This window comes from Pseudophryne corroboree, chromosome 2, assembly GCF_028390025.1.
Source record: "Pseudophryne corroboree isolate aPseCor3 chromosome 2, aPseCor3.hap2, whole genome shotgun sequence".
NCBI lineage: Eukaryota > Metazoa > Chordata > Amphibia > Anura > Myobatrachidae > Pseudophryne > Pseudophryne corroboree.
This window is the reverse complement of record NC_086445.1, coordinates 944390100-944534278: the sequence shown is the minus strand read 5'-3', so window position 1 is coordinate 944534278 and position 144179 is coordinate 944390100.

Here is a 144179-nt window from a genome sequence, read left to right as displayed (position 1 = left end):
CCACTAGGGTCGCTAATCTTACTCACACAGCTACCTCATTGCGCCTCTTTTTTTCTTTGCGTCATGTGCTGTTTGGGGAGGGTTTTTTGGAAGGGACATCCTGCGTGACACTGCAGTGCCACTCCTAGATGTGCCCGGTGTTTGTGTCGGCCACTAGGGTCGCTAATCTTACTCACACAGTCAGCTACCTCATTGCGCCTCTTTTTTTCTTTGCGTCATGTGCTGTTTGGGGAGGGTTTTTTGGAAGGGCCATCCTGCGTGACACTGCAGTGCCACTCCTAGATGGGCCCGGTGTTTGTGTCGGCCACTAGGGTCGCTAATCTTACTCACACAGCTACCTCATTGCGCCTCTTTTTTTCTTTGCGTCATGTGCTGTTTGGGGAGGGTTTTTTGGAAGGGACATCCTGCGTGACACTGCAGTGCCACTCCTAGATGGGCCCGGTGTTTGTGTCGGCCACTAGGGTCGCTTATCTTACTCACACAGCGACCTCGGTGCAAATTTTAGGACTAAAAATAATATTGTGAGGTGTGAGGTATTCAGAATAGACTGAAAATGAGTGTAAATTATGGTTTTTGAGGTTAATAATACTTTGGGATCAAAATGACCCCCAAATTCTATGATTTAAGCTGTTTTTTAGTGTTTTTGGAAAAAAACACCCGAATCCAAAACACACCCGAATCCGACAAAAATAATTCGGTGAGGTTTTGCCAAAACGCGTTCGAACCCAAAACACGGCCGCGGAACCGAACCCAAAACCAAAACACAAAACCCGAAAAATTTCAGGCGCTCATCTCTAATTTAAATGCTTTGAAGGCATGACTCAATTTATCCATTTCTTCCTTAACCTTCTTATTAAGCTACATTGGTTTGGATTTAATACTGCTGCATTAACTGCCCATGGGAATGAACTTATGAGTATACTTATGGAGTAAAATTTTAAAGGTATCCCACATTTCAGCAGTGTTCTTACCATGAAACAAAGTTTTCCAATCTATGTCCTTTAGTGTTTGTTTCAGTATGTTGAAATTTGCTTTTCTAAAGTTAATTCTTAGTTGAACCCTTATAGTGATGTTTTTGAAAACTAGTATCGAATGTGACCATATTGTGATCGCTATTTCCCAAGGTCTCCCCTACTTTATTATTTTATATAATCTCTACATTATTAGTTAGTAGTAGGTCCAGTATAGTCCTGAATTTAGTTGGTTCCTCAATTACTTGAGACAAGTAGTGATATTTTAGCATATTTATGAACCTGTTTCCTCTAGCTGTATCACAAGATATTCCAATTTATGTCCGGATAATTAAAATCCCCTATAATAAGGACCTCCCCCAGTCCTGCAGCTTTTTTGATTTGCTGCAAGAGTTGTACTTCTTCAGTCACACTAATATCTGGCGGTATGTAGCATGTCCCTATTAATAGCTTTTTTGTATCTTTCCCCCCACTTGAAATCTCAACCCATAATGGCTCCAAGGTATCGCCAGTCTCCTTGTAAATAGCCTCCTTTAAATACGGTTTCAAAAATGGCTTTACATACTGAGACATACACACCCTCCCTTTTTGTTAGCCCTGTCTCTCCTGAAGAGATTATATCCTTCCAAGTTTGCTGTCCAATCATGAGAATCGTCCCACCATGTCTCCATAATACCTACTGTATGATATCCTATTGATCATTAAGTGCAATCGTTTCTAATGCCCCCATTTTGCTTAATAGGCTTCTTGCATTTGCAAGCATGCACTTTAGTTTAGTACTTCTTTGGTCTGTATGTTTTATTGTTGATTTCATTCCCTTAGTTAATTGTGTTTTCCTTGATTTTCCATTGCTGACTGTATTTCCCCTCTCCCCTCTCTATCCCCATTATACTTAATACCCCCTTCCTTTCTGCTCTCTCCGATCGAACCATTAATTCTTTCTAATCCCTCCCCCCAGACACCTAATTTAAAATCTCCTCTAACCTTCTAACCATCCACCCCCCCCCCCAGCACTGCTGCCCCCTCCTTGTTCAGGTGCAATCCATGATGACAAAAAAGATGGCGCCTGACCGAGAAACCTGCCCAATGTTCCAGGAAAACAAATCCCTCCTTTCTACACCAATCACTTAGCCACACATTTACCTCCCTTTGCAGATTCCCTGCTTTCAGCCCACATAGGAAATGGAACAGATTTGCTGCATACGGCGAATAGTTACCTACATGTTTCACTTTAATATATTTTTTTTATAGCTAAGATGATCACACAGTGTGCATCAGATGTATGCTGACATAGTAGTACCCTAGTTCACATTATACCATCACTGCCCCCAGTTCATATTATGTCACACTGTAGTGCCCCAGTTGATATTATGCCACACCGTAGTACCCCCAGTTCATACTGTGCCATTACAGTGCCCCAGTTTATATTATGCCTCATTACACTAACTGGGGCAACCTAAACAATTTCTGGAAGATTTTTCTACCAGGCTCCCTCACTTTCTATCCTCTGACATCTGCACCATCATCATGGGTGATTTCAATATTGCTATTGATATTCCAAAATCTGCTGCTCATGCCTCCAAACTACTCCCTCTAACCTCCTCTCTCAGCCTCTTCCAATGGCCTGACTCCTCTACCCATCAGGAGTTCCACTGCCTTGATCTAGTATTCACCAATGCTCAGCTTCTGAATTCACTAACACTCCTTTCCCTCTCTCTGATCACAACTTTATCACCTGCATGCTCTCATCCATTACTTCAAACTCAGTGTCACTGAAGTTCTCCAATCCTCCTCAAACCCGCAGAAATATTAATGTTTTTAATTTTCATGAACTCTCCATCTTTCTGCAACATCTGCTCTCACCTATTTCTGCATTCACTTCTCCTGAGACAGCTTTATCACACATGAACCAGACTCTAGCAATAGCCCTTGATGAAGTGGCTCCAGCTACACATCACACTATACGTAGGTTTAGATGTCAGCCGTGACACTCTAAAGTAACAAGACACCTACAAAAACTCTCACGTAAAGTTGAACATCAGTGGCATAAATCTCGTATTCCAAGTGACTTCCTCACATATAAGACTGTCTACCACTCTTATCGTAATGCCCTGGACACTGCCAAACAAACATATTTCCAAACTCTCATCACTGCTTAAGCTTCTAACACCATTGAATTTTTAATACATTTAAATTACTTCTCAACACTCACTCACCCAACCCACCAGCCACTATCAAGGTGCAAGATCTTGCTTCTTACTTCAAGGACAAGATTGATAAGATCCAAAATGAAATGGTATGCTCTTTCACAGCCAGTGACCTGCTCAATATCCTACCTGAACCCTCTCCCACAAATGAAGATGAAGTACCAACACTCTTCTCATCCTGCTACTCTACCACCTCTTCTCTTGATCCTATACCCTCACAAATAAGTCAATATCTGTCTCATGTGCTAATGCCAACCTTAACTAACATCTATAATCTCTCTCTTTCTCTACTGGTATCTTTCCTACACAGTTCAAGCATGCCGTGATTACTCCCATTCTGAAGAAAAATAAATAAATCTTACCTAACTCTCTATCAAACTACCTTCCCATCTCTCAGCTCCCTTGCCTCTCCAAGCTACTTGAGAGACTTGCCTACACTCACTTTACACACTTTCTTAACTCACACAGCTTATTGGACCCACTTCAGTCAGGCTGTCATTCCCAACACTCCACGGAAATAGCCCTGACTAAAATAATGAATTATCTGGTCACTGCAAAGTCTAAAGGCCATTACTCACTTCTTATTCTTCTAGATCTTTCTGCTACTTTTGACACTGTTGACTACTCTCTTCTCATACAAACACTACAATCTGTAGGTCTTCAAGACACAGCCCTTTCTTGGTTCCTATCCTACCTATTTAATCGCTCCTTCAGTGACTGCTACTCTGAATCCACCTCATCTTTGCTACCTCTTTCAGTTGGAGTACTGCAAGGCTCAGTCTTAGGTCCTCTGCTTTTCTCAATCTATACCACATCTCTTGGCATACTAATCAGCTCTTTTAGATTTCAGTATCATCTGTATGCAGATGATACTCAAATCTACCTATCCTCCCCAGATTTGTCACCGTCTGTATTGGTCCGTGTCACTGAATGCCTTTCTGCCATTTCATCTTGGATGTCATCTCGCCACTTCAAACTTAATATTTCCAAAACAGAATTAATCATTTCCAAAATACGACCATACCTCACACAAGACACTGCAAAAACTCTAATCTCATTATCTCATGCATTGATTATTGCAATAGTCGTCTTACTGGTCTTACCAAAAACACACACAAAGCCATTAACCAAACTACACCAATGTACACCTCTTCACTTATCTCAAAATATCTCCCAACCCGACCACTCCTCATCACAAGATCTACGTCTCTCATCCACACTCATCATTCGCTCCTATTCATGATTGCAGGACTTTCTTTGGGGCTGCACCCACTCTGTGGAATGCCCTACCACACACAATAAGTCTTTCCTCTAGTCTCCAAACCTTCCTCTAAAAAACTCACCTCTGTAGGCAAAGCTTATCAAATTCTGGAACTGCTCACATAACCTTCATAAGCTTTCCTATCCAATTACATCTTCACTATTCAGTCCACACATATCATTACATATTTTCTCTTTCTTCCCTTCCTCCTGACTCCGCTTCATCATTGCTGTATGACCATATCATGCAGCCCACCAAGAACCTTTGCAATCTGGTGGACCATTATGCAATAGGTAGCACCTATCCTGGTGTATCAATGCCTATGTCCCTATAGATTGTAAACTTGCGAGCAGGGCCTTCCTAACTCTATGACTGTTTGTTATTACCCAGTTTTGTTTTAGCATTGTTGTTTCCTACTGTAAAGTGCAACAGAATTTGCTGCACAAAAACAGTTAATGAATGAATAAATAAATAAATACATAGATAAATAAATTACAGTACACCAGTTCAGATTATGCCACATTACAGTGCCTCCAGTTCAAATTATGCCGCACTATAGTTCCTGAATCCATATTATGGAAAATGACAGTGCCTAGTTCATATTATGGAACATTACAGTGCATTAAAAACATTTATTTTGCTAATTACAGTGCCCCCAGTACATTATAAAATCCATTACACACTCTTCTAAACTTTATAATATCCATTTCACACACCACCTTATCCTGCATAGAAGTCTTGCAAGTGATTACATTTCATTAACCTCTTATCTTTCCTTATTTCGCAATGGAGATGCTTGAAGTGCTCCATCCCCAATGGCAACTCTTGAATCTTACACGGCAGCCCCAATCAGCTCCTACTTCCTAATGCAGAAAATTCCACTTTGGGGAGCACTTCTTAATTTTAGCACGCTGTCCATTTCTGGGACAACCTCAGAGCTCAATCCCTACCCCCAAATCACTTTACAAAGGCTGTAATCAGGGTCAGACTGGCCCACTAGTGGGCCTCATTGCCTGGGGTCTTCCTCTACTCCATTATGGATCTGGTTCCTAATTGTATAGTTAAATAATACAATGTTACTGTACTAGTGGGTCAGTTACTGTGCTTAGTAGAGCAGTACCATGGACTGGTGGATAACATGGGTCCCTACCACTACATTCTCCACTTTGGGTCCTTCATGCCCCAATCCAACATTGACTGTAATCAAGGAGAAGCCTACACTATGACCGTGTCAGGATTAATGGATAGCTCAGCTGTGACTGTGAGCAGTGGTGCTGCTATGGGCAGAGGGGACATAAGCCTGCTTGCCTCCCCCCCCCCCCCCCCCAAACATGAGAGAGGCGCCAATGTACAGGATCAGTGGAGGAGGATGCTTGGAGACAGGAGCGCAACGCTGACATTACATCACACTCCCTGTCCTGTCTGTCCGATTTTGCCGCAAAGAAGAGCATTTTGTCTGTTTTTCTTGTGCCAAGTGTCTGGTCTCACCGTCTGCCGGTGCACAAAGACATACAGGTGAGGGTAGCTGCCAGTAAATGGGATGTGCAGGAGGGTGCAGAGAGACACAGAATGAAGGGAGGGGGAGGCTGAGAGACACAGAGGGAGGGGGCACGCTAAGAGACGCAGAGTGAAGGGGGCAGCCTGCGAGACGTAGAGTGAAGAGGAGGCAGGCTGAGAAACACAGAGTGAAGGGTGGGAGGCTGAGAAACACAAAATGAAGGGTGGGAGGCTGAAAGACATAGAATGAAGGGTGGAACGCTGAGAGAAACAGAATGAAATGGGGCAGGTTGAGAGACACAACATGGAGTGGGAGCTGAGAGACACAAAGTAAGGGGGATGGTGAGTGATGCAGGCAGGAGATGATGGCGTAGCAGAGAGATGCATGAAGTAGATGATGGTGTGGCTGAGAAATGATGCAGGGAGGTGATGATGGTGGGGCTGAGAAATGGTGCAGGGAGGAGATGATGGTACGGCTGAGAGACTCAGGCAGTATCGGACTGGGGCATGAAGGGCCCACCGGGGAGGATGCAGTGGCAGGGGTCCATGCTTATGGGTGTGGCCAGTCTCTAGAGGTGGTGTGGCCAGCTGCCACAGAGTCTTGGCTAACCATTACAGAGTGCATGGTCTGGGCCCCTTGATAAATATATATATATATATATATATATATATGTATATATATATATATATATTAGAGATGTGCACCGGATTTTACGGGTTTTGTGTTTTGGTTTTGGATTCGGTTCCGCGGCCGTGTTTTGGATTCGGACGCATTTTGCCAAAACCTCCCTGAAATTTTTTTGTCGGATTCGGGTGTGTTTTGGATTTGGGTGTTTTTTTACAAAAAAACTCAAAAACAGCTTATATCATAGAATTTGGGGGTCATTTTGATCCCATAGTATTATTAACCTCAATAACCATAATTTACACTCATTTTCAGTCTATTCTGAACACCTCACACCTCACAATATTATTTTTACTCCTAAACTTTGCACCAAGGTCGCTGGATGGCTAAGCTAAGCGACACAAGTGGCCGACACAAACACCTGGCCCATCTAGGAGTGGCACTGCAGGGTCAGACAGGATGGCACTTCAAAAAAAAAGTCCCCAAACAGCACATGATGCAAAGAAAAAAAGAGGCGCACCAAGGTCGCTGTGTGACTAAGCTAAGCGACACAAGTGGCCGACACAAACACCTGGCCCATCTAGGAGTGGCACTGCAGTGTCAGACAGGATGGAACTTCAAAAAAATTGTCCCCAAACAGTACATGATGCAAAGAAAAAAAGAGGCGCACCAAGGTCGCTGTGTGACTAAGCTAAGCGACACAAGTGGCCGACACAAACACCTGGCCCATCTAGGAGTGGCACTGCAGTGTCAGACAGGATGGCAGATTTAAAAAATAGTCCCCAAACAGCACATGATGCAAAGAAAAAAAGAGGTGCAATGAGGTAGCTGTGTGACTAAGCTAAGCGACCCAAGTGGCCGACACAAACACCAGGCCCATCTAGGAGTGGCACTGCAGTGTCAGACAGGATGGTAGATTTAAAAAATAGTCCCCAAACAGCACATGATGCAAAGAAAAAAAGAGGTGCAATGAGGTAGCTGTGTGACTAAGCTAAGCGACCAAAGTGGCCAACACAAACACCTGGCCTATCTAGGAGTAGCACTGCAGTTTTCTAGCGAGAGGATGAGTGCTTCCATCCTCATGTGAATCTGAACCACTAGCCATGAACATAGGCCAAGGCCTCAGCCGTTCCTTGCCACTCCGTGTTGTAAATGGCATATTGGCAAGTTTACGCATCTCATCAGACGCTTTTAATTTTGATTTTTGGGTCATTTAACTGAACTTTTGTTTTTTGGATTTTACATGCTCTCTACTATGACATTGGGCATCGGCCTTGGCAGACGACGTTGATGGCATTTCATCGTCTCGGCCATGACTAGTGGCAGCAGCTTCAGCACGAGGTGGAAGTGGATCTTGATCTTTCCCTATTTTAACCTCCACATTTTTGTTCTCCATTTTTTAATGTGTGGAATTATATGCCAGTATCAATAGCAATGGCCTACTACTATATAAACTGCGCACAACTGAAATGCACCACAGGTATGGATGGATAGTATACTTGACGACACAGAGGTAGGTAGAGCAGTGGCCTTCCGTACCGTACTGCTATATATACTGGTGGTCACTGTCAGCAAAACTCTGCACTGTACTCCTCCTATATAATACTGCTGGTCCCCAGTCCCCACAATAAAGCAGTGTGAGCACAGATATATGCAGCACACTGAGCACAGATATGGAGCGTTTTTCAGGCAGACAACGTATAATACTGGTGGTCACTGGTTAGCAAAACTCTGCACTGTACTCCTCCTATATAATACTGCTGGTCCCCAGTCCACACAATAAAGCAGTGTGAGCACAGATATATGCAGCACACTGAGCACAGATATGGAGCGTTTTTCAGGCAGAGAACGGATAAAACTGGTGGTCACTGATCAGAAAAACTCTGCACTGTACTCCTCCTATATAATACAGCTGCTCCCCAGTCCCCACAATTAAGCAATAAGCTCAAATATTTGCAGCAACATTAATAAACGGAGAGGACGCCAGCCACGTCCTCTCCCTAACATTTCCAATGCACGAGTGAAAATGGTGGCGACGCGCGGCTGCTTATATAGAATCCGAATCTCGCGAAAATCCGACAGCGGGATGATGACGTTCGGGCGCGCTCGGGTTAACCGAGCCATACGGGAGAATCCGAGTATGCCTCGGACCCGTGTAAAATGGATGAAGTTCGGGGGGGTTCGGATTCCGAGGAACTGAACCCGGTCATCACTAATATATATATATATATATATATATACACAAACAGAGAACCCAGCACTCACCAAAGTAAACTCACTTATCCTCAACAATTCAATAAATAAATGATGGGGGTTTAGTTGGTGGATTGGCCAATGCACGGAAGCCTGTATACCGATTCAAGGTACCCCACCTTCATACAGGTCCTACACTATCACAGAGTCTTAAAACCTGACTACCACACTGCTGCATCATCTGCCTGCTAGATGTAATGTGTACCTGCCACAGACTTTATGGCTTTTAAAGGCACACTAGTCACCTATTGCACTGGCTCAAAGATGATTGCTAAAAAAACAGCTGAGACAGGTTCAGGATAATAAAGTCCACACAGGGGTGCATGAGAAAGCTAGTGGCCACGGTTAATAAGAGCTAACCATAGATTAACCCCTTCATATACACACAGAGTAAAAACCACAGCACTCACCGCACCAGAAGCGGGGCACAGCTATGCACTTACCACTCACAGGGTGGGGTGCATGTAACACTGCACTCTCCACCACAGAAGCGGGGTACACAGCTGTACTTACCACTCACAGGGCGGGGTGCATGTAGCCCATGACCACATTGCTCTAATAAATACAAACAGAGAACCCAGCACTCACCAAAGTAAACTCACTTATCCTCAACAATTCAATAAATAAATGATGGGGGTTTAGTTGGTGGATTGGCCAATGCACGGAAGCCTGTATACCGATTCAAGGTACCCCACCTTCATACAGGTCCTACACTATCACAGAGTCTTAAAACCTGACTACCACACTGCTGCATCATCTGCCTGCTAGATGTAATGTGTACCTGCCACAGACTTTATGGCTTTTAAAGGCACACTAGTCACCTATTGCACTGGCTCAAAGATGATTGCTAAAAAACAGCTGAGACAGGTTCAGGATAATAAAGTCCACACAGGGGTGCATGAGAAAGCTAGTGGCCACGGTTAATAAGAGCTAACCATAGATTAACCCCTTCATATACACACAGAGTAAAAACCACAGCACTCACCGCACCAGCAGCGGGGCACAGCTATGCACTTACCACTCACAGGGTGGGGTGCATGTAACACTGCACTCTCCACCACAGAAGCGGGGTACACAGCTGTACTTACCACTCACAGGGCGGGGTGCATGTAGCCCATGACCACATTGCTCTAATAAATACAAACAGAGAACCCAGCACTCACCAAAGTAAACTCACTTATCCTCAACAATTCAATAAATAAATGATGGGGGTTTAGTTGGTGGATTGGCCAATGCACGGAAGCCTGTATACCGATTCAAGGTACCCCACCTTCATACAGGTCCTACACTATCACAGAGTCTTAAAACCTGACTACCACACTGCTGCATCATCTGCCTGCTAGATGTAATGTGTACCTGCCACAGACTTTATGGCTTTTAAAGGCACACTAGTCACCTATTGCACTGGCTCAAAGATGATTGCTAAAAAACAGCTGAGACAGGTTCAGGATAATAAAGTCCACACAGGGGTGCATGAGAAAGCTAGTGGCCACGGTTAATAAGAGCTAACCATAGATTAACCCCTTCATATACACACAGAGTAAAAACCACAGCACTCACCGCACCAGAAGCGGGGCACAGCTATGCACTTACCACTCACAGGGTGGGGTGCATGTAACACTGCACTCTCCACCACAGAAGCGGGGTACACAGCTGTACTTACCACTCACAGGGCGGGGTGCATGTAGCCCATGACCACATTGCTCTAATAAATACAAACAGAGAACCCAGCACTCACCAAAGTAAACTCACTTATCCTCAACAATTCAATAAATAAATGATGGGGGTTTAGTTGGTGGATTGGCCAATGCACGGAAGCCTGTATACCGATTCAAGGTACCCCACCTTCATACAGGTCCTACACTATCACAGAGTCTTAAAACCTGACTACCACACTGCTGCATCATCTGCCTGCTAGATGTAATGTGTACCTGCCACAGACTTTATGGCTTTTAAAGGCACACTAGTCACCTATTGCACTGGCTCAAAGATGATTGCTAAAAAACAGCTGAGACAGGTTCAGGATAATAAAGTCCACACAGGGGTGCATGAGAAAGCTAGTGGCCACGGTTAATAAGAGCTAACCATAGATTAACCCCTTCATATACACACAGAGTAAAAACCACAGCACTCACCGCACCAGAAGCGGGGCACAGCTATGCACTTACCACTCACAGGGTGGGGTGCATGTAACACTGCACTCTCCACCACAGAAGCGGGGTACACAGCTGTACTTACCACTCACAGGGCGGGGTGCATGTAGCCCATGACCACATTGCTCTAATAAATACAAACAGAGAACCCAGCACTCACCAAAGTAAACTCACTTATCCTCAACAATTCAATAAATAAATGATGGGGGTTTAGTTGGTGGATTGGCCAATGCACGGAAGCCTGTATACCGATTCAAGGTACCCCACCTTCATACAGGTCCTACACTATCACAGAGTCTTAAAACCTGACTACCACACTGCTGCATCATCTGCCTGCTAGATGTAATGTGTACCTGCCACAGACTTTATGGCTTTTAAAGGCACACTAGTCACCTATTGCACTGGCTCAAAGATGATTGCTAAAAAACAGCTGAGACAGGTTCAGGATAATAAAGTCCACACAGGGGTGCATGAGAAAGCTAGTGGCCACGGTTAATAAGAGCTAACCATAGATTAACCCCTTCATATACACACAGAGTAAAAACCACAGCACTCACCGCACCAGAAGCGGGGCACAGCTATGCACTTACCACTCACAGGGTGGGGTGCATGTAACACTGCACTCTCCACCACAGAAGCGGGGTACACAGCTGTACTTACCACTCACAGGGCGGGGTGCATGTAGCCCATGACCACATTGCTCTAATAAATACAAACAGAGAACCCAGCACTCACCAAAGTAAACTCACTTATCCTCAACAATTCAATAAATAAATGATGGGGGTTTAGTTGGTGGATTGGCCAATGCACGGAAGCCTGTATACCGATTCAAGGTACCCCACCTTCATACAGGTCCTACACTATCACAGAGTCTTAAAACCTGACTACCACACTGCTGCATCATCTGCCTGCTAGATGTAATGTGTACCTGCCACAGACTTTATGGCTTTTAAAGGCACACTAGTCACCTATTGCACTGGCTCAAAGATGATTGCTAAAAAACAGCTGAGACAGGTTCAGGATAATAAAGTCCACACAGGGGTACATGAGAAAGCTAGTGGCCACGGTTAATAAGAGCTAACCATAGATTAACCCCTTCATATACACACAGAGTAAAAACCACAGCACTCACCGCACCAGAAGCGGGGCACAGCTATGCACTTACCACTCACAGGGTGGGGTGCATGTAACACTGCACTCTCCTCCACAGAAGCGGGGTACACAGCTGTACTTACCACTCACAGGGCGGGGTGCATGTAGCCCATGACCACATTGCTCTAATAAATACAAACAGAGAACCCAGCACTCACCAAAGTAAACTCACTTATCCTCAACAATTCAATAAATAAATGATGGGGGTTTAGTTGGTGGATTGGCCAATGCACGGAAGCCTGTATACCGATTCAAGGTACCCCACCTTCATGCAGGTCCTACACTATCACAGAGTCTTAAAACCTGACTACCACACTGCTGCATCACTGCTGCATCACTAGCTTTCTCATGCACCCCTGTGTGGACTTTATTATCCTGAACCTGTCTCAGCTGTTTTTTAGCAATCATCTTTGAGCCAGTGCAATAGGTGACTAGTGTGCCTTTAAAAGCCATAAAGTCTGTGGCAGGTACACATTACATCTAGCAGGCAGATGATGCAGCAGTGTGGTAGTCAGGTTTTAAGACTCTGTGATAGTGTAGGACCTGTATGAAGGTGGGGTACCTTGAATCGGTATACAGGCTTCCGTGCATTGGCCAATCCACCAACTAAACCCCCATCATTTATTTATTGAATTGTTGAGGATAAGTGAGTTTACTTTGGTGAGTGCTGGGTTCTCTGTTTGTATTTATTAGAGCAATGTGGTCATGGGCTACATGCACCCCGCCCTGTGAGTGGTAAGTACAGCTGTGTACCCCGCTTCTGTGGTGGAGAGTGCAGTGTTACATGCACCCCACCCTGTGAGTGGTAAGTGCATAGCTGTGCCCCGCTTCTGGTGCGGTGAGTGCTGTGGTTTTTACTCTGTGTGTATATGAAGGGGTTAATCTATGGTTAGCTCTTATTAACCGTGGCCACTAGCTTTCTCATGCACCCCTGTGTGGACTTTATTATCCTGAACCTGTCTCAGCTGTTTTTTAGCAATCATCTTTGAGCCAGTGCAATAGGTGACTAGTGTGCCTTTAAAAGCCATAAAGTCTGTGGCAGGTACACATTACATCTAGCAGGCAGATGATGCAGCAGTGTGGTAGTCAGGTTTTAAGACTCTGTGATAGTGTAGGACCTGTATGAAGGTGGGGTACCTTGAATCGGTATACAGGCTTCCGTGCATTGGCCAATCCACCAACTAAACCCCCATCATTTATTTATTGAATTGTTGAGGATAAGTGAGTTTACTTTGGTGAGTGCTGGGTTCTCTGTTTGTATTTATTAGAGCAATGTGGTCATGGGCTACATGCACCCCGCCCTGTGAGTGGTAAGTACAGCTGTGTACCCCGCTTCTGTGGTGGAGAGTGCAGTGTTACATGCACCCCACCCTGTGAGTGGTAAGTGCATAGCTGTGCCCCGCTTCTGGTGCGGTGAGTGCTGTGGTTTTTACTCTGTGTGTATATGAAGGGGTTAATCTATGGTTAGCTCTTATTAACCGTGGCCACTAGCTTTCTCATGCACCCCTGTGTGGACTTTATTATCCTGAACCTGTCTCAGCTGTTTTTTAGCAATCATCTTTGAGCCAGTGCAATAGGTGACTAGTGTGCCTTTAAAAGCCATAAAGTCTGTGGCAGGTACACATTACATCTAGCAGGCAGATGATGCAGCAGTGTGGTAGTCAGGTTTTAAGACTCTGTGATAGTGTAGGACCTGTATGAAGGTGGGGTACCTTGAATCGGTATACAGGCTTCCGTGCATTGGCCAATCCACCAACTAAACCCCCATCATTTATTTATTGAATTGTTGAGGATAAGTGAGTTTACTTTGGTGAGTGCTGGGTTCTCTGTTTGTATTTATTAGAGCAATGTGGTCATGGGCTACATGCACCCCGCCCTGTGAGTGGTAAGTACAGCTGTGTACCCCGCTTCTGTGGTGGAGAGTGCAGTGTTACATGCACCCCACCCTGTGAGTGGTAAGTGCATAGCTGTGCCCCGCTTCTGGTGCGGTGAGTGCTGTGGTTTTTACTCTGTGTGTATATGAAGGGGTTAATCTATGGTTAGCTCTTATTAACCGTGGCCACTAGCTTTCTCATGCACCCCTGTGTGGACTTTATTATCCTGAACCTGTCTCAGCTGTTTTTTAGCAATCATCTTTGAGCCAGTGCAATAGGTGACTAGTGTGCCTTTAAAAGCCATAAAGTCTGTGGCAGGTACACATTACATCTAGCAGGCAGATGATGCAGCAGTGTGGTAGTCAGGTTTTAAGACTCTGTGATAGTGTAGGACCTGTATGAAGGTGGGGTACCTTGAATCGGTATACAGGCTTCCGTGCATTGGCCAATCCACCAACTAAACCCCCATCATTTATTTATTGAATTGTTGAGGATAAGTGAGTTTACTTTGGTGAGTGCTGGGTTCTCTGTTTGTATTTATTAGAGCAATGTGGTCATGGGCTACATGCACCCCGCCCTGTGAGTGGTAAGTACAGCTGTGTACCCCGCTTCTGTGGTGGAGAGTGCAGTGTTACATGCACCCCACCCTGTGAGTGGTAAGTGCATAGCTGTGCCCCGCTTCTGGTGCGGTGAGTGCTGTGGTTTTTACTCTGTGTGTATATGAAGGGGTTAATCTATGGTTAGCTCTTATTAACCGTGGCCACTAGCTTTCTCATGCACCCCTGTGTGGACTTTATTATCCTGAACCTGTCTCAGCTGTTTTTTAGCAATCATCTTTGAGCCAGTGCAATAGGTGACTAGTGTGCCTTTAAAAGCCATAAAGTCTGTGGCAGGTACACATTACATCTAGCAGGCAGATGATGCAGCAGTGTGGTAGTCAGGTTTTAAGACTCTGTGATAGTGTAGGACCTGTATGAAGGTGGGGTACCTTGAATCGGTATACAGGCTTCCGTGCATTGGCCAATCCACCAACTAAACCCCCATCATTTATTTATTGAATTGTTGAGGATAAGTGAGTTTACTTTGGTGAGTGCTGGGTTCTCTGTTTGTATTTATTAGAGCAATGTGGTCATGGGCTACATGCACCCCGCCCTGTGAGTGGTAAGTACAGCTGTGTACCCCGCTTCTGTGGTGGAGAGTGCAGTGTTACATGCACCCCACCCTGTGAGTGGTAAGTGCATAGCTGTGCCCCGCTTCTGGTGCGGTGAGTGCTGTGGTTTTTACTCTGTGTGTATATGAAGGGGTTAATCTATGGTTAGCTCTTATTAACCGTGGCCACTAGCTTTCTCATGCACCCCTGTGTGGACTTTATTATCCTGAACCTGTCTCAGCTGTTTTTTAGCAATCATCTTTGAGCCAGTGCAATAGGTGACTAGTGTGCCTTTAAAAGCCATAAAGTCTGTGGCAGGTACACATTACATCTAGCAGGCAGATGATGCAGCAGTGTGGTAGTCAGGTTTTAAGACTCTGTGATAGTGTAGGACCTGTATGAAGGTGGGGTACCTTGAATCGGTATACAGGCTTCCGTGCATTGGCCAATCCACCAACTAAACCCCCATCATTTATTTATTGAATTGTTGAGGATAAGTGAGTTTACTTTGGTGAGTGCTGGGTTCTCTGTTTGTATTTATTAGAGCAATGTGGTCATGGGCTACATGCACCCCGCCCTGTGAGTGGTAAGTACAGCTGTGTACCCCGCTTCTGTGGTGGAGAGTGCAGTGTTACATGCACCCCACCCTGTGAGTGGTAAGTGCATAGCTGTGCCCCGCTTCTGGTGCGGTGAGTGCTGTGGTTTTTACTCTGTGTGTATATGAAGGGGTTAATCTATGGTTAGCTCTTATTAACCGTGGCCACTAGCTTTCTCATGCACCCCTGTGTGGACTTTATTATCCTGAACCTGTCTCAGCTGTTTTTTAGCAATCATCTTTGAGCCAGTGCAATAGGTGACTAGTGTGCCTTTAAAAGCCATAAAGTCCGTGGCAGGTACACATTACATCTAGCAGGCAGATGATGCAGCAGTGTGGTAGTCAGGTTTTAAGACTCTGTGATAGTGTAGGACCTGTATGAAGGTGGGGTACCTTGAATCGGTATACAGGCTTCCGTGCATTGGCCAATCCACCAACTAAACCCCCATCATTTATTTATTGAATTGTTGAGGATAAGTGAGTTTACTTTGGTGAGTGCTGGGTTCTCTGTTTGTATTTATTAGAGCAATGTGGTCATGGGCTACATGCACCCCGCCCTGTGAGTGGTAAGTACAGCTGTGTACCCCGCTTCTGTGGTGGAGAGTGCAGTGTTACATGCACCCCACCCTGTGAGTGGTAAGTGCATAGCTGTGCCCCGCTTCTGGTGCGGTGAGTGCTGTGGTTTTTACTCTGTGTGTGTATATATATATATATATATATATAGCAGTATGGATGGTGTAATGGTTAGCATTACTGTCTCACAGCACTGAGGTCAACTCCCACCATGGCCCTAATTGTGTGGAGTTTGTATATTCTCCTTGTACTTGTGTGGGTTTCCTCCGGGTACTCCAGTTTCCTCCCACACTCCAAAAATATACTGGTAGGTTAAATGGCTCCCAACAAAATTAACCCTAGCATGAATGTGTCTGTGTGTACATGTGATAGGGAATATAGATTGTAAGCTCCATTGGGGCAGGGACTGATGTGAATGGCCAAATATTCTCTGTAAAAGTGCTGCGGAATATGTGTGCGCTATATAAATAACTGCTAATAATAACTGGTAATATACATATATATATATAGGAAACACTGCTAGTGCATCAATATAATGTACCAGACTAATAACAGCAATGCACTGCAGAGAATACACCAGAATTAGTCCTGTGCAGTATAAAGTAACATATGTATAATGTTTCATTCAAGTACACAGTCTGGAATCTGATCTCTAGAGGAAGAGGTCGGCCCCACTGTCAAGAGGTGGACCCCCATGCAGTGGGGCCCACGGGGGGTTTCACCTGTATCCCTGTGGGCCTGTCCAACCCTGGACTCAGGTGGGACTGGTACTCCCGGTTTCGTTCTCCATGACACTGCCTCCTTCTCCTCCCTTTCGGACTGCCTCCTCCTCCCTGATGGCTCCACCCCCAGGGGTGCCAAAATTAGCCTATATTTTGCCCCACAACCTAAAAACATTTTGACACCGCTGTCTGTGAGGGTAAAACAGGAGTGCAGAAGATGGATTATCTCAGTGTTTAGCTTTACTTAGAGGTAGAAACAGAGACTGTCACATACAGTCCATGTTTTAGGGATATCCATGCTTGAGCAAGGATTATTAAATCCAAAAACTCATGTACTAATTGTGTCATCTGTGCTCAAGTATGATTATAGTCAAAGCCAGGACTGTTGGTGTGCCTTGAGGACTGAGGTTGGAAAACACTGTCCTATAGACAAAAAGTGGAGCTGTTTCCCATAGAAACCAATAATCTTTGAACTGTCATTTTACAGAAGGTGAATATCTGGAAGCTGATTGGTTGCTATAAAAATATTTTCCCCTTTCCTCTTTAGGTGATTTGATGATACATTTAAATTGACTCTGCAGTACACAGACAGTAACTCTTATGCCCAGATTTATCAAGCCATGGAGAGTGATAAATAGCACGGCCAACCAACTCCTGTCATGTTACAGGCTGTGTTTGAAAAATGACAGTTAGGAGCTGATTGGTTGGTACTTTTCCACCGTGCTATTTATCACTCTCCAAGGCTTGATAAATGTGGGCATTAATTACAAGATGAGTTTGAATCTCCTCTTTTTATGTATAGTAAGGCATGTTAGTCTTTTTAATACATAATTGTTCCTAATAATACAGTATCTGAATTCATGTCATTAGCAGGTACTAGGCACCAATATAAAATACAGATGGGTACATGGTAATCTTGACTGGTTTTCTGCGCCTAGGCACAACATGATTTATTAGCATAAACCCTTCTTCTATTGTTCTCAGATGCAATACAATACAGAGAACAATACATCAGGGGGTTAAGTCATTACAGCAGGGGATTAACTCCGACTGGCCAGTCTCAGTTAATCCTATTAAAAGTCAAGATAAATGTGGACCCATCTGTACAATAGTAAAATAATGCATGTTTTATACAATTCATCCACTGTCATCCTTGCATACCCCAGAGAAGGGATAAGGACACAGTGCTCAGATAACAAGACTGAGCTATTTATAGATAGAGTTGCAAAAAAATAAAAAATAAAAAATAACAATAGCCATTGATGGCACATGTAAACCCCCTTTAACATGGAATGACAATGAAAGCATTAAAAGCTGCTAGCTCGTATGTAGTGCTACGTATCCATGTATCCACTGAACTGAACTAAGCTGTGCGTTGTGTTCTGGGATTTAAGCAGTCTGCATGTTAACAGCCCAACTCCCTTTTGTTTTGATGTTTTGGTAGTGTCGTGAACGGTACCAGTTTCCTGCAGTCAAAACATAAATTTGTCATAACTTTAGCTCTGTGAAAACGAATTGAAATTAATCAGCCATGACCACTTAGGACCAATGGTGACAGTTAGAGAGCAGTAATGGAACATCGTAATTAGCTGTCTTTACACTGCCTCTCACCTGAATTTTTTTCTTTTGCATGGTTTTGGGAGCGCTGGATTGCTAAGTAAGTATTTGCACGCAAAGTAGTGATATTTGATCTACCGCTGTGTCAAGTGCTTCCATAACTTTAAAAATTAAAGAGGCAGAAATTCTCAAGTGGGTTTCAGTCGGCAGTTTGATTCAGATTTTATTATCAGCGATGGCTCTATAATAAGCATGAACTGTCCTCTCAGGTTAGGTATGCTTGATTGCTCTCTCCTCATTTTGAGCCATGCGTTGCATTGAAAGTGGCTTGTACGTAGTCAGCCTTCTTCTAGGTACTCAGCCTCTGCAGCTGACAATTGTAATTCAGCAGAACTTCTTTCCTTCTTCATGCAGCAAATATGTGGCCGTCCCTTGGATGGAATAACTAACTGATGCTTTTACTGTGTCAGAATTTGAGAGTTTACAAAATATACTGTATATTGTGCATCTATTTGATGTCTAATACAGGAAGGAAGACGCAGGTGATATCAGTTTTGTCCTGTAGACAATCCTATTTCCCGACCCCATATCATGTCAGATTAATGTTAACGTCGACATATTTATTTGGGTAGCTCCGTAGTCTATATGTGCTTTTCATAATGATACTGTACCTGTCTCCTGTAGGTTCCAATTCTGAATATGTGGCTTTATGTGCATCCATTTTCATACATAAGAGAATTTAATGCAACAGCGATGAAGGGTAATGGTATTGAATGACAGAGCTTAATTTGTGTATGTGCTTTGTATATACTGTATGGCCCATATTTATCAAGCCTTAGAGAGTGATAATTAGCACGGTGATAACTTACCAACCAATCAGCTTCTAACTGTCATGTTTCAAACACAGCTTGTGACATGGCAGTTAAGAGCTGATTTGTTGGTAATTTGTCCCGGGCAATTTATCACTCTCCAAGGCTTGATAAATATAAAATTGTTCCCAGTGATTGGCAAATAGATGGTCTAGAGGGGTCACTTTTATTTGTCTGGCCGTGGGTGTTTAGTACAGGAGGGGGCAGTATTGTTTGTAGTTGACACTAGCTATGGATCGTATACCATATTGTGATAGGCATCAGATATGTCCAGGACACAGGGCCTGATTAACATTATGGGGTGGATGGAGCCTCCATATAAAAATAGGTCCATTACTGCGGCAGCATGATGATGGCCGGCTGGATTTCTGTCCCGTAGTCCGGCATAAATCATAAGTATTTAAATTGTATTTGTAGTCTCCTCACAAAATGATGCAATTTTTATATTTTTACGTACTTAAAGAAATGGTGGGAGTGTACACGCCCACATGGCACTGATCACACCCATACAGAACTGGCCACACCCAAACAGCACTGGTCACACCCATACAGAACTGGCTACACCCACACAGCACTGGTCACACCCATACAGAACTGGCCACACCCACACAGCACTGGTCACACCCATACAGAACTGGCTACACCCACACAGAGCTGGTCACACCCATACAGAACTGGCTACACCCACACAGAGCTGGTCACACCCATACAGAACTGGCTACACCCACACAGAGCTGGTCACACCCATACAGAACTGGCTACACCCACACATAGCTGGTCACAGCTCATCCACATCTTAGTATAGTGCTTTGAACATTTTCAGCTCCAGGCCCATTTAGTGCCCAGTTAGTGGCATTTTTGTAATCCGTACCATATACAGTAACATATGTTATATTATAGTTGGCAGTGGGGCAGAGAGGGGGGGCGGGTACTGATTACCTGGGCTTGTTAGAGGGACCTGGTGTGGGCCCGGGCACACCCACCCCCCTCTTACCTGTTAGCCTGCCACACTGCAGCCTCTCTTCTCAGCCCAGCATGCGCTGCTGTGTACTGAGCTGCTGTGGGTCTGAGTGCAGTAGTCTGCTCTGCCTGCAGGGGGTGGGGTAGCTTATACAAATTCAGGGGGTTTCCAGTTGCACGGAACCCCCCATTCCCTACAGCCTGGCCAGCAGCCACTATATTCAGTATAAAGGGCAGAAGGGGGAGGGAGATTGAGGTGGCTGAAGGTAGAACACTAGCTATGACCTTCTTTCTACGAGCTACAGGTCACACCCCCTGTGCAGACTGCACACCCACATCACTGGTCACACTCCCAGTAGTCATACATCCCTGCACTGGTCTCATCCATTGCGGCAGCACAGAATGGGTCCTTAATAGATTTCAGTTCCAGGCCCATGTGAGCCTTAGATTGTACACTGGCTTGGTATTGCTAGAACCAGATCTTGCTCAGTACTGTATTGTGTGTATATTACTGTTGCACCATATATGTTTTTTTAACATTACTATAGGCACCAGATAGGACTTTGGCATATTATTATTAGCATCACATTTACTGTATCTCAGCTTTTTATTACTGGTACCAGTTTTTGATTAGCATTTTATTATTGGCACCAGATATGGCTTAAATTTGATAGGTAACAACTATTCCAGAGTAGAGGGTATAACATGTGGTCAAAGGACTAAGGGGGACATGTACTGTACTAAGCAGTGACAAAAGTGGAGATATGAGCCAGTGGAGAAGTTGCCCATGGCAACCAATCAGCTGCTCTGTATACTTCTATAGTGTGCAAATTATAAAGTTATGTCAATGCTGATTGGTTGCCATGGGCAACTTCTCCACTGGCTCCCTTCTCTACTTTTATCACTGCTTAGTACATCTACCCTTTAGGGGCTAATTCAAGGTTGATTGCAAAAGCAAAGTCTTTCTCTAATGGGCAAAACCATGTGCACTGCGAGGGGGGGGGCAGATGTAACATGTGCAGAGAGAGTTACATTTGGGTGGGTTATATTGTTTCTGTGCAATGTAAATACTGGCTGCTTTATGTTTACACTGCAATTTAGATTGCAGTTTGAACACACCCCACCCAAATCTAGGGCCGAACTATGCCTTCGGGGGGGGCCTTTGCCAGCAAGTAGCACTCATTGCTGTGCCAGATGAGAGTTCCCTCCCCTCACCCCCCGGAGGCACGGGTTCAGTGGCACGGGTTTGGGGGCATGGCCTAATAACTGGAGGTGTGGACATACCCCTTATGCAAATTCCGGGGAATGACATTTTTTCATAGATTCAGCCCCCCAGCCAGGGGCAAATCCAGAGGTGGGCACGATCAGTGTGATCGCTTTCCCCTACCCCACCCGCACAGGGTGAAGAGACTGCTGCAGCTAAGCGGCAGCAGCCTCTCTGCACCATCACACATGAGGCAACACACAGCAGCGTGTGCTGGCTGGAGCACAATACTGTTGCTGCTGCTGCTGGCAGGATGGGGAAGGGTGGGTGGGGGGTTAGGGGTGCCCGCTCCATCTCGTCTCGGCTGCAGTGCGTGCGGCATTTCCCTCCCCCTTTTCTCAGACAGTGCAGGAACTCACTGATTCTGTAATCTCCAGCCTCCGCTGCTACACTGGAGAGGGAAGACCACAGTTTCAGAGCTGTGGCATAGCTGCTCCGTCCGAGAGGTCCCCTAAAACTGGAGGGCCTGGGTACTTACCCCCTGGTCCCTACCTTTAATCTGGCTCTGTCTAAATCTAACTAACTCTGCACATGTTATATCTGCCCCACCTGCAGTGCACATGGTTTTGCCCATTATAGGAAGAATTTGCTTTTGTAATCAACCTTGAATTAGGCCCTAAGTGACAAGCTGGTAATGCACATCAGCATGCTATAAGCAGACACGTAAAGTCCCTCTACATGCACAGAAACATTCAATTTTTGTTTGAGATTTCACACCTGATCCTGTTACTGACTTACTGTACAACATATGCAGCGTTTGTCATGTCATTCAGCAATGGTATAAACAGTAATGCTTGGAACAGTACAGTCATTTATTAGCTGAACATAAATATATCTGCTAGATTTTGTTTGACATTTTTTTTTTTATTTCTACAGAGTCCTTTAAATATACAACTTTTGCAATTTGTAATTTACAAAAAGAAACTTGTTTGTATATACAGTACTGTAGTAATGCTAATTAAATCACAGATTTGACCAATTTGTATGAATAAAGGGTGCACACATAGCGATTTTTTCTTAATTTCTAAGCAATCTGACTAGATTGCTTAGAAGTGAAACACGCATCGCTCCATATGTATACCCCATAGCGATAGTGATGCGTTGTCCCGCGCGTCGCTATCGCCGGCTCAAATCTTGACTGCATGCAGTCAAGATCTGGATAGATCGCAAGGCTCTCATTAAGCCTTGCAGTCTAGTTAGGATCGGGCTAGCACACATCGCAGCGTGTGTACAGACACCCACTGCGATGTGTGCTGAGCCCGAAACGGGCCGTGTGTTCCCTCCTTGACAGGTTTTGTCCATTTTCCAATGTTTGGGAGCAATTGGTCGATTGTTATTTGCTCTCATCCTTTACCAGATTTTCATTCCAACCAGCCAGATCTGGCAGATAATCTGCCAGATAATTGTATAGTGTATGCCCAGCTTTAGTCACACACATACACAAACATCTTGACTATTGTGTGACAGATGTTAATAACACTTGGGCTCTCCTTTTGAAGGGCAACCTATTTAACAGCCTGTTTACAGAGATTACATAATTACATATTTAGTTTATTAATATTAATTAAAATGTTTATTTTTCCATTTACCTATTTTTTCCTGAATTGCGCAATTAAAAGAATATTTTTCTTAATGAAAACTAGAATCTGCGTAGATCACATGATTCTCAAATCCAGTCCTGCAATGAACTTTTTAGCCAAGAAACTCTTGCTGTGGTGAAACTTTGTCTGCCTCGCACGGGGCCTATGGTATATTCAATTACAGTCAAAACTGCCGTCTTGTCGGAAAGAAGTCAGTTTTTGATTTTTTTAAGGTCGGAAGTAGTTCCGACCTATTCAATCCCCCCCTCAACTTTCCGTCAAGTCGGTAAATTCGACTTGTCGGAAAGCGCATGGATCGGCGGAATAGCCGCCGATCCGCCTGCTTCTGTCGGAAACGGGACCAAATTTGACAAGTTTTGGTCCCGTTTCTGACAATCTCAAACCGACTTTAAAAAAAGTCGGATTGAGGTGAGGAGACGGGGGAGCAGTGTGGCGGGCTATGGGGAGCAGGGCGGCAGGCTAGGGGCAGTAGGGCAGGATGGGTACCTTATGATGGGCCTCCTTGCAGTGCTCCCCAGCCGGCACTGGGCTACACGGCTGATTGCCGTGATGTGCGGCTCCCTCCAGCAGCTCCCTGTGATCTCACACATGGGGAGATGCTGACAGCAGCTGCACGGACGCCGGCCAAATCCAACAGTCGAATTAGGCTCAAATCCGACTGTCGGATTTGGCCACTCAATTGAATAGGGTTTGTCGGATCCATTCCGACAACTGCATGTCGGAATGGATCCGACTTTTATTGAATATACCCCTAAATCTGTACCTGAAACTCACCTCTACCACCTGTTTCTTACCACCTCATAGACAGCAGACTACAAAAATGTCCTAGGGTGAATGCCGAAATATTCTGGGCATGGGCCCTCCCTGTGTCTTGGCACACCTGTAGGTGGTGGGGGTAGGAGGGGTAACATGAACACAGGCTGCTGCTGCAGAGATATAGGGTTGAGAGACACAAGGTGTTGAGGTGATATGAGACGAGGGTGGCGCAGACTCAGAGGCGCTTTAAGAGAGGAGCGGGCCTGTGAGCAGGCTCCGATTGTGCCCCCTCCTCTCCGGTGGTGCAGTAGACTCTGGCATTGTGCCAGAGTCTACTATGCATGTGCAGGTCTCCAGTAACATGGCGCCTGAGCCGCGTTCCCGGGGACAGCTCTATTGCACAACTCACCGGAAAATAGCCGTAGTGCCAATTTTCAGAGTGATTTTTGCTGCCGTGCCTCCAGTGCCGGGCCGACGGAGAGGTGAGTATAGGAAAATAGGTGCATGGTGTGTGGTGTGTGGGCCGCCCTGGACCCAGGGGCCCTTGTGCTCCATACACTTTGCACCCATTATAGATTTGCCAGTACACAGACTGCTCTATAGACACCAGGGGGGGCACAGGCTGTTGCAGAGACACAAAGGGGGTGGGGGGGGGGGGGGGCCTTACTTCTATTTCCGGTGCTGACAAACTTTATTATGAATGTACACTTACTTTGAAAGCAGAAGTTTACAAAGGTAGAAAATACACAGATTTTGTGGGAGTAATCAATATTTTTTGTACCCCTATAGTGCATTTATATTTGTGTACAGATGTCAATGCATTTCTTTTCTATTTTGCTTGCAAATATTGCCTAGTATTGTCTTAGCTGTTGTTTAGCCAGCCTATAATAGATCCCATGTGTGTGTTTTATAAACTATCCTTTCTTACCACATTTAAGTTTCAAGGCAAAATGTACTATGCTGCAGTTCTCAAAGCCCTCACATCTTTGTTGGGTTTGGCAGCTGGATTTAAAGGTGCAATAATTTTAAATGGAAAACCAGTCATTTTTGAAAAGTACTGTCAATCAGTTATTTTTGTAAAGCTCTGCACAGTGAATTTACTCCTAAATTCGAGGGATCTCATGATTTATAATGACGTTTAACAGATTTGAATAAAGGCATTTGCAAGAAATTAGGACCCCTTAATATGGGTGTAGAATGGTATGCCGTTGGCCGGGATCCCGGCGGCCAGCATACTGGCACCGGAATCCAGACCGCCGGCATACCGACAGCTTGGCGAGTGCAAATGAGCCCCTTGTAGGCTCGCTGCGCTCGCCACGCTGCGGGCACAGCGGCGCGCCGCGCTATTTATTCTCCCTCCAGGGGTATTGTGGAACCCCAAGAGGGAGAATAGGTGTCGGCTTGCCGGGTGTCGGGATTCCGGCGACGGTATACTGAGCACCGGGATCCCAACAGCCCGCATACTGAATACCACCCTTTAATATGTGGTTACAGACTTAAGTGTTTTGATCAATATGAATCAATGCCTCGTATTTCTGTTGTGTTTGATATTTACAAGATTATGCTAAAAGGAATAAGTAAAAACATTAACTGTGTTTTCTTTTTGGATCCATATACAGTATGCTGCCATGCTCTAAGAAATACAAGTATAGTTGAATGTTAGCATATGTCTTCTGTTTTTCTGTTTATATCAACTAGGCAGAAAATGGAAATTATTGTTCAGTAAGGCTAAATTTGTATTCAAATGTATGGCATCCTCCTATTTGATAAAACTGTTGCTATGTGTTTGCATCCGCTCGGCTATGCTTGCCTTGCTAAACACTACTGAACATACTGCATTATTAAATATTACATGTATTATTCAGTGTAAGCACAAAATCCATAGAAATTAATTTTAAACAAACTATGAAGGCACATTTTTTAAATGTTTGTTGACAAGATTATTAATTACTGACAGCTTCTGTAATCAAATAAATGAAAAACAAAATGTGAACGAATGACATCAAAGGTTACAACTCAAATATGTCCAACAAAACCCCAAAGAAATAATAACTATACACAACCAAAAAAATTAACTATATTTTTTGTATTTGTGTAACATTTGTTGAAAACTAATAGATAAGGAATGTGCACTCATATTTATTTTAAAAGAAAACTGTGAATTTGTTTTACTATGCAGATTTTACCAAATTCCACTTGAATATTTAAATATTTTCATTTTGCAGAATAAGTAAACCGATTAAGTGCCTTAAATGAGTCTTTAACTTTACTAGACAGTTACCTAATGTTAAAATGATCATAGTGCTTTGAAAGCTTGTAATTATTATATTATTATACTTCAAAGCACAATGTCACACAAGCATTTTAGAATGCAGCAATTTTCCGACCTGAAAATCATGGTGTTCTTAAGTGATCAAAAGATCCCATAGTTTGACATTACACTGATTCCTGGACAAACTAGAGGTATTTTTCTGCCAAAAAAACTCTGGTAGGAAATAGTTGGCGCCTTAAAATACCAGTGACATCACCAAAAAGCCCATAATGGCCTTCAGATTTGTTTAACCAATTTACCGACATTAATCTGATATTTATAAATTAGGCACAATTGTTTTATTGAATTTTGGTCTCAGTCAGACATTTTATTTGTTTACAAACTAATAAAATATTAAAATTGCCATAGATTACTCCTATTAAGTTATTATTTTTATTAAGTAATTTCTACAAATTCTACAATTCTTGACTCATAAATGCCATAACTAAAATCAGCAGCTCTTAGTGATGAGGTAACAATGATGCTATATGTGGTATAGAAATATTTCATTTAAAAGATAACTCTGTAATGGCTAATACAGGTTCACAGCACAATACTGTAAATGATATGCTAACATAATAGCTTAGATATACCAAGATCACATAGAGGGTGTATATAAATTGAAGTCTGCCACTCCACATAAAATCAGCTCTAAATTCGACACAGGCCTGTTAACTCCACCACGATGTCACTAAACAAAGAAGATGAAAATTTCCAATAGATCAAGTGGTTTTCTTAATAAGTATTAACATATATACTACTACTACTACTACTACTACTATTAATAATAATAATAATAATAATTCATAATACATAATTCTACAGCAAAGATAGAACATTGAAATGACCAAGAAAAGTGCTATATGTATATATAATATATATATATATATATATATATAGGAGATGTACTAAGCCTTCGAGAGAGGTAAAGTGTAGAGAGATAAAATACCAACCAATCCACTCCTGACTGCCATGTTACAGGCAGTGTTTCAAAAATGAGTTATAAGCTGATTGGTTGGTAGGCTATCCATTGTATCACTCTCTAAAGGGCCCCATACACTAGGACAATTTTACACGATTTCATACAATTCTGATATATCCGTCTGATATATTGTATGAAATTGTGTACAATCGTATGTGTTTTAGATCGTATCCAATCTGATACGCATCTCCGTGGCTGTTGGATAGGATCACCTAGGTCGTTGGTGCTGCACTAATGATATATCGGAATTGGATGGAATTGGATGAAAAAAGTGTGTTTTTTGTGCATGTGATATATCGCATGCGATGTATCACAGGGAAGTTTGACTGGCATTCTCAGACACTCCCAGCCCCCGTAGCCCTCTATCCAGGCCATTAGATATATCTCATGGTACAATTGTATGCCGTACGATATATTGCATGCGATGTATAGCGGATTCATCAATCGCATGTGATATATCTTATGCAAAAATAGCACAAAAGTACCAAATCGTATGGAATCACTCCCGGGAAGGTCCCGGGGGCGTTCAAGGGAAATTACATCCGACTTCAGCCTCAGACATATTGTTGTAGTGTATGGGGCCCTTAAGGCTTAGTACATCTGCCCCTGTATAACATGGATTAACTGAGAAATTAGTATTGGATAGCATACTGTACTTCTTTTTCAAAACACTTCCATGCTGGGTCATAAAGTAAAAATAGATGATGGTAGGAGTTGCCTGAAGGCAACTTGGATTGTGCTCTAGACATATGAACATTCAGGATTTGTGACCCCAAAAAAGACTACATACAGAGGGTCTACAACCACAAAAAGTCTGCACAATCAACCACCCAGAGCATAACACTCCAGTCTATAATAATAATAATAATAATAATAATAATAATAATGACTCCTGTGGTCAAACCTCCGCCATGTTGGTAATTTGTGTTTGGCTGGATATCCTTCTCTTAAAATAAACTAATAAAAATGTCTAAAAGTACAAAAACATAAAACCTCACAGACTTAGCAGTTTAGACAATGCAATTCAAAAAAATGTTAAATATCATTTCAATGTGAAGTTAGACAAAAGGCTAATCCACCAATAGACAAAACAAAAGGATTTCTCTTTCTATGTACCCCGGAAAGGCCACAATGATGTTTGGCATGTTTTGACATGTCCAATCACTATTCATTCGGTTAATCCCCGTTTGAGATGGATTCACTTAATAATTTCCTGCAAAGTCATCTTTTTCTGATATGCTCATAGGTAATTCCCCTAATAATTAATGACAACTATCTAATTGATTTTGTCACTCCAATTTCTTGTTGCCCTTGGTAATGTTCTCTGCTGAGGAACCTAAACTCTCCAAAAATCACTGTATAAGCAATAAATTAACATTGAAATTATCCCTCTGCTCTCTTTCAAATTGAAAGATCTTATATTCGCTATATATTGACCCAAATTGCTATTTTGTTCAACATAATCATTCAATGCAAATTCATTTTAGATTTGAATTATAATGTTTATGTACAATATTTATTATTGTTCTAGCTTTAACAACACTTCTACAGAATGTTTAAAATGGCCTGTTGTGTTTTTTTCCTTCACAATATTTAAAAATATATATATATTTTTTAAGTGTTTTTTGTTTTGTTTTTGTTGACATAAGGCTAAGGAATTTAGACACATACTGTAAGTGTTCCTAATAGACTACATGAATTCAAAACTAACCACAGGCTAATTAGAGTTGTGTGGCTCTGAGAAATGTAATATAGGTAACTAGCTAACCAAAATTATTGAAAATCCTACTGCTATGTAATTGTTCAATGAAATGAATAACAAAGGATCACAACAATGTTAGTAAAAATAAAGAAATCAACATATATTACAATGTCACTACTAATTTCTTATACAGTAAAACCTGAAGGTATTTTGTAAAAAAAAAAAAAAGTCCAGTTGTCCCTTGCCAGATGTCTCTCTTTGTGTCTACTGCACATGGTATTTTTCAACGCCTTTAAATGTATCCCAAACTAATTCCAATTATGGGGGTGATCTCATGTGTGACTGTTTTTAATTGGCACTTTAAGCAATTTGTGACTACTGTTCTAGGTGCTTCTACAGTATAGTGGTGCAATGAACAGGTCATTCCAAAATACTTCTAATCCTATGAAGCTATATGCTTCATAAAACTTAATAAAAGAAAGCAACAATTAAAAATACAGGAAGCAGTGCTCAAAGCTAAGATGCTATCTGGGCGTAAAGAAATAAACAAACAAACAAACAAACAAACAAACACACAAGGAATACGAGAATTACAAGAAATTAATTGTTTTCAAACAGAAAACATTACCTAAAATTACTAATACACAAAAAATAGTGTTTAAATATATTTGTACTAGCAAGCCTACAAGTTGCTCCAGTACAATGAAATATGTATTTTAAGGCACATTTTAATACTGTAGATAGAGCAATACACTTCTGCAATCAATAAAAGCAGGGCGCTATATAAATGTCCAGTTATTATAAGAACAAAACCACTAACAATGTCTGCTTCCTCTTTGTTCCCAACCACAACCCATATGAGCTGACACTCTCTCACTTGCACTCCATAAATCTTCATCCCCCTTCATAACAAGACTCTGCCTTAAATATTTCTACTGATGGATATCTGAACTGGCTGTGAAATAAAATATATAAATAACTATTAAAATATAAATACAATAAGACATTTAATTTTTTTGAATACATTATTGCGAACATTTATTTTTTGCTCGATAGTAGTACATATTTCCTATTATGCAGAACTCCAAGATTACAGTGCATTTAAAATCATGAGTCCATAATAAGATTAAATCACATTTCTGGTTAAAAAAAGACATATACAGTAAAATAAATTTTTAGATATTGATTTGGTTTCTGTATTTAACAGCCATACCCTTTAGATTCAAGGCCTTAAGAATGTTTGTCTATATCTAACTGTGATTAGAATAATGTATGCAGTTTTATATTGTAACTTGCTTCTGCGTGCGTAAGGCTCCTACATATTTAAAGGCTGGGTATTCAGGGAGTATTTGTCATGTTCCTTTTTTTGTTCTTAGCACGCAAGAAAAGGCTGTTAGCCTACATACTGGCATTTCTGATGTTTTTCCGTGTGTGCGAAGGAATGTGTGTAAGATTGCCTGCATGTTCTATGTTAAATGTCACGGATTAAACTACTACTATGTCAGCAATATCACGAAATCATCTGGTGTCATTATATACAATTAAGAACATAATTAAAGCATTTCAAGAATTAGCTAATTATGGATCATTTATAAATCTTTGTCTAAATTCTGAGGTCAGTTTATATATAATGACAAAAATTTCTGTTGTATGAGGTAGCTTGAGTTGCATATTGCACACTGGGTTATATAAATGACTTTCTTATGGTAAGAGATGAACAAAATAACCACAATTCAGATTGGCCAATAGTTTTATGAATTGACACTACCCGCAATTTGTGACCGCAGATTCAGGAGTAAGGGTAAAGTTTTATAACGTCCACTTTTTCAAAATGTATTTGTTTGGTTTTTTTTACATATTTTAAAATTTGTTCAAAATTGTTTATTAAAAGGAAATTTTACAATATATGTTATTTCAAATTGTGCAGTTATTTTACATTGTGCTGTCTTGAACTTATTTCTTGGCAACAAATCAATGAAACGCGATAATTACCCAAGTCTTCCACTCATTGCTACTAACGGAATACATACAAGAGATAATACTATCATAGTTCACCCTTTTCACCCCATTCACCCTTCAATACTGTATGTAAGACATTTTCAGGCTCTAATTAGAGATTACCAAGGGCAATTATTTGCACTGAGCTAGGCAATAATAGTACCGTACTGTTCATACAATTTCAAATACACTGTATTTTAGTAGAATTATACATAAGAATTATACATATTGCAAAATAGCTGTATTCATTAAATTAACTTGTATTTTGGTTTAATTCCCCTATAAAAGAAAATAAAGCTATATTTATTTATTTATTTATATAGCGCAGCATATTCCGTTGCACTTTACAATTAGAGCAACAGTAATAGAACAATATAAACAGAATGAGACTGCGCTTCTCACTTTGGAAATATATATATCTTTCTATACATAACACATACATTAAAAAACAAACATAGATACCGGCCAGTATCCCAAAATAAAAGACAATTAATACATAACCATAATGCCTATAATAAGTTCATGGCTATTAGCACAAAGCTTATAAAAAAACACAGCTAAGTAAAAACCTAATCCTAATGAGGCAACCACTGCAATATTCTGGTCCACATTAATATGCTTAAGCGGTCCTCTATTGTTGTGTCCAATACATACCGTAGGTAAAAAACCAATCAATGATCAAGGTGTCTAAATATATTGCAACAATGTGTTAGTAAAGCGCTTTAGATTCAGCATGCAATTATTCCCACAAACTGGGGCTCGAAGCACAGTTAGTAGAGTGTATTAGCCACACATAATGCAGTAAACAGTTCACCAGTATTTAGAGTGCACTTTGCAAAGCACTCAATTCAAAATGTCTCCTTAGTGCTGTGGAGGCAAGCAGCCAATTAGCCAGGTAGCAGCTTAGTAACTAAGCTCCAATTCCTCCTTCCCCTTAGCACTGGGGCATATGATTAAACTGTTCACCGGCCGGTATAAGCAATTTGTGAAACACAGATATAGCCGTTTCAGCGGCTTCATCAGTGCAGGCCCTGAGGTGAAGAAACGCGTTTGTGGGATAGGAGAGTCGTTGTGGGACAGGAGAATACTCCCCATCATTGCAGTAAATATATCTGTGTTTCAAAAATTGCTTATACCGGCCGGTGAACTGTTTAATCATATGCCCCAGTGCTAAGGGGAAGGAGGAATTGGAGCTTAGCTACTAAGTTGCCACCTGGCTAATTGGCTGCTTGCCTCCACAGCACTAAGAAGAAGTTTTGAATTGAGTGATTGCAAAGTGCACTCTAAATACTGGCTGAACTGTTTACTGCATTATGTGTGGCTAATACACTCTACTAACTGTGCTTCGAGTCCCAGTTTGTGGGAATAATTGCATGCTGAATCTAAAGCGCTTTACTAACACATTGTTGCAATATATTTGGACACCTTGATCATTGATTGTTTTTTTACCTATCTATTTTACACAACAATAGAGGATCGCTTAAGCATATTAATGTGGACCGGAATATTGCAGTGGTTGCCTCATTAGGATTAGGTTTTCAACTGTGTTTTATAAGCTTTGTGCTAATAGCCATGAACTTATTATAAGCATTATGGTTATGTATTAATTGTCTTTTATTTTGTGATACTGGCCGGTATCTATATGTTTGTTTTTTAATGTATGTGTTATCTTTATAAAGATATATATTTTTCCAAAGTGAGAAGCGCAGTCTCATTCTGTTAATATTGTTCTTTTTTTGGAGGAGATTGGGATCATCCCTTTGAGATCAGCTGCTCTCACTTTGGTGAGTGATAGCGCCAGGTGCAATTTTGTATTTTAGTAATAGAACAAAACTGGGTAAAAACAGACAGACATAGAGGTAAATAGGCCCTGCTCGCAAGCTTACAATCTATAGGGAAATAGGCATTGATACACAAGGATAGATGCTATCTACTGCATAATGGTCCACCAGATTGCTAGGTTCTTAATGGGTTGTATGATATGATCACCCACGCAATTTTGCCCAAGGGTCAGGAGGGTGTGAGAGTAAAGAAAAACAGGATATGTGAGGTTATGTATACTGTACAGAGAGGATGTAATTAGATAGGGAAGCATTGAAGGTTTACGTGGGTTGGTCTGTGATTTGATAGGCTTGTCTGAAGAGGTGAGTTATCAGGGAATGTTTAAAGGGTTGGAGACTAGAGGTGAGTCTTATTGTGCATGGGAGGGCATTCCACAGAGTGGGTGAAGCCAGGATAAAGTCCTGTAATTTTGAGTGTGAACAAGTAATACGTGTGGATGAGAGACGCAGATCTTGTTGAAATCAACTGAAAATTATTTGTATTTCACCTACTTCAGTTAGTAATTGCTGCTGTAGTGATTTTAACAGTCCACAGTTTCAACTATAGTATCTTAAGTTGGGTACGCACTGAGCAATATATGGGCACATTTAAATGCCTGCCCAGTTGTGACGTCAGGCACAACACATCGGAAGGACAATTGGTAAGGGCGTATGAACCTACCAATTGTTAGTTTGCTGGATTGGCCAGCTGTACTCTATCAGTAACTGTATTAAATACTTCCCCCTACACCCCCCACCCCCCCCCCCACACACACTAACACAAACACACTCAAATGCTCTATCAGTTAATTAATTGGACAAATCATTCTCTGTCTTGCAAATTTCCACTGAAAATAATTCAGTTTATCATCTGGACTATAATCACTGTCTTTAACTTTTATCATTTATGTTCTTCTATCAACAGGCTTCAAAGCTCTAATTTGGCATTACTTACATATAGTTGCATAATAATATTTGCTTTAACTTTTCATGCAGCATGGGTTCCAGTGTCGATGTCCCTGCAGCTACCAAAGTTGTCACCTCAGACTTGACAGTAGCTTCTTATTATACTATTGTATATTATATGCAAGTAGTTTGTGAAAAATAGCTTCTAAAAAAAATATTCCCCTTATTCTCAAGAAATTAATGATTCCCTAATTCTCAATAAATTAATAATGCCTCTGCTCCTCAAGAAATAAATAATGCCCCCAACCAGTGAGAGCTCCAGAAGTGGGGCTGCAGCATAGTCCAAAATTCAAATACGGGAGCCACACCAACTGCCATCCCAAACTCTGCCAAACATTGCCTGTCGGGACTAACTGGTAGTTGGTGTGGCTCCCCTATTTGAATTTTGGCACTGGAGCCACCACTGTCCCCAAACCCTCAATAAATCAATACTACCCTGATCCTAAATAAAGAAATGATGGGCTTACACTAAATAAATAGATCATGCTCCAATACTGTAAGTAATAATTACTATTTTGGCTCAATAAAAAATACTTACCGAACATCTTTATTTTGCTTAGCCTGAGATAATACAGTGAGAAGAAGGTAAAAGGGGTAAAAAAAAGACAAAAATAAAACACATGCAATAGATTAATATCTCCTGAGAAGCTAAGCACAAAATGAATTAAGCTCTGGTTAGCCCAACTAGTTAATTGTCGGATAGCCAATCAGGTTTAGTTTCTTCTACTGCTTGGCCAATAACAGATATGATGCTGCTCCTGATTTGCTGCCTCGCTATTAGCTGGTGTTCGAATTAAACTTAACTAAAAGCTTGAGCATTAGGAAGTGGGTCGGGGACAGATAACATACAGTGGGTGCACAGATTGGTGATATACTGCAAGTGTTTTATTGCAGTACACTGGAGACCTAGTAGCACATTTCCACATGAAGCCAAGATGTGCAATTGATTAGAGTGAACTTGTTTTTAAGTGTAAGTTCCTAAGATACTCACAGTGTATCTTTTTGTTTGTGTCCTTAGGAAGGACTATTCAAACATAAACTATCATTCTTAAGGAATAGTTGGCAAATAAAATGTATACATTCAATATGGACCCAAAGTACTTTGTACTCACACTCATGGGGACTGGCATTTGTAATGTGCAAACAGACATATGTGGACACATTTGTTGGAGCCCTTCCATTAAAAAAAGAGCCCATGTTTTTCACTGAAAAACATCTTGACACTGTGTTAGAGTGCCACAGTGGGAGACAGTTGTCTTTCACTTAGCTCCAGAGAGACCTGTGAGATATTACCTTTCCAAGAACTGTTTTAGCATTCCTGCACTGCAACCGGTATACACTCTCCAGCTGGTTAGCTGTATATCACCCTGCTCCACACCATCTATCACTCTTTATAACAGTGAGTATGACTGTAATTGTTTTACCGCCAATAAAATTACTCCACTGGTAAAACAACTGGGCTGTACATTGACTAGGGGCATCTGCAGGTGTGTGCAGAAACTCTGTTACATTATTAAACCTGTACACACATATTTCCAACATGTTTCAGTCCAAAATGCCTTGATAGTCTTGAAATTTCATTGTGCCCTGTACAAATTCAATGCACCACAAGCCAGACACTGTAAAGCTCCAGTTTTGGCTCATCTATCCAAAGGACATTCTTCCAGAAGCATTTTGTCTCAATATGCATTTTAGAAAATTGCAATTTGGATTTTTTTCTCAAATAGCGTTGAATGATGTGATCAGACACTTACGTATCTTGACCTTGGAGTTCAGCTTGTATTTCTTTGGAGGTTTTCCTTGGCTATTTTTTCTAAACTATTCTAACTATCCTTCTGTTTAATAAGAGTTCGATTTTCCTCTTGCGGCTGTGTCCAGGGAGGTTGGCTACTGTCCCATGGAACTTAAACTTCTTAATAATATTTGCAAATTAAGTCACAGGAACATCAAGCTGCTTGAACATGGTCTTATAGCCTTTACTTTTAACGTGCTTGTTTATAATTTTCTTTCAGACATCTCTCTTCTTTTGCTTTCTCTGGTCCATGTTCAGTGTGGTGCGCATGGTGATACCAAACAGCAGAGTTACTACTTTTCTCCATTTAAATAGGCTGAATATCTGAATAGAAGATTGAATACATGTGTGAAGCTAATTAAAGAAAGCAATACGTTTTAAATATCACTATATTCCAATTATTTATTGTGTTTTCCAAGGGGTACCAACAAGTTTGTATAGACAATTTTAGAATATCTGAAGAATAAGCAATCATTTTTCTGTTTCCACAGTTTTTTGCTTTATTCTATGAAATATCAAAGGCATGCAGGTTTACATGAAACAATAGTTTTTAATTTCATCACTTTTCAGGAGGAATGAGTTTTCATTTCAATGAGCCTTAAGGGTACCAACAAATTGGTCCATGTGTGTATATTTAATATGCTCAGTCATTAATGTTCATAATGGTAGTATTTATCATAGAGAGAAAAACCCTTCTTTCTATCACCAGCTACCGTTGAGCTTTCGCGAGTGGTAGCCCCCTCTGGCAGTAATATATATCCACTGTCGTCCTTTTGCTTTCAGGAAGGCAATAACACAGGTTAATAACTGAACAAATTGTCCATTTATTTAAATAAAGCATTTTTTCTAATAGCATTACTGTTAAAATATTTATATTTTTTAACTTTTCTTAAGTGGGATGGGAAGTCCCACTGAAGGTGATTGTGGACTCTCTATAGTACAGCCATAATACAGACTTTAGTGTGGTTTTTAGTCTGTTATTTTGGTGTAAACTGTAAGAAAGTAATGAGGTATTTACGGGCAGCATATGGAAATAGTGAGAGTAAAATAACATAATTAAACTTAATACTCTACGTCATCTGATGCTTCACAGAACAGTACAATTCTGCCTGTCAAATGAAGTGTCTCACAAGTCCCTCAGCTTTACTGGCTATTCAAGAACTTGTGGTAAGAGACATAAATTCATGATCGATTACATAGATGGTGAAGAAGTTTCTAAAAACTTGTTCTCTCTGCCCATATGTTGTGTGTGTATGGTCCAGAACTTGCGTGCAGGTGATGCCTAGTGATAAGTATTGTGATTGTAGGGTGCAGCCAGCTGGGAGGACAGAGGGAGGAGGGGGCTGTGCACTGCTATGGAAGTGCTGTGGGGAGACATGGTGCTATGATTGTGTCAGTGTGGCCCTGCTATACAATGCTATACTATACAAAATGATGTGGTTTGTAAAGGATTGATACCCTTCATTCAAAGGATTGGGGTGCAAAAGCACACACTAAAGAAGAATAAAATCTTTAGCTAAGTAACAGTATTTTTGAATCCCCGAATGTTGCTTCAATAATAATAATAATAATAATTATTATTATTATTATTATCATCAGTTACCTATAGAGCGACAGTATATCCAATTGGGAACAAGCAGTAATAAAACAAGACTGGGTTTATAACAGTCAGATTTAGATGTAAGAGGGTACTGCACATAGTTTTACCATTCATAGGGAAATAGGCATTGATACACAAGGATAGCTGCTTCCTATTGCATAATGGACCTGCCAGATTGCAGGCGTTCTTGGTGGGCTGTATGATATGGTCACCCAGCAATTTTGGTCTGGGGTCAGCGCAATGTGAAAGTAAAGAGAAAATAGATAACGTTATGTGTGGACTGTGTAGAGGGGATGTTATTGGGTAGGATAGTTTATGGAGGTTCTGTGGGTGCTGTGATGTTAGTGTATTAGAATGCTTAATATTTGTAGACACTCCCTTACTAATATGTGTAAGCCTGAATCTTCAGTGATGGTCCCTGGGACCAGGGGGATGCTGGGAAGTGGGTGGTCCAGTGTGCAGTGTGCCTGGAGTTGGTGATGGAATAAAGCAGCACAGCAGTGAACTCACATGGCTCTGTGTCCTTATGACTGGATTTCCAAACATACGAACAAAACATGGTGTCAGAAGAAGTTTAACTTGGACTGCTAGTGCTCTCAGAAAGAATCTTGCAGAAGTCTGTAAGGCTGTGATACTCAGTGTCTGCAAAGCCTGCCGTGTGCTCCTCTCTTCAAACAGTGAGTAACCATGGGTAAACTAGCTCCTCCAACCGGCATGCTGATGTCTGGTAACTTGTCTGAAAACTGGAAAAGATTTAAGCAAAGGTTTAATATATATCTTGCTGCATGTGGAGCTGATACAGAGGCTGACAAAACTAAGGCATCCATTTTCCTCCATGTGATAGAAGAGGATGTGCTGGACATTTATCATAGTTTTCAGTTTGCTGAGGGGCAGAATATGGTGCTATCTTCTATAATGCAAAAGTTTGAAGATTACTTTGTGCCAAGGAAAAATGTGACATATGAAAGATATAAGTTTTTCACATGTGATCAGAAGTCTGTAGATGGATTTGATCAGTATGTTACAGAGCTGCAATCACTCAGTAAAACCTGTGAGTTTGGTGATTTAAAGGATTCACTGATTAGAGATCGTATTGTCTGTGGAATACCTGATAATGGACTCAGAGAGAGACTGCTGAGAGAGCAGGACCTAACACTAGAAAAGACATTGACTATGTGCAGATCTGCAGAAATAACTAGATTTCAAGCCAAAAAGTTATACAAGAAAGCTGGTGCTGTCCATGTAGTGCAGAAAACAGAGCTAAGCAAACCTCCATTCTCAAGAATTAAGCTGTCTAAGCCACAGTCTAATAAGGAAATGTGTAGTAGATGTAGAAATGCTCACAATCCTAAAATGTGCCCGGCTTATGGTAAAACCTGCATGAAATGTGGTAGACTTAATCACTTTGCCAAATGCTGTAAAATGAAAAGTGAAACAACCAATGTGCATGCTGTTAAACAAACAGAGGAATTCTTTGTGGATTGCATTGAACTTTGCAGTGCAGATAAGAAAGAATGGATTGTCCCTTTAACTGTGAACGAGATTGTCATTCTCTTTAAGACTGATACTGGTGCGCAGGTGAATTTAATATCGTTTCAAGACTATAAGACTTTTAGAGTAAAACCTAAAATTCATCCAGCCAAAGTGGAAGTTACAGGGTACACTGGGGAGGAAATTCCTGTGAAAGGTACATGCTTAGTGACACTGAAATATAAGGGACAACAGTTTAAAACATCTCTACTGATTGTGGATAAAAATGTGCAACCGATTCTAGGATTAAGTCCCTGTGAGAAACTAAGCTTGCTAAAGAAAGTTTTTATGGTGACATCACAAGTAGAAGATGACTGAAAATCAATGTTTACAGAATACAGAGACTTGTTTGAAGGTCTAGGTTGTTTGCCTGGAGAGCATAAAATAAATATAGACACGCAAGTTTCTTCAGTGATACACCCCTGTAGAAAAGTGCTGTTTGCGCTGAGAGAAAAACTGAAACAAGAGTTAAATTGCATGGAAGCCTTGGGTGTGATACAGAAAGTTGATGAGCCTACTGAATGGGTAAGCTCCTTAGTAATTGTTGAAAAGAAAAATGGACAACTCAGAATATGTCTAGACCCCAGAGATTTAAACAAAGCTATTAAACAAGAACATTTCAAACTATCAACCAGAGATGAAATCATGTCGCAATTTGCGGGAGCAAAATGGTTCAGTAAATTGGACACATCTTCAGGATTCTGGCAAATGAAGCTAGATGAGGCCAGCTCAAAGCTTTGTACATTTAATACACCAGAAGGTCGATACAGATTTCTTTGACTACCATATGGAATATTGTCTGCTCCAGAAGTATATCACAAAAAGATACACAAGATTTTTGAACATATTCCAGGTGTTGAAACAATGATGGATGACATTATTGTCTGGGTATCTACAAGGAAGGACATGATTCTAGATTGAGACAAGTAATGGAACTTGTCAAGAAAGTGAATCTAAAGCTAAACAAGGACAAATGTGAATTTGGCGTGAATACACTTACCTTTATGGGCGACGTGGTCTCGGATCAAGGTGTGAAACCAGACCATAGGAAAATATCAGCCACAGTGAACATGGAACGTCCTAACAACAAAGACGACGTCAGAAGATTCCTAGGAATGATTACTTACTTAGGAAAGTTTATTTCTCAACTCTCTGAATGAACAGCCTCTCTTAGATGGTTGTTGGACAAAGATAACGAGTGGATGTGGTCACATGAACAAGAAGAAAGTTGGCAAAAATTGAAACAGATCATTACAGAGCAACCAGTGCTAAAATTCTTTGATCCTGTGAAAAGAATAAGAATTTCAGCAGATGCTTCGCAATTTGGCCTAGGCTCAGTGCTTTTACAAGAACATGAGGATACATGGCAACCAGTAATCTATGCATCAAGAGCACTGACAAGTGCTGAAACAAGAACAGATTAGGAAAGAAACTGAGACAGATGACACAATGAAAGTGTTGAAAGATATCATTCTGAAAGGTTGGCCAGCAGAAAAACATGCGTGCCCGCTGTCTATCCATGATTATTGGATGTACCGCAGTGACCTTACAGTTGTCGATGGTATTATTTACAAAGGCAATAAGTTTGTCATACCTGCACGACTAAGAAAAACTATGCTGTGCAAGATACATGATGGCCACTTAGGGGAAGCAAAATGTAAGCAGAGAGCGCGTGAAGTTATGTATTGGCCAAGAATGAACCAAGACATAGCACAGACTACAGCTACATGTGAATTATGTCTTACGTATAGACCGAAACAACAAGTCGAGCCACTAAGTCCTCATGCAGTGCCAGAGAGAACGTACCAGAAAGTTGGCGCAGATTTGTTTGATTGCAATGAGAAAACGTACATTGTCGTGACTGATTATTACTCTAACTACCCTGAGGTGAAGACACTACATACAACTACTAGTAAAGCCGTAATCAATTGCATGAAGTCAATCTTTGCAAGGCATGGTGTTCCTATGGAAGTGTTCACTGACAATGGTCCTCAGTTTTCCAGTGCTGAATTTTTGACAATTTGCTGATGAGTGGGAATTTGTCCTTACTACGTCAAATCCTCACTATCCACGCTCAAATGGGTTGGTGGAAAGTTCAGTAAAAACTCTAAAGAGTCTCATGAAAAAAGCTCAAGAAGTTAAAGAAGATTTCTACAAAAGTCTTTTAATCTACCACAGTACATCTTTACAAAATGGACTTTCTCCTGCACAAATTCTGATGGGAAGGAGGATTAGAGCAAATCTCCTGATACATGATGAACTGCTTAATACACACAACTCAGCGTTGGTCAGACTGAGTAAGGAACGTCAACAGGCGAAACAGAAACTGTTCCATGACAGGCAAGCAAAAAGCTTATCTGATCTAAAATCGGGTGACCAAGTCCGTCTCAGAGATCACAAGAAAGGTATTTGGGTGCAGAAAGGTATTGTGCAAGCACAAGTAGCACCAAGATCTTATACTATATGTACAGAGCGTGGAACGGAAGTAAGAAGAAATCGGGTGGATTTAAGATCTCAACCTAACCATAATGAAGACAACATGACAGAAGAATACCCTTCATCTGACATGTATGATGATCCTGATAATGGTGAACAAACCACAATTCTAGAAAGGTCCAACATGGTTGATGAAACACAGACTGTATATGAAAGACCCAAAACGGAAATACGCAGACCTGAGAGACTCATTGAAACGTGTTAGATGATGTTCTTAATATGACGTTGTTAATTGTTGCATTGAAGCGTACAGGGCTTATCTTTAAAGAAAAGAGGATGTGATGTTAGTGTATTAGAATGATTAATATTTGTAGACAATACTAATACTTACTAATAAGTGTAAGCCTGAATCTTCAGTGATGGTCCCTGGGACCAGGGGGATGCTGGGAAGTGGGTGGTCCAGTGTGCAGTGTGGCTGGAGTTGATGATGGAATAAAGCAGCACAGCAGTGAACTCACATGTCTCTGTGTTCTTATGACTGGATTTACAAACATATGAACAAAACATGGTGCTTCTGGAATTTATTAGGGTTGCCTGAAGAGGTGAGTTTTGAACGCTTGAAGGTTTAGAGACTAGAGAAAGATATGCGTGGGAGGGCATGCCACACAGAGCCGGCCTTAGGCATAGGCAAACTAGGCAAATGCCTAGGGCATTTGGTATGTTAAGGGGCACCAGCAGCTTCTGCTGATTAAAATGATATGTGGCATGCCTATATTCTGTGTGTGACTACGGCTGTATCTGCATACGAAATGCTACGTTGCAGTGTATTCTTGGAAATCACTGTAATGTAGCATTTCATATGCAGGTACAGCCGCAGTCGCACACACAATATAGGCATGCTGCATATCATTTTAATCAGCAGAAGCTGCGTGTGTGTCCTAGCCACATAGTAATGCAAATAAGATGAATTTTCATAAACAAAAGGCGCCCGACGTTAGCAGAGCTGCCAGCTGACTCATGCCAGGCATCTCCTGCAGAACTAGCGGCAGTGCTAGGGGGCACCAGCCAAAATCTTGCCTAGGGCATCATATTGTTTAGGGCCGGCTCTGATGCCACAGATTGGGTGCAGCACAAAAAAAGTCCTGCAATCATGAATGGGGGCAGGTAATGCATTTGGATGAGAGATGCAGATCTTGTGCAGAGCAGAGAAGTTAGATTCGGAGACACTTTGAGATAATCAAAGATATGAATGTTGGTGTAGTTTGGTTTTAAAGCTTTGTGTGGAAGTAAAAATTGTTTTTTAATACCTGCCGGTAAATCCTTTTTTCGTAGTCCATAAGGGATATTGGGGGAATATAGGGCCTAATTCAGAGCTGATCATAGCAGCAACTTTGTTATCAGATGGGCAAAACCATGTGCACAGCAGGGGGGGAGGGGCAGATATAACATCTGGAGAGAGAGTCAGATTTTGGTGGATTATATTGTTTCTGTGCAGGGTAAATACTGGCTGCTTTATTTTTGCACTGCAATTTAGATTTCAGTTTGAACACACCCCACCCAAATCTAACTCTCTCTGCACATGTTATATCTGGTCACCCTGCAGTGCACATGGTTTTGCCCAACTGTTAACAATTTTCTGCTGCGATCAGGTCTGAATTAGGCCCACAGTACGATGGGGTATAGACGGGGTCCAAAGGAGCCGGTGCACTTTAAATTTCTTCAACTGTGTGTGCTGGCTCCTCCCCTCTATGCACGCTCCCGCAGGCAGTTATAGGTAAAATAGTGCCCGAAGGAGAAAGGACATACTTGAGAGAAGGAACATAACAACGAGTGGTTAGATTCACACACCAGCACACCAAAACATAACACGATCAGCAACGTCTGGTAACAAAACAGCAACAGTTGAACAGGGAAGCATAGAAGAGATAACCTGCAGAAAAGTCAATGCACTGAGGCGGGTGCCCAATATCCCTTATGGACTACGAGAAAAGGATGTGCCGGTATCTATTAAAATCCTATTTTCTCTAGCATCCATAAGGGATATTGGGGGAATCTAGTACGATGGGGACGTCCCAAAGCTTCCAGAACGGGCGGGAATGTGTGGAGACTTCTGCAGCACTGCCTACCCAAACTCTTTGGCCAGAGTATCAAACCTGTAGAACTTCACAAAGGTGTCCTTCCCCGACCAGGTAGCAGCTCGGCATAATTTCAAGGCCGAGACTCCATGGGCAGCCGCCTAGGAAGACCCCACCGATCTCGTAGAGTGGGCCTTCAGAGACTGTGGAACAGGTAAGGCTGCCGACACATATGCCTGTTGGATAGTAAGCCTAAGCCAACGAGCAATGGACTGTGGACTGTTTTGAAGCAGGGCAACCCTTTTTCTGTGCATCATATAGCACGAACAAGGAATCCGTCTTTCTGATCCGAAACGTTCTCTTGACATAGATCTTCAAGACTCGCACAGCATCCAATGCCTCTGGAGGAGTAGAAGTGCCAGAAGCTGACTGGACCACAATAGGTTTATTCAAGTGGAATGCAGAGACAACCTTCGGCAGGAATTGTTGCCTAGTCCTGAGCTTCGCTCTGTCCTCATAAAAGACCAAGTAAGGACTTTTACATGATAAAGTCCCCAATTCTGAGACACGCCTAGCAGAAGCCAGGGCAAATAACATCACCGTCTTCCACATGAGGTACTTATCTTCTACCGTCATCAGAGGTTCAAACCAAGAATGCTGTAGAAATTCCATTCAAATCCCAGGGCGCCGTGGTCGGCACAAACAGAGGTTGAATGTGAAGCACCCCTTGCAAGAAGGTCTGAACTTCTAGAAATACTGCTAATTTTTTCTGGAAGAAAATTGAGAGAGCTGAAATCTGAACCTTAATGAAACCCAGATGTAAGCCCTTATCCACACCAGCCTGCAGAAAATGGAGGAAACGTCCTAAGTGGAACTCCACGGGTGGATACGTGTGGTACTTGCACCAAAAGACATATCTCCTCCAGATATGATGATAGTGTTTCGACGTCACTGGTTTCCTGGCCTGGTAGCAATAACCTTTTTGGAAAGGCCCTTGTGAGCTAGGATGCTCTGCTCAATCTCCATGCCATCAAACGAAGCTCTTATTGAAGAAGATCTCTTCTCAGTGGCAGAGGCCAAGGGTCTTCAACGGACATGTCCAGAAGATCCGCATACCAAGCCCTCCAAGGCCAATCAGAATTGACTGGACTCCTTGATTCCTGATTTGCTTGAGTACCCTTGGGAGCAATGGAATCAGAGGAAACAGGTAGACCAGCCTGTAAGGCCACGGCGACGTCGGTGCATCTACTGCCCTTGCCTGAGGGTCCCTGGTTCGTGAGCAATACCAACAAAGCTTCTTATTGAGTTGAGCAGCCATCATGTCTATTTGTGGGCAGCCCCACTGGTCAATGATCTGCTGAAACACCTGATGGTGAAGTCCCCACTCTCCCGGGGTGGAGATTGTGACGACTCAGGAAGTCCGATTCCCAGTTGTCTACTCCCGGAATGAAGATTGCGGACATTGCTCTTGCATTTCTTTTTGCCCACAGGAGTATCTTTGACACCTCTCACATGCAGGCTCTGCTTTTTGTCCCTCCTTGTCGATTAATGTACGCCACAGATGTGGCGTTGTCCGACGGTACCTGGATCGCGTGATCCCTGAGTAGAGGAGAGGCATGAAGCAGAGCATTGTAGATCGCCCAAAGTTCCAGAATGTTGATCGGAAGGAGGGCTTCATGGGCTGACCACCTTCCCTGGAACTGAACCCCCTGGGTGACAGCTCTCCATCTCAGACTCACATCCGTCGTAAGGAGGATCCAATACCAAATCCCAAAACTTTGGCCTTCCAGTAGGTTGGAGGACTGCAGCCACCAGAGGAGAGAAATCCTGGACTGAGGTGACAGCCGAATTATCCAGTGCATCTGAAGATGTGATCTGGAAAACTTGCTCAAGAGATCCAATTGAAAAGTTCTGGCATGGAACCTTCCATACTGGATCACCTCGTATGAGGCAACACTTCCCCAAAAAATCTTAAGCAAAGATGGATGGATACCCGAGTAGGCCGGATAGCCATGCGGACCATCTGCTGAAGTGTTCTCACCTTGTCCTCTGGGAGGAACACTTTTTGGGCCACAGTATCCAGCATTATTCCCAGGAACAGGAGCCTCTGAGTTGGCTCCAGGTGGGACTTCTGGAAATTGAGGATCCAATCCAACCAAGGTGTGACAGAAGCTGGATAATGCGGTCTACATGGAGCAATAAAAGCTCCCTGGATCTTGCTTTTATCAGGCGCTCATCCAAGTAAGGGACAACACTGATCCCCTGGACCCTGAGTTGGAACATCATCTTCGCCATCACCTTCGTGAACACCTTCGGAGCTGTGGACAGGCAGAAAAGGTAGCGTCTGGAACTGGTAGTGATCGTTCAGCAGGGCAAACCTCAGGTAAGCCTGATGAGTAGTCCAAATCGGGATGTGGAGATTGGCGTCTTTAATATCCAAGGAGACCATGAACTCCCGTTCTTCCAGGCCCACAATCACTGCTCGCAAGGATTACATCTTGAACTTGAAAATCTTTAGGTAAGGTTTCAAGGATTTTAGATTCAGAATGGGCCTTACCGAACCGTCTGGTTTTTGTACCACGACCAGGTTGGAGTAGTAACCCTGTGTCTGTTGTTGCAGCGGCACTGGAACAATGACTTGGGATTGGACCAATTTTAGGATGGCCTGTTGTAGCGTAACACGCGTATCCTCCAAAGCTGGTAAGTTTGATTTGAAAAATCGTTTGGGAGGAGCACTATGGAACTCTAGCTTATAGCCCTGAGAAATTAGGTCCTTGACCAAGGTATCCTGGCAGGAACTTTCCCAGATACAGCTGAAGTGACGCAGCCGAGCTCCCATCTCGAGATCCCCTTGGGGTGGGTGGGCACCGTCATGCTGAGGCCTTAGTGGAAGCTGCACTGGTGCTTTCCTTAGAACCGGCGATCGCTGGTTTTCTTGTCTTATCTCTGGTGCTTCTAGCAATGTTGGAGGCACCTCTGGCCCTAGATCTAAATCTGTTAGCCCAAAAGGACTGGTTAGACGGCCCCGGGTAGAAACAGCTAGCTGGAAAGACCCCAGAGGGGAGAAACGTGGATTTCCCCACAGTAACTTTAGAAATCCACATATCCAATTCCACTCCAAAGAGCCATTCCCCCGAAAAGGGGAAAGACTCGACACTGCACTTGGATTCTGCGTCCGCTATCCACTGACGCAACTACAAAGCTCTGCTCACCGACACTGCCATAGCAGTAGTCCTAGCATTAATATTGCCTATCTCCTTGAGAGAGACACACAGGACACGTGCATTGTCCTGAATGTGCTTCAGGAGAATCACTGTAGTGACCAGGGTCATATCCCCCGAGAGGCCCTCCTGAATCTGAGTAGCCCATGTATGAATGGCATGAGTCATCCAGCAACCTTCTGTGACCAGTCTTTGTGACATACCCACTGCTGTGTAGTCTCTATCTTCCTATCCCCAGGGTCCTTTATGGAGAAGGAGCCCGGGGCTGGCAGTACCACCTTCTTAGATAGGCACGAGATTGATACATCCACAGCCGGGGGTTCTTCCCAGAATTTTCTGCCTTCAGGAGCAAATGGGTATGTGAGCAAAAACCGTTTTGACACCTAGTATTTTTTATCTAGATTTTTCCAGGCTATCTTAAATAGCTAATCTAACTCTGCAGAATCAAGGAAAGTGACACTGAGCTTGTTTTGTGTGAAGAAAAATGACTGCTGTGTCGCAGTGTCCTCTAGAGGGAGTTTTATCACGTCCCGTATAGCTAAAATGAGGGGTTCAATACCCTGTGCAGAAGGGGAATCCCCAATACCGGGATCCGATTCCTCCCCCTCCTCCTGTATCTCCTCATCTGAATCTGAGAGTAAAGCAGGTAACCCACTTTATTGTGGTCCTGAGTTAGAGAGGGGGGCTGTGGAACATCTGCCCTTGCAGCTAGGTCTGCCTGCTGCAGTTGTTGAGTATTTTGAGCATAGCAGTGAGCTGTGATGACATATCTGACATCATTGTTTTTATGGCACCTAGCCAGGAAGGCTCTTGACCCTCCCCCCCAGTCCCCTCACTGAGCTGTGAGGACTGACTACATCATATGATATTTAACCAGGCGTATAGGGAGTGAATCAGGTGTGATACACACTGCACAATTGGTGTTTAACCATGTTTACAGTAAACAACACTCATATACACATACACACAGACAAGTAATACAATAGCAAGCCTGCCCTTACTGTATGTGAGAGAGAGAGAGAGAGAGAGAGAGAGAGAGAGAGAAGGGACCCTGTACCAGTTTTCCTGCGTATCCTGAGTGTCTGGAGGAGCTGTGTGTTCCTGCTGCTGCAGCTGTAAGCAGAGGAAGGTGCAAAAACGCTGCTGGTCCCACTCTGAGGAAGCTCCGCCCCCTGTAATGGCGCCGGAGTTTCAGTAATCTTTATACTGGCAAAAGTCTCCCTATGAGTACAAAACATCACACAAGTGCTAGTTTTACCCAACCACTGCCAGTGTACACAGGGGAACTATAGCGGGTCCCCCCCAGGAGGGTTCCATATGCCACCCCTGCATTTTTCTGCACCATGAACCGGGGAACTCTCCAAGCGGGGACCCCGGTTTGTACTCACCACTGATGTCACCTTCAGGCTACAGTGCCTCGCTGTACAACAACCTCTCAGGACAGTGGTCCTGCAGCGGGGAAGCGGCTCTGACACCTCGCAAGGCCGGTGACTGTCCTCCCCCTAACTCCCACGGTGCAGGTATGCTGTTGCCCAAACAGCATAACGAAAATAACAAAGATATTAAAGAAATTGAAGAAAAGTCTCTGGAGCTTCAGAGTGTGCATCCTCTCCTGAGGGCACTTTTTTCTAATCTGCCTGTGGGAGGGGACATAGAGGGGAGGAGTCAGCACATCCAGTTGAAGAAATTTAAAGTGCACCGGCCCCTTTGGACCCCGTCTATACCCCATCGTACTAGTTTCCCCCAATATCCCTCATGGATACTAGAGAAAGTATTTTATATTGATTTCGGTAGCATCCAGGTAACCAATGGAGGGACTGACAGAGCGGAGCAGCAGTCGATGAATGCTTAGAGAGATGATCAGCCTCGCAGCTGCATTCAGAATGGATTATAGTGGTGAGAGTCTGTTACGGGGAAGACCAGTAACGGGACTATAAATAATCTATATCTATTGCACAAGCAATACTGACCCAGATGACCATTTTGAAGTTTGACATAGACTATAATGGAAAGGTAAAGTCAGAGATTAAAATTACCTGCAAACTGCTAGCATTTCATGCCTGTATGTAACTTTACCCTTAGACTGATGTCACATAGGGTTAAAAAAACAAGCGTTTTGCAGCTAGACTTACAGAATTTACAGCAGTGCCAAGAACAGCACCGCTATTGTATGTCTTCTGTCTGGTCTGTTGTCCCATGCTGGCTCTCCTGTATAACTTTGCTTGTTTTATAATGAAATAATAAAAATGGAGATAGTGAAGCAAGTGTAATTCTAGGCAATCATATAATAAAGCAGGAATTATTTACAAATGAATGGCACAGTGGGTAAGATTCATAGATATCACTACTATTAAACTATCAGCCAAGCCTGTGACTTGTTTTGCCAGGCGGTGCGGCAATATGCACAGCAGGGGGGTGTTTTGTGGAGTAGGCACATATTTCTGGTTAGCATGCCTGCCTCATAGTGCGCTACAGTTGGTTTCTATTACAACAAGGGCGCCATCTGTGTGGGGATTGTATGTTCTCCCTGTGTGAGTAATCTCCAGTTGTTAATGTGACACTGACCTGTTTACACACCAACACTGTGGGCAGCTCAGACATTGGGGCATTTTGTCAATCTTTTTTTTCAACTAAAATAATGTGAAAATCTCCTTCATGCCCTAAAATTTGCATTGGGTCCTGCACATGTGCTGTGTCCCCACCACTGGAATTGTACTGGAATTCACCACCACTGGAATTGTATGCTAACAAGTCCTACTGGGTGGCAGGTCGACCCTACTTAGGTCGACAGTCACTAGGTCGACCACTATTGGCCGACATTGATGTGGTCAACATAAACAAATGGTCGACACATGAAAATGGTCGCCACATGACAGGTCGACACATGAAGAGGTCGACATGGCTTTAAAAAAAAACAATTAGATTTTTAACTTTTTCATATTTTACCATCCACGTGGACTATGATTAGGAATAGTAACCTGTACTGAGCGCAGCGGTAGGGGAGCAAGGCAACCTGCCTGCAGCAAGGGGACGCGGTACACTAATTGGGGTTCCTTGTCATGTTACTGAAAAAAACTACACCAAAAACAGCTAAAAAAAAATCCATGTCGACCTTTTCATGTGTCAACCTGTTCTGCGGCAACCATTTTCATGTGTCGACTATCTGTCCATGCCGACCATGTCAATGTCGACCACTAGTGGTCGACCTAAAGACCATCAACCTTAACATGGTCGACCATTCATACCAGGGGTGTAGTATGGCTGACCGCCGGTCTCCTGACCGCCGGTCAGCTTATCGACGCCGGGATCCCGGCAGCATACCCGGCGGGGAGGGGCGAGTGCAGCAAGCCCCTTGCGGGCTCGCTGCGCTCGCCACGCTGCGGGCTCGGTGGCGACCTGCGGTCGCCACGGGTTCTGTTCCCACTCTATGGGTGTCGTGGACACCCACGAATGGAAATAGTCCCTGTTGGTCGGCATGCCGACCATCGGGATACTGAGGCGGCGGGATGGTGGAGGAGGTCATGTGACTGTCGGTCAGCAGACCGGCGGTCACATGAATACCACCCCATACCAGAACCCTGGATTGTCAGAGTTCCATACTTCAGCTTGACCCACTAATGGTGAAGGAGTTCTGGGTATCCTGACAGTGAATTACAGCAATGTATCAGTTACAAATTAATTCTCCTGCTGTGTGAAGATGTGGAAACATATATTATTGGTGGGCGCTGAGGTCCAGGCCTGAGAAACTCTGCAACTCTAAACTAGGTGCCAACCACACTTCTTTTACAGGGTGATAATCTTTTTAGAATTGTCAAAATCTGTGCCAAATAAATTTACTGGATGTGAAAAGAAAGTGTGTAGCTTCAGGTAATTAATGCCGGTCAGATTATTGCAGTTGGAAAATGAAAGGGCAAAAGAAAAAATGGAGAGAGAAAGAGAGCGAGAGAGAGGGAGAAAGAGAGAGAGAGAGAGAACACGTAAGGAGAAGAGGAAAAAGGAGCAAAAGAAAGAGGGGAATAACATGTTGTGACAGAACCACATAGACAGAGTACAGTCCAACTTACTTTATTTCCAGGTTATACAGTACAGTACATGCAGGTTTTGCAGGTCAGGATTTACAGGCAGTCTTTCAAACATCAGCACAACATTACAAGTTCTGGTAAACACAAAGAGTACAGATTCCAAATGGCTCCAAATGTAACCCCAGACCCCTAATCTATCGCCTGGCTACTTGCTGGCATCAGGAGCAATGACCTACTGAACAAACACATTTTTAAAGCTAGAAAAGAAGTTGTAGTGATTAACCCAACAGATTCAGCTAAAACCTGGTCTTGAGTCCATCAGACCTATTGCTGCTGCTCCAATCCAGCAATATCCTGCTGTTCCATATTAACCTCATGTGGAATCATGCTGTTCCTTCCACAAAATATATCATGTCATTGCAGAGATTTAATTGTTCTTCCAAACACTGGTGTGAAGTGTTCTGCAGACTTCCATTTGCTGCTCTGGTCTAGGCTCCACCATGCTGTGTCCGACCTGCACTGTATCCAACCCACACTGTATTTGATCCGCACTGTAACCTATCTGACCCATGCTGTATCTGACACACAATATATACAACTCACAGTGTGTGTGACCCGTACTGTATCTGCCCTGCACTGTATCTCGCACTGTATACGATGCGCACTGTATCTGACCTTGCACTGTAGCCAACCCTCACTGTATACGACACGCACTGTATCCAACCTGCGCTGTAGCCTACACTGTATCCAACCCACACTGTATCCAACCCGCACACTGTATCCAACTCACACTCTGACCTGCACTGTATCTGACCCGATCTGTATATTGCATAGTATCCGACCTGCACTGTATCTTGCACTGTATCCGACCTTGCGCTGTAGCCAACGCACACTATATCCAACCCGCACTCCGACCTGCACTGTATCCGACCCGCACTGTGTGCGATCTGCTCTATATACAACCCGCAATGAATTCCACCTACACTGTATCCGACCTGCCTTGTATCACCTGCACTGTGTCTGACCCACACTGTAACCTGCATTGTATCCGACCCGCTTTGTATCCAACCTGCACTGTAACCCGCACAGTGTCTGACCCGCACTGTATCCGACCAGCACTGTAACCTGGTCAATATTTAACTGTGTGTCCCAAAGTATTCCGCACTGTACTACGCAGGTACAGAATGCTGTTTTATTGTGATTGGGGAGAATTTGGGGAGCTGCTCGACAAAATGGCTGATTGATCAGGTCTTTACATGGGCACAGAGTGTCAGTCATCAGTGACCCAGGGCCCCCTGGAGGAGGTACAGACTGGCAACTGAAAATAAGCATGTGCTGGGGGCATGTGCACTTTTGTAGGGGGCATCAATGTCTGGTGTTGAATTTTACACATGGTTTTGTAATTATTCTTTGCTTTTTGGTAACTACTGCAATGATATTGTACGCACGATTCTCAGGAAATTTCTGTGTTGGATTGTTTTCTATTGATAGTACTTGTTAGTTGGTTTGATTGGTTATTGCTAATACAAGGGCAGATGTATTAAGCCTGGAGAAGGCATAAAGCAGTGATAAAGCGGTGAGATAAGTGCAAGGTGATAAATGCACCAGCCAATCAGCTCCAATATGTAAATTGACAGTTACGAGCTGATTGGCTGGTGCATTACCACCTTGCACTTATCACCGCTTTATCACTTCTTTATGCCTTCTCCAGGCTTAATACATCTGCCCCACAGTACTAAAACATTTTTAAACAGAAATAACTGCCGTGTGTTTGTGCCGCTGCTCTGTTGCTTAGTTTAGTCAGCCAGGCTTTGGCCTATGTTGGTGAACAATGGCCCTCATTCCGAGTTGTTCGCTCGGTAAATTTCATCGCATCGCAGCGATTTTCCGCTTAGTGCGCATGCGCAATGTTCGCACTGCGACTGCGCCAAGTAAATCTGCTATGCACTTAGTAATTTTACTCACGGCTTTTTCATCGTTCTGGCGATCGTAATGTGATTGACAGGAAATGGGTGTTACTGGGCGGAAACAGGCCGTTTTATGGGCGTGTGGGAAAAAACGCTACCGTTTCCGGAAAAAACGCAGGAGTGGCCGGAGAAACGGGGGAGTGTCTGGGCGAACGCTGGGAGTGTTTGTGACGTCAAACCAGGAACGACAAGCACTGAACTGATCGCAGATGCCGAGTAAGTCTGAAGCTACTCAGAAACTGCTACGAGGTGTGTAATCGCAATATTGCGAATACTTCGTTCGCAATTTTAAGAAGCTAAGATTCACTCCCAGTAGGCGGCGGCTTAGCGTGAGCAACTCTGCTAAAATCGCCTTGCGAGCGATCAACTCGGAATGAGGGCCAATATTGTGAGGTGTGAGGTGGTCAAAACTGAAATGAGTGGAAATGAGTGGAAATTAATGCTATTGAGATTAATAATACTGTAGAAACAAATATAAAACCCAAATCCTGTTATTTTAGCTGTTTTGATGGGGGGGGTTTAAAAAAAAAATCCAGATCCAAAAGCAAAACCCGAAAGGGTGGTTTTGGCATAAGCAATCCAGATCCAAAACAAGAAAGGAGATCCAGATCCAAAACCAAAACACAAAACACGAAAAAGTGTCCAGTGCACATCTCTATAAAAAACATATGAAGAGACTAAACAAAATGAATAAAACAATCAAATAATAAGACAACATTAAAACAGTGGGGGTCATTTCGAGTTGATCGCTCGCTGCCGATTTTCACAGCGCAGCGATCTGGTGAAAAAATTGAATTTCTGCGCATGCGTATGCCCCGCAATGCGTATGCCCCGCAATGCGCACGCGCGACGTACGGGTACAAAGCTCTTTGTGGTTGTGCTCAGGTTCTGGCAAAGTTTTCCTTCGCACTGGCGGCGGCAAGAAGATTGACAGGAAGGGGGCGTTACTGGGAGTCAACTGACCGTTTTCAGGGAGTGTTTGCAAAAACGCAGGCGTGTCTGAAAAAACACAGACGTAGCTGGGCGTTCGCTGGCGGGGTGTATGACGTCAAATCCGGACACGAATAGGCTGAAGTGATCGCAAGCGCTGAGTAGGATCACAGCTACTCTGAAACTGCACAAACTGTTTTTGTAGAGCTCGGCTGCACATGCGTTTGCACTTTTGCTAAGCTAAAATACACTCCCTAGTGGGCGGCGGCATAGCGTTTGCAAGGCTGCTAAAACTAGCCAGCGAGCGATCAACTCGGAATGACCCCCAGTGTCTCTTAATAAACCAGTGCCCTGGGGAGCACGAACAGAAAGGATCATAGACACATTTCATAAGAGTTCACCAGAGACTGGCATACAGTGATTAAAAGTGTGCCAAATAGCCCTGTTTTTCGTGCCACAGACTTTGTGACTTAACTGCGCCAAGTATCCCACCAGAGACTTTTTCACAAAATATGCATTGTATTCGCATCACTAATGCAACAAAAGTACAATGCTAGGGTACCCTGAATGCTACTGCTGGCATTTCATTTAGCTTCAGTGAATGACTTGGGGGTCTATGTATTGAGCACTGGGGAGAGATAAAGTAGAGAGAGCTCCTTAAACACAGCTAATCATTTTTCAAACACAGCCTGTAACATGGCAATTCGGAGCTGAGTGGCTGGTACTTTATCCCTCTCCATGTTTTTCTCTCTCCAGCGCTTAATACTTAGACCAGTGGTTCCCAAACTGTGTGTCGTGGCACCCTGGGGTGCCGCGGGACACTTGCAGGGGTGCCTCGGGTTGGTGGTCCAGAACCAATTCAAAATATTTATTATCCATGTAATAGGAAAAACTAGTACTTGAGGCTGCCAGTCATAAAATATGTGTACAAACAGAAGCAAATCTTGTCCCTCACCACATAACTGAACCTAAGTATGACATATAAACATAATTTACTTAATTTCATATTTTTTATAAATTTCCCAATTAGAAACTTTTGGACTAGGGGTGCCGTGATAAAAATTCTGATACTCTAGGGCGCCGTGATTCAAAAAAGTTTGAGAACCACTGACTTAGAACGATTATGGTCAAAAGACGGATGACCAAAATGAGTAGTCCATGTCATGTCTCGTGCCACGCAACGCTATGTTTAATCTCAAAATTTATACCAATTCATACAAAAAGTCTAATTATAAACTCATGTCAGTATTTTGACATGTCGATATTTTGAACATGTCAGCATAATGAATGTCAGTATTTTGAGCGTGTCTGTATTATTACTGTCGGTATTGTGTCCGTTGGTAAATCATACTGAATCCGTGTATGAGGATACATCTGTAGTGCGGAGAGAGAACAGTATTTTTTATTTATTTATTTTACAAACAACTAGATTCCTACAAGTTGGTAGGTGCGTAGCCAATGTGAGCTGGAGGTTAGTCCACACCAGGTGCAAGGTCAATTAATAAAACATGTATCCATCCGGTCCAATGAACTCCACCAGAGGCTCAGGCACAGACAAGACCAGCGCAGTTCTCCAAATGCCAACAATTTGATCTCTCTTAAGTCATCATAGCAGCACAATCAATGGCAGCATATTTTCAGCATATCATACTTTACATGATGTTTGCATAACATAGGTTCTGGGGTATATCCTCCTTCCCCGCCTATCATCTCTCATCCCAACAGCCGTTTTGGGATCCAACCGTCATCAGGGGAGACTCTAGCCACTTTGTATGAGCAGTCTCTGTCATCACCACTGATGAGATTTTTCGGAGCAGGCAGGAGCTGAGGAGTATAGTGCACCTATACTGCCCAGCCCCCAGGGTCCTCTTCGTGCCAGCTGCAGGAGCGTGATGATGTCACCATGCTCCCAGCAGCCCTGTAAAAGGAGGAGGTGCAGAGTTTTACACTAGTAAAGGCCGCTAATGGCAGCTATAAAGTGAGCGGGGGTACAGCATACTGGCAGCCAGATTCCTAATGGTATGCCATGCCGGAGCATACCGCTGCAATTGCAGGACTGGGCCACATAATTTGTGCATTTGGGTCCACACTGTCTGGCCACATAAAATGTGCATTTGGGACGCATTTGACCTGCAGGCCACATGTTTGACATGTCTGGTCCACACATTGATTCCAAACCAGAATAGGCTTTATTGCATATTACAGAATACAGGTGATAGAAGACAATAACATTCAATACGATAAAGTATCAATCTCTCTCGGGCTAAGTACTTTACAGCCATACAGTACTGTGGGACTACAATAACACAGTGACAGACTTGTGCACATGCAGATTATTTTATAGAGGCTAGTAAACAAGTCCTGCTCCTGGAGTCTAGACAGTCTGACCTTTAAGTTTGATGAATAATATCTAATCAAACATGATGTTAATCAATACATGCCTACTCTCCTGGAATAGCTGGGAGGCTATCGTAAATCAGGTGGCTCTCCCAGCCCCTGAGGAAAGTGGACAAATCTCCCGAAGTTGGCCTTCACTGCCTACATTGCCCCGCAATTGCCCCCACCTCCCTGTGAAAGTGGGCAGTCTGGGTGGGCTGATGATGTGATATGCGCAGAATAGCATCATGGTAACCATGCCCCCCTGTACTTTGCCATTAATATCAGCATTGTGCAATAGGGGGGAGTGGCTACATTGATGTGAATGTGCAGCTAAGCCCCAACCCACTCCCTCTTCTGCCGCATCATGTCCCCTTCCCACCCCTATAACAAACCACGCCTCCTGCATCACCGACAACTGTGCCGACCTGGCTTCCTCTTCCCAATAGGGTGCAGTCATAAAGTCAGCAACTATGTGTTATTCAGACAGACGAGTCATGCACGATAACACACAGTTTAGAGACAAACTACATATCACTGTGATTGTTTCACTGTGACTGGCCCCTTCCCAGGGACCAGCCACCCTATCACTGGACGGCACATATCAGCCCTCCCCTTTCCTGCTCAGCATCAATGTTTTTGGGACCCCTGTTAATTACTCTGGTGCTGCTGTCAGGCTACACTTAGCTATAGCTTATTGGACATTGCTATTGGCAACTTTATCCTCCGGTCAGACATGGAAGACACAGCATAGAGTAGTTAACATCCCATTGGGATTACAATAAAGTGCAGCAGCTGCCTTATTTTATATTCTCACCTAAATAGACACTGGGTTTATACTGTATGGTTATCAAGCTGCCTCTGACCAAATACAGGTTGAGTATCCCATATCCAAATATTCCGAAATACGGAATATTCCGAAATACGGACTTTTTTGAGTGAGAGTGAGATAGTGAAACCTTTGTTTTTTGATGACTCAATGTACACAAACTTTGTTTAATACACAAAGTTATTACAAATATTGTATTAAATGACCTTCAGGCTGTGTGTATAAGGTATATATGAAAAATAAATGAATTGTGTGAATGTACACACACTTTGTTTAATGTACAAAGGTTTAAAAAATATTGGCTAAAATGACCTTCAGGCTGTGTGTATAAGGTGTATATGAAACATAAATGCATTCTGTGCTTAGATTTAGGTCCCATCACCATGATATCTCATTATGGTATGCAATTATTCCAAAATACGTAAAAATCCGATATCCAAAATACCTCTGGTCCCAAGCATTTTGGATAAGGGATACTCAACCTGTACCGCAGATATTTGGAGAACACAGCTATTTATACACAGTGGACTTTTACAAATTATTCTTTGTCTTTACATCAATATTTAGTTACTAACTCAAGTGTTTACTGTTGGTCTTTTATATTCTATTTAACTTTGGCATTTGTGCTAATAAATTTATTTTTGACACCCAAGGGTTTATGCATAGTTAGTTATCTGTGTACCTGTTTAATTATCTGTTTACCTGATTAATATCGACATGGATTTGTTTTATTACATTTTTATATAGTTATGCTGGTTTAGAATGTTATATAACTTTATACATTTTAGGAGAAAGGCTCTGCAATGCATGTGCTGTCTATTTTTTCTTTTAATATTGCAGAAGTGCTTAAGGCATACTTGCCTACTTTTAAAAAGCATTTCAGGGAGATTGTGACAGTAACACCTATCAGCGTCGATGTGTACTGCTACATCTGAGAGATGTGTCATAAAAATGACTTACATCCAAATGTAAATGATCCCCAAAGTTAGTGAGATCTACTTGTTGAAGAAAAGACACTGATATTTTTCAGGATCTGTTCATGTATTGTGTTTTACAAGAGGTTCCACTAACTATATTTGGCCACGAGAAACCTTATTTAAAATGCATGTAGCCATAGGGATCATTGGGGCAGATGTATTAAGCCTGGAGAAGGCATAAGGAAGTTATAAAGCAGTGATAAGTGCAAGGTGATAAACGCACCAGCCAATCACATCTTAACTGTTAATTTACATATTGGAGCTGATTGGCTGGTGCGTTTATCACCTTACACATATCACTGATTTATCACTTCCTTATGCCTTCTCCAGGTTAATACATCTGCCCCATTAGAGTGCCTTATAACCAATGCAGGGAAATGGCACTGATGATCCCATTTGAATGTATGTATCTCTGATTTCTGTTTTTCCCCCCAAGAGAATATAACATCTGCATAATGGGGATAAGGGGCAATCAGGGAGATTGCTGGTATATTCAGGGAGTCAGGGAGATTGCTGCTATTTCAGGGAGTCTCCTGCAGAATGAGGGAGGATAGGCAACTATGGCTTAAGGATTTGGTACTATCCTTTGACAGCTACTATTATTAAACTCATGTTGCTATTTTTCTGTTAATCGCTTTTTTTCTTGTTTTGTTCATTGTTTCCTCTTGTGTGAGTAGCCGGCGCATCCCCTTATCCCACTGTCTCAGCACCCTACTGGCTACACATCATGCAATTACCAAAGGATTGGGTGGGGGGGGGGGGGGGGGGGGGGGTTAATCCAAGATGGCTTTACAACACAGAGGACTCCCCTTACTATGAGGTACATAAAGCTAGAAGTAATTTCAGTGGCTGAGCAGGGTGTGTCGACAAGCATCAGGTTGACATGGCTGCAGTGATAGCATGCTTAGTATGTTGACAGTGACCAGTTTGATATTCATCATGTCTACGTGGATGGTAATGTCCCTGGTGGCACAGCTGTCACTTACTAAGTCTCGAAGGCTGCAGCAGCTCCATCCTGGTTTCCAAGTCCTACTGATCATGTGACCATCACTTCCAGCGCAGATCTCTGAAGGAGCAGCGGTTTTAGTGAGGATTTTAACCCTAATCTCTAACCCTTCCCCTAGCATCTAACCCCTCCCCCCATTGCCTAACACTAACCTTCCCCTAGTGTCTAACCCTAACTAGCGGCACTGAAACCTAACCATCTGCATTCTGAGAATGTCAACATTTCACATGGCAGCATTTCATATATTGACATTGTGAACGTGTCGACATCCTCAGAATGTGCTGACATTGTAGCGTTGATATTGTGGTGCTGACGTTATGATTGTCAACAATTTGACTGTACCATGTGTGAGCACATATAATATGTTTATGAAGATTTCCATTTCTGATAGATTCAGCTGTAATTATTTATTGTAGTCTGTGTCATTCCACTGACAAAATTCTTCATGTCCATTTAAGTTCGTTGGCAACAAGACGACATTTCCCACTTTTTAGAAAATATAAATTTCATACAGTAAGTATAAGTTACACAATAGCACAGATGTTGGGGTCATTTTCCCTGGAGTGGAACCAGTTACTAGGATGCTCTATATTATATACTGTCACTAAGATGCTCTACAGTGTATATTACATGGTGACACTAGGATGCTCTATACTATGTGGCGGTTACTAGAATGATCAATTTTATATGCTGGCCATGAAGATGCTCTATATTATATTCTTGTCATTTAAATGTTCTACATTATATTCTGGTCAATAGGATGTTCTACAGTATATTATGTGGTAATCACTAAAATGCTCTCTAAATTACATGGGGCTCAACATTAGGATGTTCTCTATATTATGTGGCAGTCACTATGATGCTTTATATTATGTGGTAGTCATAGCAGTTGCTAGGCTGATCTCTGTATGGTATGGGGATCACTAGGTTGCTCTCTGTATTGTATGACAGTCACTATGATACTTTATATTATATGCAGCCATGGCAATCACCAGAATGTTTTCTTTATTATATGATAGTCACTATAATGTTCTGTGTGTTAAATGACAGTCACTAGAATGCTCTTTGTATTCAGATGATTTTCTCCAAGCATAAATCATGTTTTCCAATACAATTATTTTTCTTTGTTTAGAATAAAACAGGATGACACTATAACCCTAGTGAAGGGCAGAAGATCAGTGCTTGGTAGTTATGTGAGTGGAATAGGGGTGTCTTTTTCCTTTTACACAAAATTTCTTGTATCTATTTTTCTACAGTATCCTTTTATGGCTGGAGACCCTCAAGGGTGTATTAACACCTAGGGCGCTCTTATATATTGCCCCTCTCCTCCAATATGTGCTCCCCCCTATACGCCATACCATCTATGGCATTTGCTATCTTCCCCATGACATTCAGGAAGATGCTGTGGAAGAGAGCAAATAAGGAACAGTGTCATACTGTAGTATTTCATCCCGCAGCGCCATCTTTATGACGATATCACTGGGAAGATGGTACCGAGTTTTCATAGAGCAGGGGACCCACTTGCCAGCACCACTGAACCAGAGAGGATGGCTGCTACTGGTGCAGGGTGTGTCCCCAATTTGCACCACACACCCTGTACCCATTACATATATAGAAAACACACACATATATATATATATATATATATATATATATATATATATATAGAATAATGTTGTTACCCGGCACTCCAATATGGGATTAAAGGCAATACTTGCTGCGGTGCCCTCCGTGGGTTGGTAGCACAAACCCCATGTATTCACCAAGCGGCGGCGGCGGCACTCATACAGACTTGCTCAAGGCTTTATAAAAGTAGTACATTTATTTTCCAACGGCGTTTCGGGGATAAACCCCGTCGTCAGGGAAAGCACATCACAAACAGACAATACCAACATTACACTTATATAGGCAAGACAATCCTATCTAAAATTGATTAATCATACTCACCTGTCCTTAGCCGCTGACCGCCCGCTCACCGCTACAGACATAGTGGGAACTCCAGAATGACGTGTACAGACGGCGCCGGACAGGCGAGCTGACGTCGTGACGTCGGTTGCCATAGTGACGTACTCTAACAAAAAACAAAAATAAGTGTTTACTGAAGAATACTAACAATCATCAGCATATACCTAATCAAAACAAACTTGTGAAGCACAACCGACACCAGACATAACACAAAATATATAAAAGACATGTCACTTTATTCCTAGATTAGTTATTACTAGCAGGATACTGATATTAGAATAGGTATCTTATGATCGGTATCGATCGTCAAAACATGCATTGCAATCCCAAATTCTCGTTCAATCCTCCAGGTGCTATTGTCTTTAATTTAAATATCCATTTGGTTTCTAACTGCAATAAAGTTTTTCCCCTATTACCTCCTCTATGTGAGATAGGGACATGATCTATCAACATAGCCCTAATGCTAGTAGGGCTATGCCTGGCTGTCAGCCAGTGACGAGCCACTGGCTGATCACTAACACCCTTCTCTAGGGCTTGTTTAATGGCACTTCTGTGCCCTGCCATCCGGTCCCGGAATTGCCTTTGTGTTTTCCCGATATATGCCAATCCGCACGGACACTTAAGCATATATATAACGTGTGTTGTCGTACACGTAAGGCGATGATATATGCTAAATTTCCTACCCGTAAAGGGGTGATGGAACATAGGTCCCGTCATCAGTATGTTACATGCTGAGCATCCAAGGCAGCGGTAACATCCCAATTTTGGTCTCAAGAAATGCATCTGTTCCGTCTTGGTTAGAGGGAACACATCCAATTTAACTAATTGATCTGCAAGATTTCGACCTCTGGTGTAACTAGGGAGTAATCGACTATGATTCAAGGCTGGTAACTCAGTATCAGTAGATACTATAGGCCAATATTTTTTAGCCTTTTTGGTAGTGTAGTTGGTATTGACAGTATATTTATTGACCCAAGGGATAACATTAGTGTCCTTAGTTGGTCTATTCTTAGGATTTATCAACTTCCCCTTTAAGGCTTCGTCCCTGGATATGTTCAGCACTTTCTGCTTTAATTTATTTAACTCTTTTCTAGGGTAGCCTCTTTCTATAAATTTCTCCACCATCAAATCAATAGTTACTACTGTCTCTATTGGATCTGAGGTGATTCTCCGCGCTCTTAAAAATTGTGAATATGGTAATCCCTTTCTTAATGGGAGCGGGTGAAAACTGTCATGTGCCAGCAGTGAATTCCTATCAGTTGGCTTAACGAACAATGAAGTTCCTATGGTGCCTTCATGATGTTTAATAAGCACATCCAAGAAATGGATGGAGCTTTTGCTGTGCTCAAAGGTAAATTTTACGCAGCTATCAGACCTATTATGTGCTTCAAAAAATGACTCTAGGTTCTCTGTTGGACCCTCCCAAAATAGCAGCAAGTCATCTATATATCTCTTATAGTAAAAGACTTGCTCCCTCACTTGTATGTTGTCAAATGATCAGGGCCGAAACTAGGATTTTCGGCACCCGGGGCAAGGCAGAAATTTAGCGCCCCCCCCCCCCCCCCCCCCCTTCCCCCACCACAACCACCACCGCACACACACATACAAAAATAATAATAATAATTAAAAAAACACAATAAATATATATATATATATATATATATATATATATACACATACATACACACAAGTGCAGTCAGCAGCACTCTTCTCCTATATACAAAACAGCATGATAGCCGGTGCATTTCATGAGAAACTGTCATCGGCACTCACAGCATCAAAGAAGGAGACAAGACTGTGTCTAATAGTCAACGTTTCAATGTTATAGTATATCATTTTCGTCAGGACAATGCAATGTGAGCAAAAACATACCTTTATACCCGCCAGACCATTCGTGGCACCCAGTGTCCGCCGCACCCGTTCAGTGAAGATGACGTCATCACGGGACGCTGGACGTGGCGTCATGGAGAATCTCACCTGGTAGTGATACAGAACAAATAACTTATTACAAGGATAACAAAAATATATAAAAAAAAAGGGAAAGAATAAAAGTGTATATAAGAATAAATACACACTAATATCGGCGGACGCTGGGTGCCACAGACGGTCTGGCGGGTATAAAGGTATATTGTTGCTCACAGTGTATTGTCCAGACGAAAATGTTATAATGTAACATTGAAACATTGACTATTAGGCACAGTCTTGTCTCCTTCTTTGATGCTCTGAGTGCCGCCAAAAGTATATATATATATATATATATACGAATATCACCACATCATGAGGCTCCAGCTGGGGCTATGTTGTAGATGAAACCAGCACTCCACAATAGTCAAACAGTTTGTGTCATTTATTGTGCAAATTCAGCAATATTATACCATCACAAGCGGGTTTGTCTGTGCAAATTCAGCAGTTTTGTAAACATAGTTCAGATATAGTCAAGTATCTCACATATCCTGTATGTGCTGGGGATCCATATCCTACCCAGCCTGATCTCCCAACAGCTGTTTCGGCTGTCGCCGTCGTCAGGGGAGTTATTACCGCCAGTCTGCTACCCTTGTCACTTTATAACCCCTACATAATTAAAAACACCGTGCTCACCTGTTTCCACACTCCTCATTATCCCCGTCAGCTGGTGCCGAAAGGCGCGTCCGCCCCGCCGCCCGGACATCGCGGCGCTCAGTGCTGATGTCATCCGGCTCAGTCCCCTGTTGCCGGGCCACTCCCAATGTACACTCCGTCGCCTAGGTAACAGAAGACACCGTCATAACGTGCCACCCCTTAGTGACGCGAGTCCAGTGTTCCCCGCCCTTTTGACGAACGGAGATAAATTCATTGGTCCGCCTTTACAAGGGATCCGCCTTCAGTGACGTCAGCCCCCAGTCTCCTCGTATCCAGGTCACAGAGCCCCGTCGCCTAGCAACACCTGCAGCGGGGATTTAAAAAAGAGAAATGACGGAAACACAATAGTATCAACATCCATGAAATTCTAAACATTAAGCTACAAATTACCCTCGAAAATGTCTATTTACAACATATGGCAAGAGTCACTGAATACTATGTTCACAAAAATGTGCATGGCTGAATATCAGTAATTCATAATCCCATCAATAAATGTCATCAGTCATACACTGTATCTTATAGTTGGGATTTTTTGTCCCCACTATTTTACCTTCATGTTGTCCCCTATAGACAATAATCCCGACCATATAGGTAAATTGGTATACATTATAGCTTATATGGAGAAGGTATTCGCTCAAGGAAATCAGCTACTTTGAACAGCAGGCCTGATTCAGACCTAAATCCTATCTTTGTTTACAAAAAACAAGACAAAATTAATTCCTCATTTAGCCCTACTGGGGCCATAGCATTCAATTGGTAAATCCACCGACTCTCTTGTTTCAGTAACAGCTTGTTACGATCACCGCCTCTCCTGAGCGGTGGTATATGGTCCAACGGCATACACTTAAAGTCCTTTAGTTTGTGTCCACAACTCGCAAAATGCCTGGCTACCGGTGGTGTGTTAGTTTCCACTGATTGAAGAGCTTTTTTAATTGAAGACCGATGCATAGAAATTCGCTCCTTTAGCATGCGAATCGTTTTGCCCGTATAACAATCTGAGCATTGTCATTCAACGTTTTAATTGCAGCTGCTTCTTCTTTATTTACATTAGAATATTTAATTCTGTTCTTCCGTAAAATTGGTAATGTGTCCATTCTCACCAACCGCATGAATGTTTCAATAGATGCGTTTGATGAGGGAGGATCAAATGTGCTGGAAACTTTGAAAGGGGTATGCTTAAATTCAGCTGTAGCCCGTTTACTGAAAAACTCTTTCAGACGTAGCTGTCTGTGGAATCTGTAAAGCTCAACCTCAAAGTCAAAGGGCTTCTGACGATGAGTTTGAACAAATGATAACCCCTTAGTAAGCACACTAACCTCCGACTCAGTCAATGCATGGGATGACAGATTGAACAATGCTATTTGCGGGTCGACCTGTTCTTCTCTCTTTGGTTTTTTGTGCCTGATACCCCCTCTCCGACAGGGTTTTCCAGATCTCTGTCTGGTGGTACCCTGCTGCGAGTGGTCGTTTTTCCCCCTAAAAAATATTGTTTGGTTTTCCCGGAGTTATCAGAATCACTCTGTGAAGTGTTAGACTCAATATCTGTGAATTGTCTAGGTTGTCGTTTTCTAAATGTATGACTGGTTTGCCACTGGCGTCTATTGGTCTGTGGAATCAACCAGGGGTATACACGAAAGTCCCTATAGTCCTCTTTTACCTTCTTATATTTTCCTTTTTTGAATGCTAATAGTTCTGTCTTAAAAGTGGATACACTTTCATCTAATTTGGATAGCCAATCAGTGTCCAACTGCACCTTTATGCTGACGGGGAACGAATTTATACACCCAATATCGGGGGATAAATATGTGTTGAGACACAGGATGACATGTGAAACCCGATATGTGACCTACATCATTGTATGTCCATGTAGAAAGATCTATGTGGGCAAAACGATTCGCATGCTAAAGGAGCGAATTTCTATGCATCGGTCTTCAATTAAAAAAGCTCTTCAATCAGTGGAAACTAACACACCACCGGTAGCCAGGCATTTTGCGAGTTGTGGACACAAACTAAAGGACTTTAAGTGTATGCCGTTGGACCATATACCACCGCTCAGGAGAGGCGGTGATCGTAACAAGCTGTTACTGAAACAAGAGAGTCGGTGGATTTACCAATTGAATGCTATGGCCCCAGTAGGGCTAAATGAGGAATTAATTTTGTCTTGTTTTTTGTAAACAAAGATAGGATTTAGGTCTGAATCAGGCCTGCTGTTCAAAGTAGCTGATTTCCTTGAGCGAATACCTTCTCCATATAAGCTATAATGTATACCAATTTACCTATATGGTCGGGATTATTGTCTATAGGGGACAACATGAAGGTAAAATAGTGGGGACAAAAAATCCCAACTATAAGATACAGTGTATGACTGATGACATTTATTGATGGGATTATGAATTACTGATATTCAGCCATGCACATTTTTGTGAACATAGTATTCAGTGACTCTTGCCATATGTTGTAAATAGACATTTTCGAGGGTAATTTGTAGCTTAATGTTTAGAATTTCATGGATGTTGATACTATTGTGTTTCCGTCATTTCTCTTTTTTAAATCCCCGCTGCAGGTGTTGCTAGGCGACGGGGCTCTGTGACCTGGATACGAGGAGACTGGGGGCTGACGTCACTGAAGGCGGATCCCTTGTAAAGGCGGACCAATGAATTTATCTCCGTTCGTCAAAAGGGCGGGGAACACTGGACTCGCGTCACTAAGGGGTGGCACGTTATGACGGTGTCTTCTGTTACCTAGGCGACGGAGTGTACATTGGGAGTGGCCCGGCAACAGGGGACTGAGCCGGATGACATCAGCACTGAGCGCCGCGATGTCCGGGCGGCGGGGCGGACGCGCCTTTCGGCACCAGCTGACGGGGATAATGAGGAGTGTGGAAACAGGTGAGCACGGTGTTTTTAATTATGTAGGGGTTATAAAGTGACAAGGGTAGCAGACTGGCGGTAATAACTCCCCTGACGACGGCGACAGCCGAAACAGCTGTTGGGAGATCAGGCTGGGTAGGATATGGATCCCCAGCACATACAGGATATGTGAGATACTTGACTATATCTGAACTATGTTTACAAAACTGCTGAATTTGCACAGACAAACCCGCTTGTGATGGTATAATATTGCTGAATTTGCACAATAAATGACACAAACTGTTTGACTATTGTGGAGTGCTGGTTTCATCTACAACATAGCCCCAGCTGGAGCCTCATGATGTGGTGATATTCGTATTGAAAAGTTTTTGACCGAGCACCCTCTTGGAGATCTTTCAGTGTTGTGCGGCCCACGCTGTCTATTATATATATATATATATATATATAAATAAATAAAATAAAGAAATGAAAATCACAGCGGCAACGTGTATTAAATATCACGCCATACCACGCCCCTTTGTCAAGGTGATCAACTACTGATAGATATATATATGTATATATATATATAGATATATATATAATGTTTTTAAGTAAAATATAAAAATAAAGCAAAAATACAATATATAAAAATAAATTCCAAGGGACGACGGGGTTGCGTCCCCGAAACGTAGATGTCTCATTGGCAATAAAGTCACTGCACTTTAACCTGTTAACATGCTCTGAGTGCCGCCCATCTGTTCCTGTATATTTATATATATATATATATATATATTTATTCATTTATTTTTAAACACACAGTATATATATATATATATATATATATATATATATATATATATATATATGTACCGACACACACACACACACACACACACACACACACACACATATATATATATAAATAATGTTTTTAAGTAAATATTAAAAATAAAAATAAGGCAAAAATACAATATCTAAAAATAAATTCCAAGGGAATATATATATATATATATATATATATATTTATTCATTTATTTTTAAACACATAGTATATATATATATATATATATATATACCGACACACACACACACACACACACACACACACACACACACACACACACACACACACACACAGCAGACACAGTATATGCATATATGCTCTATACATATATTGCACAGGCTGCTCCTCCTGCCTGGGCTCCCCCCTCACACAGTGCCCACTTGCCTTAGTGGGGACTTCGATGAACTTGTCGCTGGCTTGCAGAAGGCGCTGCCGGGCCGGAATACAGAGGTCACCAGCAGCAGCGTCGGGACCGCGGCGCCTCCGTACTCAGCTGCAGGACATGATCGCGGTGGGTGGCCGAGTGTTGGACAAGCAGCTGCAGTGGGAGTCTCTGGCTGTACAGGGAGACATGCAGCAGCGGCGGCACCGCGTCGGTCACCCAGCTGAAGGAGATGATGGCGGCGGGCGGGAGTTGGTGAAGCAGCTGACAGACGGGTAGAGGTCCCTGCGCCCCCGGAAATCCGGCGCCCGGGGCGCGTGACCCCTTAGCCCCCCCCTAGTTTCGGCCCTGAAATGATACATTGCTCAATATGGTACATAAATGAGTTAGCATAAGAAGGGGCCACCGGGGACCCCATCGCACACCCCATTAATTGACGGTAATATTTACCATTAAAGGTGAAATAATTTCTAGTCAAAATTAACAACAATAATTGTAAAAACAAATCTATTGGAGGACCCTTGTACAATTCATTATCTGTTATTAATAACTTAACAGCCTCTACACCCGCATGATGCGGGATGCAAGTGTAGAGGCTGGTTACATCAGCACTACACATGGTAAAGGCCTCTGGCAATGGGCCTAGTTGTTGTAATTGTAACAATAAAGCAGTTGTGTCCTTTAAGTGGGAGGGTATGGCCTGTACACATGGGTTTAGAAAAGCATCTAGATACACGGAAACTGGGTGAAACAATGATTCCCTGGCAGACACTATGGGTCGACCTGGTGGCTGTTTGAGTGATTTATGTATTTTCGGGACCGTATAGAATAATGGTACCCGGGGAAATTCTACCCTCAGGGCTGTAAAAACCTCTGATGTAATATCGCCATTCGTGACTGCCTGCTGCAAAATTGCATCCAGTTCCCGCTTATACGACAAGGTAGGGTCCCTAGGGAGCAACTCATACGTGTTCTCATCCATCAGTTGTTTGTTACATTCCGAAACATAATCACTTAAGTCTTGGACCACTACGGATCCCCCCTTATCCGCTTTACGTATTACGAGATCAGTCCTCTGTGCCAAACTTTTGAGAGCTTCTCTCTCATCCCTGGACATATTAGGATGATAATGTGGCTCTTGAGTCCCAGAGGGTACTGACTGATCTAGTAATCGAGTAAATGTTCGAATAGAAGAATTATAGGATACTGGATCAAATTTAGACCTAGGGGTTAGTTTTTTAAGCTGTACTGGAATGGATTCCTGTGTTGTAGAACTTAACCCTCCTGAGCCAAAATGTTCTTTCAAACGTAATGTCCTATTCAGACGTGCCACATCGACTTTCCACTGTAAGGGATCAGGTTCACAGGTAGGTATAAAGGATAAGCCCTTTGAAAGGACTTTTATCTCAGTATCTGTGAGAGGGGCTGATGATAAATTATAGACTATATCAGTCATCGCCTTGGCGGTCTTGCGTCCTTGTTGTCTTTCATTCTGCCCCGCCCACCGCGTCCTCTTCCTGGTCTGGGGCTTACGTCCGATCTGGTCTGTACCCCTAAAGGGAAATGACCACTGGTGGAAGGTACTGAAGAATTATAATTATCAGAATCACTGTTGGATGTGCCTGAGGCTGTATTCTCCCATTGTCTTTTGCGTGTTCTAGGACGTCTATTGGGATATGGTCGCTCATTGAAATTAGATGAGCTACCCAGCCATGGGTACACTCTCCTTTGTTGATAGTCCTGTTGGACTTTAAGTAGTTTTTCTTTTTTAAATTTAATCAAGTCCTTCCTGTATTGGTCCATCTGAGAATTTAATTTTTCGGACCAGTTGGTGGTAGTATCCTTGGACAAGGTTTCACGATGCTGTGTCTCAAATTCCTTAATTAACTCTTTAGTGGAATTGAGCTCCTTAGTGGATTCTTCTACCACAAGCAGTAACAGGTCCATGGAGCATTTATTAAGTATCGCCACCCAACGCCGGCAGAAAGGAACACTGTATCTGCCTATCGTGGGTGTATTTTTAATCCGAAAGCCTCTTGGGATCTGATTATTCCGATAATACTCGGAGAGACTTATGCCGTGATAGGTGTAATCACATTCTCGTTGCTTTAGGCGTAGCAGTTGTCTGTGCAAATCTTCTGCTGTATTTGATGCTGGGTCGTTCTCCCATGTGGTAGTCACCAGGATGGATTGTGCTTCTGCATCAGAGTAGCTGAATCTATCACGAGCATCCATATGAAGGAGCTCCAGTGCTTCATCCAGATCCTTATCTGCATTCATCCGTACTTGTGACATGTCGACTACCTGAAACACGTTCCAGGCAGTTCATACACCAACATGAAACTGACCTCAGTTTTAGATGAAATGTCCCAAAAATAATAAGGGTATCCAACGGTGCCTTGGTATGACCGGTTCCTGCTGGGACAACGAATCCCCATACAGATTGGTCTATGTAGAATAATGTTGTTACCCGGCACTCCAATATGGGATTAAAGGCAATACTTGCAGCGGTACCCTCTGTGGGTTGGTAGCACAAAACCCATTTATTCACCAAGCGGCGGCGGCGGCACTCATACAGACTTGCTCAAGGCTTTATAAAAGTAGTAAATAAATTTACTACTTTTATAAAGCCTTGAGCAAGTCTGTATGAGTGCCGCCGCCGCCGCTTGGTGAATATATATATATACGGTTCACAATAGCGGCACTCAACAACGACTTGTCCAAGAAATGAAGACACCATCACTCTGGATTACTTCTCTGGAAGTACTCCAGAGTGATGGTGTCTTAAATTGTTGGACAAGTCGTCGCTGAGTGGCGCTATTGCGATCCATATACTAATTATCACTCAAGGGATTAGAGGGCACCAGGAAGCAATTGTTAAACTTGCAGAGGAGTGCCGGTCTCCTGGACTTTATATTTATATATATATATCTATATATATATATATATATATCCTCAAACTGTCAACGCATTCACAATATCAACACCTGAAATGTCACCATGTGAAATGTAGACATTCTGAGGATGCTGGCAGTTAGGGTTAGGCATCACCGGGAAAGTTGGGCTGCATGGGGGAGATTACAGTTAGGCTGCGGAGGGGAGGGGGTTTAGGGATTAGGCACTAAGGGAAGGTCAAGGATAGGGGGAAAAATACTTAACTGGACGCTGATCATCAGATGCCAGCAATTATCCTCTTGTGACCGCTGAGACCTGGTAGAACACCGCTAGACCACCAGGGACACTATGTCGACAGTTCATAATGCTAACATATCATCTGGGTAGAATTGAATTGTTACTGTTGACATGCTGAGCATTCTGACGTGTAACATTTCAACAGTTCAATCCCATCAACATTCCTTAGTCAATGACTGTCGACATATCTGTCAACAAGTCATATTTGATTACATATTTGCAAGGATTTTCAATTTAGTTTTAGTCTTAGTCACTTTTCTAAAATTTGATGAAATTAAATGTCACATTTTAGTAAAAACATTTATTTTCATCTTAGTCAAGTTTTAGTCAGTGGATCTTGATGAACATTTGTTTTTCTTATTAAAAATGTTAATTTAAATAATTAAAGAAATATACAAACTGCCTGATACAAGTAAGTAGTACAGTACTAGTCTACCGCAAAATAAAATGAAGCTGTAAGGATGCATATTATAATATATAGCTATTTAGCTAAAGTTAACTAATTAGCTAGCTACATAAACTAGCAATCTAGATAATTAAAACCGAAGTTTTAATAGGAAGCGCTGTCCAGTCACAATTCACTTAAAAAAAATGAATTTAATATCACAAACAACATATATGGCCATATATAAGCATAAACAACACATTAAAAAATTAATCACACCTAGATCAGTATATTAAAAAATATATGTATGGTATTAGTCCATTAGTTAACTGAAAATAGGGCATGCAATCCTGCTCACTTCTAATGTTAATCATCCATTCAAGTTAGCATCAGTAAGTCCCTTATTTGTGGATCCAAGTAACTGAAATTATTCCTTGCAAATCACTTATAAAGTGTCCTCCTACCTCCCGTACATAGCTGTTTGCGGGGGCTTTACACAGCGGAGACTTATAGTAAGGTCTTTAAAGATGATGAGTAAGTGGATCCAACATGAATTTAGACCGGGGAGCGCTCACTCACCTTCCTCCCTCTCTCAGTGCAGTGCCCGTGTATTCGGTGGTCACAGCCAGGGACACGAACATGGGTGAGCACTGTTTCTTACAGACTGCTATGCCCGATCACGTGACGCATTTCTCCGCCTCCACTTCCGGGTACTCGGCGGCTTCCTCAGACGTGTATGTTAGATCGCCCACTAGATGCCTTTTATCCTCCTTTAATTGCATCAATATGCAATCAGCCTTCTTACACCTGGCCGTCTCCTGCAAGTAAAACAATGATGTCTTCCGAACCACACAGCGTGTAAGCGGTGACAGCAGTAATGTGAGACAGCGTTGTGCATTACTGCTGTCACCGCTTACACGCTGTGTGGTTCGGAAGACATCATTGTTTTACTTGCAGGAGACGGTCAGGTGTAAGAAGGCTGATTGCATATTGATGCAATTAAAGGAGGATAAAAGGCATCTAGTGGGCGATCTAACATACACGTCTGAGGAAGCCGCCGAGTACCCGGAAGTGGAGGCGGAGAAATGCGTCACGTGATCGGGCATAGCAGTCTGTAAGAAACAGTGCTCACGCATGTTCGTGTCCCTGGCTGTGACCACCGAATACACGGGCACTGCACTGAGAGAGGGAGGAAGGTGAGGGAGCGCTCCCCGGTCTAAATTCATGTTGGATCCACTTACTCATCATCTTTAAAGACCTTACTATAAGTCTCCGCTGTGTAAAGCCCCCGCAAACAGCTATGCACGGTAGGAGGACACTTTATAAGTGATTTGCAAGGAATAATTTCAGTTACTTGGATCCACAAATAAGGGACTTACTGATGCTAACTTGAATGGATGATTAACATTAGAAGTGAGCAGGATTGCATGCCCTATTTTCAGTTTACTAATGGACTAATACCATACATATATTTTTTAATATACTGATCTAGGTGTGATTAATTTTTTTATGTGTTGTTTATGCTTATATATGGCCATATATGTTGTTTGTGATATTAAATTCATTTTTTTAAGTGAATTGTGACTGGACAGCGCTTCCTATTAAAACTTCGGTTTTAATTATCTAGATTGCTTGCTATAAGGGGGTCTGCAATAGCCCTGACCAGGAAGCTGCAGCCCAGTTCCAGGTATACGTTTGCCAGTAATATAAGGAACAGGCGCCAAGTATATATATTTTTTGTCTTTGTTTTGTTCAGCTACATAAACTGACTGAGTGATTCTCATGACAAAAAGTTGTTGTGCAGCCACAGTGCAAGTAAGTAAATCTAGGGCCAGAGAGGATGGATAAAACTGTATAAAATACAGTATTATTAATTAAAGAATCCCACTAGAAAAATGTGGTGTCCTGACGGAAATGATGCAGCATTTTCGTCTAGTCAATTTTAGTCACGACAACATGGACGAATATTTAGTCAACATTTTCGTTATTAAGAAATTCCTATTTTCGTTATCGTTACATTTTAGTCACAGAAAAAACCTTCGTCGACGAATAGTTTTAGTCTAAATTTTCGTCAACGAAATTAACACTGCGATCTTGCTTTCAATTTGGAATTTTCCTGAATGAAAGTCAAGGAGAAATACCCTCCCCTACTCCATGCCAATTATCTCTATTTTTAACAACTCTGTGAAACTTTGTATATATACAATACAGCATGCGTGTGAATGTTGTCAACAGCTCACTCATATAACCGGACTTACAGTATTGTTTTTATCCTTTAAAGAAAATATGCTGACGCTACATAAATAAATGTTAATGACAAATAGTGTGAGTATGTAAATGAATATGCAAATTCAACATACATATTACTCCAGATTCATAAATACATCAGACAGCAGCCATGACCTACATGTTAATATGTTTGTGTTTTCCTATCATTGAATGTGACCTTGCTCCTAGAATATATGCAAATGAGATGCAATTTACAAATGCTGATTTGCTATTCTCTCCAATAGTAAACTGTCATTCTGGCTTCCAAATTGGCTGTTTCCTGACAAAACCTACTACGATGACCTGGCAGAAAGGTGGTGTATTCTTTCAATCAGTATCCAACATGCACAACTGCATGAAGAAACAAAAATACTTACGGGATTTTAATATGATGTCATAGATGAAAATGGCAGAAGTAAATGAAGGCATGAAATGCAGAACACAATACTATGCTGATTTTCTGTAAACCTTCACCCGCTTGCATGCCATTAAGGTTCTTGAGAAGAGACAGACAGTTATTTCAGTTAATACTTTTCTGAAATCAGGATAAAGCTGCATGTTGTTGATCAAGTCACAGAGGAGCTGCTTTTACAAAGTGGCTGTAACAGCGTGCAGCCGTGGAAGTCTGTTTGATTACTTTATGCTTATGTGAGTATCCAGTGGCGGATTGGTATGGAAAACTAGTCCGGGAAATTTATGGAAGCAGCGCTAATGGGGGTGCAGTCTGATGAGGGGGGTGGAGACTGTTGAGGGGGGCGGGATCCTCCTCATAGGGCCTGATTGTATGCAATTGCGTCTTTTGCTGCAGTTGTGTCTAAGACCAGGGGCGGATTGGGAACTAATAGTGGCCCTGTATAATTATGTAGATGTAGAAGTGGCCTGACATGGGTGCCACAAGAGGTATTACATACCGTGTAGCCATGGCAACACCACTGGATGGCAGAGTTGCTGTACTGCAGGGATTGAATAACAGAATGAATGGGAACAATGCAGTGTACTGAGTGCGGTGTGCTGCCTGTCACGTGAGGGGTGGGGCTAAATGACAACACACAACACCGGCCCCACAGACACGTTGGCCCATCAGGACTCTTCCTGCTGAGCCCTATGGCCAATCTGCCCCTGTAGAGTATCCATTCACATAATGTGGGGGCTTGTGCGTGTGCAAGCAGAAATCCATGCTGCCTACTGATTTTACGCCAGCCGCCGCAACTATTAGTATTAGCTCCCACACCAGCCCAATACTGGGTGCCAGAGATCTGTCAGAGACAGGCTTCCCTTCCTAGTAAACATGACTCAGAACTACATGGAGCTTTTGTTACATGCCCATCAGTGGCAGCTGCTTCCCCTGGGCTGCAGCGCCAACTAAAGATTGCAGGGGGGAGCTAGACAGCACATATACACATACATGTCAAATTTAATGTAATATATGTGCTGGCTTCCTTCCCCAGGGATAAGCAGCCGCCGCAGCATGCTTGGGACACAGAAACACAGTACTCAGCCTGTCTATCATCAATAAGCCCACCCCCAAACTCCTGTGAAACCAGCCAATGGTAGTCTGAGCGCTGAGTGCCTGATTCCTGTGTGTGTTGCGGCAGCTGCTGATCCCTCGGTAAGGAAGCCAGCACATATGTTACATATAACTTGATATATATGTATATATGTGCTGGCTGGTTTCCTCCTGCAGCCTTTGGTTGGCATTGCAGCCCAGGGGCAGCGGCCGTCGTTAATGCCTACAACACTCTAATGGCACGCCCACAAGTCAGGGTGGTAGCATGCTATCATTTTGCCAATGCCCAGTTCACGCCCCAAACCTTTTTGTTTCACAGAACGATTCGACTAAATTGTGCCTGGCTCAGATTAGGACGACATACACAAAATTGCATCTGCTCTCTCCTGCGCATGCTCACCATTTGCATTTGTGAAGAGAGATCCATGTGAATCAGATATTTATTGCTTGGTAATGTCTACAGATAATTCATACAAAAGTCTTCTGGTGATCTGTTGTTTGTGTCTAACAAATATGTCACAAAACCAAATGAAACAAGTAGAGATGAGCGGGTTCGGTTCCTCGGAATCCGAACCCGCCCGAACTTCAGTTTTTTTTACACGGGGCCGAGCGACTCGGATCTTCCCGCCTTGCTCGTTTAACCCGAGCGCGCCTGAACGTCATCATCCCGCTGTCGGATTCTCGCGAGGCTCGGATTCTATCGCGAGACTCGGATTCTATATAAGGAGCCGCGCGTCGCCGCCATTTTCACACGTGCATTGAGATTGATAGGGAGAGGACGTGGCTGGCGTCCTCTCCGTTTAGAGTGACTAGTACTAGAGAGAGACACAAATTTTGGGGAGCATATAGGAGGAGTACTACTTGCTGCTGATAGTGTGACCAGTGACCACCAGTTTAATTAATCCGTTCTCTGCCTGAAAAAAAACGATACACAGTGTGACACAGTCACATACCATATCTGTGCTCAGCCCAGTGTGCTGCATCATATGTAATACTGTATATCATTATCTGACTGTGCTGAGTGCTCACTGCTCACACAGCTTAATTGTGGGGGAGACTGGGGAGCAGTTATAGCAGGAGTACATATTTTAAGTACAGTGCACACTTTTGCTGCCAGAGTGCCACTGCCAGTGTGACTGACCAGTGACCACTGACCACCAGTATTGTGATTGTCTGCTGACCACCAGTATATTGTGATTGTCTGCCTGAAAAAGTTAAACACTCGTCGTGTGGTGTTTTTATAAACGCATTCTGCAGACAGTGTCCAGCAGGTCCGTCATTACATAATATATACCTGTCCGGCTGCAGTACTAGTGTGATATATATATATATTTTAATTTTATCTCATTATCATCCAGTCTATATTAGCAGCAGACACAGTATGGTAGTCCACGGCTGTAGCTACCTCTGTGTCGGCAGTCGCTCGTCCATCCATAATTGTATACCACCTACCCGTGGTTTATTTTTTTTTCTATCTTCTTGATACTAGTAGCTTACTTTAGGAGTCTGCAGTGCTGACAGACAGTGTCCAGCAGGTCCGTCATTACATAATATATACCTGTCCGGCTGCAGTACTAGTGTGATATATATATATATATATTTTAGTTTTATCTCATTATCATCCAGTCTATATTAGCAGCAGACACAGTATGGTAGTCCACGGCTGTAGCTACCTCTGTGTCGGCAGTCGCTCGTCCATCCATAATTGTATACCACCTACCCGTGGTTTATTTTTTTTTCTATCTTCTTGATACTAGTAGCTTACTTTAGGAGTCTGCAGTGCTGACAGACAGTGTCCAGCAGGTCCGCCATTACATAATATATACCTGTCCGGCTGCAGTACTAGTGTGATATATATATATATATTTTAATTTTATCTCATTATCATCCAGTCTATATTAGCAGCAGACACAGTACGGTAGTCCACGGCTGTAGCTACCTCTGTGTCGGCAGTCGCTCATCCATCCATAATTGTATACCACCTACCCGTGGTTTTTTTTCTATCTTCTTGATACTAGTAGCTTACTTTAGGAGTCTGCAGTGCTGAGTCTGACAGACAGTGTCCAGCAGGTCCGTCATTACATAATATATACCTGTCCGGCTGCAGTACTAGTGTGATATATATATATATTTTAATTTTATCTCATTATCATCCAGTCTATATTAGCAGCAGACACAGTACGGTAGTCCACGGCTGTAGCTACCTCTGTGTCGGCAGTCGCTCGTCCATCCATAATTGTATACCACCTACCCGTGTTTTTTTTTTTTCTATCTTCTTGATACTAGTAGCTTACTTTAGGAGTCTGCAGTGCTGAGTCTGACAGACAGTGTCCAGCAGGTCCGTCATTACATAATATATACCTGTCCAGGCTGCAGTACTAGTGTGATATATATATATATTTTAATTTTATCTCATTATCATCCAGTCTATATTAGCAGCAGACACAGTACGGTAGTCCACGGCTGTAGCTACCTCTGTGTCGGCAGTCGCTCGTCCATCCATAATTGTATACCACCTACCCGTGGTTTTTTTTTTTTCTATCTTCTTGATACTAGTAGCTTACTTTAGGAGTCTGCAGTGCTGACAGACAGTGTCCAGCAGGTCCGTCATTACATAATATATACCTGTCCGGCTGCAGTACTAGTGTGATATATATATATATATTTTAATTTTATCTCATTATCATCCAGTCTATATTAGCAGCAGACACAGTACGGTAGTCCACGGCTGTAGCTACCTCTGTGTCGGCAGTCGCTCGTCCATCCATAATTGTATACCACCTACCCGTGGTTTTTTTTTTTCTATCTTCTTGATACTAGTAGCTTACTTTAGGAGTCTGCAGTGCTGAGTCTGACAGACAGTGTCCAGCAGGTCCGTCATTACATAATATATACCTGTCCAGGCTGCAGTACTAGTGTGATATATATATATATTTTAATTTTATCTCATTATCATCCAGTCTATATTAGCAGCAGACACAGTACGGTAGTCCACGGCTGTAGCTACCTCTGTGTCGGCAGTCGCTCGTCCATCCATAATTGTATACCACCTACCCGTGGTTTTTTTTTTTCTATCTTCTTGATACTAGTAGCTTACTTTAGGAGTCTGCAGTGCTGACAGACAGTGTCCAGCAGGTCCGTCATTACATAATATATACCTGTCCGGCTGCAGTACTAGTGTGATATATATATATATTTTAATTTTATCTCATTATCATCCAGTCTATATTAGCAGCAGACACAGTACGGTAGTCCACGGCTGTAGCTACCTCTGTGTCGGCAGTCGCTCGTCCATCCATAATTGTATACCACCTACCCGTGGTTTATTTTTTTTTCTATCTTCTTGATACTAGTAGCTTACTTTAGGAGTCTGCAGTGCTGACAGACAGTGTCCAGCAGGTCCGTCATTACATAATATATACCTGTCCGGCTGCAGTACTAGTGTGATATATATATATATTTTAATTTTATCTCATTATCATCCAGTCTATATTAGCAGCAGACACAGTACGGTAGTCCACGGCTGTAGCTACCTCTGTGTCGGCAGTCGCTCGTCCATCCATAATTGTATACCACCTACCCGTGGTTTTTTTTTTCTATCTTCTTGATACTAGTAGCTTACTTTAGGAGTCTGCAGTGCTGACAGACAGTGTCCAGCAGGTCCGTCATTACATAATATATACCTGTCCGGCTGCAGTACTAGTGTGATATATATATATATTTTAATTTTATCTCATTATCATCCAGTCTATATTAGCAGCAGACACAGTACGGTAGTCCACGGCTGTAGCTACCTCTGTGTCGGCAGTCGCTCGTCCATCCATAATTGTATACCACCTACCCGTGGTTTTTTTTTCTTCTATCTTCTTGATACTAGTAGCTTACTTTAGGAGTCTGCAGTGCTGACAGACAGTGTCCAGCAGGTCCGTCATTACATAATATATACCTGTCCGGCTGCAGTACTAGTGTGATATATATATATATTTTAATTTTATCTCATTATCATCCAGTCTATATTAGCAGCAGACACAGTATGGTAGTCCACGGCTGTAGCTACCTCTGTGTCGGCAGTCGCTCGTCCATCCATAAGTATACTAGTATCCATCCATCTCCATTGTATACCTGAGGTGCCTTTTAGTTGTGCCTATTAAAATATGGAGAACAAAAATGTTGAGGTTCCATAATTAGGGAAAGATCAAGATCGACTTCCACCTCGTGCTGAAGCTGCTGCCACTAGTCATGGCCGAGACGATGAAATGCCAGCAACGTCGTCTGCCAAGGCCGATGCCCAATGTCATAGTACAGAGCATGTAAAATCCAAAACACCAAATATCAGTAAAAAAAGGACTCAAAAATCTAAAATAAAATTGTCGGAGGAGAAGCGTAAACTTGCCAATATGCCATTTACCACACGGAGTGGCAAGGAACGGCTGAGGCCCTGGCCTATGTTCATGGCTAGTGGTTCAGCTTCACATGAGGATGGAAGCACTCAGCCTCTCGCTAGAAAAATGAAAAGACTCAAGCTGGCAAAAGCACCGCAAAGAACTGTGCGTTCTTCGAAATCCCAAATCCACAAGGAGAGTCCAATTGTGTCGGTTGCGATGCCTGACCTTCCCAACACTGGACGTGAAGAGCATGCGCCTTCCACCATTTGCACGCCCCCTGCAAGTGCTGGAAGGAGCACCCGCAGTCCAGTTCCTGATAGTCAGATTGAAGATGTCAGTGTTGAAGTACACCAGGATGAGGAGGATATGGGTGTTGCTGGCGCTGGGGAGGAAATTGACAAGGAGGATTCTGATGGTGAGGTGGTTTGTTTAAGTCAGGCACCCGGGGAGACACCTGTTGTCCGTGGGAGGAATATGGCCGTTGACATGCCTGGTGAAAATACCAAAAAAATCAGCTCTTCGGTGTGGAAGTATTTCAACAGAAATGCGGACAACATTTGTCAAGCCGTGTGTTGCCTTTGTCAAGCTGTAATAAGTAGGGGTAAGGACGTTAACCACCTCGGAACATCCTCCCTTATACGTCACCTGCAGCGTATTCATAATAAGTCAGTGACAAGTTCAAAAACTTTGGCCGACAGCGGAAGCAGTCCACTGACCAGTAAATCCCTTCCTCTTGTAACCAAGCTCACGCAAACCACCGCACCAACTCCCTCAGTGTCAATTTCCTCCTTCCCCAGGAATGCCAATAGTCCTGCAGGCCATGTCACTGGCAATTCTGACGAGTCCTCTCCTGCCTGGGATTCCTCCGATGCATCCTTGCGTGTAACGCCTACTGCTGCTGGCGCTGCTGTTGTTGCTGCTGGGAGTCAATGGTCATCCCAGAGGGGAAGTCGTAAGCCCACTTTTACTACTTCCACCAAGCAATTGACTGTCCAACAGTCCTTTGCGAGGAAGATGAAATATCACAGCAGTCATCCTGTTGCAAAGCGGATAACTGAGGCCTTGACAACTATGTTGGTGTTAGACGTGCGTCCGGTATCCGCCGTTAGTTCACAGGGAACTAGACAATTTCTTGAGGTAGTGTACCCCCGTTACCAAATACCATCTAGGTTCCACTTCTCTAGGCAGGCGATACCGAGAATGTACACGGACGTCAGAAAAAGACTCACCAGTGTCCTAAAAAATGCAGTTGTACCCAATGTCCACTTAACCACGGACATGTGGACAAGTGGAGCAAGGCAGGGTCAGGACTATATGACTGTGACAGCCCACTGGGTAGATGTATGGACTCCCGCCGCAAGAACAGCAGCGGCGGCACCAGTAGCAGCATCTCGCAAACGCCAACTCTTTCCTAGGCAGGCTACGCTTTGTATCACCGGTTTCCAGAATACGCACACAGCTGAGAACCCCTTACGGCAACTGAGGAAGATCATCGCGGAATGGCTTACCCCAATTGGACTCTCCTGTGGATTTGTGGCATCGGACAACGCCAGCAATATTGTGTGTGCATTAAATATGGGCAAATTCCAGCACGTCCCATGTTTTGCACATACCTTGAATTTGGTGGTGCAGAATTTTTTAAAAAACGACAGGGGCGTGCAAGAGATGCTGTCGGTGGCCAGAAGAATTGCGGGACACTTTCGGCGTACAGGCACCACGTACAGAAGACTGGAGCAACACCAAAAACGCCTGAACCTGCCCTGCCATCATCTGAAGCAAGAAGTGGTAACGAGGTGGAATTCAACCCTATATATGCTTCAGAGGTTGGAGGAGCAGCAAAAGGCCATTCAAGCCTATACAATTCAGCACGATATAGGAGGTGGAATGCACCTGTCTCAAGCGCAGTGGAGAATGATTTCAACGTTGTGCAAGGTTCTGCTGCCCTTTGAACTTGCCACACGTGAAGTCAGTTCAGACACTGCCAGCCTGAGTCAGGTCATTCCCCTCATCAGGCTTTTGCAGAAGAAGCTGGAGACATTGAAGGAGGAGCTAACACGGAGCGATTCCGCTAGGCATGTGGGACTTGTGGATGGAGCCCTTAATTCGCTTAACAAGGATTCACGGGTGGTCAATCTGTTGAAATCAGATCACTACATTTTGGCCACCGTGCTCGATCCTAGATTTAAAACCTACCTTGGATCTCTCTTTCCGGCAGACACAAGTCTGCTGGGGTTCAAAGACCTGCTGGTGAGAAAATTGTCAAGTCAAGCGGAACGCGACCTGTCAACATCTCCTCCTTCACATTCTCCCGCAACTGGGGGTGCGAGTAAAAGGCTCAGAATTCCGAGCCCACCCGCTGGCGGTGATGCAGGGCAGTCTGGAGCGACTGCTGATGCTGACATCTGGTCCGGACTGAAGGACCTGACAACGATTACGGACATGTCGTCTACTGTCACTGCATATGATTCTCTCCCCATTGAAAGAATGGTGGAGGATTATATGAGTGACCGCATCCAAGTAGGCACGTCAGACAGTCCGTACTTATACTGGCAGGAAAAAGAGGCAATTTGGAGGCCCTTGCACAAACTGGCTTTATTCTACCTAAGTTGCCCTCCCACAAGTGTGTACTCCGAAAGAGTGTTTAGTGCCGCCGCTCACCTTGTCAGCAATCGGCGTACGAGGTTACTTCCAGAAAATGTGGAGAAGATGATGTTCATTAAAATTAATTATAATCAATTCCTCCGTGGAGACATTGACCAGCAGCAATTGCCTCCACAAAGTACACAGGGAGCTGAGATGGTGGATTCCAGTGGGGACGAATTGATAATCTGTGAGGAGGGGGATGTACACGGTGATATATCGGAGGATGATGATGAGGTGGACATCTTGCCTCTGTAGAGCCAGTTTGTGCAAGGAGAGATTCATTGCTTCTTTTTTGGTGGGGGTCCAAACCAACCCGTCATTTCAGTCACAGTCGTGTGGCAGACCCTGTCACTGAAATGATGGGTTGGTTAAAGTGTGCATGTCCTGTTTATACAACATAAGGGTGGGTGGGAGGGCCCAAGGACAATTCCATCTTGCACCTCTTTTTTCTTTATTTTTTCTTTGCGTCATGTGCTGTTTGGGGAGTATTTTTTTGAAGGGCCATCCTGCGTGACACTGCAGTGCCACTCCTAGATGGGCCAGGTGTTTGTGTCGGCCACTAGGGTCGCTTATCTTACTCACACAGCTACCTCATTGCGCCTCTTTTTTTCTTTGCGTCATGTGCTGTTTGGGGAGTGTTTTTTGGAAGGGCCATCCTGCGTGACACTGCAGTGCCACTCCTAGATGGGCCAGGTGTTTGTGTCGGCCACTAGGGTCGCTTAGCTTACTCACACAGCTACCTCATTGCGCCTCTTTTTTTCTTTGCGTCATGTGCTGTTTGGGGAGTGTTTTTTGGAAGGGCCATCCTGCGTGACACTGCAGTGCCACTCCTAGATGGGCCAGGTGTTTGTGTCGGCCACTAGGGACGCTTATCTTACTCACACAGCTACCTCATTGCGCCTGTTTTTTTCTTTGCGTCATGTGCTGTTTGGGGAGTGTTTTTTGGAAGGGCCATCCTGCGTGACACTGCAGTGCCACTCCTAGATGGGCCAGGTGTTTGTGTCGGCCACTAGGGTCGCTTAGCTTACTCACACAGCTACCTCATTGCGCCTCTTTTTTTCTTTGCGTCATGTGCTGTTTGGGGAGTGTTTTTTGGAAGGGCCATCCTGCGTGACACTGCAGTGCCACTCCTAGATGGGCCAGGTGTTTGTGTCGGCCACTAGGGTCGCTTATCTTACTCACACAGCTACCTCATTGCGCCTGTTTTTTTCTTTGCGTCATGTGCTGTTTGGGGAGTGTTTTTTGGAAGGGCCATCCTGCGTGACACTGCAGTGCCACTCCTAGATGGGCCAGGTGTTTGTGTCGGCCACTAGGGTCGCTTATCTTACTCACACAGCTACCTCATTGCGCCTCTTTTTTTCTTTGCGTCATGTGCTGTTTGGGGAGTGTTTTTTGGAAGGGCCATCCTGCGTGACACTGCAGTGCCACTCCTAGATGGGCCAGGTGTTTGTGTCGGCCACTAGGGTCGCTTATCTTACTTACACAGCTACCTCATTGTGCCTCTTTTTTTCTTTGCATCATGTGCTGTTTGGGGAGTGTTTTTTGGAAGGGCCATCCTGCGTGACACTGCAGTGCCACTCCTAGATGGGCCAGGTGTTTGTGTCGGCCACTAGGGTCGCTTAGCTTACTCACACAGCTACCTCATTGCGCCTCTTTTTTTCTTTGCGTCATGTGCTGTTTGGGGAGTGTTTTTTGGAAGGGCCATCCTGCGTGACACTGCAGTGCCACTCCTAGATGGGCCAGGTGTTTGTGTCGGCCACTAGGGTCGCTTATCTTACTCACACAGCTACCTCATTGCGCCTCTTTTTTTCTTTGCGTCATGTGCTGTTTGGGGAGTGTTTTTTGGAAGGGCCATCCTGCGTGACACTGCAGTGCCACTCCTAGATGGGCCAGGTGTTTGTGTCGGCCACTAGGGTCGCTTAGCTTACTCACACAGCTACCTCATTGCGCCTCTTTTTTTCTTTGCGTCATGTGCTGTTTGGGGAGTGTTTTTTGGAAGGGCCATCCTGCGTGACACTGCAGTGCCACTCCTAGATGGGCCAGGTGTTTGTGTCGGCCACTAGGGTCGCTTAGCTTACTCACACAGCTACCTCATTGCGCCTCTTTTTTTCTTTGCGTCATGTGCTGTTTGGGGAGTGTTTTTTGGAAGGGCCATCCTGCGTGACACTGCAGTGCCACTCCTAGATGGGCCAGGTGCTTGTGTCGGCCACTAGGGTCGCTTAGCTTACTCACACAGCTACCTCGGTGCAAATTTTAGGACTAAAAATAATATTGTGAGGTGTGAGGTGTTCAGAATAGACTGAAAATAAGTGGAAATTATGGTTTTTGAGGTTAATAATACTTTGGGATCAAAATGACCCCCAAATTCTATGATTTAAGCTGTTTTTTAGTGTTTTTTGAAAAAAAACACCCGAATCCAAAACACACCCGAATCCGACAAAAAAAATTCGGTGAGGTTTTGCCAAAACGCGGTCGAACCCAAAACACGGCCGCGGAACCGAACCCAAAACCAAAACACAAAACCCGAAATATTTCAAGTGCACATCTCTAGAAACAAGTCATAGTGGAGTGAGAACCTTCTGGCAGTGCGCTGGCTTAAATATAGCTACTTCTTAAATACTTAATATAGTACAACCAAGAAAGTTATCCTGAAATTTCACTGTGATTGTCTGGTTTCCGGTAGAGATGAGCGGGTTCGGTTTCTCTGAAACCGAACCCGCACGAACTTCATGTTTTTTTCACGGGTCCGAGCAGACTCGGATCCTCCCGCCTTGCTCGGTTAACCCGAGCGCGCCCGAACGTCATCATGACGCTGTCGGATTCTCGCGAGACTCGGATTCTATATAAGGAGCCGCGCGTCGCCGCCATTTTCACACGTGCATTGAGATTGATAGGGAGAGGACGTGGCTGGCGTCCTCTCCATTAGAAATTAGATTAGAAGAGAGAGAGAGATTGTGCAGAGTCAGACAGAGTTTACCACAGTGACCAGTGCAGTTGTTGTTAGTTAACTTTTATTTATTTTAATATATCCGTTCTCTGCTATATCCGTTCTCTGCCTGAAAAAAAACGATACACAGCAGCAGCCAGTCACACAGTGTGACTCAGTCTGTGTGCACTCAGCTCAGCCCAGTGTGCTGCACATCAATGTATAAAAGGCAAAGCTTATAATAATTGTGGGGGAGACTGGGGAGCACTGCAGGTTGTTATAGCAGGAGCCCCCAGGAGTACATAATATTATATTAATTTAAAATTAAACAGTGCACACTTTTGCTGCAGGAGTGCCACTGCCAGTGTGACTAGTGGTGACCAGTGCCTGACCACCAGTATAGTAGTATATTGTTGTATGTATTGTATACTATCTCTTTATCAACCAGTCTATATTAGCAGCAGACACAGTACAGTGCGGTAGTTCACGGCTGTGGCTACCTCTGTGTCGGCAGTCGGAACTCGGCAGGCAGTCCGTCCATCCATAATTGTATTACAATATATACCACCTAACCGTGGTATTTTTTTTTCTTTCTTTATACCGTCGTCATAGTGTCATACTAGTTGTTACGAGTATACTACTATCTCTTTATCAACCAGTGTACAGTGCGGTAGTTCACGGCTGTGGCTACCTCTGTGTCGGCAGTCGGCAGGCAGTCCGTCCATCCATAATTGTATTATTATTATAATATATACCACCTAACCGTGGTTTTTTTTTCATTCTTTATACCGTCATAGTGTCATACTAGTTGTTACGAGTATACTACTATCTCTTTATCAACCAGTGTACAGTGCGGTAGTTCACGGCTGTGGCTACCTCTGTGTCGGCAGTCGGCAGGCAGTCCGTCCATCCATAATTGTATTATTATTATAATATATACCACCTAACCGTGGTTTTTTTTTCATTCTTTATACCGTCATAGTGTCATACTAGTTGTTACGAGTATACTACTATCTCTTTATCAACCAGTGTACAGTGCGGTAGTTCACGGCTGTGGCTACCTCTGTGTCGGCAGTCGGCAGGCAGTCCGTCCATCCATAATTGTATTATTATTATAATATATACCACCTAACCGTGGTTTTTTTTTCATTCTTTATACCGTCATAGTGTCATACTAGTTGTTACGAGTATACTACTATCTCTTTATCAACCAGTGTACAGTGCGGTAGTTCACGGCTGTGGCTACCTCTGTGTCGGCAGTCGGCAGGCAGTCCGTCCATCCATAATTGTATTATTATTATAATATATACCACCTAACCGTGGTTTTTTTTTCATTCTTTATACCGTCATAGTGTCATACTAGTTGTTACGAGTATACTACTATCTCTTTATCAACCAGTGTACAGTGCGGTAGTTCACGGCTGTGGCTACCTCTGTGTCGGCAGTCGGCAGGCAGTCCGTCCATCCATAATTGTATTATTATTATAATATATACCACCTAACCGTGGTTTTTTTTTCATTCTTTATACCGTCGTCATAGTGTCATACTAGTTGTTACGAGTATACTACTATCTCTTTATCAACCAGTGTACAGTGCGGTAGTTCACGGCTGTGGCTACCTCTGTGTCGGCAGTCGGCAGGTATCCAATACTAGTATCCAATCCATCCATCTCCATTGTTTACCTGAGGTGCCTTTTAGTTCTGCCTATAAAATATGGAGAACAAAAAAGTTGAGGTTCCAAAATTAGGGAAAGATCAAGATCCACTTCCACCTCGTGCTGAAGCTGCTGCCACTAGTCATGGCCGAGACGATGAAATGCCAGCAACGTCGTCTGCCAAGGCCGATGCCCAATGTCATAGTACAGAGCATGTCAAATCCAAAACACCAAATATCAGAAAAAAAAGGACTCCAAAACCTAAAATAAAATTGTCGGAGGAGAAGCGTAAACTTGCCAATATGCCATTTACCACACGGAGTGGCAAGGAACGGCTGAGGCCCTGGCCTATGTTCATGGCTAGTGGTTCAGCTTCACATGAGGATGGAAGCACTCAGCCTCTCGCTAGAAAACTGAAAAGACTCAAGCTGGCAAAAGCACCGCAAAGAACTGTGCGTTCTTCGAAATCCCAAATCCACAAGGAGAGTCCAATTGTGTCGGTTGCGATGCCTGACCTTCCCAACACTGGAGGTGAAGAGCATGCGCCTTCCACCATTTGCACGCCCCCTGCAAGTGCTGGAAGGAGCACCCGCAGTCCAGTTCCTGATAGTCAGATTGAAGATGTCAGTGTTGAAGTACACCAGGATGAGGAGGATATGGGTGTTGCTGGCGCTGGGGAGGAAATTGACCAGGAGGATTCTGATGGTGAGGTGGTTTGTTTAAGTCAGGCACCCGGGGAGACACCTGTTGTCCGTGGGAGGAATATGGCCGTTGACATGCCAGGTGAAAATACCAAAAAAATCAGCTCTTCGGTGTGGAGGTATTTCACCAGAAATGCGGACAACAGGTGTCAAGCCGTGTGTTCCCTTTGTCAAGCTGTAATAAGTAGGGGTAAGGACGTTAACCACCTCGGAACATCCTCCCTTATACGTCACCTGCAGCGCATTCATAATAAGTCAGTGACAAGTTCAAAAACTTTGGGTGACAGCGGAAGCAGTCCACTGACCAGTAAATCCCTTCCTCTTGTAACCAAGCTCACGCAAACCACCCCACCAACTCCCTCAGTGTCAATTTCCTCCTTCCCCAGGAATGCCAATAGTCCTGCAGGCCATGTCACTGGCAAGTCTGACGAGTCCTCTCCTGCCTGGGATTCCTCCGATGCATCCTTGCGTGTAACGCCTACTGCTGCTGGCGCTGCTGTTGTTGCCGCTGGGAGTCGATGGTCATCCCAGAGGGGAAGTCTTAAGCCCACTTGTACTACTTCCAGTAAGCAATTGACTGTTCAACAGTCCTTTGCGAGGAAGATGAAATATCACAGCAGTCATCCTACTGCAAAGCGGATAACTGAGTCCTTGACAACTATGTTGGTGTTAGACGTGCGTCCGGTATCCGCCGTTAGTTCACAGGGAACTAGACAATTTATTGAGGCAGTGTGCCCCCGTTACCAAATGCCATCTAGGTTCCACTTCTCTAGGCAGGCGATACCGAGAATGTACACGGACGTCAGAAAAAGACTCACCAGTGTCCTAAAAAATGCAGTTGTACCCAATGTCCACTTAACCACGGACATGTGGACAAGTGGAGCAGGGCAGGGTCAGGACTATATGACTGTGACAGCCCACTGGGTAGATGTATGGACTCCCGCCGCAAGAACAGCAGCGGCGGCACCAGTAGCAGCATCTCGCAAACGCCAACTCTTTCCTAGGCAGGCTACGCTTTGTATCACCGCTTTCCAGAATACGCACACAGCTGAAAACCTCTTACGGCAACTGAGGAAGATCATCGCGGAATGGCTTACCCCAATTGGACTCTCCTGTGGATTTGTGGCATCGGACAACGCCAGCAATATTGTGTGTGCATTAAATATGGGCCAATTCCAGCACGTCCCATGTTTTGCACATACCTTGAATTTGGTGGTGCAGAATTTTTTAAAAAACGACAGGGGCGTGCAAGAGATGCTGTCGGTGGCCAGAAAAATTGCGGGACACTTTCGGCGTACAGGCACCACGTACAGAAGACTGGAGCACCACCAAAAACTACTGAACCTGCCCTGCCATCATCTGAAGCAAGAAGTGGTAACGAGGTGGAATTCAACCCTCTATATGCTTCAGAGGTTGGAGGAGCAGCAAAAGGCCATTCAAGCCTATACAATTGAGCACGATATAGGAGATGGAATGCACCTGTCTCAAGTGCAGTGGAGAATGATTTCAACGTTGTGCAAGGTTCTGATGCCCTTTGAACTTGCCACACGTGAAGTCAGTTCAGACACTGCCAGCCTGAGTCAGGTCATTCCCCTCATCAGGCTTTTGCAGAAGAAGCTGGAGGCATTGAAGAAGGAGCTAACACGGAGCGATTCCGCTAGGCATGTGGGACTTGTGGATGCAGCCCTTAATTCGCTTAACAAGGATTCACGGGTGGTCAATCTGTTGAAATCAGAGCACTACATTTTGGCCACCGTGCTCGATCCTAGATTTAAAGCCTACCTTGGATCTCTCTTTCCGGCAGACACAGGTCTGCTGGGGTTGAAAGACCTGCTGGTGACAAAATTGTCAAGTCAAGCGGAACGCGACCTGTCAACATCTCCTCCTTCACATTCTCCCGCAACTGGGGGTGCGAGGAAAAGGCTCAGAATTCCGAGCCCACCCGCTGGCGGTGATGCAGGGCAGTCTGGAGCGACTGCTGATGCTGACATCTGGTCCGGACTGAAGGACCTGACAACGATTACGGACATGTCGTCTACTGTCACTGCATATGATTCTCTCAACATTGATAGAATGGTGGAGGATTATATGAGTGACCGCATCCAAGTAGGCACGTCACACAGTCCGTACTTATACTGGCAGGAAAAAGAGGCAATTTGGAGGCCCTTGCACAAACTGGCTTTATTCTACCTAAGTTGCCCTCCCACAAGTGTGTACTCCGAAAGAGTGTTTAGTGCCGCCGCTCACCTTGTCAGCAATCGGCGTACGAGGTTACATCCAGAAAATGTGGAGAAGATGATGTTCATTAAAATGAATTATAATCAATTCCTCCGCGGAGACATTGACCAGCAGCAATTGCCTCCACAAAGTACACAGGGAGCTGAGATGGTGGATTCCAGTGGGGACGAATTGATAATCTGTGAGGAGGGGGATGTACACGGTGATATATCGGAGGGTGAAGATGAGGTGGACATCTTGCCTCTGTAGAGCCAGTTTGTGCAAGGAGAGATTAATTGCTTCTTTTTTGGGGGGGGTCCAAACCAACCCGTCATATCAGTCACAGTCGTGTGGCAGACCCTGTCACTGAAATGATGGGTTGGTTAAAGTGTGCATGTCCTGTTTTGTTTATACAACATAAGGGTGGGTGGGAGGGCCCAAGGATAATTCCATCTTGCACCTCTTTTTTCTTTTCTTTTTCTTTGCATCATGTGCTGATTGGGGAGGGTTTTTTGGAAGGGACATCCTGCGTGACACTGCAGTGCCACTCCTAGATGGGCCCGGTGTTTGTGTCGGCCACTAGGGTCGCTAATCTTACTCACACAGCTACCTCATTGCGCCTCTTTTTTTCTTTGCGTCATGTGCTGTTTGGGGAGGGTTTTTTGGAAGGGACATCCTGCGTGACACTGCAGTGCCACTCCTAGATGTGCCCGGTGTTTGTGTCGGCCACTAGGGTCGCTAATCTTACTCACACAGTCAGCTACCTCATTGCGCCTCTTTTTTTCTTTGCGTCATGTGCTGTTTGGGGAGGGTTTTTTGGAAGGGCCATCCTGCGTGACACTGCAGTGCCACTCCTAGATGGGCCCGGTGTTTGTGTCGGCCACTAGGGTCGCTTATCTTTCTCACACAGTCAGCTACCTCATTGCGCCTCTTTTTTTCTTTGCGTCATGTGCTGTTTGGGGAGGGTTTTTTGGAAGGGACATCCTGCGTGACACTGCAGTGCCACTCCTAGATGGGCCCGGTGTTTGTGTCGGCCACTAGGGTCGCTAATCTTACTCACACAGCTACCTCATTGCGCCTCTTTTTTTCTTTGCGTCATGTGCTGTTTGGGGAGGGTTTTTTGGAAGGGACATCCTGCGTGACACTGCAGTGCCACTCCTAGATGGGCCCGGTGTTTGTGTCGGCCACTAGGGTCGCTTATCTTACTCACACAGCGACCTCGGTGCAAATTTTAGGACTAAAAATAATATTGTGAGGTGTGATGTGTTCAGAATAGGCTGAAAATGAGTGTAAATTATGTTTTTTGAGGTAATAATACTTTGGGATCAAAATTACCCCCAAATTCTATGATTTAAGCTGTTTTTTAGGGTTTTTTGAAAAAAACACCCGAATCCAAAACACACCCGAATCCGACAAAAATAATTCGGTGAGGTTTTGCCAAAACGCGTTCGAACCCAAAACACGGCCGCGGAACCGAACCCAAAACCAAAACACAAAACCCGAAAAATTTCAGGCGCTCATCTCTAGTTTCCGGTGATCCACATTTATCATATGTGACTGATCACCTCTGCCAGTGATTTGTGCGACCTCTTATCTTCAAAAGAGCCACACATTGCCCAACTACATTTAATCAAAGAAAGAAGCACGATCTGTAATAAAATATCAGCAGATAAACAAGTGTTACAATCTATAACAAAGAGATCTGACAATTCAGCATGACTTCTCAGTGCCAAGATTTTTAATGAACTTTAGCAGTTAGGTGAAAGGCTGAGACAGGCACCGCGCAATTCTACGTAGAGGTTTCCATTCATCAACTTAATGCACTTGCTCTTTTTAATGTAAGTATAGAACTAATTGTGCATAAATATTTCTCACATATTGCTGGTTATCTGAAGAAGAACTATGAAAGTTTGAAACGCGTTAAGCGTGTACTCTCCCGCTTTACTTGTGACCCCTTTTGAGTCTTACCATCTGCACTGGATGCTGAGGGACTGTGTTGGATCCTGGTTTCCGGAGCCATTATTCTAGGGTGCCTTATCCATTTGGCCCCTTCCAGACCTTGCTTCCTGTGGCTGTACCTTTCATTGGGGATTTACCTATATGCTTTTATTTCATCTATTTGATGTAAGTGCAATGTTTAAAAATAAACCTTTGTTTAAAAAAAAAGGATAATTGCACTATTGCACTTTCTTCTGCTGTTTATCTTTTACGAGGTCTAGCTGCATTTGTTTGATATCAGCGCTGGATATTATAAGGACTGTTATCATCCAGTCCTTTGTTGCTGTACTGCCAATGAGGATCACTTTAATATGCTACTGATCTCATCTGCTTGTTGTAAGTGCAATATTAAAATAAATTCATGCACTTTTAAAAGGATAATCGCACTATTGCACTTTTTCTTTGTCTTACATTTTATATGAGAATTAGATCCACCTGCCTATAACCAACGTTGGATTCCTATTCATCTCTTGAAACACCAGTGTATGTGACCAATTGATTTTAATTACCCACTGGGTGTGTGTTTGTAAACTTGGGTTTTTATAGGAGAGCTTTAAGTTTGTATCTCTCTCTTTCCCTCAACTTATTCTTTATTACAAAATGAATGCACTGCAGCAATAGACTGTCTCCACTGTATGACTGAAACAGTAATGGGCCCTACACATTCGGTGACCCGCCGCCGAGCTGTCCGGCGGCCGATACGGTAGACGGGCGACCCGGCGGTGGTGGTGGTGGGGTGACGGAGGGAGAGAAGTTTCTTCACTCCCCCCGTCACCCGGGTCCATAGCAGTGCAAGCTAATATGGACGAGATTGTCCATATTGGCTTGCGTGCATAAGCGACCCGGCACCAACGATGAACAAGAGAGGGCCGCGCATCGTTCATCGTTGGTGCCTACACACTGAACGATATGAATGAGTTCTCGTTCATTAATGAACGAGAACATTCAAATCATTCAGTTATATCGCCTATAAGTTACCAACAGGGCCTGTAGGGCCTATAAGTTACCAACAGGTAAGTTATAAGTTATTGTATAAGTGTGTGTGTAAGGGGGAGGGGGTAGAGGTAAGTCATAAGTTTTTATTCAAGCGGGTGTGCGTGTGGGGGTTGAGTAGTTTAGGATAGTTATAGGAATAATAAGTGGGTAATGCTTTATTGGGTTTAATTAAAATGAAAATGGTATCTGTATGAGGTAGGTAATTATGAGTTAATATACATAAATGGAATTATTTGATGATGATGTTGGGGGTAATTAAAGATCGGTATTATGAAGGTCATTTGTTTAAATGGGTAATTATATTAATACACTAAATGAGGTTGTTACATTGAATCTGAATTAGTTACTAGTTTTTAAAGAGTGGTTAATTATTGATAAGGGAATTAGATTTTAAGTCGATCAAAAATACTCTCTATATTGCATGGCAGTCACTCTCCTCTGTATTATATGGCAGTCATGGTAATGTTCTCTGTTTTACATAGCAGTCACTGATGCTGTCTCTATTATATGGTGCTCACTGATGCTCTCTGCATTATATGGTGGTCACTGATGCTCCTTATTATATGGTGGTCACTAATGCTCTGTGCATTAAATGGTGGTCACTGATGTTCTCTGAAATATATGGAGGTCACTATGTATTATGCATTATATTGCTGTCATTGCAATGCTCTCTGTATTGTATGGTGGCCACTGTGATGTTCTCTGCATTATATAGCAGTCATATAGAAGGGGTGAAAATCATGCTCCACACACCTGCTCAAATCATAGGAATCGTCCAGTGCACATGAGAACTTTTTTGCTCCCAGGTACTGTTTCTGCAGAACGTAGCAGAGACAATGTGGGCACCAGTGGGAGCACTCCCATTCAGCATATATTAGCTAGCAGTGGCGGATCCAGGGGAGGAGAGTTGTTTGCAATTGCAGTCATGTAGCGCAGTCTGTCCATGATCACCTCCCCTCTGGATATTTAAAAAATGACCTCGATAATGTGCATACTACTCTCACATTTGTTGCTGCTCAGCAACCCCCTGAAGTACACAAGAAATAGATAGTAAACCACTGTGCCCTTAGCAGCTGCAGTTGTGTAGACCCTGGGTGTCACTCAACACCCTACAATACAGATACACACAAGAGATGAGTGCTACTTCAACTGTGCACAGCTAGAATAACCCACTCAGGTGCCTTACACATGCGAAGAAATGTCAGTCTGTGAAAAGATAGTCTTCCAATTTTCTCTTTAGTCCATTTTGTAAAGGAGTTTCCTCTGGGTTGGTCCAATATCCCTCAAAGAGAAAAAAAAATGGAAGAGCAGTATCGTGTAGTATGTCTTTGGTCTGAGGGGATTTTTCAATCTCGGTTTTCGAGGTATATGAGGATATTTCGTACCGTACTCACGTCTAAAAGGAGGGATTTCCACACGTAAAGGTTTCTTTTTGGGTCTGAGTTTCTCCTAACCGGATGGGGATCTTGTTTACACCCTTTATATTCCTCCCAGAGTTGTATCTCATCAGGAAAAAGTAATGGAGAGAAAACAGCCCAATTATATATCACAGTGGAATCTGTTCCACCAATCCTACCAACAGTGAGGGAAATAGATCGGCGTACCGTACTTACACTCCGCAAGTACTAAATAGCCCATAAAGGTATCTTTTAAATACTTTTCATGATAAGATGAATCACTGAATAAAAGAACACAAAAGGGCAAGCGTACCCTACTCACAGTGTTCAAACTGGTAATATGCCCGTAGCGGTTTCTTTCTCCACTTCCGCCTAGGAAGTGGAATTCCAATGTCCAATACTCCCAATCAATCTGAGGTTTTTTTTGGATTGTCAGTTTGCTCTCCAAAGGTTGGAGTAACTTTGGTGGCTTATCTGTCAACGGAGCAGAATTGCACTTAAAATTAGCAACTTTAATGCATACTTATCAGCATAGTTATGTAATACTTTGGTCGATGTTTTGATCCATTCAGTATCATCCTCAAGACATACAGCATATCCAGCATATACAGCAGATATCAATTATCCTTCGTCACCATCGACCAAAGTATTACATGGCCCACTTCAGTACAAGACTGTGGTGCAAGTAGAAATATTTTTCTCTTACGTCCTAGAGGATGCTGGGGTCCACATTAGTACCATGGGGTATAGACAGGTCCACCAGGAGCCATTGGCACTTTAAGAGTTTGAGCTGGCTCCTCCCTCTACCAGACTCAGTTTATAAAATGTGCCCGGAGAAGCCGGTCATAGCTAGGGGAGTTCAACAGAGTTTCTCTAGTAAAGTTTATTTTAGAGTTTATTATTTTACAGGGAGGCTGCTGGCAACAGCCTCCCTGCAGCGAGGGACTAAGGGGGGGGGAGTAGTGTCCGCCCTGCAGGGTCTGAGCCACTATTTCTGCTGACAGGATACTGAGCCCCTGAGGGGATAGATCGTTTCCCACCACAGGGGATCGCTCACCACAGCAGCATGCCGCAACCCCCTAACAGAGCCAGAAGATTGGTGGCGAGTGAGTCACCGACCACCCTAGCAAGCGGGGGGCCGGTGTGAAGATGGCGGCATCAGGGTAGGAGCGCAGTATTAACTGCGCTCCGGAGGCTCAGTGGTACATAGTGCGGCATTGTGAGGGGAGCCCTGAGCCAGCGCCTACACCCTACACTGGTCACACAGCCTGTCGGGGTCCTGGGATCTCAGCCAGCATAAATACTCAGGCCAGTATAATCCTAGGAAGAGCGGGAAGACAGCGCCATTTTGGGGGCGGAGCTTCTCCTCAGAGCAGACCCAGCAGCGTTCAGCACCATTTTCCTGCCTGCACAGCGCTGTGCAGGAAGAGCAAGTCCCTCCAAAGCAACTCCAGCTATCTCTCACGGTACTAGGGGGCTGTAGAAGGGGGGGGCTGCAAAACGACTGTGTAACCTATTATGGTGCACAGTCAGCGCTGATAGGGGGTCTCCCTTTACATTAAAAGCGCTGTGTGTGGGTTGGCTCTAATCTCTGTGTCTCTCTTGCCATTCTTGGGGGTGAAACTCTGTCTGTCCTCCCGTGTGTGTGTGTGTGTGTGTGTGTGTGTGTGTGTGTGTGTGTGTGTGTGTGTAGTGTCTGTGGTCTCCATTAAGCAATGTCCAGGGACTCTGTGTCACATGCTGCAGAGGATATGTCCTCTCAGGATGATCCCATTCCATGTAATCAGGATTGCACTGGTTTAGCACAGATTCCAGCAAGGGAGCCTGAGTGGTTATCCTCTATCAAATCTATGATTTCTCAGATTTCTACTGGGGTTGCACAAAATTAATCTGCAACTCAGGTTTTACAGAACTCTATGGCAGTCTGGCCCAGTTCTGGTACATCAGGGCTCCCCGTTGTATATTCACATACACGTGCTCTTGCACAGATCATGCAGGATGATACCGATACCGATTCTGATACTACAGACGGCGATGGGGATGTGTTGCGGGGGGCAGCATCTCTTGCAAAAGGGGTGCAGTTGATGACAGAGGATATTAAGGATGTGTTGAATATTGCTGATACAACACCCAAGCAGGTTGAGGAGGCTGACTTCATTGAAAATAAGAAAGCCTCGCTAACCTTCCTTGCATCAAAGGAATTAAATGCTATTTTTGAAAAGGCTTGGGAAAACCCGGATAAAAAATTCCAGATACCTAAAAGGGTTCTGGTAGCATTTCCTTTCCCGGTAGTGGATAGGAAAAAATGGGAAAACCCACCTACTGTTGACTCGTCAGTATCCAGACTCTCAAAAAAGGTGGTTTTACCTGTTCCAGGATCTACTGCCTTGAGAGAGCTGGCTGATCGTAAAATTGATAATACGCTCAATAAACGGCTTCTGGGGAAATACTACGTCCCACTATTGCCAGTGCCTGGATTGCCAAAGCTATAGTAAAGTGGTCAGGCACGTTACTTGAAGACTTGGATGCTATGGAAAAATGTGATGTTGAGTTGTTTTTACGTAACATTCAGGATTCGGCAGGATTTCTGGTAGAATCCATGAAAGACCTAGGTTCCATGGCTGCTGGTATTTTTTCCATGTCTGTATCAGCTCGTCGAGGACTGTGGTTATGCCAGTGGTATGCCAACGCAGAATCCAGGAGAAGTGTGGAGACCCTACCCTACACAGGTCAGGCTCTCTTTGGGGAAGCGTTAGATGCGTGGATCTCCACGGCTACGGCTGGTAAGTCACCTTTTCTTCCCTCAGCTACACCTGCTCCGAAAAAACTGTTTTCTTCAGCTACGTCAGAGCCCTTTCGGTCTACCAAGACCAGAAAGGCCAAGCTGTCCAACACCTTCTTTCGGGGCGGTCGGCCCAAGTCCAAGAAACCTGCGGCTGCAGGTTCCCAGGAACAGAAACCTGCTTCAGGTACACCAAAGTCCTCCGCATGACGGTGGACTGTATGCTCCGGAGGTGGGGCCGGTGGGAGAAAGACACAGGCATTTCAGTCACATCTGAGTGTCATCCACCCTGGAGCCCTGGGTGCAAGATATTGTGTCTCAGGGGTACAGGCTGGAATTTCAAAATCTCCCTCCTCACCAATTTTTCAAATCAGGCTTGCCAGCTCTGCTGGCAGACAGGACTGTCCTGCAGGAAGCCATCCAGAAGTTGGTGGAGGCACAGGTCATTGTGCCAGTACTACCTCATATGCAAAACAAAGGTTACTATTCGAACCTTTTCGTGGTACCAAAACCGGATGGTTCAGTCAGGCCCATTCTGAACTTAAAATCACTAAGCCTCTTTCTGAGGGAGTTCAAGTTCAAAATGGAGTCTCTAAGTGCAGTGACATCAGGTCTGGGGAAGGGGAAATTCCTAGTATCCCTGGATATCAAGGATGCATTCCTCCACATTCCGATTTGGCTGCTGCATCAAGCTTATCTTCGATTCACACTGTTGGACTGTCATTTTCTGTTCCAGGCCCTACTATTCGGAATCTCCACCGCACCGAGGGTATTCACCAAGGTGATGGCGGAAATGATGATTCTCCTCCGCAGACAGGGGGTGAACATAATTCCATATCTGGACGATCTTCTGATAAAAGCATCGTCCAAGGAGAAGCTGTTATGGTCCATAGCTCTCAAGGCCCAGCTTCTCAGGAAACATGGCTGGATCGTGAATTTTCCAAGATCACATTTGGAACCAACCAGGAGGTTGTCCTTTCTGGGAATGATCCTCTACACGGAAGGGCAGAGGGTGTTTCTTCCAGAGAAAAAAGCGTTGGTGATACAAACAATGGTCCGGGAGTCCTGAAGCCAACCCTGGTGTCGATTCATCAGTGCATTCGCCTTCTGGGAAAGATGGTGGCTTCTTACGAGGCCCTGCAGCACGGGAGGTTTCACGCTCGGTCCTTCCAACTGGATCTCCTGGACAAGTGGTCAGGATTCCATCTACACATGCACCAGAGAATACGTCTGTCGCCAAAGGCCAGGATTTCACTCCTCTGGTGGCTGCAACTGCCTCACCTTCTGGAGGGCCGCAGGTTTGGGATTCAGGACTGGATCCTTCTAACCACGGATGCAAGTCTCTGGGGCTGGGGCGCAGTCACTCAAGAGGAATCCTTCCAAGGAAGGTGGGCAAGTCTTGAAGCCGGCCTGCCGATAAACATTCTGGAACTAAGAGCCGTCGACAACGGTCTTCAAGCGGCCCATCTTCGGGCCGTTCAAGTGCAATCAGACAATGTGCTTACATAAACCGACAGGGTGGAACGAAGAACAGAGCTGCAATGTCAGAGGTAACAAGAATCATCCTCTGGGCAGAAAAACACGCGTTGGCGTTGTCGGCAATCTTCATTCCGGGGAGTGGGGTCTCCATCCGGAAGTGTTCAAGGAGGTAACAGATCTTTGGGTCGTACCCCAGATCGACATCATGGCCTCTCGTCTCAACAAGAAGCTTTGGCGGTATTGTTCCAGGCTGAGGGACCTGCAAGCAGTGGCGGTAGATGCCCTAGTGACTCCCTGGGTGTTCCAGTCGGTGTACGCCTCCACTTCCACTCATCGCAAGAGTTCTAAAGCTCATAAGGAGAACGAGGGTTCAAGCGATCATCATTGCTCCAGACTGGCCAAGAAGGGCTTGGTATGCAGATCTTCTGGATCTACTGCAAGAAGAGCTGAGGCCTCTTCCTCTCTAGGAGGACCTGCTGCAGCAGGGGCCATTTGCCTATCAAGACTTACCGCAGCTACGTTTGACAGCATGGAGGTTGAACGCCTGATACTAGCTCGGAAGGGCATTCCGAACAAGGTTATTCCTACCCTGATACAGGCTAGGAAAGGAGTAACGTCTAAACATTACCATCGAGTTTGGAAAAAATATGTATCTTGGTGTGAGTCCAAGAAATTTCCTGCGGTGGAGTTTCAATTGTGACGGTTTCTCCTCTTCCTACAAGCCGGTGTGGATATGGGCCTGAGGATAGGATCTGTGAAGGTCCAAATTTCAGCCCAATCTATTTTCTTCCAGAAACAATTGGATGCCCTCCCTGAGGTTCAGACCTTTTTGAAGGGAGTTCTGCACATCCAACCTCCCTTTGTACCACCTATGGCGCCTTGGGACCTTAACGTGGTGGTGCAGTTCCTCCAGTCGGACTGGTTTGAGCCTCTACAGGAGGTTGAGGTCAAATTTCGTGCATGGAAGGCTGTCACATTGTTGGCCTTAGCTTCTGCTAGACGTGTGTCGGAGTTGGGGGCTTTGTCCTGTAAAAGCCCACACTTAATCTTCCACGAAGACAGAGCTGAGCTCCGGACATGTCAGCAGTTTCTTCCGAAGGTTGTGTCGGCATTTCATATCAACCAACCTATTGTGGTGCCAGTGGCTACTGACTCCTCAATTTCATCAAAGTCCTTGGCTGTTGGAAGGGCTCTGAAAATCTATGTGAAAAGGACTGCTCGTCACAGAAAATCGGACTGTTTGTCCTCTATGATCCCAAGAAAATTGGGTGTCCTGCTTCTAAGCAGACGATCTCTCACTGAATCAGGTTCACAGTCCAGCATGCGTATTCTATGGCAGGATTGCCGTGTCCTACGTCTGTCAAGGCCCACTCTACTCGTAAGGTGAAGTCTTCCTGGGCGGCTGCCCGGGGTGTCTCGGCTTTACAACTTTGCCGAGCTGCAACTTGGTCTGTGTCGAACATGTTTGCTAAGTTCTACAAGTTCGATACTTTGGCCTCTGATGATCTGAAGTTCAGTCGATCAGTTCTGCAGGAGCCTCCGCGCTCTCCCTCCCATTCTGGGAGCTTTGGTACATCCCCATGGTACTAATGTGGATCCCAGCATTCTCTAGGACGTAAGAGAAAATAAGATTTTGGTTATCTACCGGTAAATCCTTTTCTCGTAGTCCGTAGAGGATGCTGGGCGCCCGCCCAGCGCTTTGTTTTCCTGCTATCGTTATTTGGTTCACTACAACTTCATTTTAGTTGAGTACTGCATTGTTACTTGGTAAGTAATGTTTCAGCGGTTGCTCAGTTTTCAAGCTAAATTAGCTTGTTGTGCCTTGTATGTGTGAGCTGGTATGAATCTTGCCACTATCTGTGTTAAATCCTTCTCTCGAAGATGTCTGTCTCCTCGGGCACAGTTTCCAGACTGAGTCTGGTAGGAGGGGCATAGAGGGAGGAGCCAGCCCACACTCTCAAACTCTTAAAGTGCCAATGGTGAGATAGAGTACCTGTATTGTCTGCTGCTGTTACCGACTCCTGCCGGTCACTTCTCCTCACTGCTGCTTTGCAGGGTGTCAGCCTCCTAATGTGCGGTGTCTCCCCCTCCTGCGGTACACGCTGCTGATCCTGTGCAGCTGTGTCCCGTCTCAGGCCAGCTCCTGCTGGTTTACTGCATCTTGCCACCCCCAGACTTCGCTCTAACGTGGCTTTTGGTTCTGGTTTTGTTCTAATTCCACTTTTGTGTTTTGGTTTTGGCTTGGTTTTGCCAAAACCATCCTTTCGTGATTTGGTTTTGGATCTGGATGACTTTTGAAAATACCATAAAAACAGCTAAAATCACAGTATTTTGGGGTAATTTTGCTCCTTTGGTATTATCAACCTCAATAACATTAATTTCCACTCATTTACAGTTCTATTCTGAACACCTCACAATATTGTTTTTAGGCCAAAAAGTTGCACTGAGGTGGCTATATGACCAAGCTAAGCAACACAAGTGTGCTGCACAAACACCTGGCCCATCTAGGAGTGGCACTGCAGTTGCAGACAAGATGGTACTATTCAAAAACTAGTCCCCAAACAGCACATGATGCAAAGAAGAAAAAGAGGTGCACCGAGGCTGCTGTATGACTAAGCCAAGCGACACAAGTGTGCAGCACAAACACCTGGCCCATCCAGGAGTGGCACTGCAGTGTCAGACAGGATGGCACTTTTCAAAAACTAGGCCCCAAACAGCACCTCATGCAAAGATGTAGAAGAGGTGCAATGAGGTAGCTAGATGGCCAAGCTAAGCGACACAAGTGTGCGGCACAAACATCTGGCCCATCTAGGAGTGGCACTGTAGTTTCAGACCGGATGGCACTTTTCAAAAACTAGGCCCCAAACAGCACCTCATGCAAAGATGTAGAAGAGGTGCAATGAGGTAGCTAGATGGCCAAGCTAAGCGACACAAGTGTGCGGCACAAACATCTGGCCCATCTAGGAGTGGCACTGCAGTTGCAGACAAGATGGTACTATTCAAAAACTAGTCCCCAAACAGCACATGATGCAAAGAAGAAAAAGAGGTGCACCGAGGCTGCTGTATGACTAAGCCAAGCGACACAAGTGTGCAGCACAAACACCTGGCCCATCTAGGAGTGGCACTGTAGTTTCAGACCGGATGGCACTTTTCAAAAACTAGGCCCCAAACAGCACCTCATGCAAAGATGTAGAAGAGGTGCAATGAGGTAGCTAGATGGCCAAGCTAAGCGACACAAGTGTGCGGCACAAACATCTGGCCCATCTAGGAGTGGCACTGCAGTTGCAGACAAGATGGCACTATTCAAGAACTAGTCCCTAAACAGCACATGATGCAAAGTAGAAGAAAAAGTTGCACCGAGGCTGCTCTATGACTAAGCCAAGCGACACAAGTGTGCGGCACAAACACCTGGCCTATCTAGAAGTGGCACTGCAGTTCCAGACTGGATGGCACTTTTCAAAAACTAGGCCCCAAACAGCACCTCATGCAAAGATGTAGAAGAGGTGCAATGAGGTAGCTGTATGACTAAGCCAAGCGACACAAACAATTCCCACTGGAATTATACATCCAAATCACTGGAATTATATGTCCAAATCACTGACATTGTATGTCTAAATCACTTAAATTATACGTCCAAATCACTGGAATTAAATGGCAAAATCACTGGAATTATACGTCCAAATCACTGGAATTAAATGGCAAAATCACTGGAATTATATGTCAAAATCACTGGAATTATACGGCTAAATCACTTGAATTATACATCCAAATCACTGGAATTAAATGGCAAAATCTCAGTATCGCCTGCCTAGTGAAGTGGAATATAGATGGGATTTGGTACCGGGGACACAATTCCTCCATCAATTGTCTAAATCCAACTGCACTAATGGCGGATACCAGACGCACGTCTAACACCAACATAAGTGTCAAGGCCTCAGTTATGAGGGCTTCTATCGTAATGTGAAGCTGAACCGCTAGTCATTAACATAAGCCAGGGCCTCAGCTGTTCCTTGCCACTCCGTGTCATAAATGGCATATTGGCAAGTTTACGTTTCTCCTCAGACCATTTCAATTTCTTTTTTTGGGGGTCTTTTTACTGAACTTTGGCTTTTTGGATTTTACATGCCCTCTACTATCACATTGGGCATCGGCCTTGGCAGATGACGTTGATGGCATTTCATCGTCTATGTCATGGCTACTGTCAGCAGCTTCAGCACTAGGAGGAAGTGGTTCTTGATCTTTTCCTATTTTATCCTCCAAATTTTTGTTCTCCATTATTTTTTTGGAGTTATATAACACAATATTCGGTACAGGAATTACTTATGACTAATGGCCAGGACACTACCACTGGTCTGATGCAGCACAACACAGCAACACTGTAAGGTACTTGTTGTTGTTGTTGTTGTTGTTGTTGTTGTTATTATTATACGGCAGCAGTGGACATATAGCAGCAGCATATACCACTGTGACTGCCTGGTCACTGGAATGACTGATGCACAGGACACTACCACTGGTCTGATGCAGCACAACACAGCAACACTGTAAGGGACTTGTTGTTGTTGTGATTATTATTATATGGCAGCAGTGGACATATAGCAGCAGCGTATACCACTGTGACTTCCTGGTCACTGGAATGACTGATGGCCAGAACACTACCACTGGTCTGATGCAGCACAACACAGCAACACTGTAAGGGACTTATTATACAGCAGCACTGGACATATGACAGCAGAGGACACCACCACTGTGACTGGTCACTGGACTGACTGATGCACAGGACACTACCACTGGTCTGATGCAGGACAACACAGCGACACTGTAAGGGACTTATTATACAGCAGCACTGGACATATGGCAGCAGAGGACTCAAGCACTGTGACTGGACAGATTCATCACAAGACACGGACACTGAGGACACTGAGAGAACGGAGACACGTCTTCTCTCTACACTCTCCAATGCCGGAGTGAAAATGGTGGGGACGCGCGGCTCCTTATATGGAATCCAAACCCCGGGAGAATCTGACAGCGGGATGATGACGTTTTGCCTCGTTCTGGTTTCTGAGTCAGGCGGGAAAACCCGAGCCTGGCTCCGAACTGGACTTGAATGGTGAAGTTCGGTACGGTTTGGTTCTCTGAGAACCGAACCCACTCATTTCTACTAGCAACCAGATGAAAAGTGTTTTAACCCTTACAGTGTCTGGCTGTAGCTGGTGTAAACTAGGAGAAGGGGTACCCCAAGAGTGGGTTATCACATGTGCAGCAGGCGGCATGGTGTACCAGCTGCTAAGTTCTTATGGGTGCGCCATACCCAAGCGTACCCGCACACTTGCACCACTGGTACCAGGCGCTTCAGTATGCACATGCTCCAGGAGCCATTGAGGGTGACTACTATCTACTTGGGGGAATGATGGGGGGAAAGATCAGTCTATGCTCCAGATGATAAAAAGCCTATGCTTTGCTAGTGTGCTATAATACTAACATGTCATTAAATGATACTTTCCTCATAATTACTTTATAACATAAAACAAAATATCTACAATCATTGATATAGTTCGCCAGTCGTTTCAGCTATAGGGATGTAGATACAGTAGATACTGTATGGGGAAATTACACTGGCTTTCATGCAGATCATGTCTGCTTGAAAGTGGAACCCCTGTTGATATTCTGGGGCAGATTTAACAATGAGTGATATTCTTGTTATCACTCATTACTCATCTGAAATGGTGCTCCAACCAATCAGCTCCTAACTAATTTTTTTTATCACATGACAGTTAGGAGCTGATTGGCTGGAGCACCATTTAAGATTAGTAACGTGTGATAACAAAAATATCACTCCTTGTTAAACCTGCCCCTTTATTTGTTGTTTGTTTCACGAGCACTTCTCACCAGGGCTGCCATCAGAAATTGTGGGGCACGGGACTGACAAAATAGACAGGACCCCTCCCCATCCAAAAAAAGATTCTTCCACACCGCTGCCCCCCTTTGTGATGTCATACATTGTGACGTTACATTTAGGTGGAGTGTTGAGGACCTACAGGAATGGTTCATAGAGAGCTGATGTACAGAGAAGGCTTGCTTCTTAGAAGTCCTCTCTGCGCATCAGCCTGATGTTGTTTCACAGCCTGGCGCAGCTCTTCAGGTATTGGCGGTAAGAGCCATGGGTGGGCCCCCCTCTCTGTAAGGTCCGGGGACACTAGTCCCCACAGACCCCCCCTGATGGCTGCCCTGCTTTTCACAGTTATAGAAATAACATTAAAAACATTTATCTGTATTAGTGTGACTTACCTAGGTAGTGTTGCCTCTGTTGGGTGAAAATATACAATATCACAAGTGTTCCCTCTGTAAATGTAGCCCTCTACCCATGCCAATATGCAGATGTGACTTGAGGTGAATCTGTCTGCACTAAATGTATACACATTGTGTAATAATCCATTCCATTTGCTACCACATAATCAGAGAAATAACATTCCTGTGACTTAGAATCTTGGCTTAAGAATAAAGCACATTATTTCTTCCTGAATTAAAACAAATCTCTTCCTCAGTAAACACTTTAAATCAAAATTCCTGCAGTTGATTATACATTCCTAACCGGCCTTGATGAAACCATTTGATGAATGGAAGGTATATATGTTGTATGTAAATAATTAAAAAGATACAAATTAAATTAGTTAATTTAAGCATTTTTTTCTATCATGGCAAGATGTTCCAAGCAAGTAAAGTCTTTGTTTAATTCAGGCAGTTTATAAAGGATTATTGTTACATTGTAAAGTTTAATAGCTTTTAATAGCATCGCTCGATTGCCTACCGGCATACGGAACACATAAAATTACTGAGTTCCACCCTGAAGTGTGTCCATTTGTTAAAGAATATCACTAGGAAATCTTTATAGTGGATCTCGAGTTAACAAATAAATGATGAGTATATACAGTCCATATATTGGGCACATACTGCTATCAGGCATCTTAGGCTGGTCCGTATTAGCACCAAAGCTTTAACGTCAAATATTGGGCGGTCATGCTACAACTTGTTATTCCATTCATTACCTAATCATATTCAATCTATTAGTATCAAATATTAGGCCCCTATGCACCATTCTGTAGGACTCAAATTCCCCAGTATGTGGTCAGCTTAAATTATTATTATTATTATTATTATTATTAATATTATTACATTTTATTTATAAGGCACCACAAGTGTTTTGCAGCGCCGTACAAAGGACAGTACAGTGAGACAAAACTTAGCATTACAGTAAATAAATAAGAAAAATAGAGTACAGGTAACAAAGAGCACCACAATTCTCAAAACATGATACAGCTAAGATCAGGGGCGGATTGGGAACAAAAAGCGGCCCTGGAAAAAATTTGTACTAGTGGCCCCACATGGGCAGCACCAGTGGTGTAAGGTCTAGCCATGGGCCATGGCAGCAGCACCCTCCCCCCAAACTTTCCAGATAGTGGGGATGTCCAGCATCAAGGGGAAGTTAAAAGGAAATAAAATTAAATGTTATGAGCACATTATATGGGGATCCGGTCTGAAGATCGACAGTGTCTAGGTCGACAATGTTTAGGTCGACCACTATAGGTCGACAGTCACTAGGTCGACATGGATGGAAGGTCGACAGGGTTTCTAGGTCGACATGTGCTAGGTCGACAGGTCTAAAGGTCGACATGAGTTTTTTTTTAAAAAATTCATACTTAACGATCCATGTGGACTACGATTGGAACGGTAAAGTGTGCCGAGCGAAGCGGTAGCGGAGCGAAGGCACCATGCCCGAAGCATGGCGAGGGGACGTGGTGCACTAATTTGGGATCCCGATCACTTTACGAAGAAAACGACACCAAAAAAAAAATCCTCATGTCGACCTTTAGACCTGTCGACCTAGAAACCCTGTCGACCTTCCATCCATGTCGACCTAGTGACTGTCGACCTATAGTGGTCGACCTAAACATTGTCGACCTAGACACTGTCGATAAAACGAACCACACCCCATTATATGATACACCTTCAGAATTTAGAAAACTATATAGTTCTTTAGAAAGATATATTTTCTTGCTTATTACACCAACCGTATCCCAATCACTATTCACTCAATCTTATATGTCAGCCAGGCAGGCAGACAGAGCATACACTAGATCATCTGCAATCACAGGCTAAGTGGCAAAGTCATTTTCATATATGCAAATTGTTTGGCATCTTATTCATTATGTCTATAAATAGGACCACATGTCCTCAAACAAAACAGGCCCCACGGGTGCGTCGGCCCACCGGGGTTCTTCCCTGTAGACCCTATGGCCAATCCGCCTCTGGCTAAGATGCAAGTAGCGAGGGAGTGATCATCGTACTACTTGGGGCTAGCGGCCATAGATAGAGATGAGCCTTTACCAGCAGGAGAAAAAGCGGGTAAAGATGGTCGCTGAGTAGGAGAGAGGCTGGACTTATACGCCAGTACCACTGTAATTATATGGCAGGATCACTGTATTTATACGGCAGGATCACTGGACTGGACTTATACGCCAGTACCACTGTAATTATACGGCAGGATCACTGGACCTATACGGCAGGATCACTGTAATTATACGGCAGGATCACTGTAATTATACGGCAGGATTACTGGACTTATACGGCAGGATCACTGGATTTATACGGCAGTACCGCTGGACATATACGGCAGTATCAATGGACATATACGACAGGATCTCTGGAATTATATGGCAGAAACACTGGATTCATACGGCAGTACCGCTGGACATATGCAGCAGTATCAATGGACATATACGGCAGGATCACTGGATTTAGACGGCAGGATCAATGTAATTATAAGGCAGGATCACTGGAATTATACGGTAGGATCACTGGACTTATACAGCAGGATCACTGGACTTATACGGCAGGATCATGGATTTATACGGCAGTACCGCTGGACATATGCGGTAGTACCGCTGGACATATATACGGCAGTATCAATGGACATAGGGGGTCATTCCAAGTTGATCGCAGCAGGAAATTTTTTAGCAGTTGGGCAAAACCAGGGCCCTCATTCCGAGTTGTTCGCTCGGTATTTTTCATCGCATCGCAGTGAAAATCCGCTTAGTACGCATGCGCAATGTTCGCACTGCGACTGCGCCAAGTAACTTTACTATGAAGAAAGTATTTTTACTCACGGCTTTTTCTTCGCTCCGGCGATCGTAATGTGATTGACAGGAAATGGGTGTTACTGGGCGGAAACACGGCGTTTCAGGGGCGTGTGGCTGAAAACGCTACCGTTTCCGGAAAAAACGCAGGAGTGGCCAGGGAAACGGTGGGAGTGCCTGGGCGAACGCTGGGTGTGTTTGTGACGTCAACCAGGAACGACAAGCACTGAAATGATCGCACAGGCAGAGTAAGTCTGGAGCTACTCTGAAACTGCTAAGTAGTTAGTAATCGCAATATTGCGAATACATCGGTCGCAATTTTAAGAAGCTAAGATTCACTCCCAGTAGGCGGCGGCTTAGCGTGTGTAACTCTGCTAAAATCGCCTTGCGACCGATCAACTCGGAATGAGGGCCCATGTGCAGTGCAGGTGGGGCAGATTTAACATGTGCAGAGAGAGTTAGATTTGGGTGTGGTGTGTTCAATCTGCAATCTAATATGCAGTGTAAAAATAAAGCAGCCAGTATTTACCCTGCACAGAAATAAAATAACCCATCCAAATCTAACTCTCTCTGCACATGTTATATCTGCCTCCCCTGCAGTGCACATGGTTTTGCCCAACTGCTAAAAAATTTCCTGCTGCGATCAACTTGGAATTACCCCCATATATGGCAGGATCACTGGAATTATACGGCAGGATCACTGGATTTATACGGCAGTACCGCTGGACATATACGGCAGTCTCAATGGACATATATGGCAGGATCACTGGACTTATACGACAGGATCACTGTAATTATACGGCAGGATCACTGGAATTATACGGCAGGATCACTGGAATTATACGGCAGGATTGCTGGATTTATACGGCAGTACCGCTGGACATATACGGCAGTACCGCTGGACATACAGATAGATCCACGGTTATCTTGGCTTCTTTACTGCGCCTAGGCACACCATGGCTTATTTACATAAACCGTTCATCTATTGTTCTCAGCTGCAATACAATACAGAGAACAATACATCAGGGGATTAAGTCATTACAGCAGGGGATAAAGTCCGACTGCCCAGTCTCAGTTAATCCTATTAAAGGTCAAGATAAACATGGACCCATCTGTATATGGCAGTATCAATGGACATATACGGCAGGATCGCTGGACAAATACGGCCAGAGCCGGTCCTAGCCAATTTGATGACCGAGGCAAAATTTTGTCTTGTGCCCCCTAGCACTGCCGCTAGTTCTGCCTCTGACCCAGCAACACTCAGGCAGTGGGGCCCACCGGGTGGTTACCCTGTGGGCCAGTTCAACCCTGCATAATTCCACACATTAATGCCCATAATACACATAATTCCACACAGTAATGCACCTTACATATATGCCCACATTAGTAATGCCCATAATACACATAATTCCACACAATAAATCATCTGACACATATGCCCCACATTAGTAATGCTAGTAGCTTTTTTTATAAAACTTTTGACTGTGTTTTGTGAGATGGCATGGCAGAATGGGTGGGTGCATGCTTGTGCTCGCACCCTTTAAAGGGGCACCCGTACAAGGGATGTGACCTCACAGGGTATGCCATCCTTTGCAAGCCTCACCCTTTATTTTCGCTTGCTCGTTGGAAACAGATAGCAGCATGTCCAGATACTGCCACACTTGCTGGTTATACAAAAAGACCAGTATCAGACATGTAGCAACTGTCCATTCTCTTCACTGTTCAGTGTGTTTGCTGGTGTCTGTTACTCCCGGCAACTGCATGCCCTTTATTTTATACTGCGGGAGCAATATGCTCTGCTCTCCAGTCTGACGCATTTGAAAGTCACGCTGCACTGATGTTTCATATAGAAATAGCGCAACGCAACTTACTGACCATGTTACAGAACTGGATGGCAGGGGAATTTTATGGAATGGACTGACTAGGAAATAAAGTGTGGGGAGAACACTGCCCATGATATGTCCCTGCAGACACCTTGGGTTTGCACAGGGATAAGGGACACACACAGGATGGCAGGGTTCCCACCCACCATGTGCACAAGCAGTATAGGTGATGTCAGATTTATGTGAAGCAGTCTTCAAAAATACACATGTGGTATCATAAGGAGCAATCCAGTAAAAACCTTATATAGTCAGTGAAAATGTCACATGTCCAGGAATTGCAGTTACCAGGCTTCTGCTGTCCTCTCACAAGTCAAGCATGTTGGAGGGAGTTTAACGAACTTTAAGGGACAGTGTGCATTCTATTTGACAAATGTAAACAACAGTGTATGCAAGTACTGATTGAATACATTTGGAAAGTACCAGTTAGTTTGCAGACTGTCCCTCCCAGCATGAGATACTGCAGGGACATGCTTGGAGGCCCCTAGACATGCTTGAATGCCCTAGGCAAATGCCTAGCCTGCCTACAGCTAAGGCCGGCTCTGTATACGGCAGTACCACTGGACATATATGGCAGCACAGGGACACCACCACCGGACTGATGCAGGACAACACAGCACCACTGCAATGGACTGGACTTATACAGCAGCACTGGACATATGGCAGCAGAGGACAAAACCATTGTGACTGGACTGATGCAGCACAATACACCATCACAGAACTGATGCACCACAACGCAGCACCACTGGACTGGACTTATACTGCAGCACTGGACATATGGCAGCAGAGGACACAACCACTGTGACTGGACAGATGCAGCACAATACTCCACCACAGAACTGATGCACCACAACGCAGCACCACTGGACTGGACTTATACTGCAGCACTGGACATATGGCAGCAGAGGACACCACCACTGTGACTGGACTGATGCAGCACAATACTCCACCACAGAACTGATACACCACAACGCAGCACCACTGGACTGGACTTATACTGCAGCACTGGACATATGGCAGCAGAGGACACAACCACTGTGACTGGACTGATGCAGCACAAGACACCACCACTGGACTGATGCAGCACACAGAGGCGTATCTACCTATTGGCCAGGATGGCACTCGCCAGGGGCGCCAGCCGAGGAGGGGCGCCACCCGACGGTGCAACCCGCGGCCAGTGGGTAGATACACTTTGTAGAAGTAGCATATTTGTCCCCCTTCCCCTGGCAGGCAGCAGCAGCAGCCACAGTAATTGGCGCCGGGCTCCGGCGCCGCACATCACATTACCACAGGTCCCAGCTGCAGAGCCACGGGCAGCCCGGCTCCCGCACAGCTGCACGCCCTCCCTCAGCAGGGACCGTTGCCGCGATGCCCCTGGCTGGTGAACGGTTAATAAAGAGTCCGCTGTAACCCCTCCATTCCCAGAGTGCAGGACTGCTGTCCCCCCCAGCCGGGGAGCGGAGCAGACAGGCAGGACCCTCCTCCCTCCCCAGTCCCAGCAGCAGCAGCGGCACAGAGCGGGTTAATGCAGGAGGCTCGCTCCCGGCGCTGATTGGCCGCTAAAGGGACACTATTTGCATAGCCACGCCCGCCCGGCACACTGAGCGCACCTGAAGTGTGTGCGGCACCTGGCTGGGAGAGGAGCCGCGGGAGCCGGCTACAGGATGGCGAGCAGCGGTTAGCGTCTCCGGATGGGGAGCGGGTCAGCTCCGGCGCCGCACACCACATTACAATAAAGAAAACTCTGCATAAACTACAGCTCCCAGCAGCCCTTGCTGCCGGAGCTCACATCCAAGGGCTGCTGGGAGCTGTAGTTTATGCAGAGTTTTCTTTATTGTAATGCGGTGACGAACATAGTGGCTTCCTCCTCTCTCCTCTTCCAGCGTGTGACAATGGCAGGACAGCAACCTGGTAGTTGAAACCAGCAATTCCCCTCAGCTGCCTCCGTTCTGCCCGGCTTACCGATGCGACTCTGCTGTAGGACCAGGCTTCTGCTGGGGTTGGTAAGAAGATCTGCCTCCGGATTTCTCTCTCTCTCTAACACCTCTCTCTCTCTCTCTCTCTCTCTCTGACACCCTCTATCTTTCACTACTCTCATACTTCCTGATACCCTCTCTCTCCTTTCTCCCCCTCCCCATCTCTCTCTCTCTCTCCTTTCTCCCTCCCCCCTTTCTCTCTCTCCCCCTACTGCCAAATATCTGTCACAGCCCAGCAACGCGTCTTCCTCTACTGGCACCACCACTGGTATTGATAGGGAAGAAGGGCATGTCTCCCCACAGTTCAGCAGACACAGGCCATTTACATGCATGTGCATTGGAGGCACTGTGTGGCATATAATGTGCAGTGGGGGCACTGTGTGGCATATAATGTGAAGTGGGGGCACCGTGTGGCATATAATGTGCAGTGGGGGTACCGTGTGGCATATAATGTGCAGTGGGGACACTGTGTGGCATATAACGTGCAGTGGGGACACCGTCTGGCATATAACGTGCAGTGGGGGGCACGGTGCTGCATATAACTCAAATTGGGGGCATTGTGTGGCATACAATGTACATTTTTTCAGGGGCCTAACATTTGAGTTTCAGCTGGTGACAGTAGTAATAAAAAAAAAAGCATCTTTAACGCTTATTTACACTATGAGAGCCCCAACAACTCTAACTCTCCCTCAGCGTCCCTGCCCTCACCCTTCCTCTAACTCCCCCTCAGCGTCACTGCCCTCACCCTCCCTTTAACTCCCCCTCAGCGTCACTGCCCTCACCCTCAGTGTCCCTGCCCTCACCCTCTCCTGTAACTCCCCCTCAGTGTCACTGCCGTCACCCTGCCTCTAACTCCCCCTCAGTGTCACTGCCCTCACCCTCCCTCTAACTCTCCCTAAGCGTCACTGCCCTCAGCGTCCCTGCCCTCACCCTCTCCTGTAACTCCCCCTCTGTGTCCCGGGGAGTGTGTGTGTGTGTGTGGGGGGGGGGGGGGGGGGCGCCAGTCCCTTATTTTGCCATGGGCGCTCAGGCTCCTAGATACACCCCTGGCAGCACACACAGCACCACTGGACTGGACTTATATAGCAGCACTGGACATATGGCAGCAGAGGACACCACCACTGGACTGGACTGATGCAGCACAATACACAGACACTGAGGACACAACCACTGTGACTGGACAGATGCAGCACAATACTCCACCACAGAACTGATGCACCACAACGCAGCACCACTGGACTGGACTTATACTGCAGCACTGGACATATGGCAGCAGAGGACACCACCACTGTGACTGGACTGATGCAGCACAATACTCCACCACAGAACTGATACACCACAACGCAGCACCACTGGACTGGACTTATACTGCAGCACTGGACATATGGCAGCAGAGGACACAACCACTGTGACTGGACAGATGCAGCACAAGACACGGACACCGAGGACACTGAGAGGATGAGACACATTCTCTCTCTACATTCTCCAATGCCGGAGTAAAAATGGCGGCGACGCGCGGCTCCTTATATGGAATCCAAACCCCCGCAAGAATCCGACAGCGGGATGATGACGTTTTGCCTTGTTCTGGTTTCCGTGTCAGGCGGGAAAACCAGAGCCTGAATCGGATCCGGGCTCGAAGCGTGAAGTCCGGTAGGGTTCGGTTCTCTGAGAACCGAACCCGCTCATCTCTAGTTTAAACACACCTGACTCAAATATGCTCCACTTGCAGTGCAAATGGTTTTGCTCAGTTGCTTGTTTTTTGTTTGTTTTTTGCTTTACTTACAAACCATTTGAAATGTTCAACTTACTGCACAACAGTGAGTTGTGGCCAAACTAACCTGCAATTCTCATTCTTGTTGATAAACTACTCTAGCCTCACATGATTTGATCATTAGTTTGCAGCCCAGTTGCTGCCCCAAAATGCTCATTTTACACATGGAGAGATCCAAACAACATCTGCCTGCCTCAGAATCGGCCAGTTCCACAAAAATGAGTAAATTCTCCTTTCACACATTGCGCCGTTAGCTAATACTTGCTATTTGCAGCCGCATACAGAGCTACATTAGAAGCAGGCATTGGTTCTGTATTTTGTCCTAGGCTTAGATGAAGCTCAATGTATTTTTTAAATAAAATGTGAATATCTCATCGCTGAGCATAGGTGTTTCTATAATGGGTGCAATGTGTGCGGTGCACACGGGCCCCTGGGTCCAGAGGGGGCCCACACTGCACCAATTTAATATACTTACCATTCCGGAGTCCAGCGTCGGACGCTGCAGTTGCTGTAAAAATTTGGTGCCACAACGGCCACCGCTCATGCGCAGTAGCCAAACTGGTCTCCGGAACATGGCGAGCGCCATGTTTCTGGAGACCTGTGCATGTGCAGTAGACCCTCGCACAATGCCGGAGCCTACAGCGATGTACAGAGGAGGGGGCCCACCCAGAGGTGCACACGGGCCTCCTCCTCTGTTGAAACGCCCCTGTCGCTGAGGCATGATGTGTTAGCATTTAATATTGGATCTGCCTATAAAAAGGCTGCTTTAAATGCATTAGGATAATGGGCACAATTTTTAAGACAGCTCATGTACCAGGATAGGAAAAACCAGAACAAAGACAAATGGTAGGAGTACCAAGCCTTGGAGAGAGACAAAGTGGGCAGAGAGATCGTACCAACCAACCAGCTCCTAACTGTCATTTTACAAACACAGCCTGTGACATGGCAGTTAGGAGCTGATTGGCTGGCACTTTACCTCTGTTCACTTTATCTCCATCCAAGGCTTAGTACATCTCCCCCATAGCAAGAAAGAGGTGGTATTCATGTGACCGGCGGTCGGGAGACCGACGGTCACATGACCTCCACCGACATCCCCCTCCCCGCCGGGATCCCGGCGTCGGTATGCTGCCGGGATCCCGGCGTTGGTATGCTGACCGGCGGTCTCCTGAGCGCCGGTCAGACATACTATACCCGCAAGAAAGCAAGGTGTACTGTTTAGTAGTGATGAGCGGGTTCGGTTTCCGAGAAACCAAACCCACCCGAGCTTTACCTTTTTTTACACGGGTCCGAGCAGACTCGGATCCTCCCGCCTTGCTCGGCTAACCCAAGCGCGCCCGAACGTCATCATCCCACTGTCGGATTCTCGCGAGATTCGGATTCTATATAGGCAGCCGCGTGTCGCCGCCATTTTCACACGTGCATTGAGATTGATAGGGAGAGGACGTGGCTGGCGTCCTCTCCGTTTATAATTGTAGAAGAGACAGTTGATTGCTTGTTTTATTACTAATTGTGGGGAGGATTGGGGAGCAGCTGTTAGGACTCGGAATAGAGTGCAGAGTTTTGCTGATAGCGACCACCAGTTTTTTTTTATCCGTTCTCTGCCTGAAAAAAACGCTCCATACCATATCTGTGCTCAGTGTGCTGCATGATATATCTGTGCTGAGTGCTCACACTGCTTAATTGTGGGGACTGGGGAGCAGCTATAGCAGGAGTACAGTGCACAGTTTTGCTGACAGTGACCACCAGTATACGTTTGTCTGCCTGAAAAACACTCCTGTGGTGGCTTTTTTTTATACTAGTTTAGCAGTCTGCTGACAGTGTCCACCAGGTCCATGATACTGTATATAGCAGTACGGTAGGCCACTGCTGTACCTACCTCTGTGTCGTCACTCGTCATCCATTAATAATAATAAGTATACTATCCATCCATCTACATTGTATACCTGTGGTGGCTTTTTTTCTTTATACTAGTTTAGCAGTTTGCTGACAGTGTCCACCAGGTCCACTTATTGTACTGTATATAGCAGTACGGTAGGCCACTGCTGTACCTACCTCTGTGTCGTCACTCGTCGTCCATAAGTATACTATCCATCCATCTACATTGTATACCTGTGGTGGCTTTTTTTCTTTATACTAGTTTAGCAGTTTGCTGACAGTGTCCACCAGGTCCATTTATTATACTGTATATAGCAGTACGGTAGGCCACTGCTGTACCTACCTCTGTGTCGTCACTCGTCGTCCATAAGTATACTATCCATCCATCTACATTGTATACCTGTGGTGGCTTTTTTTCTTTATACTAGTTTAGCAGTTTGCTGACAGTGTCCACCAGGTACATTTATTATACTGTATATAGCAGTACGGTAGGCCACTGCTGTACCTACCTCTGTGTCGTCACTCGTCGTCCATAAGTATACTATCCATCCATCTACATTGTATACCTGTGGTGCCTTTTAGTTGTGCGCATTAAAATATGGAGAACAAAAATGTGAAGGTTAAAAAAATAGGGAAAGATCAAGATCCACTTCCACCTCGTCCTGAAGCTGCTGCCACTAGTCATGGCTGAGATGATGAAATGCCATCAACGTCGTCTGCCAAGGCCGATGCCCAATGTCATAGTACAGAGCATGTAAAATCCAAAACACAAAAGATCAGTAAAATGACCCAAAAATCAAAATTAAAAGCGTCTGAGGAGAAGCGTAAACTTGCCAATATGCCATTTACGACACGGAGTGGCAAGGAACGGCTGAGGCCCTGGCCTATGTTCATGGCTAGTGGTTCAGCTTCACATGAGGATGGAAGCACTCATCCTCTCGCTAGAAAAAAGAAAAGACTTAAGCTGGCAAAAGCACAGCAAAGAACTGTGCGTTCTTCGAAATCACAAATCCCCAAGGAGAGTCCAATTGTGTCGGTTGCGATGCCTGACCTTCCTCTTTTTTCTTTCATTTTTCTTTGCATCATGTGCTGTTTGGGGAGTATTTTTTTGAACACTGCAGTGCCACTCCTAGATGGGCTAGGGTCGCTTAGCTTAGTCACACAGCTACCTCATTGCGCCTCTTTTTTTCTTTGCGTCATGTGCTGTTTGGGGAGTATTTTTTTGAAGGGCCATCCTGCGTGACACTGCAGTGCCACTCCTAGATGGGCCAGATGTTTGTGTCGGCCACTTGGGTCGCTTATCTTAGTCACACAGCTACCTCATTGCGCCTCTTTTTTTCTTTGCATCATGTGCTGTTTGGGGACAATTTTTTGAAGGGCCATCCTGTCTGACACTGCAGTGCCACTCCTAGATGGGCCAGGTGTTTGTGTCGGCCACTTGGGTCGCTTAGCTTAGCCATCCAGCGACCTCGGTGCAAATTTTAGGACTAAAAATAATATTGTGAGATGTGAGGTGTTCAGAATAGACTGAAAATGAGTGGAAATTATGGTTATTGAGGTTAATAATACTATGGGATCAAAATGACCCCCAAATTCTATGATTTAAGCTGTTTTTTAGGGTTTTTTGAAAAAAACACCCGAATCCGACAAAAACATTTCTGTGAGGTTTTGCCAAAACGCATCCGAAACCAAAACACGGCCTCGGAACCGAACCCAAAACCAAAACACAAAACCCGAAAAATTTCCGGTGCACAAGTGTTTAGCAACATCGCTACTATTAATGTGTTAGTAGTTTATGCTGATTTTACGCAGGTAAATAAACGCAGCATTTTTTTAGATCAAAGCTTTTTTCATGCATCAGCCCCTCATTATATCACATTGAATAGCAAAATATTATAACCTGTGCTGTTTTATTAATTGGAAGAACCTTATAGCTTTGTGGAAATATATCCCTGCTTACTTCCACATTCTTTGCAATGATTGACTTCATTACAGTCATGATGCCACCAACAGTGTGTTAATTCTTCATGGATTGTCCGTCTGTCAACAGACAGAGCCCCGACAGGCGCTTCACATGTTGTAGACACAACTTGGCATTTGTTCTGATACATCCTGCTGACTGTAAGGTCCATTCTTCTATGATGTCACTTTCTCTCGGAGCTGCGAGTGCCGCAACACAAAGCTAAAGACTTGCATTTGATTTCCTCTTCACATTTAGCATGACAGTGACAGCTTTGCATTTCGTAACTCTGGCTAAACAAATGATATGAAACACATAAAGAAAGCAGAAACAAATCATTAAACAACTTGGCTCCATTTGACAAGTCTCACTGCGCCCTTCAGAGCATGCGAGAGCTCCTACTGACATTGGCTTCTCAACCAAATCCAAATTGTCATGTCGCTGCGAGCAGCTTCCTCTGCTCATTTTTTTCCTGTCTTTTTTACTAGTTTGTGGTTTCATTTTTATGTTTTTTTAAAGACTCTCCAAATGTCTTGGTGTGATTAGTTTTGTGGTTCCATTAGTTGTACGACAAAGATAAGTTCCAGATTGTACGAGGAAAACAACAGAATTCTTAAGGGTTTGAAATATTTAAATATTAACATCAATAAATGGAATCTAGTAAGGGGCGAATAGGATTTTCACGGATCAAATCAACGTGATCCTTGGTTGGATTTAAAAAAGTGCAATGTAATACTTTACAGTTTACACCAACCAGTGCAATAGTGAACCAGGGGGTAATTCAGAGTTGATCGTAGATGTGCTAAATTTACATGCCTCTGTTGTCCGGACCGCGCCCCGCCAGCAGCGTTCTAATGCCATTGGCACGCCCCCTCCTGCCCCACGACTGCCTCTGCCTGTCAATCAGGCAGAGGTAGTCGCACCAGTGAGATGCTTTCGCATCTCACTGGCTGCAGATGCGCAATGCGCATGCCGTGTGTGTGCACTGCGCAAAGTAATTCAGACTGCGATCACTGCAGCTGTAGCGATCCAGTCTGAATTACCCCCCAAGGGTCCTATCAAAATGTAGATCTCCCTCCACAAATGATAACAACAAAAATAAAATAAACTCACTATGTAAATTTTACCAGTTAATTTTTGTAAAATCGTAATGTAACCTTGAATTCCCATCATATCTTACAAGGGCTACAGGCATAAAGGCCAGGCGACCACCCTCATCCTAATCCAGATCACCATCTGTCTATGGAGGACTTTAATAGCAAGCTGAACCGATGATTTCTTTCCACCGCATCGCATGAGGAGCTCACCACTTACAATTCTGGAGCATTACAACCTCTAGCGGTAATTTACTACTAAATCGGACATTGCTTATCTCCTAAAATTGCCTGAACTGGACACTACAATTTGGGGGACTATTTAGGAACGGACTTTCCATTCTTCAATCTTTTCCAATTCCTGCTAACTTGGGTAACCCTACTAATGCATATTTCATAAAATTGCATGTTTTTTACTTTTTATTTTTTACTTTTAATATGGTGCATGCACATGGTGTATTCACCACAATATTTTAGATTATTATTTTTTAATATTAAAAAGTGTTATTATTACATTTAGATTATTGTTGTTACATCTTTGAAATTAGCGCAGCCTTCATTCTTGTTTTTTGTTTACCTTTGTGGGGGTGACTTCCCCGTTTCTGAGGCCGCAGCTTGCTGGAGCATCCCATACATAAGGCGCCTAAGTACCCAGGGTAACCTAACTTTACAGATTGACAGGAAGAGGCTGTTTGTGGGCGGCAACTGACCGTTTACAGGGAGTGTCCGGAGAAACGCAGGCGTGTCCAAGCGTTTTCAGGAAGGGTGTCTGACGTCAGCTCCGGCCCCGATCAGCCTGTTCTCATCGCACTGTAGGAGTAAGTCATGGGCTGCGAGAGACTGCACAAAGTGGATTTTGCAGCTCTGCGTACACATGGGATCGCACACTTGCATGGCGAATATACACTCCCCCTGGAGGCGGCATATATCCAAACGCAGGACAGCAAACTTTGCAGCCCTGCGATCAGGTCTGAATCAGTCCCAGAGATTCTCAACTTGCTAGGACAGACTCCAACAAGTGGAGGTGAAAACTGTTAAAAACAGCTAGCTCTGGTGGCTGGGAAAGATTATCTTTCAAAGAAATCATGGCAGAATAAATTAATTTGATATACCATGCGTGCCGTATCAGCAAAAATATCAACCGACAAAAGTCCTGACTATCAATAGGTGTGATGTCTGTTGTAGGTTTTTTGTTTTCTATGATTTCAGTGTGTGAATGAATGAGGTCAGCAAGGACTACTTTTTAATGACAGACCCTGTACGCAGTTTCTGCAAAATATAGTATTTGCCATATGATGATTAATTTTCAAACAGTACTGCTGATATGGCAGAGATAGGCAATCTTTATCACTAGTGCCACTAGGTGGCGCTCGAGGATGTTTTGAGTGGAGCCCGAGTTCGGTGGCCATGCAGGATGCCGCCCAACTCTGCCATTTTATAAAGGGGCAATCATTTAAAAGGCACCGTTTAGCCTTGTATATGATTGCCCATTTAAAAAAACATCCAAGTTCAGCCGGCATCCCACTTGGACTTCATCAGGGACAGATTGGGATGAAAAACCAGCCTCTCCTCCATCACTCTACTCTTTCTCTCACACTCCAGCCACTCCTCGCCTCCATCACCCTGCTCCTTCTTTCACATTCCAGACCCTCTTCTCCTTAATCACTCTGCTCCTTCTGTTTGGACAGAAAATATATACAGGTTGAGTATCCCATATCCAAATATTCCGAAATACGGAATATTCCGAAATACGGACTTTTTTGAGTGAGAGTGAGATAGTGAAACCTTTGTTTTCTGATGGTTCAATGTACACAAATTTTGTTTAATACACAAAGTTATTAAAAATATTGTATTAAATGACCTTCAGGCTGTGTGTATAAGGTGTATATGAAACATAAATGAATTGTGTGAATGTAAACACACTTTATTTAATGCACAAAGTTATAAAAAATATTGGCTAAAATTGGCTAAAATGACCTTCAGGCTGTGTGTATAAGGTGTATATGTAACATAAACGCATTCTGTGCTTAGACTAAGGTCCCATCACCTTGATATCTCATTATGGTATGCAATTATTCCAAAATACGGAAAAATCCCATATCCAAAATATCTCTTATATACAGTATATATATATATATATATATATATATATATATATATATATATATATTGGGCCTCCCTCACTGTGACCTCCTGCCTTCTAAAAATATAAGACATCCCTCCTATCTTTTGATATATGCTTAAAAAAAAGTGTTTCTTTTTGTTTCTCTTATACAACCTCCTCTCTCTCTCTCTCTCTCTCTCTCTCTCTCTCTCTCTCTCTATATATATATATATATATATATATAAAATTTTAACTTTTTTCATATACCGCTTTTTTAACTTTTTTTATTGTGTTGATTTTTTGTCTTAGTATAGCTCCACCTACAGTCTGTTGATTTTTATGTTTTTAATATACTTTGTCCAACTAAATAAAGTGCACGTGTTAATTTTTTATTGAATATATTCTTTCTTGATTATTAGTACTATAATGACACCATTGGTCGCTGATATCCCCATCATATATATATATATATACACATGGGGCAGAGTTTGCTGGCATATCTGCTGTAGATGGGTCTGATTGTATATAGGGGCATGCGGAAGAGTGTGATGACATATATGGGCATATGAAAGAGTCCAATGGCATATAAGAGGCATCTGTATGGTCTGGTGGCATATAAGAATGTGCTAAAAAGGCAGGAAGGGGTGCCAAGCTGAGGCTTTGCTTCACCACTGGGTTTAGAGCACTGCTTGCAAAATAATATAAGTTTGAGGATATTGTGGTGCAGGTAGGCAAAAAAAGAGTAGGTGAGGGAAGAGGGCCGGTCCCTCTTGTGAGAGCTTACAATCTATAAGCAAGGGGTTGTTAAACAGAGGTGGCACAGAATGAAGAGTCATCTCAAAGATGTCCATGATACTTTGCCCCAATAGGGAGGGTTGGTGCCAACCCAAGCCATGGCACCATAGGCTGCAGTCTGATTTGCATAATGGTTGATCCGTTACTGATCATTCTCTTACCTCACACCCTGGCTACATCCTATCCTCCTTCCCTCACACCCTGGTCATAGCCTTTTCTCCAGCCTCTCTTCATCACTCTGACCCTTCTGCCACACGCTGACCACATCCTCTGCTTCATCATCCTCCTTCCCTCACACACCAGCCCCTCTTCTCTTTCTTACCTCACACTTCGGCCACATCCTCTACTTCATTATCCTGCTCCATCCCTCAAATCCTAGCCACATCCTCTCCTCCTTTACCCTGCTCCTTCTCTCACACCCCAGACACATACTCTCATCCATCACTCTGCTCCTTCACTCACACCCTAGCCAAATATTCTTCTCCATCACCCTGCTCCATCCCTCACACGCAGGCCACATCCTCTCCTACTTCACCCTGTTCCTTCCCTCACACTCCATTGCTTCCTCTTCTCCATCACCCTACTCCTTCTCTCATACTCTATCCTTCCTCTCCTCCATCACCCTATTCCTCTCACACTCCAGCCCTTCCTCTTCTCCATCTCCCTGCTCCTTCTCTCACACTCCATCCCTTCTTCTTTTCCGTCAACATTCGGCCCACCGGGGAGTGGCCCTGTGGACCAATCTGCCCCATCCCTCTCCTACGAGTTGCACTTCTCCCTTCATCTTTCACCTCCTTTTGATGTCCTCCAGTGAAGTCCTCTGGTGAATGAATCACAGTCTTACCCACAGTTGAATAACAGTACAAAATTCTAAAACATAACTTTGTCTCTAGACTACAAATTACCACTCTAAAGTTAGCAATGTAGCTTAACAAATGATAGATACAAGGAAGCCATTAACATTTTCAGTCCCCATCTATTAATTTTGTAAATGTTTTTATATGTTGTATTTGTGGTGGCACATGGTGGAAACATTTTGGGCTTGTATTGGCTCCCAAAGAGGAAAATATTGGCCACCCCTTTGATAAGTCATATGAAAAACAGGCTTTGCACTTTCTGTTTCTCATATGATTACCTTTCAAGAGTTGACACTGCGGGTGTAGTATGGTATGCCGGCGGTCGGGCTCCCGGTGACCAGCATACCGGTGCCGGGAGCCCGATTGCCGGCTTACCGACAGTATGACGAGCACAAATGAGCCCCTTGCGGGCACGCTGCGCTCGCCACGCTGCGGGCACGGTGGCGCGCCAAGCTATTTTATTCTCCCTCCAGGGGGGTCGTGGACCCCCACGAGGGAGAATAAGTGTCGGTATGCCGGCTGTCGGGATTCCGGCGCCAGTATACTGTGCGCCAGGATCCCGACAGCCGGCATACTGAAGACCACCCGACACTGGACATACAGTAATGAGCGATGTTAATCAATTTGTAGTCCTGCTCACTGGGGTGCATAACAGTTATTAAACATTCAGGTACAGTATTGTTTATGTAACATGTAAATCATGCTTTAATAAACACAACATCCAATAGACAGTTAATTCTGAATGAAATTGGAAATGTCACTTTTAATAAACCGCATTAAGCTGAGCCCAACTAGGCGTAATAAGAGAGATCATATAGTGGTTATTTTGGGAGCTAGCCCCACCTCTGTCTGCGAAACTGCAAAATTACGTAAGCCAAGTAAAGTAACTGTATACATTGCTTCTGGAATTCTATGTATCCAAAAGAGATTGGTTACAGGCAGAAAATTGCAACATAACAATAGAAATATCTGGACTGCCTGACTTCTGGCTCCATATTGTTAGTTCAGATCCTGTTAAAGTTGTATTCAGGGCTATAACTAGGGGTGGGTGAGAGGAGCTGACCCCAGGGAGCAGGTCCTGGGGGCCTCATTGTAGTGCATGGCACTAGCACTTGGCTTGCAGGGTGAGTAGAATGCCACTTGCAGCCTAGTGATCTGGGCACAGTGTACGGCCCTGGATGCTACTGTCACCACCGTAGAGCAGCCTGGTGTGTATTTCTTGATATGGCCCTGGCTGCATTATAACATAACTGCCAGAATATATGTTTGCCACTTACAAATCACAGCAAAGCCTTGGAGCCTTGGTCTGTTTGAAGGCTGCTTCTGATTGGCCGCCCACCTAACATCCTGTCCTTGTTACTGGTACGGGGCTGTGAGACAAACCATGGACCACTGGTAAATGTAGAAGAGCACTCATGGCTCTGGGAAGGAAAAGGAGGTTTTTAGTAAAATGTTCCAAAATTCTAATTTCCTCACTGTGTACGGTTTGTGTAATTGTCAGTATTTTTACTCATATCTGAATTCGCAATGCACAATAATACTTAATCTCAAGGACGGATTCTGAAAATGACCTCATGTAGGTGGGATCAAATCAACTCTAGGCAGGTGATAGATGGCACAAAGTGATAGTTAGGCCTAGCTACAACAGACGTGAACAAGCCTAATGCAACATGATAGGCAGAGTAGTCGCAGTAGATAGAACTAACACAAGTAGGTGAAGCATTGCACTAGTATGTGGCTCAAACGTGTATGCAGAGTCACTATCCCGGTGGGTGAAATACATACATTAGTGAGCGGTACGGTTAATGCAGCAGCAGGGAATTTCCAGGATTAGCACTGAAGTTTTAAAGAATATACAATAGGAAGTCTTGGCTGTTGGATTAAGTCAACTCACCATAATTATTAATGGGGTCTCCATGACTTCCAAAACAATACAGATAGCACTATCGTGACTGCCTTTCAGTACAGGGAGCATAACAGTGACCACCTTATCGTATAGACAGCATTCCAGTGACTGCCATATAATACAAAGTTTATCACAATGTGCACCACACAGTGTAGGGAGCATCCTAGCGACCAATGAATAGTACAAAAAGGAACAAATATATAGTACATGCTGTTCAAAAGTAAAATGCACTGAGCAAACTTAAGCCAACTGTTAAAAGGAGTGCTCTACTACGCAGACTCGTCTTCCTGTCATCCAGGGAGGCTTCATGTCCTATCCCAAGATGGCCACAGATATCTCTAGTGAGCATGTGTGGGAACCATCTTGAGACTGTGTGAAACTGTGTAGAGTGACATGGGGGAGACAGAAGTCTTCTGCTTAGCTCCTATGAGAGACCTGGTTAATACCTGCTTTAATGCGGTTCCAGCATCCCTACTCAGCCCACCAGTTTGCAGCCTGTGGGCAGTATGAAACTCTACTCTGCTCAAGATCCACTCCATCACCAGTGTACATGTAACAGTGGATATGGCTGTACCTGCTACCTATGAATAAACCAACACCACTGTTTAAGTTATTGGGCTGTTCATAGTTTGAGTCATCCGCTTGTATGTGTCTATATAACTGCAATATGAACACCTGCACACACATTATTTCCAACACCAACAGCTCACCAGTGAAACTCCCGATGGAGCCTATTGTAAATCCATCCTTTCATGTTCTGTATGCTTGTCAGCCGCACAGAACAACTTATTTTTCTTGTTCTCAGGAGCAGAACACAACATTGCTGGAACCCATAACAAAACTGGGGCTGAGTCCAGCAATGCCATTCCAGTCTATCATGCCCCAAAACTACTCTAAGAAGGTGTCTCTGTTGAGCATAGCAGGAACCACTACATGAGCAGTAAAGCCTCTCCTTAAGCCTTATTGAGTATGCACCATAATGGAATATTATTATGGGGGTGTCTGCTACTCTAGTAAGCTGCATGAAAAGCCAGGGGTCAGGTGAGACACAGGGACCACTTGATACTGGTGAAAGTGCCCTGAAAATCCTGTAATGGCAGCTATATCAGAGAACTATAATTTACAGCGTGTCCAGATAGCTACATACGAATAATAGAATGGTAACGAGAGGAGGGGGTCAGAGATGCAGAGACAACCAAGAGAGAGCATTTAATGTTCTCTCCTGGACTGGCTTCCTCCAAACCTTACTACAAGTTACCTATGAGAAAGTGAGGAGACTAACCCTGGAATTTATATTGTGCAGTCTTATAGCTCCATTGGACAGGCCTGAGAAAGAACATCTTTCAGGCGAATATGGTCAAGACATGTTTTGGGGCTTTTGTTACCTGTATCATGCAATAGGCTTTATGTAGATAACAATGAATTTATTTAATGGTGTTCAAATGTCACTGTGTCTGTCCACCGTCTCACAGGATGGATACAACCAGAATTATTTACGTTGCTTCACCCATCTGCAAGACAACGTAAAAAAGCTTGCGGTCATCCACAAACTCCATAATACATTTGACTACACTGTAATACAACAATACCAGGAACATCAAATAAAACAAAATTCTTTATTGAAACTTCCATAAAAAAACACCTCTGTCTAGACACTCACGTTTACCAGCGCTGTGGGATTAATGAGTACTCAACCGTATTATGAAATGCGCAAAAGACGGCAAGTTCCTTAATATTGAATTGTCACAGATGGGTGATTTTTGAATAAGCATGGTTAATTTGTCTATGTCACATACTTGGTGATTTTAATGTAATGCACTTGCAGCAAAAACCAAAATAGCCACAAAAATGAGTACAAAACGAAAACATGTCAAATCCAGCCTTACAAAAGTCACTTTCTAAAGGGCAATTTATTATTTTTTATGTAAAGTAACAGTAACATGAAAAATCACATAAAATATGTTTGTACTTCTTAACATATGTCTTTTGTTATAATTAAATATAGTAGTAATGCAATTAAACAATAAAGTGCTCACACAGACAGTATTCCCAATACCTTAGTCGGATTGGTTAAACATGATCTCTTCTTACAAGGGGATAAAGTTAAGTTCATGTCCACATCCTTTGAAGAGTAAACTAAGTAACAAACATGATCCAAACATTACAAAGATCTTCCTGCTGTTTACAATATGGCAAACATTGTCTTCAATCTTTATCACATGTTCCAGTAATAATACCCGTAGACACACAACACATTCTACAGCCAGAAAGACTAGGAAACTGTTGTTCACATTTGCTTATAATATTCGACTATCTAAGCATTGCATATCATGAAACAGATGTGGGGAGCTGGATTTTGAATTGGTCCATTCATTTTAAACGTAAATTACATACTGCCATGTCTGCTCCGTATTGAGAAGCTGTTAGAATGACTTAGGAAAAAGTACAGTGGGAGCTACTATTTTTAACCATTTTGAAGTTTGCAATCACAAACATAAAATGTGAAACACTTTAAAATTCCACTCATTGTTAGTTTTCATTTTTACACACATTGAACTCTTTGTTTTAGGAAAACACATGTTCTCTCCTCAGTTCTTTCAGTCTGAATTTCATTGAAATCAGTGGCCACTTTATTATGTATACCTGTATGCCTGTTATTGAAAATATTTAATCTTCCAATCACGGCACAACTACTCAATGCATAAAGTTTACAGACATGGTCAAGAGGTTCAGTTGTTGTTCAGAGCAAACTTCAAAATGGGATGGAATGTGAATCTAGGGTACCTGAGTATCTCATAAACTGCTGATGTCTTGGGATTTAAATGCACAACAGTCTATGGAGTTTACCGATAATGGTGAGCAAACCAAAACAAAAAAAAACAAATAAGAGTGTGCAAACCACCTTGTTAATGTGGGTGTTCAGTGTCCACAGGCCTTTGAGTCAAGGGGCCCTAACACCACCTAATAAGCGCCCAGAGTAGGCTCTCACTGGATGGCCACTACTGACATATTTATTGTGCTTTCTTCAGAAAAAGCACAAGCATCTGCACAATACATAGCAAAGACACTCTCAGAGTACCAGAGTCTTTGCTGTATTCTGTGCATACTCCAGGGCCTAGCACCATATTTTCAAAGGTCTCTCCTGCACACTAATAGGACTGAGTACCATTACTGCAAAGCACCAAAATTATGGCATCTGCACAGAAGATAGCAAAGACTGTGACACTCTGGGCTCAAATCAATTGGTCACGAGTCCCCTCATGGTATGAGTAAGTGTGACTATATGCTGCACTTTTGGTACTGCCGGACTCGGTCCTGGGCGAGATTCGCCCATGAAGTGTTTGCGTTTGGCTGCCAGTATTTCCATACCGTTGCAATGGAAATTCGAACCCTCGAGGACAACTGAGTTGAGCCCCCAGAGAGAGACTTTTCTGTCTTCTGCACAGGCTTATGATTGTAATTCCGGGGGAGCGGCCATGTAAATATAGTATCTTGTACATGACCCTCCTCATTTCTTAAAATACTCCTGTAATGCAGTGTATCTTTTCAACAATAACCAGTGAGATAGCTGAGGTAATGGTGACCTGGCAACTAAGAGAATGCTTTCCTGTGAATCTTGGTTCAGACCCCAAAACTGCTGCCTCCACTAGAGATTATTTACTGTATGAAGCATACCAAAGACACACTACAATATATCCTGGTTCTGCACTGCTGTAATACAGTGCACATTGAGATGCACTCCTCCTTTCACTGCAAAACTCCTTAGATGGTGCACTATGTACCGTGTAATGATCACATCAAAGTCCATCTTTTTCTATGCATTTACCGCTTTAAATTCCCTGACTTTTTTTACATTGTTCTACAAAAATACTGCTCAGTCTACATATTTGTGGCTTAAATAGGCTGGAAAGTTTGGGTGTTATCCTACAATTTTAATGGGCCTGTTGCTTTGAAAACAGTCATCATGCTCCACCACCCATACACAAATCATTACTTTGTCCACCCCTCACCCTATACATACTTCTGCTCAACCACAAGTACATCTATCTTGCTTTGAATACCTACTGTATGCACCCCAGCCAAAATCTAGCTGCACTTGTGCAAACCAAAGGGCACAATGGGTTCAGGGCCGCTACAGAGCTCCAGGGCACTTTGTTAATGATCTCCACCACGTGCAAGTGAGATCAATACTGCAAATGATGATTTCACCCAATCATGACAATTCAATTGTGGGGCAATCAATATTAGATTACTTTCTGGGGCCTGACAGGCACGCAGTGCCTTGCACAGTTCTTCCCAGCTCCCACTGTGGGTCGGTGGTCAGCATGCAGTCTGAATTAAATAACACGGGGTTGACAGGTCTCTGCCCGCTTTGGCAAATGGATTTTTTTCCCCTAGACAAGTGAAAGTGAAGTTTTTCACCAACAGCACTTTGGGGGATATTTATCAAATCATGGAGAGAAAACAAGTGTAGAAGCATTTCATAGCATCCAAACAACATCTGTAATTTTTTTTAAATGACAGAAGCTGATTTGTTGGTATCGGTAACTTCTATACTTTGTCTCTCTCCAATATTTGATCACTCTCCCAGTCAGTAGATACAAACAGGAGCTGATCCTTGCACTGCCTGGCACAAACCATGTGATGAACACCAATCTCCAGGTTATACCCCTTTTCCACAAAACTCCAGGGTCTGACACGAGATTTGGAACACAGTTCCAAACCAGGTCAGACAAGGGATGACCCCGTTTCCACGGGTCGGAGCCTATTACACTGCACATGGGTGCAGAAGCACCGGGAGTCTCAACAGCAGCATTCTCCTCAAACCCTGGTTCAGTGTAATTCATACTTGGCTACTCTCCCAGATCTGCTGGGAGGTTCCTGAAAATCTGGTGGGGCTTCCGTTCCCCTAGATAGGTGTGCAATTATCCCGGAATCCGGCTGCCCCCAACAGTTAGCCCCCACCTATGATGTGATTATCGATGAATCGCGTCATCATAGACACGCTCCCTGCTGTGCAATGCTGGTAATCTCAACCCAGGTTAACTCTTTTCCAGTGAGCCACAACCCGGGTTTACCCGGCAATAACCCACATTTTTGCGGCAGTGGAAAAGGGGTATAAGTAATCTTTTGGGATCAGGTTTAACTTATGATATGATAAATACTATCATAGAAATAAATGATGTTCTCTGCATGTCGGAAAAAAATTAAGTGAAACCAAATTATAATTTAACCAGAACTTTCGTATAATTAATCGATTGTCCATCTAATCCACACATTTCTGTGGGGGAGACATTTGAGATTGGCATGTGTAATGAATGGTACTTTAAAGTAAGTTGAAAACTTGGAGCAAACATCCATCAATGGATTTAAACACTTTTGCGAAATAGCAGTCTACGTTAACCAAAGCTGCACCATTGTTCGGGGCTACAGGAGAGGCTGAGTGAGATAATAATCCCTTCCGTAGCTCCAAATAGACACCTATTCAATTATTCTCGGCACCTGCATTCAGTCCAAAGACAGCGTCAGGTCTACTGGGACGCGAGGTAAGACCCATGCTGATACACTTGTCATGCTGCTCATTTGTACGTCAGACAATTAAACAAATATATGCAGTAATGCCAGGTTACTCTTTTTCTTGTCTGTGCGCTAAGTGCGTTGTGTCCATAGAACACAATGATCAAGGAAATGCTTTTACAAAGCATATCATTACGAGTGCCCTCCATTTCTCCCAGCCATGGCTGGTCTAGTAATAATCCTCGATATCATTAATACAAGGTGCTGGAAGTTGAAATGTGAAATATTTGTCTAGATCATTTCATGTTTAATTAATTCATTATGCATCAAAAAAAATATTATTGTGTGAATTTGATTATGCACTTTTGGGAACACAGGTTTCTTGGTCCGATGACTTATTACAATTGCTTCATAATTGTTCTATATTTTCCAGAATGCTGTCTACTGATATGAACTTAATGGAATAAAAGCTTTTTGCTTATTTAAAAAGATTTATACTTTATAATTATTTTCTGTTATTTACTCTACTTTCTTTAATGAATTCCAGCAGCGTCTGCAAGCAAAGATTTTTTTTATGAACATCTGTTTGTTAAAAAATGAGAATATAGTAATGCACATATTGAGCCTGATGTAAGGTTGCACCTGAGTCCATTTGCTCCTAGTAAAAATGGGACTTGCATAAAAGTCACATGACCACAGCAAATTTTGAGTTTTGCATAACCTAAACTTTGTGTCCCCCTTGCGTTTTGAGAGGTGGATCAGAGGCATTCATGTGTAAGTTCAGGTAAGTAGTAAGAAAGAGACTGAAATCAACCATGACCATAAGTCATTTACCTTAAAGATAAACCCTTTAGATGGCTTATCTTTGCGCATATTATAGGCTTGTTGCAAGTGGTTGAGTTGTTGATGATGATGATAGCAGTAACCGGTTGTAACTATTACAGATTTAGGGGGAGATGTATCAGCTTCTAGCTAGCATTTAACAATTGCATTCGATAAAATGATAGGTACAGTAGAGGTTGATTAGTTGACATGGGCAGAGTTCCGGGATCCGTTTCAGCTACTTCCGCATATTAAATTCAGAAGGCTGATTCTGCTTGCAATCTATCCTAATGGGCTGGTAAATGCACAATGCAAGCTGCCAATACATCTGCTGCTGAATTGTATCTGCCCTATGTGTGAATTCACCTGAGGTGCCTGCGCTGCATTTCTGATGTCAGTGCAAGCCCTGTTTAGGAATTCACAATGCACACTCATCTGGAGGACCTGGCGCAGACCCAAGCATGTCTTGTAGTCGGAGAAAAGCCCGCCCCTCGGTGCGCACAATCTTAATAGTGATGCTTTCTCTGAGTAGGTGTGGCCACAACTTTGTACAGATCCATGGTCTCTCTCTAGCAATGGGGTGTGCCAGATGTGCATGCGCCCTGCCTGCACACGCTCCCAGGAGCCTTGGGAGAGTGGACTAGAAGTACCAGGCACCCCATATATCTGGGCTCCATATTGGTTGCACTTCTAGTAATGGCAGTACTTCACTTCTCCACTGCTGCTGTTTGCATCCTGCAGTATTCCTTTTGTGCTCTACAATGCCCTTGTTTTAAACACCACACTAATGGTGCATGTGCATATATAGCTGTCCAGCAATAGATAATCTCCTTATGTCAACGTCAGAATGTTAACATGGCAGTTATGACGACAATGAACATGTCAGCAATCACAATGTCGGCATGGACATAATGTTAACATTATGAATTTCGACAGACACAATGTCAACATTACAGGTTTAGGTTAGACTGCTGTTAGGTTTAAGGTTATGTTGTGGTTAAGGTTAGGCTGCAGTTACCAGTATAGTTAGGCTGTGGTTAGGGTTTGGTTGCAGCTAGGGTTAGGCTACAGTTAGTGTTAGGCTGCGGTGAGGATTTTGGTAAGGCTGCAGTTAGGGTTAGGGTTTTTCTGCACTTAGAGTTAGGCTGCAGTTAGTGTCAGGCTGCAGTTAGTGTTATGGTTAGTCTGTGGTTAGGGTTAGGCTGCAGTTAGGGTTAAGGTCATGCTGTGTTTAGTGTTAGGCTGCAGTTAGGGTTAGGCTGTGTTTAGGGTTAGGCTGCAGTAAAGGTTAAGGTCATGCTGTGGTTAGAGTTAGGATGCAGTTAGAGTTAGGCTGTGGTTAGAGTTAGGCTGCAGTTAGGGTTAGGCTGTGGGTAGGGTTAAGCTGAAGTTAGGGTTAGAGTTAAGCTGAAGTTAGAGTTAAGCTGCAGTTAGGGTTAGGATGCAGTTAGGGTTAAGCTACAGTTAGGATTAGGCTACAGTTAGTTTTAGGCTGCAGTTAGTGTTAGACTGCAGTTAGTGTTAGGCTGCGGTTAGTGTTAGGCTACAGTTAGTGTTAGGCTGCAGTTAGTGTTAGGCTACAGTTAGTGTTAGGCTACAGTTAGTGTTAGACTGCAATTAAGGTTAGGCTACAGTTAGGGTTAGACTGCAGTTAGGTTTAGGCTACAGTTAGGGTTAGAATGCAGTTAGGGTTAGGCTACAATTAGGGTTAGGTTTAGGCTGCAGTTAGGGTTAGGCTGCAGTTAGTGTTAGGTTAAGGTTGCAGTTAGGGTTAGGCTGCAGTTAGGGTTAGGCTGCAGTTAATGTTAGGTTTAGGCTGCAGTTAGGGTTAGCCTACAGTTAGTGTTAGACTGCAATTAGAGTTAGGCTACAGTTAGGGTTAGACTGCAGTTAGATATAGGTTACAGTTAGGGTTAGACTGCAGTTAGGGTTAAGCTGTGGTTAGAGTTAGGCTACAGTTAGGGTTAGGCTGTGGTTAGAGTTACAGTAGGCTGCAGTTAAGGATAGGGTTAAGCTGAAGTTAGAGATAGGGTTAGGCTGCAAATACTGTAAGGCTACAGTTATTCTTAGGCTGCAGTCAGGGTTAGGCTGCAGTTAGTCTTATGTTTATGCTGCAGTTAGGGTTCGGCTACAGATAGGGTTAGGCTGCAGTTAGGGTTAGGGTTAGGGTTAGGCTGCCATTAGGGTTAGGCTGCAGTTAGGGTTAGGCTGCCGTTAGGGTTAGACTGCAGTTAGGGTTAGGTTTAAGCTACAGTTAGGCTGCAGTTAGGGCTAGGCTGCAGTTAGGGTTAGGCTGCATTTACTTTTAGATTTAGGCTGCAGTTAGGGTTAGGCTACAGTTAGTGTTAGACTGCAGTTAGGGTTAGGGTTAGACTGCAGCTAGGGTTAGACTGCAGTTAGGGTTTGGCTACAGTTAGGGTTAAGGTCATGCTGTGGTTAGAGTTAGGCTGCAGTTAGAGTTTGGTTGTGGTTAGAGATAGGCTACAGTTAGGGTTAGGCTGTGGTTAGAGTTAGGCTGCAGATAGGGTTAGGCTGTAGTTAGAGTTACAGTAGGCTGCAGTTAAGCATAGGGTTAAGCAGAATTTAGAGTTAAGCTGCAGTTAGGGTTAGGCTGCAGTTAGTGTAAGGCTGCAGTTATTCTTAGGCTGCAGTTAGGGTTAGGCTGCAGATAGGGTTAGGTTTATGCTGCAGTTAGGGTTAGGCTGCAGTTAGTGTTAGGTTTATGCTGCAGTTAGGGTTAGGCTACAGATAGGGTTAGGCTGCAGTTAGTGTTAGGTTTATGCTGCAGTTAGGGTTAGGCTGCAGTTAGAGTTAGGGTTAGGCTGCAGTTAGAGTTAGGGTTAGGCTGCCATTAGGGTTAGGCTGCAGTTAGGTTTTGGCTGCAGTTAGTGTTAGGCTGTGGTTAGGGTTAAGTTTAGGATTAGGTTAAGAGTAAGGGCTCTAACAATATTAGGGTTAAAAAAAAACATTATGTCAACATGCCAACTGACGACATGCACAATGTCGATATTATGTTCATGTCAAAATCCCGACTTTGCCGGCATTGTGAATGTTGACATGTCACATGTCAACATAACATTCATGTCAGCATTCTGAATATCAACATTTTGTATCACACCCCATGGGGTAACACTGTTAGCTATGCTTTTTAGACAAACCGCATAAAGGCTTAATAGTCTATAATGGTGTGGATGGAAAATTAGATAATATTTTTACTATAAGTGGTCATTTAAGGCCTTGCATTTCTGAAAATTCAATAGAGACTAGCATATTTGCACATAAAGGCAATGAATCATTGTATTGTAATGATCGGGTGATCTAGGAAAAACAAAGAATCAGGATTTGTATTTATTTTATTCTACCTGCATGCCAGAAATATGTTACATATTGCCTCATTGCTTATTCCAGTGGCATGAGACATATGCAAAGCCAAAGGACTCTACATTCTATCCCAATTACCGGGTTTACATGTTAAATGATAAATTAATTCATAATAAAGATCTTTGAATATCTGTAGAATAGGGACCCATATTTCTTTCTGTATAAAATCATATTCAATTTAATGAAATATCATATATTGATACATTAGACTGACGTATAAGCAATGGTATCCGTTTGGATGGTCGACCATGTTATGGTCGACAGTCATTAGGTCGACCACTATTGGTCAACATGGACACATGGTCAACACATGAAAATGGTCGACACATGAAAAGGTCGACATGAATTTTTTTTTAAAGAAATCTTTTGTGGAACTTTTCCATAATTTACGATCCACGTGGACTATGATTGGGCGAAGCGAGCCATGCAAGGGGACACGGTACACTAATTGGGGTTCCCCGTGACTTAACGCAGAAAACTACACCAAAAAAACTATAAAAAACCTCATGTCGACCTTTTCATGTGTAGACCATTTTCATGTGTCGACCATTTGTCCATGTTGACCATGCCAATGTCGACCAATAGTGGTCGACTTAATGACTGTCGACCATAATATGGTCGACCATTCATACCGGGACCTAAGCAACCGTGCTTTAGTATTCAACAACAGTAGGGTTAGAGATGTACGAGTTCGGATTTTGTCGGTTCTTAGCGCCCAATTAGCGCTAATTTGGATTTAGCCAGATTTTTCTTATTGTCTTGCCAAAACACGTTTCAGCCGTATAGCCAGTAAAATGCCGTTTTGAAATCCGAGAATATCCGAGTAAATCCAACCCTGCACATCTCTAATTAGGGAGATGAGTTACAATAGCCCACCTAATTGCAGTATATTGAGAAATGCATCTTAAAGGGATGCAAAAGCTTATAATGTACTCAATGAACATTTATAATCTGTAATCAAAGTTGCCATGATTCAGATTATATTGCTATAATCTCTCCCAGTCTCAAGGGGCCTTTGTAATGACACCCGAGTTCAGTGGCCGTGCGGGATTCCGGCTGAACTCAGACATTTATTCAAAGTGGCAATCACTTACAAGGCAGAACTATGCCTTGTTAGTGATTGCCCCTTTAAAAAAAAAGTCCAAGTTTTTCCGGCTTCCCGCGCGGCCGCCGTACACAGTTGTCATTACATCTGGCCAAATATTGTTGCCTGAAGGGTCATATTATCACAATCCACAGTTTCTATTTTCTCATAAATTCATAATGTTTCGTAAATATTTTTACACAGAGTTTCCAATGTTTTCTTGCCAGATGGGCTCCGATAAGATAGCAATGTGACAGTGTAATGCTATCACACTTATTCCTGGTTCAGAAACCTGGCAGCTAAAGCACAAGCGTGACCGGCTAACTCCCCCCAAAAAATTGCAGCCCCCCAAAAAACCTATGGAGGCTGCGGCTGCTGTCAGAAATGGAGGGACTGCGGCAGACCCCTCCATTTGTTCTATATGTTGAATAATTTAAATATTCTGAGTTTAATATCTCCGATATCTGCTGCACTCCCTTCATAGTATATTCTTGGGATAATTAATATTTACAGATATCCCCAGAAAATAACTATTTTCAAGGAATAAACCCTCAAATATTACTTGATAAATAGACCCCCAAAAAGAGTAAATTGTAATGTTAAAACATTTTATAGTCTAGTTTAAAAACTAGAGCCTTAGTCATGCATATCCCTAATGTACTGATTAAAGAAAATGCTTTTTAGATCAATAAACATATTCTAGCGTTGCCAATTTTCAGACTGAGCTGCATCTTGAAAAGCAGAATATTCATAATATTTATCCCGTAACTGTTGAGCGCAGAATGCAGAATCGTAGCTATCTGAGAGATCGTATTAATCAAAACCCCATGAACAGATGGCTTCCCAGTTTGCTACTTTAAGTAACATAAAATGCGATGTGAATGTCATTTTGATTGCACTGTGTTTCGGATGTATTTCTATTCCATAAATTTGTTATGAGGAAATATTTTAGACATTATTGTTTAGTTCTAATATATCCGTACAATGCTGTTCCAATTTTTTATGCTCGTCTTGTGATTTAACAGTCTTATCGAGTATATTACATCTTTGTAATACAGTGTGGTTTGAGTGACATTTTCTTTGTATTATTACATAAAACATGTCTTAAAATTGCTTGAGAGTTTGCAAGTTACATCCTGCAACAATAGTGGATACTGTGAATTTGTTATAGTTTTGTGATTGATATTTATTTGTCTTTTCCGTACATTTATAAAGGCAATAAATTCTTGTACATCTTGAATAATAAGTATTAGGACTTTGTTTTGTCAGAAAAAAAATATTTATTATGTTTGCCTTATCCATAAGCTTATTATTTAATATTTTTAGATGTTATCAAATATTTTTAGAATACAGTGTGGACTCTTTACCCAGTGCACCATCATTACAGATTATTCTCTTATGTGCTATTAATGTGCCACTAGTAGTATAATAATCTAGAGATTTAAAAAACACTGCTGAAACTTATTATTTCCATTGCAGATAAATATTGATATTTCTGCTGATTTATGCATCAATTTAGCAAAAAGTACCCCCCAAAAACTGAAGTCATTTGGGTAACTGTAACCAGTTTATTTCATGTTTTACTATTTAAATTACAGTATGTGCAGTTTCTGACAGAGCTCCTTTTAACTTCATAGATATGTTTGTTACAATTGTATGCAGAGGTGTATAACTGTGGGATGCAACATAGTCGGCTGCCGCCGGGCTTCTGCTCTGTAGGGGGGCACCTCGCCTCCCGTTCTGTGATACCATTCAATTAAGTTGATTGATAGTCATCACTATTTCTTTCTCCCTGCACATTGCAAGTCCCACCCTCTTTATTATAAACACATATGTACAAGTGTCATACCCAAGATTAGAACCCGCAAATTATTACACTGCAAACAGTCACCTTACTGTTGGATCTATTTGCTCATGTATTGGAAGCTTGAGAATTCTAACTACTGTATATGAAGTTACTTAGATCTGCTTAGTTGCAATGGTTTTGAACCAACAATTCTAAGTAACTCATTTAGGCCCTCATTCCGAGTTGATTGCTAGCTGCCGTTGTTTGCAGCGCAGCAATCGGGCTAAAAATGGGCATTTCTGTGCATGCGTATTGGGAGCACTGCGCACGCGCGACGTACTTTCACAAGGTATCCGTTCACATGGTCGACCATGTTATGGTCGACAGTCATTAGGTCGACCACTATTGGTCGACATTGACATGGTCGACATGGACACATAGTCGACACATGAAAATGGTCGACACATGAAACGGTCGACATGAGTTTTTTAACTTTTTTTCTGTTGGGGAACTTTTCCATACTTTACGATCCACATGGACAACGATTGGAACGGTAAAGTGTGCCGAGCGAAGCGGTAGCGGAGCGAAGGCACCATGCCCGAAGCATGGCGAGCGAAGCGAGCCATGCGAGGGGACGCGGTGCACTAATTGGGGTTCCCAGTCACTTTACGCAAAAAACTACACCAAAAAAAGTTTAAAAAACTCATGTCGACCTTTTCATGTGTCGACCATTTTCATGTGTCGACCATGTGTCCATGTCGACCATGTCAATGTCGACCAATAGTGGTCGACCTAATGACTGTCGACCATAACATGGTCGACCATTCATACCGGAACCCTTTCACAAAAGCCGATGCAGTTTCTCACAAGGTCTAGCGACGCTTTTCAGTCGCACTGCTGGCCGCAGAGTGATTGACAGGAAGTGGGTGTTTCTGGGTGGTAACTGACTGTTTTCGGGGAGAGTGTGTAAAAACGCAGGCATGTTAGATACAAATGCGGGTGTGCCTGGAAAAAGGCAGGCGTGGCTGGCTGAACGCAGGGCGTGTTCGTGACGTCAAAACAGGAACTAAACAGTCTGAAGTGATCGCAAGCTAGGAGTAAGTCTCAAGCTACTCAGAAACTGCACAATCTTTTTTTGTAGCAGCGCTGCGATCCTTTCGTTCGCACTTCTGCTAAGCTAAGATACACTCCCAGAGGGTGGCGGCTTAGCGTTTGCACGGCTGCTAAAAGCAGCTAGCGAGCGAACAACTCGGAATGAGGGCCATAGTGTGTAGGCTTGCAATGCAGGAGCAAATAGCTCTATCAGAAAGGTGTCTGCCTTCAGTGTAACAGATCATGGGTTTTAATCCTGTGTATGACTCCTAAGAAATATGTGATTTAAAATAAAGGATAATGAAATATATATACTATTTTCCCAAACACGCCATACACATACATACATACATACATACATACATACATACATACATACATACATATATTTATCTATATACAGTACTGTATGGGGGAGGCCACAAATATCTATCTTGCCTCCGGGCAACTGGGAGGAACTTACGCCACTGATTGTACGTATATCATTTAGTAGCTGCTGTTACACAGAGAAGCATAATCCACAATAATTTCTATTGTTATCCATTAAAATTGTAAGAGCCGTATACAGGGGTAATTCAGAGTTGATCGCAGCAGCAAATTTGTAGCAGTTGGACAAAACCATGTGCACTGCAGGTGTGGCAGATATAACATGTGCAGAGAGAGTTAGATTTGGGTGGGTTATTTTGTTTCTGTGCAGGGTAAATATTGGCTGCTTTATTTTTACACTGCAATTTAGATTTCAGTTTGAACACACGCCACCCAAATCTAACTCTCTCTGCACATGTTATATCTGCCCCCGCCCCCCCTATAGTGCACATGGTTTTGCCCAACTGCTAACAAATTTACTGCTGTTATCAACTCTGAAATACCCCATAACCAATTGTACAGTATTTTTAAATTGTCAGCAATACACATTTCTTATAATGGGTCAATGAACAGTTAGCAAATGCAAAATGATGTAAAACACTATTTTCTCTACTTGCTTTCTTATAAAAGTAAGAGCTTGGCACTTGGCATTCAGCATTAAGTTTAAATTCCAGTGCACATTACAATTTTAATTGATACATCAACAGTGGTTCACAAACTTTTTTAAATCACCGGCCCTAGAGTATCAGAATTTGTGTCACGGCTCCCCTAGGCCAAAAGTTTCTTATTGAGAAATGTAGAAAGAAATTTTAAATGAAGTAAATTGTGTTTATATGTCATCCTTCGGTTCAGTTGTGGGGTGAGGGACAGGATTTGCTTCTGTTTTATGATTGGCAGCCATCAGCACTGGTTTTGCCTATCACTTCGACCATAAATAATTTTAATTTGTCCTGGACCACCAATCCAAGGCACCTCAGGCTGCCACGGCACACAGTTTGAGAACCACTGTGATACACAGTAACCTATCCACATGTACAGTACTAAAACATATACTTATAATACTTAATGTTAGCCTAAATCCATGTATTTGCAGTTAAAAAAAATCTAGCACTTTGGGATATATTTAGTAAGCAGCGGATTTACTAAACACTCAATTTTTACAGATTTTGCCTGCCATATTTAGAAGAACAATCAGGCTTTTTTGCATTAAATATTATTGACATTTTAAATTTGGCAAGCAAAATCTGGAGAGAAAAAAATCCATTGCTTAGTAAATATGCACCAAAGTGTGAGCACTGCAAAGTTACAGAATGGGATTCATCCTGCAGAATTGACTATATAATTTCTCTGCTAAGTGCTATGTGTCAGTGGGGTTACCAGGATAGGGACTCTTCCCGAACTGCACGGCACCCATAATCTATCAGCCAATGCAATGGAGGCAGAATGTTCATCATATAATTTATAACAATTTCATAGCCCACTCGGGGAACTCATCTATATTATATAGTGGGATTTGCCTGTCACAGTATTATCTGACATTTAGAATGTGACTAAAATGTGCAAAAGGAGAGAGGTGTGGTATAGAAGATCTACAGTAATTAGATAGACAGTCCGTAAGGGCGACCCCATATGGTCGACGTGCATTAGGTCGACAGGGTCAAAAGCTCAACATGGAAAAGGTAGACAGTAGAAAAGTTTGACAGGTACAAAAGGTGGACGGGATCAAAATGTTGACATGGAAATTGTGGACACAAAAAAGGTTGACTCAAGTTTTTTACCTTTTTTGTGACATTTACTATGTTTCATCACATGCGACCACAATTATTGTAGATGTATACCTTCACGGCTCACTTCGGCGCCACGATTCCGGCAAGGTGCCGTGCGGTACTCGGCACAGGTTCCTATCCCCAGCTGCAGTCCACGTGGATAGTAAATCAATCAAAAGTTCAAAAATATGTCAAAGGCCCAAAAACTTGTGTTGACAATGTGTGTCGACCATTGACATGTCCATTGTATCTGTCAACCTCAAGCACTGTCTACCTTTTGCCTTTTGACCTAATGCATGTCAACCATATGTGGCGGCGACCTATTTACTGTCTATCTAGACATTGGAACCCAAGGAGAGCGCCTTGAGTTATTTTATAGACGTGCCATATAACTAAAATCATTATTATTATAAGTTGTATTAGTAGTAGGAGTATGCTGTCTGCAGTCACAATTAGAACTGATTTGTACTGCTAAAATCTTGCTGTTAGTAGTAGACAGCGCAATGCATGACATCATAACACAGGATGCTACAGTGTGAGCGCAGCATTTCCCTAGTGCGGTACATGATCCCTTTCTCTTTCTTTAAAAATCTAGAATGAAGGAAATAAAAGCCAGGCTATGACAATAGCAAGTACATTTTGAAGAGAGGCTTAGTGGTGATTGGCAGCTTAGGTCAGAAAGACAAAGGAGCGAGTATCGTTTGCTTGTTTTTCTCATGTCAATTAACCACTGAAGTTTCTTGCTAGGAATGAACAGGTGGGTAAGTAAGACGCTTCGCAAAAACAAAGGGAGTGTCATTTTTTGCAGTTTATAAAAACAAAAAAGAAGTCATAATACCTATTTCTTTTTTTTATAAATATATCAAAATATGTGATTACAGGATCATCTTATTAAACCTTAGTTTAGTCGATGTATTAACTCTTTTAGGACATTTTTTAACTGACTTATTTTTGTTGTGTAGAATAAAGGCAGTAGGGTAGTACGGATGGTGTTATGGTTAGTATTACAGCCTCATAGCACTGAGGTCATGGGTTCGATTCCCACCATGGCCCTAAATGTGTGGAGTTTGTATATTCTCCCCATACTTGTGTGGGTTTCCTCCCACAATCCAAAAATATACTGGTAGGTTAATTGGCTCCCAACAAAGTTAACACTAGCATGAATGTGTCTGTGTGTACATGTGGTAGGGAATATAGATTGTAAGCTCCACTGGGGCAGGGACTGATGTGAATGGACAGATATTCTCTGTAAAGTGCTGTGGAATATGTGTGCGCTATATAAATAACTGGTAGTAATAATAATAATAATAAAAAAGGAGATATGACTCCCAAAAGACAGTAACTTAATTATTCAGTATAAAATAAAATGTAATTTAATTTAGTCCCTGATTCATAGGTGGATGGAAATGCCGTGACTACTGCAATCCCGCACACAGAGGATTTGTGGCAATATGCTGCTGATGCTGCAGCCACGGGTATTTGTACAGTGATGCCCATCTGACGCGTTTCTGACATCAGTGGCTGGCATACAATGTACATTGGTCGCACATGGGGGTCATTCCGAGATGATCATAGCTGTGCTAAATTTAGCACAGCTACGATCATTCACACTGACATGCGGGGGGATGCCCAGCACAGGGCTGTCCCGACGCGCATGTCAGTGCGGGCCCCCCCTTCGCAGAAGTGGAAAGGCATCGCACAGCAGCAATGCCTTTGCACTTTGAGTAGCTCCCGACCAGCGCAGCTTTAGCATGCTGGCCGGGAGCTACTCCTCGCTCCCCGGCCCACAGCGGCTGCGTGTGAAGTCCCCCCATAACACTATTGGGGCAGCTGGTGCTGTAACCTCAAACATAATTAGCTTGAGCTGGTATAAAACGACAAGAGCAGGGTCATAGAGAGCTTTCCCGACCCACAGCAATGAAGGGGGCATGGCATAATCAGGGTAGGCTCTACCATTAGGCCGCTGCCTAGGGCGCCTGAGTCTTCCTATCAAAAAATTAAGGCTGTCTCTAAGGGAGGCATTCTTGTTGTACTTAAGGTAGACAGCTGCTGTTGAATTTCTAAGATGCCACCTACACACTTTCACCTGAAGGGTTCGAAAATGGTTATTGATGTGTAGGTTGGGGTGGAGGGGGGAGTAGGTTGAAGTTCTCAGAACCAAAAAAAGGAATAAACACTAGAGATGAGCGGGTTCGGTTTCTCTGAATCCGAACCCGCACGAACTTCATGTTTTTTTTCACGGGTCCGAGCGACTCGGATCTTCCCGCCTTGCTCAGTTAACCCGAGCGCGCCCGAACGTCATCATGACGCTGTCGGATTCTCGCGAGACTCGGATTCTATATAAGGAGCCGCGCGTCGCCGCCATTTTCACACGTGCATTGAGATTGATAGGGAGAGGACGTGGCTGGCGTCCTCTCCATTTAGATTAGGAGAGAGAGAGAGAGATTGACCTGAGGCTGATACTGTAGAAGAGAGTGCAGAGTTTAGTGACTGACCACAGTGACCACCAGGAGTGCAGTTGTTTTATTTAATATATCCGTTCTCTGCCTGAAAAAAACGGTACACACAGTGACTCAGTCACATACCATATCTGTGTGCACTGCTCAGCCCAGTGTGCTGCATGCCTGCATCATCTATGTATATATTATATATCTGACTGTGCTCAGCTCACACAGCTTATAATTGTGGGGGAGACTGGGGAGCACTGCAGTGCCAGTTATAGGTTATAGCAGGAGCCAGGAGTACAAGACAGTCACATACCATATCTGTGTGCACTGCTCAGCCCAGTGTGCTGCATCATCTATGTATATATTATATATCTGACTGTGCTCAGCTCACACAGCTTATAATTGTGGGGGAGACTGGGGAGCACTGCAGTGCCAGTTATAGGTTATAGCAGGAGCCAGGAGTACATATTATATTAAAATTAAACAGTGCACACTTTTGCTGCAGGAGTGCCACTGCCAGTGTGACTGACCAGTGACCTGACCACACTGACCACCAGTATAGTTAGTAGTATACTATATTGTGATTGCCTGAAAAAGTTAAACACTCGTCGTGTGACTTCACTTGTGTGGTGTTTTTTTTTTTATTCTATAAAAAACTCATTCTGCTGACAGACAGTGTCCAGCAGGTCCGTCATTATATAATATATATACCTGTCCGGCTGCAGTAGTGATATATATATATTTTTTATATCATTATTTATCATCCAGTCGCAGCAGACACAGTACGGTAGTTCACGGCTGTAGCTACCTCTGTGTCGGCACTCGGCAGTCCATCCATAATTGTATACCACCTACCCGTGGTTTTTTTTTCTTTCTTCTTTATACATACATACTACTACATCTCTTTATCAACCAGTCTATATTAGCAGCAGACACAGTACAGTACGGTAGTTCACGGCTGTGGCTACCTCTGTGTCGGCACTCGGCAGTCCGTCCATTATTGTATACCACCTAACCGTGGGTTTTTTTTCTTTCTTCTTTATACATACATACTACGACATCTCTTTATCAACCAGTCTATATTAGCAGCAGACACAGTACAGTACGGTAGTTCACGGCTGTGGCTACCTCTGTGTCGGCACTCGGCAGTCCGTCCATAATTGTATACCACCTAACCGTGGTTTTTTTTTCTTTCTTCTTCATACATACATACTACGACATCTCTTTATCAACCAGTCTATATTAGCAGCAGACACAGTACAGTACGGTAGTTCACGGCTGTGGCTACCTCTGTGTCGGCACTCGGCAGTCCGTCCATAATTGTATACCACCTACCCGTGGTTTTTTTTTCTTTCTTCTTTATACATACATACTACTACATCTCTTTATCAACCAGTCTATATTAGCAGCAGACACAGTACAGTACGGTAGTTCACGGCTGTGGCTACCTCTGTGTCGGCACTCGGCAGTCCGTCCATAATTGTATACCACCTACCCGTGGTTTTTTTTTCTTTCTTCTTTATACATACATACTACTACATCTCTTTATCAACCAGTCTATATTAGCAGCAGACACAGTACAGTACGGTAGTTCACGGCTGTGGCTACCTCTGTGTCGGCACTCGGCAGTCCGTCCATAATTGTATACCACCTACCCGTGGTTTTTTTTTCTTTCTTCTTCATACATACATACTACGACATCTCTTTATCAACCGGTCTATATTAGCAGCAGACACAGTACAGTACGGTAGTTCACGGCTGTGGCTACCTCTGTGTCGGCACTCGGCAGTCAGTCCATAATTGTATACCACCTAACCGTGGTTTTTTTTCTTTCTTCTTCATACATACATACTACGACATCTCTTTATCAACCAGTCTATATTAGCAGCAGACACAGTACGGTAGTTCACGGCTGTAGCTACCTCTGTGTCGGCACTCGGCAGTCCGTCCATAATTGTATACTAGTATCCATCCATCTCCATTGTTTACCTGAGGTGCCTTTTAGTTGTGCCTATTAAAATATGGAGAACAAAAATGTTGAGGTTCCAAAATTAGGGAAAGATCAAGATCCACTTCCACCTCGTGCTGAAGCTGCTGCCACTAGTCATGGCCGAGACGATGAAATGCCAGCAACGTCGTCTGCCAAGGCCGATGCCCAATGTCATAGTACAGAGCATGTCAAATCCAAAACACCAAATATCAGTAAAAAAAGGACTCCAAAACCTAAAATAAAATTGTCGGAGGAGAAGCGTAAACTTGCCAATATGCCATTTACCACACGGAGTGGCAAGGAACGGCTGAGGCCCTGGCCTATGTTCATGGCTAGTGGTTCAGCTTCACATGAGGATGGAGGCACTCAGCCTCTCGCTAGAAAAATGAAAAGACTCCAGCTGGCAAAAGCAGTAGCACCGCAAAGAACTGTGCGTTCTTCGAAATCCCAAATCCACAAGGAGAGTCCAATTGTGTCGGTTGCGATGCCTGACCTTCCCAACACTGGACGTGAAGAGCATGCGCCTTCCACCATTTGCACGCCCCCTGCAAGTGCTGGAAGGAGCACCCGCAGTCCAGTTCCTGATAGTCAGATTGAAGATGTCAGTGTTGAAGTACACCAGGATGAGGAGGATATGGGTGTTGCTGGCGCTGGGGAGGAAATTGACCAGGAGGATTCTGATGGTGAGGTGGTTTGTTTAAGTCAGGCACCCGGGGAGACACCTGTTGTCCGTGGGAGGAATATGGCCGTTGACATGCCTGGTGAAAATACCAAAAAAATCAGCTCTTCGGTGTGGAACTATTTCAACA